A 122895-nucleotide genomic window follows, 5' to 3' on the forward strand; every position below is an offset into this window, starting at 1 on the left:
GATGTTTATTTGTCGGAAAATGTGCCTTGATGGTTTGCCTAGCACGTGGCTGAATTTTCTTTTTCTGAAATGCCGTATATTAGAATGTTAGCCATTTTTCCGCGAGTGCCCCTTTTTATTTGTTTTGCATTTTTTCGCTTAGTCATGTTACCGTAAGGAATTGGCAAGTAGTGTCGCAAAACTTATATTTTTATAGTGTTGGAAAGTGTTTCTAGATGATCTGGCTACCCATGCCTATCTTTTTTTTAGCCAGATATGGCGTATATATAGGTATGTGTTCGATTTTCCGGTGATTGCCATTTTTTCGTTTTTTCCCAATTCTTTCAAAATTACTACGTACTAAGGAACTATCACAGAGTAATGATTCCTCTAGATGTTTATTTGTCGGAAAATTTTGTTTACTTTTTTTTTGATTGAATATCATCAAAATTTTTTAGCTAAAATATTATATTGTTTTACATTTTTTTTTTTTTCGATTTTATTTCCCTTCAAAAAATTTTTTTTGGGTCAGAATTTCAATTTTATAGTCGTAAAATAATCGAAAATTATCCAGCAACCCACCATACAATTTTTATGCATATCCAATAATAATTAGATTAGTAAATAACACCTTGAAATTGACATACCCTTCCTACATTTCAAGTGGCAGATTAGGGAGTCTGAGTCAGTGTGGTTGGCGGCCATTTTGTGGACATATCCGAAGCGTAAGCTGCCCTATCTATATATATTCTTGTTCCCTATAGAATTTGTGATATTTTGGTATATTTTTACCTGCATAAATATCATATTATATATTAAATATATGTATTTTTTTACGAAATTTCTAAGTACTCAAAAAATTACCTTTAGATATGGCCCCTGATATAAATGTAATTTACAAAATAATGAAGATTTTTTTACATATTTCTATTTTAGGATAACATATGTTTATTCCCTAAAAAAATTAGCAACTTCCTATTTCATTTGGGTACCCAAAAAAATTCATGAAATTTGGACAAATTTTTTTGGCCAAAAAAAGTTACTCTTTTTTTTCTCATTTCAGATCTTCACCTCCATGGGTCTGACTTCATCCAAAATACATCAAGATGTGTCCTAAACATTCAAGAATCAATTCCTAAAAGGATTTGTGTATATATGTATAAACTTTTTTTTTATGAATTTTTATGTCAGGTCTTTTTTTTTTTCTACTTAATTTTTTAAAATATTTATAATAAATAGTTTTTCTGCAGATGAGTAGTATTTATCTTTACAGTTGTTTTAAGCATTCATTGAAGTTTTTTTTGGCAAAAGAAAAAAGGAGGTTACTGCAAAAACTGATTTTTCAAGAATTTTTTTTGGCGTCGGGGTCGTTCGCGTCCGAGTATACCCTTAAAGGGGTGTCCGAGGAGCGTACCTATCCAGGGTTAAAGGGCCAGTGTTGGCATTGGCTTTCAATTGGAAGAGCATATTTAAGACAATGACAAAGTGACAAATATATATACAGTATTGATTTAAGTACTTTTTATTTTCAGTTAAATTCTTTTAAAGGTGATATTTTATATTTTGCCAGAAATGATTTGCCACTGAATTGCATGTACAGTAAATTATATAATTTTATTTACTGAGCCATGTGCTAAAGAGTTTTGATTTTTAATGGACAAGGCATTAAATGTTGGATATAGTTGTCAGGGGTAGTAAAAAAGTTTACTACATTCTATTACTGAACTGCTTTGGCAAGAGAAAAGAGCTCAAATTTTTCATGTTACATAGAAAAAAAAGTTTTGATATCAAGTCTTTTTCAGCTTGATCACTTTCTAAGAAAAAATTCTTGTCTATATACATAAGGTGTGCACTGCCAAATACAGAATTAGCCGCATTGAATTGGATTGTAAAAGTTAAACACTGGGATTGGTAAGGTCATTCAGTGTGAATTGCATGACTGTTAACATAATCAAGGTTTTGTGAAGTCATTAATTTCTCAGCTTTACTACCTAGAATGTACAAAAGGATCTGGGTTGACCTTCAAAATATTAATTCTTGACATTTCTCAGAAATCAGGTGTCAAGGAAAGGTGGTAATGCATGTGTAATTGTATTTTATAACAAAAGTATCTTATCATCTTCACACAATGCTGCACATATATACATTATTTGAATGCCCATGTGTATCATAGCTTTAAATGGTATAAACCTGTCACTCTAAAGTAATTTCATAACTTTGGACATTGAACCTTCATTATTCATTTTCTTTAAGTTTGAATAATTGCGTTATTCTCTTCTAATTTTACTGTCTAGCTCTTTCATGCACCATTTTTTAATCTCCCAAGTCTTTCCACCTAGCTGTCCAACCATGCCTCTTTTATATTTTATCTGCTTAATCTTGGATTAATCCCCTGAAATTTTCTACAGTACAATACTCCATTCATATATGCCTACACAAAAGAATCTTCAAAATCCCCTAGAAATGCTGTTTCCCGGTTATTAAGTACACTTTGTATTAGTTATTTAACAATTAATGTATCATTCATTGCATTTGAAATTAGTATGAAAGGGAAATACCACCACCTACCAATTTTTTTTTTTATGGTATGCCTTGCAAAAATTGCTCGCAAATATGAAGCACTGCATACAGTATATGAGATCCAATGAAAATGACTTGGTTATATCTATAAAAGCCAAAATAACTTGAAATAGTTAAATTTTGCCACCATTTCCTGTGCATCAATATACTTATGTCATGCCTCTAATGTTGGAAGTTCAAGCTAGTCAAACTTCATCATGACTCAAGTAATGTGAGTGTTCTCTTGTGCCAAATCAGCCTCTCACTGGCTTAGACTTCATCTTAAGGAACTGGTTTAACTTGTGAACAGTGAATCTGGCAGAAGCAAAGCAGGAGGTAGACGACGACTTTCAACGAATCTTAGCTTGATGTTACATCTCCCTATTCCGATCAAGTGGGCAAGTTTCTACACTGCAAATTGTAGATCTTGCTTGACACCCTTAAAGATTGGGATTCCCTAAGAAATTTCCAATCATTGGGGAAAACTGGATCACTGCCTATAGTTTTTGCATATACAGTCAGTCTATATTTTTTTTTTACCTCATTACATTACAAATTTAAAATCTCGGTATCAGTGAAGTTTGATAAAATTAACACTTGCTTGGGGTATTTTGCAGTTTCCATTTACCAAGTGTTTTGTTTTAACCTTCATGTATAGTATCTCTTTGTTGTAAGAAATGTTGAACATTTTACTGACATGCATATAATGTAAAACTAATTAGACGTTTCCATTTAATATTTTATCACATAATTGAGAAATACTCACCAAGTCAATTTGAAATCTATGTAGTAGCACGGTCTGATATATTGTTGCATTTTTTCTATATTCAGAACTTTTCATCTGTATGTAAAGAAACTGAAATTTACTCTTTAGCAATTAAGTTACAGTTCATGGAAAATATTCTGTGATGCATATGAAGCTTTTCCTATTATTCATAGTGATTTCCCTTGTACATAAAATAATGCCAAAGAGGGAACATGCTGGTGATGTCTCTGGCAGAGAACTTTAGCCCATATACATCATGACATCTTATGTAAATATGATACTTTGAGAATTATGCTATAATATTATGTCACTTACATTAATTTTTATGAGTTAAAATGGAGAAAGTTATCTTTATAATAGCAACATTGAGGTTACTTAGAAATAAATATGGGGCATTTTTGATCCACGAGTCTGTACTTTGTGAATACAGGGTAGTAGAGTTTCCATACACTATGCATGATGTTCTGTTGTAAAACTGTAAGATAGAAAGTCCAGGAAGCCCATGTCTGGTTAGGAGCTTTTGCAAGTTTTCCCCAATTCATATTGAACCAATACTAATGATTGACCTAATACCGTTTTTTCTGGGTTTTACCCTTATAAACGCTTAATTTTTTTTCTTTAGATTCTTCTACATTTTCATGTTTCCAAATTGTACATGTTTAAGAAGTTGTAAGCTAATTAACAAGATTAGACCACCTATATAATATATTAACAATGTTAACTCATGTGGCCTGTTGGAACTTCTTATTACTATTATTAATGGATGTGTAGTATTGAGAGTTCCCTGGTAACAAACTTTTGGGGCATAGATAAATTTGGTGCATTAAAGTAGTTGTACATCTAGCCATTAATTGTAAACCAATTGGTAGTTGAATTATGGCATTGACCTCTATATGTAGGTATTTGTTTCATAGTAATGGGTGTGGTTCTTGTTGAGGGTAAATGACTTTGTTCCGTTATTATTCAAACTACATCACATTATAATTCATTATAGGGCAATGTTTTAGACAGACTTTTACAGTATGGTCAAAGTGAATTCCATAAGCCCAATCTTTGATCAAGACTGTGAATAGGTAAATTTTATGTTCTTTCAAAATAAAAGTGGTATCTATCAACAGCAATGAGAATTCTTAAGGATTACATATATTTCCGCATATAAGACGACCTTTAAATCCTAAAATTCACCCGAAATTTGGGAGCATCTTATACAGTACTACCATTTTAAATACATTCATAGGCTAGTCTTGGCCGAGGTGTAATAACCACTGACATACCGTACATGAAAATATTCATGTGACAAAATAACCCGATAATAAAGATAATGACACTATTCTTACCTTATATATAAATATTATTGGCATATCTTCCTAATACATAGTCTATTTGAGGAAAATATTCATGTTGCGAAATAACCAGATTATATAAAGGTAATGACACCATTTCTACCTTATATATTATTGTCATATCTTTCTAATAGATAATAGACTATTTAAGGACTAATTTTATATGAATGAAATCAACTTAACAATGCAAGCCCCTCTGAGTAAATAAATATAAACACAATCAGCTAATCCAACCTATCGCCATCAAAGATATGCATGTATATAAATTATAAAAAGTATTCTTAATTTAATTTCTATACTTATTTAAAACATCTTATAATAAATATAGTATTGCAGAGTTACCAATTCTTAGTTTATTAAAAGCTATTAATAGTTATCACATGGATGTGTAAATACATCTTACATTTGTCTGTTGTGATTCATAATGAAACGTAAACAAAACAATTTTTCCCCTTTAAGCTTAATTTTTTGTTTTGTTTTTCAATTTCAAAGGATACATTAAGTGAAAAAACATTAATAACATCATCTTTACATGAACAATATTTAATAAGATACCCGTTGCTGCAAAAACTAGCCTATACACAGATGGTTTTGTAATTTAGCTGTCGTTTTATATTACACATGAAATAAATTAATTAAAATTGCCCTGATTCTATACATTGTCTTATCTAAAGGTCACCTTTTACGCGGGAATATATGTTATATTAAATGACAAAGATAAATACTAATTGTGAGCTGTTTGTCAGCTGGCCTGAAACCTTTGGAGAATTTTGTCAAATTCTAAATACTGAAAGATGATTATACTTTTATGCTTACTCGATTGCTTGAGGTAGATTCAAAGTTTTCTCTTGTGTGCTATTGCAACAGAATACTGCATTAAGTCAATTGAAACTCTACCTTTGAAGGTGGTGTAGACAAATATTTATTGTAGACAAGAAAGTATTGTTATGTATTACTGTAACTGGACCAATGATATAAAAATGTAATTGTGAAAGCTCAGTTAAAAGTTTAGTGACAGATTATATCTGCTGCTTTTGTATGTAAGGTTATCATGCCACTTGAAATACTTTTTTCTTTTCTTTTTTTTTTAGATTCGTGAACTGTTGTGATATTGTATATTTTCAGAAGTTACTTGTTAAAGCAAATTATAGATAATGCATATTTATGTTTCTGTAGTTTTATTCAGTGTTAACTTTTATTGTATGTATGCAAGGGCCCAAGTGATTGATTGGATCAAGCCTTAAACTGCAGGACTTCACATTTCTTCTTACAATAATACAAACCATCATCCACTAGTAGCTGGAACGACAGTTGAAAATTAAAACAACCGGTAGGCTCCGCCTACCCCTCATTCAGCTAGACTGCAAAACATACAGATATACTCTTGTTTCCTACTTAATTTTTTCTTTTTATCTTTACCATGAATTTGGAGAAGTCTTCTGACATGCAGTTGTATCGGGGGAAACCTGTTTTTTGGAGCACGGTTATGTTGAAACCTGCTCTTGATTCCCGTCATCTCTGTGGTGGTTTGCTGATGGCATGACTTACAAGTGCAGGTCGTGGCCTCCTATTTAGTGGAGGAGTTGCCTACAAGAACTTTGAAATGGATTCTTCTGTATTAGAGCTGGCGATGCCTAAACTGATGCCAAAGAAGGTCTTCAACTACTTTTCTTCTGGCACTACTCTACTTGGATTCTTCTGGGCTTACTCCTCTAGAAGAATTTTGTGGGGGAGAATAGGAAACATCAACTCGCTCTCGGGGTATTCATCAAGGGGTAAAAATACTATTCTGCCTTTGCCTCACGACTTTCCTGTTGCTGTTCCGATAACAATGAACCTGATCTAAAGAAGCTGTAGCCTTCCTTGAGGCATCACTGGTGTCCACTGGGTGGGAAAACTATGAAAGGTCTTGGCTGCCACCTGGACTACAGAGCCCCTCCCCTTCTACTGCTCTACCTTAGAGATGATGGGCAATACAGTGAGCCCTCGCTACTTCGCGGTTCGACTATTGCGGATTCACGACTTCGCGGATTTTTTTCATAACGCATGTATATATCGCTGATTTTCCGGAAATTTTGAAAATAGCCGCGATATATGAAGACCCCAAATATTTCGTTAATTCCATTAATAATTAGTAATATCTTCTCTTACTGATGGTTCATTGCATTACATATGACATATAATTCAGTACAGAAAGAAATAAAACACGAAAAGAGAATGTGATCATACGATAGATCAGTATACGTAGTAAAATTAAATCGAACATGAAACGCAAATCAGATGCAGTCTGACTTTGTCATATTTGAATGGTGTAAGGCTGCTGATGGCTACTACTACAAATGTAATGGATGTGCATCTTTTCCATGAATCTTTTGTTTGCATACGTAGTACTGCATCCAATAATATTCTTTGTTGCAAAAATCACATCTCGAATAAGCGTACATATCCTACAACAAAACAAGCGTAAAATAGCGTACGTAAAGCATGTATACCGTGTATACATCCATTTAAATCGCAGCTTAAATACGGCATCCGATTTCATCAGCAAACCACTATTTTTGGGGGAAACATCATTTTGTTCTAGAAAATTGCTACTCTTTAAATAGTTAATTGCACATTAAGAAAGCGTGTACTTTTGTTTTTAAATTTCGGGTGTTTTAAAAATCGAGTATTGTTGACTTCTTTTTGTTTTACTTTTGGCTGTGATCAGATCAGCTGACGTCTCGCTGCCGGTCTCAAGAATATGCGCGAACGAAAACAATCAATCAATCCCTCTCTCTCTCTCTTCTGTGTGTGTTGCTTCACAAAGTTTCATTTATATTGAAAATCAATCATGATTCAATTTTCCTTACTTTCTCCAATCTCGCACTATGTCACATCGAACGTTATAGCGGTAACTTAATTGTTCGACAACTTTAAAAATCGGCCTAGTACTTGCTTCTTCTCTTACTTTTTTTTTTTTTAGATGGTTTCATAATTGAGGGGGGTACAAGTTGACTGAGGAGCTGTCGTGGGACCAAACCATAGAACCTTGAATGGTATGTCTTTTCCTCGTGTATGAATCTGAGATACTTCCTTGAGGACGGATGGATTAGGATCTGGAAGTGTCTCTCCTTCAGATCCAGTGTGCACATGAAGTCCCTTGGACGAACCACTTGGATGACAGTGTCTGCCATCTCCATTCTGAACCGAGTCCATTGAACAAACTTGTTCAGAGGGGAGAGATCGATGACTGGTCTCCAGCCTCCTGTCGTCTTTTTCACCAAAAAAATTTGACTGTAGAAGCCTGGAGACCCTTACGCGACAGCTTAGACCTTCTACAGCATGGTCTGGACTTGGCCCTGAGGGCCAGCTCCTTTGCGTATCCCTTCGCATAGAAGCTTGGATGCACTGGATCCAGAGCCAGAGGACGGAGAGATTGAATGAATGGGATGCGATACCCTAAGGCGATCACTTTGAATGTCCAGGGATCGGCCCCGTGAAGCTGACACCTCAGCCAGCAACGCTGTAGGCATCCTCCCACAGGTGGTAGGTGGTGAGGAAGGTCATTCCTACTGGGGAGTGACCACTTCGGCCACCTCCCTTTCCTCCTTCTTTCTCTGAAGGATTTGGACCCCTTCTGTCCCTTGGATTGAAAGGGCTGCTTTGATACCTTAGAAGGTCCAGAGGACCTAGAAGTTAACTTGTGAGTAGAGGGAGGTGCTTGCTGAGGCTAAGCAGACTGGGAAGGTATACGATAGGTCTGCAATGTCATGACCCTACGGAAGAGAGAATCGTTGTACGATTTCCTCCATCGCTCAGCAGCCTTCTCTATCTCTTCCGAAAAGAAGAGAGATGAACCCTCGAGGGTGGAATTCCTCAACCGAAGACTTCCATTTTCGGCACCTGTTTGTGGAACCGACCTATGACGGTATCCTGTCTCTTGAGGATGGTATTTGCAAACAGGTTGACAATGTGATGCGATTGGAACTCAAGAGTCCGGGTACCTGACAACAGGAACGACTCCATGGTCTACCTGGCCGACTCCTTCGAAAGATCGTGGGAGCAAACCATGAAGCATAAGGATTCTATCCATAGAACTCTCTAGGTTCAGGAGCTCAACTGCCGAGAGGAAGGCCTTCAGAGAGGCGAGGGTCATAGTGGAATGTGGTTCCCCTTTGATCTCGTAATACTTCCTTTGTAAATCAAAAGGAAGTGGAGTGGACCGAGAGGATGAACCTGCCCTCAAAAACTAGAAGTTCCAGCTATCTGGGCCATAGTTTTCCTTTTGGTGGCTGTCAAACCTTTGGACCAGGGCTGACTCTCACTGGACCTGTAAAGCTTCTGGGTCTCGAATATCTCATCGAGAACCATATCCTTCCCTTCCTGGATGGTGGAACCAGGAGTGGAAAGCCTGTTGATGGCCCTCATATAGGCAAGTACCTGCCAAGAGGTATGTCTGACTCGCGTCTCTCCTGTTCTGAATGATAGTTTGTACTAGCTGCCTTTGGAAGATTCTCATCCTCTGAGTCTAAGGGGTCATCCACCTCCAGAGCCTGGGGTAGGTCAGGGTCATCAACGGAATCACTGGATGTTCTTAGGTTTCGTCTTCGTGTCCTTTGATTCTCTACACATAAGACATTCCTCAGCAGCGGTCTTAGGAGGGGGAACCTGCGAGGTCTTCGAGGCACTAGACAAAGCCTTGACAGCAGGAGCTGAAGACTCTTCCTCCAGAGTAGGTACAGAAACTGGACGTTGGTCTGGAGGCACTACTACCTCAATTTATTTAGGGTTGAAGGGATAAATTGCAATCTCCCTGGGTGAGCCTATGTCCCTACTCGTCTTAGGATGGACATCAGCGTGAGGTGATGTTACGCCTCTCATCCTTCTCTTCTGCTTCTTGGTGATGAACTCCTTTACCTTCACTGGGAGTTTAGCTGGACGCCTGTTAGAGGAATGGTCACTATCATCTTCAGGTCCGGTCCAAGGTCGTTTGGAAGGTCTGGTTGAGGGGTTACGTGCTGATAGACTGCATGTACGCCTACCTCTACCTCTAGACGAGGAATGTCTAGACATTGATCTTGAACAAGGTGTGTATAGTTCTCATTCAATAATAGTGTGAGCGTTTGCCTCGCGATCGAGAACACGAACAGTACCCTCGCAAGCGTGAACGCCGCCTTCGTGAATGGGAGCGTCATCACGCGAGTGCCGTTTTTGTGATATAGATCTAGAAAACGAGCGTCTGGACCTACTGTAGGTCTAGACTTTGCTCGTGTTCATGTAGAATGCTATCGCAACTCATCCTCGTAAAGAGGAATGCCTCCAAGGAGAGCGTTGAGGGCTGCGTTCTCGTGAGCACGAGCCTTTTGAGGATGAGCGTCTTCCAGAAGAAGAGCACTCGGATTGTGATGACCTACAATTCTTAAGATTTTCCGATTGTCGCGAATGGCGATTAGCGGAAGAGAGTCCAGAAGGATGAGGCGATGGTGATGCTCATGCTTTCGCGCTGCTGATGGTAGGAGTAATGGTCCCCGGAAGATTCCCACACCTGCGGCGTCCTGTGGGGAGAAACAAAGGGATGGTTAGGGGAAGACGAGGTCCCAGGATGGAGACAGGGTTCATCGTTAGCAGGGGGCCGTTGGAGAGGCGAACGCAATCGATTACCTCGTCCACACGTGCAAGGGCCAGTATAAGGCGACAGATCGACCTCGCACAACTTCAAAGCGTGAGATGTCGACGGCTCTGGAGAAGGGTCCTTCCTGGAACCACGCTGAAGTAGACACAACAGCTCCTTGGAAGGGGGTCCCAAAATCCCTAAGGACGAGCACACCTGCAGCAAAACTGATAGAGAGAATGGCTCGCCAGCGGCTAGAGAAGTTGCTCCTCAAGGTGAAGCAACAACCCCCTAGTACCCTGGGGTTGCCAAGGAGTTAATCAATTTGCGCTCCAACTCAATCGTCCCTCGTAAGAGCGCAAGCGAGGAGCTTTTGAGAGAGAGATTTGGGGTGCAATGGAAGAACACGCTCTGCTCTCCCCTGAGGGAGAACGGTCACGCTTAGTCGTCTTCTTCCGGCGCCGCCCAAATTTCTCTCATTGGGAGGCAGACCACTCCCTACACTCTACGCAGGGCGAACTCTGCTCACATCGATGCCCTTGACAAGACACAAAGAGTGCGAGCTGGTGGTCTCCAACGACGACATGAAGGTCCCACACGTGGCACCCTAGCGCCCTGGACAGGTTTGCATGAGAAGACACGCACACCTGAAAAGGAAAAGCAAAATTGAAAAAGTCCAATGACAGTCAGGAGGAGAGCGATCACATCCGATTTCTACTGAGCCAAAAGAAAAAGTAACGTGCCCCCGCCACCCACAGCCTACCCGCTCAAGCGGTTAGGCAGGATTGCCACCTCGCAATTAAAGTCTAATGGCTACCTCCAGCTGGCGCTGAAAAATAATCCTCATAAATAACGGAAGGTTTGTTAGTATGGGAACAAGTATAAATTTTAAAATAAGGCACAAACTATGATGACACAGGCTTATCTTAAATATTGAGGATGCCATTATCACCTGACTTTGACTGTTTCCAGGTGGTGGTACCATTAGTACTCTTAATAAAATGATAATGATTTGTATTCTCATGACAAATATTTAAATAAATATCAACAATCACTTAAAAATTGTCAGCTGGGTGAGAGAAATTTCATAAAATATAAATGTGACTATATAATTTTTTATACGCATACTTTCATCCTGTCTATTAATCGTAACTGTTTGTTACAAGAAATCTGCAAAACACATTCAAGAAAATTATTCTTGTTTGAGTTGACCAAATACTGCAGAAGGAACTTCTCGTTGCTGTGGAATATCTGCAATACAAAGAGCATATTGTTTAGTGTCAAATTTGAGTTTGTACTATTAGCATCTATGGGGTAATATTAAAAATGTTTACATAAAGTCTTATGGAAAAAGTCTTTTTCTGTAAATAACCTATAGAATTCTTTTAATGTATTTATTTACAAGAATGAAATATACTGTATTAATGCAAGTAGAATATCAACTGGATCTCAGATGAGACCAGCTAATAGTCATCTACCAAATTATTAATGAACCTTTATGATGATATATCACTTTTTCAAGTAATTTCTATATTTCACAACTAATCAAACCAGAGTCCTTTACTTAAAAGAATAGATAACAGCAAACCTGAAACATAGCAGTTAAAATTATTACAAGTTGTAAATGACTGGCAGGTAGCTATCTGTTGGCAGCGGGGAAACTACCACTCCACCCATCCAGCGCATTGACAAACCACTTGGTTGGCAGAGGGGATTTTTGCGGGAGGTTATTGTTTGTGTGGGGGGGGGGGAGTTTGAGTAAAGAACATGGTTTGTATAAATTAGTTAGGAAAAATACAATTTTTTTCAAATTTGTAATTCGTTCCTACACGAATAAAAACCATCGTCTTTTACTTAGAAGAATCATCCTTAGACAGTAGAAAACCATCGTCTTTTACTTAGAAGAATCATCCTTAGACAGTAGGATGTTCCCATTCTACCAGCGGGTTCTACGGCCTTGGCTCTTTTAAAGGGTGTTCTCGAGACGGAATTCTCTGTGTCATAGACCTGGCAATAGAAATGGGTTTGCTGATGCTGTAACTTGTAGGCCATTTTAAGATTAGAGGCTTACCTGGTTACATAACACTCCCCAACTTAAGGAGTGTGGGGAAAAGACATGCTGAGTGAGCTTACCTAAGATTGAGTCCGGCTGGCAAGGAAGCTGTACTCTAAGAGAGGGGACGATTGAAAGGAAAAGAAAAGGCCAGTCATTCTTTACTTGCATACCAGTCTTGCTCTTAACCTAGTTCCTCAATCTGCAGTTACTGGTCCTGTAAGAAAAGCTGAGGGAGCTATACTACCTACTGAGCTGCTACAACAGGTCCTAAGGAGAACAGTTCCAGGAACCTATGGGTCACAACCCGCAGGTAGTGAGCACAGAACATTATCTGATGCTTACAAACACATACCTGAAGAACCTACATCCCAGAGAAATTCACACTAAAAGCTACAGAGGTACTAATACCTCTTCGTTGTACAGTGTGAGCTTTCACACTTTCCTACTGTGAAAGTGGAAGCGAGTGTTCGAGGGATACCCTCTCTCATCAAGAATGTGATCATGTTCTTGGATAATAACCTCTCTCAGCAAGAATGCAATCATGTTCTTGGATATGTTCTTTGTTTATCTTCCTGTACTCACGAAATGTTGCAGGCGATGTCTAATGGATCTCATCCACCTAAGATAACACCTCAGTGTTCTCACAAGACACAACAGCTGATCAGGATTATCAATTACAACCCTAAAGTCTCATAACCTGAAACTGATACAAACCTGGAATCAGGCAATGACAGGTTTTGTGTTTTAACTATGAAGTTAGGGACAATGGATAGCAAGACCTGCCTCCATTCCCCTTGAATGGGAGACCATGAAGCTCACTGACTCGTTTAATCGAAGCTATAGCGAGTAAGAAATTTTTTCAGGGTAAGGTCCCTGTCAGAGAGTTGCCTCAACAGTTCATAGGGTTCCCTCTTCAAGGAACTTAGAACCTTAATAACGTTCCACGATGGTAGATTCACTAAAACTGAATGACAGGGGTGCTCAAGACTATGAGCATGGAAATTTCCTTTGAAGAAGAAATGTCTATTCCCTTTAGTCTGAAGACTTGGCTCAAGGCTGAGCATAGCCTTTTACCGCTGAACTAGAGCATAGTTCTGCCCGTAAAAAAATCAGCGTTTAAACGGAACAGAGGCTCTGAGAGGAGAGCCACCCCTCCTATAACACCAACCATAAAAGATAGCCTACTTGGCCTGGTAGACTGCTTCCGAGAATCTGTGGAGGTATTCAGACAACTGCTGTACAGTCTCTCATGGAAAAAGCCTTTCACCGAGAGATGCTTGATAACCTCCCTTCATGAAGTTAAAGGAATCTTGCTACACCAAGGAAGATCCTTGTGTGTGACTGGCATAGCAGGTCGGGGAGAAGAAGCAATTCTCTCGGGTTTCTGGTAGGGCGTGGTACAAGACTCTTCATTAGGTTTGAGTTGCTCAAACTCAATTAAATTCTTCATAAATGGTGAAACAGCAGAAAAGCATATGTCTAGGATGTTCTTTGGATGCTGGAATGCATCCTCAAACACTGCTTTAGGGTCTGGAACTGGAGAACACTAAATCTGGAGCTTGGGGTTCAGGGAGGTCATGAACAGATCCACTGTTGGAGAACCCCACAAATTCAAGATCTCTGTTGCTATCCGGGGCCCATAAAGACTATTCTGGCCCAACTATCTGAGTATTCCTGCTCCACGTGTTTGCTACTTGCTACTACATTCCTTATGCCTGGGGTGAAAAGAGCTGACAGGGTAATCAAGTTGAACTCTGCCCACTCGAAAGTCCTTACTGCTATCTGACACAGTTGCAGACATAGTGCCTCTTTTCTTATTTATGTGAAAGTCTTTACTGCTATCTGACACAGTTGCAAACATAGTACCTCCTTTCTTATTTATGTAGGACAACACGGTGGTGGTGGTGGTGTTGCTAATCCTGCTATCTGACACAGTTGCAGACATAGTACCTCCTTTCTTATTTATGTAGGACAACACGGTGGTGGTGGTGTTGCTAATCCTGCTATCTGACTCAGTTGCAGATATAGTACCTCCTTTCTTATTAATGTAGGACACCACAGTGGTGGTGGTGGTGTTGCTAATTTCTCTCTGATAGTTATCCACACTGCATCATCTTAGTTGTGTATATTTGGCAAAACTGATCAACTATTACACTTGTTACCCAGGACCATTAACAGTTTCATCAGCCATAGCTTCATCAAGACCATTTTTCAGCATTTTTCTTTTCTGCTTCCTTTAAAGCCATCATGTTCTACTATGCTTAAAATTAAGTCCTCTCCTCTATTGTTGAAAAGTGTAAGCACAGTGTTTAAGTTCTAGTTATTTTTTTTCTAGGCAATGATCCCTTACCAGTGGAATATACAGTACTTGACAGAAAAAAAAAATTTACCCCAAAAAGACAATAAACTGTGTGATCAAAATGAACCATTGGACAAAATATACTTCTTTGATAAAAAGTATTTTTTTTTTATATTAAAATCAATCATTTCAATACTTATCTAATATTTAATTACTACAAGCTTTTTAAACACACCATTGGCAACAAGATGGATAAAAATTAGTTGTTAGAATTTTTTTTTCTATTTTGAAAAACCACAGTGATAATAACTTTCAACGATCTATATTGGCGAGTAATAGGAATAATTCTAAAAAAATTCAAATCCTTTATGCCAGGATTTCTATTTGCAAGCCAGAAAGGGTTATTCAAATATTCTAAAAGAATTCAAATCCTATTTGCAAGCCAGAAAGGGTTATTCAAATATTCTAAAAGAATTCAAATCCTTTATGCCAGGATTTCTATTTGCAAGCCAGAAAGGGTTATTCAAATATTCTAAAAGAATTCAAATCCTATTTGCAAGCCAGAAAGGGTTATTCAAATATTCTAAAAGAATTCAAATCCTTTATGCCAGGATTTCTATTTGCAAGCCAGAAAGGGTTATTCAAATATTCTAAAAGAATTCAAATCCTTTATGCCAGGATTTCTATTTGCAAGCCAGAAAGGGTTATTCAAATATTCTAAAAGAATTCAAATCCTATTTGCAAGCCAGAAAGGGTTATTCAAATATTCTAAAAGAATTCAAATCCTTTATGCCAGGATTTCTATTTGCAAGCCAGAAAGGGTTATTCAAATATTCTAAAAGAATTTCAAATCCTTTATGCCAGGATTTCTATTTGCAAGCAAGAAAGGGTTATTCAAATATTCTAAAAGAATTCAAATCCTTTATGCCAGGATTTCTATTTGCAAGCCAGAAAGGGTTATTCAAATATTCTAAAAGAATTCAAATCCTATTTGCAAGCCAGAAAGGGTTATTCAAATATTCTAAAAGAATTCAAATCCTTTATGCCAGGATTTCTATTTGCAAGCCAGAAAGGGTTATTCAAATATTCTAAAAGAATTCAAATCCTTTATGCCAGGATTTCTATTTGCAAGCCAGAAAGGGTTATTCAAATATTCTAAAAGAATTCAAATCCTATTTGCAAGCCAGAAAGGGTTATTCAAATATTCTAAAAGAATTCAAATCCTTTATGCCAGGATTTCTATTTGCAAGCCAGAAAGGGTTATTCAAATATTCTAAAAGATTTCAAATCCTATTTGCAAGCCAGAAAGGGTTATTCAAATATTCTAAAAGCATTCAAATCCTTTATGCCAGGATTTCTATTTGCAAGCCAGAAAGGGTTATTCAAATATTCTAAAAGTTTCAAATCCTATTTGCAAGCCAGAAAGGGTTATTCAAATATTCTAAAAGAATTCAAATCCTTTATGCCAGGATTTCTATTTGCAAGCCAGAAAGGGTTATTCAAATATTCTAAAAGAATTCAAATCCTTTATGCCAGGATTTCTATTTGCAAGCCAGAAAGGGTTATTCAAATATTCTAAAAGAATTCAAATCCTATTTGCAAGCCAGAAAGGGTTATTCAAATATTCTAAAAGAATTCAAATCCTTTATGCCAGGATTTCTATTTGCAAGCCAGAAAGGGTTATTCAAATATTCTAAAAGAATTCAAATCCTTTATGCCAGGATTTCTATTTGCAAGCCAGAAAGGGTTATTCAAATATTCTAAAAGAATTCAAATCCTATTTGCAAGCCAGAAAGGGTTATTCAAATATTCTAAAAGAATTCAAATCCTTTATGCCAGGATTTCTATTTGCAAGCCAGAAAGGGTTATTCAAATATTCTAAAAGAATTCAAATCCTATTTGCAAGCCAGAAAGGGTTATTCAAATATTCTAAAAGAATTCAAATCCTTTATGCCAGGATTTCTATTTGCAAGCCAGAAAGGGTTATTCAAATATTCTAAAAGAATTCAAATCCTTTATGCCAGGATTTCTATTTGCAAGCCAGAAAGGGTTATTCAAATATTCTAAAAGAATTCAAATCCTTTATGCCAGGATTTCTATTTGCAAGCCAGAAAGGGTTATTCAAATATTCTAAAAGAATTCAAATCCTATTTGCAAGCCAGAAAGGGTTATTCAAATATTCTAAAAGAATTCAAATCCTTTATGCCAGGATTTCTATTTGCAAGCCAGAAAGGGTTATTCAAATATTCTAAAAGAATTCAAATCCTTTATGCCAGGATTTCTATTTGCAAGCCAGAAAGGGTTATTCAAATATTCTAAAAGAATTCAAATCCTATTTGCAAGCCAGAAAGGGTTATTCAAATATTCTAAAAGAATTCAAATCCTTTATGCCAGGATTTCTATTTGCAAGCCAGAAAGGGTTATTCAAATATTCTAAAAGAATTCAAATCCTTTATGCCAGGATTTCTATTTGCAAGCCAGAAAGGGTTATTCAAATATTCTAAAAGAATTCAAATCCTATTTGCAAGCCAGAAAGGGTTATTCAAATATTCTAAAAGAATTCAAATCCTTTATGCCAGGATTTCTATTTGCAAGCCAGAAAGGGTTATTCAAATATTCTAAAAGAATTCAAATCCTATTTGCAAGCCAGAAAGGGTTATCCAAATATTCTAAAAGAATCTTGCAAGCCAGAAAGGGTTATTCAAATAAAACTAAAGATACAATACCTATAAACACCAATGTACATCTTTACATTCCCCCAAAATCCAACAATATAAATAAGAAAAAATAAAGAAAGAACTTCCTTAAATTGGTATGACCCTTGCTGAGACAAGAGAACCTACAGTATACAATAAAATCTATTTTCATAGCTCAAATGAAATAAAGCAATAAATTAGTAAAGATTCATCTGAATTATAATTCGCATCAATAATCATGGTCTTAAGCTAAAATGACGGTTCAACAAAAATTACATGTAATTCCTAGATTAAGAGTAAGAATTATTCCTGATTTCACATTAAAGATTTGTAACATTGGCATGCAAGTATATTTCTTCTAATACGGTTACCTGAATCCAAATGGTCATTCTAATCTCTTGAGGACCTTTACCCACAAATGAACCCAAAGCCAGTACAGAAAAGTGTCTAAGAAGGCTCTAGTTCTTATAATCATTCTTAGGCCTAAACTCCAGCAAGAGGGTAAAAAAATGCATCCCTAGTAAAGCCCATTCACTAAGTTTTTGCCAGAAGTTTATAAGGAGGACAAAACAAATATCTCTATTCCTACAAAACAAATATCTCTATTCCTAGATTCCAAGATATCAGTCTGGTTTTCATGGGTATTCTCAACAATAAAGAAGCAAATTACATTGTGAATAACTGGACTGTTTGAGATTCACACAAGTATGTTGAAGCACATAAACAAACACACACCTGTAAACTGTTATGGCTAGAACTATAGTATCCTTAGCTTATCAGAGAAAACTAAAGAACTTGAAGATAGTCTGGAGATATTCATGGCCGAAATTACCTCTTAGATTTACATCTTTTGATGGCTGCATATTGGAGAAAATGGAAGAACCTAATGATATTGTGTCTGAAGAGATGTTTGTGGCCGAGATGCCTCTATAAAGTATGTAATCCACTTGAAATCATTGACCTTATTAAAAGAGCTAGTGGAACATGGAACATCTTTTTAGAAGCAATTATAGAAAACATAGATGGTCTAGAACACCCCTTTGCTCTAAGCAGATGAAGAGTCACACAAAGTAAGAGAGGTCTTGGTGCAGCAAATAAAAGAGGTTATTTGAGCTGATCTCTCTTGGAAGATACTAAAGGTGTCTGATTTCAGTTCCAGTTTTATCAGAATAGATGTTCACCACCGTCAACCAAGCAAGCCCAACGACCCACTGTGGTGCCCAACCACAGTAGTGGCCTCCCCAGTAAACAGCTTAAACTCATGGTCTCAGGCTGCAATCGATCTGTTGTCATACAAATGCCAGGCGAACATGTTACCACTGTACTAGCCAGTGGATTATCTGTTAGAAGAGACCAAAGGTCTGGAGACCAGTCATTTGGGTCAAAAATAGGGTAATGAACGTTATCCCTAAGTTGTCTGACCACCTGAATGTGAAGACTCATTGTTTGAGAAAATAGAGGGGAAAATGTATTAGTTGAGATTTGACTAGCCCTTTTTCTTAATGTATACAGCCTATGCTAGAGGCTCCAGAACTGGATTGAAAAATATGTCCCATTTTTGTTTTCATACTAGGGATTCCCCAAATTCTCCATAACTTTTGTTTAGTTCGAGTAAAGAGGTAAAGTTTTCTGCTACTAAGTTTTATGCTAGAGATCCACAAACCTGGCAGACGTTACCTAGGGTTGCTTCCCCAACCAAGAACTGGACACAGAAGAAAATAGAGTAAGATTTGCGACTCCAGATTTCTAGAATAACTCCAGCTTCACGACCATCTTGGTAGTTCCACCGCAACAGACTTGGTTCACATCTGGGAAGGGTGGAATGAGGACCATCTTGAAAGAGGATGACCAGTTTTAACTGTCAATCTTCTGAGGCTTTCAACCCACAAATAGTTGCCTGCAGAAACCTGGTGGAGTCGTGTCTCCAACCTTCTGAAGCTTTGAGACCTACAAATAGTTGACTGTAGAAACCCGATAGAGTTGTGGTACCTATGTCATTAACAAACTTTTGAGAATGTATCAACTAGGTAGACAGGCGGAAAGGCTAAGGCATCCAGAAGAAAATGGTATGTTGGAATGTGTCCTGAATGATGGCAACATTCCTGAAACTGGATACGTGTCTAATGGAAGATGTTCTAGATCTGGAGAGCAGTATACTGGAATTTCTGGATCAACCAGAGGGAAATTGGTCCTTCGATGGTGATTCCTGAGGAGCAAGAAGCCTTTCTATCATGCATGAATGTGGGAACCCCTGTAGTACTGCTCCATACCCCTGATGACTGAGCATGTCAGTTCCCTTGCTTTGAATGGACCTTACTGACATCTCTATAACATTGTCGGATGACCCAATGCAAACCTGCTAGTTCAATTGCAAAGGGTCAATGTATCCCTTTGCTTGTGAACGTAAGTCACAACAATGTGGTTGTTCTTAAATGCTACCCAGTATACAATCAAACTGTTGGGAAGATTGCCAAGCTAAAAGCATTGCTTGGACTTCCTATAGGTTGATATGCAGGCATTTTACTTTTGTGAACCACATCCCTGAGGTGTTACGGTTCCTCAGGTGTGCCCCTCTTCCTTGAATACAGAAGGATCCCTGGTGATGGGTAGTCCAGTAGATTGTAGGGGGTTTTGTCATTCGGCAACTAGACTCGACATCCTCTGGTTGTTGCTTTTTTTTTTTTGTGTGTGTGTAAAGGAACAGATTCTATTAACAGCACTACTTCCAGTTTGAGGATACTATATTGTTCCATAAATTGCATAGAAGTAACAATTAAATTAATTTCACTGAAACCTGGGGGAAGAGAAATTTTTGTCTGCCACCCAGAGATGCTTTTAACAACCCTAGAGCAATTGCTGGTGTAGGAGCCTGAGTAGCACAAATTCTTCAAAGACAAGAAGACATTGCCACCAACAAGATGGAAATTCTTGGCCATGTAGCAGTTGCGTTACCTCCATACATTTGCTGATACAATTATTCAATGTATTATCAGCATACTCTGGTCATCTATCTTCTGCTCGGCCATAGGCCTGTGCTTACGGATTGAACATGATTCTCAGATTATTGTCAATAGAAAGCAGATTGTCTTGGTCCTAGATCATTGCCTCCTGGATTGAGGCAGGTAGGTTAATCGTCAAAAAAGTCAAAGGGGTGAATCTCGTTTGAAAGGGCACAAGAAAAGGCGAGCCTCAACGCTCAGGAGCGGTAAAATTTGAAGCTCAAGGCTTGAATTGGTTCACAGAGAAGTCTTTTTCCACTGTCTTCACCTTGAACTGAGTCAAAAAAGTTGAAGAAGGTTGATCCCTGGGTCCTAATTGACTTTAACACTGGAAGAGTTGACCCTACAGACCTGGAGAACCATATGGAAGACTTTAACCCTTTTACCCCCAAAGGACGTACTGGTACGTTTCACAAAAGCCATCCCTTTACCCCCATGGACGTACCGGTACGTCCTCGCAAAAAAATGTTATAAATTTTTTTTTTTTCATTTTTTTGATAATTATTTGAGAAAATTCAGGCATTTTCCAAGAGAATGAGACCAACCTGACCTCTCTATGACTAAAATTAAGGCTGTTAGAGCAATTTAAAAAAAATATAATGCCAAATGTGCAGGGAAAAAAATGACCCCCTGGGGGTTAAGGATTGGAAATTTCCAAATAGCCTGGGGGTAAAAGGGTTAAGGTGTGTTCTTCGTGTTCCTTTGGGACCCAAAGGCTCACTGGTAATTGGCTGCAGCGTCATGAAGGTCATTGCCTTCTGACTGAGGAGACTAAGTCTAAATTAATTCTTCTGGGTTTCAGAAATGTCAAATTCTGGGTTGAGATGAAGTATATGGCTGTACCCAACAAGTGGTCCAACATGCAACTACTTAGGCTGATTCTGGAAGTGTATTCCATATAAGCAGATTCCAAACCTCTGAACAATGTAGCTTGTGTCTGAGTCTTCCATCTGGTCTCTGTTGTCAGCACTGCAGTGGCTGAATCAATAGATGGTGGATAAGGTCCACCTCCTCTACTAAGAAATGGAAGACGGGTGGCGCCCTTCATCTTAGCCTCCTGGGATAGTTTCTGTTAAAAACCCATCTTGGACAGAAAGAGCACAGGTAGTGGTAGCAGCATGTAGTGATACTATTTCCCAATGAGAGAATTAGAATGCCCAGGTAGGGGAAAGAAGGATGGAGCCATTTACTCATAGTGTCAGTGTGTTCTCAATCTCAAAAGAACCCAAGAACGAGTAGTGGGTGCGTGAGCACGCGTACCAATACTTCTACTCCGGGATGAGTACTTTCCCGGTACGTATCAACTCACGTGATACTTCTACTCAGGGATGAGTACTTTCCCGGTACGTATCAACTCACGTGTACATGACTCGTACTATCCGATCAGTCTTCTTATCCTTCTTCCCTTACGATACTCTCCATACGGTCTATAAACAGAATAGGGTGATTGAGTGCCTGTCCTTGGTCGGGAGAATCCTTGCCAAAGGCTGCGCGAGTATTGTGGCCTTTCAATGCTTGTATAAGTGCCCAGATTGGACCTGAGAAGTCTCCCTACCGCACAAATAAGTTGGAAGATCTAGGTCATGGAACCGTTTCAGCCCGTATGAAGATCTTGTCCAAAAGTTTCACTTCTGGCAGTGATGGGAAGGAACAGGTGACAGACATACCAGTTCTAAGTTGACTTCAAAAGTAACGATCACCTGAAGAAGGTGTGTAAGTTCCAATCGCTGTGGTTTCTGATCATGGTTACCGATTGTATGGTTCCTGATTGCAGCACAGGGCCAATCCCAAGGGAAATGATAATTGTAGAGAACAAGGGCCAGTAGACTTCTTTTGTCACGAGAGATCACAATCAGATGTTACTGGAATAAAAAAAAAAAAAAAAAATTTGGGGAGAACTTAGAGCTTATGAAGGGAAGAATTTGTAGCCTGTACAAGAAATGAGAATAATCGATGGTGGTAAATTAGAGGAGGATTAGTGAACTGGAGGCAGAATTAAAATTGGAACATGTCCACAGTCCCTTGCTCCTTCATGTGACACCATCCCCTCCTCTAACCAGGTTACAAGCATCCTCCCACAGGTCACATCGTAAGGAGAAATGCCACCCCTAATGGAAGAGCCAAAGATTTTGAAGCATTTCAGTATTTGGCATGCCATCTTTGTTCATGGGTTATGCTAAATTTGTATGTGTTATCATAATTACCTCTGCCAACAAAGTTGGAATGTTATATTTTACCCATGTTTGTGCATTTGTAATTTGTGTTTGTTTGTGAACAGCTTCTGCCCACAATTTTAATCACAGAGTAATTAAATTTGCAGGGATTAACTGTTATGTAAAAAGCTGGAAATGATTAAATTCTGGAAGGTCAAGGTCACGGTCAAGCAAAATATCCAATTCACGTAATCAGCCATAAGTTTGGATATCATTCTCACAGACTTCAAACTTGGTTCATATTTGGGTGCATGAAAATCCATGCCAATTAATACATGTTAAGGTCAAGGTCAAGGTTGCGCAAAAGGTCAAGAAATAAGCTGGCACAGCAATGCTCTGTGCTCTACTGAGTGCCCCTCTATTTCATTTTCTCAAGTACTGTTTAACTTCGCTGATCAGAAGAGAAGCGGTGTTTTCATCATGGTATAGCCGTAAATTTTCAAAGCAGGTTCCTGGCACATGTTTGTTGAGCCTTTGACTGTGACTGTTCTGCCATAATCATTGTTAGGCCAACATCCTTTGGTCCGGGGTCAGCATGCATCCATGGACTGTACTGATGAAGTGCATGATTGGTATGCCTGTCCATATTTTTACTATTTGTCCGATGCATATTCGGTAGTAAAAAAAAAAAAAAAAGAGGAGAGGGGAGAGCAACAGGTTTGGGACTCGCAGGTTAACTGGCAGGGGCAACACGCTAAGGCTAAGAGGGCACCAGCATGTGACAGCTCTGATATATATGCCTAAGTGTAACTACTAGATTGGTGCCCTACCTGCTAGAGCCTTTGGGAAGTAATTGCATATCTCTTAACTAAACAAACTTGAGTACTCTGCTCAGATTCATATTTGTGTAGGAGTCCCTTACATTCTTTTCACTATCTAACCTGTTTCCTTGCTTCAGGTTTTATTCTTGTATGGTCAAAAGAGAGGGTTAAAAGTGGTACTCCCATGGTAAAGCAGTCTAGCAGGCCAACGGGAAGGTGTACAACCAATTGCAAGTACAGTAGTGGAGAAGGTATGTGACTAATCGCAAGCAGTTGAGAGGGTGCGCGATCGGTTGCAAGCAACAACTTGAGCAGCTGAGTTGCGACTTACGATCTAGCATTTATGCAAAGTCACTTTCTTAATAAAGTATAAACCCCTAGTAATATATCTAGTATAGCTCCAATGAGAGAAAACTAGAGAGATGGAACTACTGTGAGGGCCAGTAATAGCTAAATAGATTAGCGATAACGAGCAAGAGGGGCAACGTTCTAAAGCTGCTCCTAGGGCGTTGTTGCAAAATGAGCAAGAGCAGAATCGTACAAAAGATGATTGTAGTTGTGGACTACTGAGGAGAAAAAACTATAGCGTTCAAACTGTTGTCCTTTTCTTCGTCCTCCGTGGAGGCTGTCTAACCCTATTTCTCCCACTGGAAGAGAAAAAAATGGTAAGAGTGACAAATGAAACTCCTATGAATTTAACTTTAAAGACTAGTTCAAAAAGAAAACGGATGGGTAACGGTCCCATTTACTGTGGCCTGCTGAGGAGAAAACATAATACTGTTCAAACCCTTGTTGTTTTCTTTGTAATTCATAGAGGACAGGATAACCCTATATCTTCCAATGGAAGAGAAAAAACAGTAGGAGCTACTTATATTAAAACTCCTTCCAACTGGTCTTAGTTGTCCAAAAAACTTGAGAAACCTTACAGGTATGCTATAAGTTTTCTAGGTAGTAGGTTGGTCAGGGCACCGACCTCTGTCCTCATAAAAGTGACAACACCAAACAATTCTTCTTCGCCCAAGGGGTTACTGCACTGTAATTGTTCAGTGGCCACTTTCCTCTTGGTAAGGGGAGAAGAGACTCTAGCTATCTTAAGCAGCTCTTCTAGGAGATGGACACTCCAAAATCAAACCACTGGTTTCTAGTCTTGGATAGTGCCATAGACTCTATACCATAGTCTTCCACTGTCATGGGTTAGAGTTCTCTTACTTGAGGGTACACTCGGGCACATTATTCTATCTTATTTCCCTTTCTCTTGTTTTGTGAAAGCTTTTATAGTTTATATAGGAGATATTTATTTTAATGTTGTAACTGTTCTTAGAATATTTTATTTTTCCTTGTTTCCTTTCCTCACTGGGCTATTTTCCCTGTTGGAGCCCCTGGGCTTATAGCATCCTGCTTTTCCAACTAGGGTTGTAGCTTACCTAATAATGATAATAATAATAATAAAAAAAATTTTGAAGAGAGATCAGGCAATGTCCTATCTTCCGTTAATCCTATTTCTTGCAATGTTCATTCCTAAGATTTATTCTAGAAGGACTCCGGGTCTGGATGGATTTGGTTCATTCCTAAGATTTATTCTAGAAAGACTCCGGGTCTGGATGGATTTGGTTCATTCCTAAGATTTATTGAAGAATACCTGCTGAAGTTGACCTAAATTCTATTGGCAACAATCATCGTTGAAAGGAAACTTCTATAGGTGATTCTGATCCACAATGGGATCAAATGTGAGGATCACTCCATGCATAATTGTAGGTCGATGGTCACAACTGGATAGACCTACCAATTATAATTGTGTGAAAGCACTGAAGAGCAAATACACTGTGCATGCATTTAGCTCTGGCAGTTGCTAATCTCTTATCAAAGATAACTTTAGGGTAATGTATGCAGGTTGAGGTGGAGTAAACTACCTATTCTAAACCCTTGGCCTCAGCAAACGCCAGCAATTTAATAAAGATAGTTTTTCTACACACGCATTCTAAAACAATGCGTTAAATGTTTAAGTGCATGGCCATATCAGTGCATCTGAAGGAAAAGCAAACGCTCCAAAGAGCTAGCAAGCTAAGCTCCGGCGAGAGCAAATGAATGCTCAGATGAGAGTCCTGCGTTCACCTTGAGGGGACGCATTTAGGCTATTACGTCTGGTAATGTTTTTGGGCGTTGGGTGAAAAACATATCCGTGTCGTTGCGCGCCTGTGGTTGAGGGATGTCTTGAGGCATCTTTGTGGTAGAGGTGCATCTGGTGGAAGCAAGTCTGAGGTTAAGGTGCATTTCTGTTGTTCCTGGCCATCCAACTTATAAAGATTGGTTCAGCAACAGCTGAATTGTAACCATGCCGAAGATTGAGTGTGCACGTTTGTCAAGCAATCTCAAGTCGCTTGATTGCAGAGAAAGTCTAGCGATCGGCAAGCAAAGCAATCGGCTACCAATAGGCGAGGTTAAGAATATTGAAATAAAAGCACTCGCAAGGATACCTGTTGCTTGCATGTGTTGTAACAAAGAAGGAAACAGAATTGCTTCAGAGGGAAGTCTAATTCAAAGGAGGCAAAGGTGAGAATCCTACGTTCACCTTTGGCCAACCTAAGTGTTGTGGGAGACATGATAAGAGTTAATCGTGTCTCTTAACTCGAGGACAATACCCCAAGATGCAATACAGTAGTGTCATGTTGGGAAAAAAAAAAAAAAAAAAAAAAAAAGAGAGCTTGAAAATCTGCCATAAGTCTCCAGTAAGTTAGAGAATTTCTGTCTCAACTAACAGCTACTATCGATGTGACTGCTCAGTGAGTAAGCTTACCTCTGGCCAACTACCTACACCTCACTATGAAGTTTTGACTGCTGTATTCCAACTTCGCAACATGTTATCATTCTCCTTCTATGTAGGACGATGGTTTGTATTTGTATAAGAACAAACTATGAATATAGAAGTGTAAACAAATAGTTTGAAATAAAAATTAGTAAATCTCTTCAGGCTACCAAACCTAAACAAAATACAGTATGGAGTTAATTTTTTAAAGCACTATACCGTACCCTTTTTATAAAAAAAAAAAAAATGGTAAAAAAATATTGCTGAAATATGACACCTCATTCTTACCCGTGTCATCCTCATCATCTTCATCCTCATCGTCATCCTCCTCATCAAGGTCAATTTCATCAGGATTCGCAGTACGTGCAGTATCGGCAACATCTTCATCCCTCTTTGTGGTAGTTCCTCGTACAAAGAGAATTTTGGACCCTCCTCCTGCAAAACAGTAGCAATCAACTATAAATTCCACATTCTCAACTGAAAAATACCTAATTAATAAAATATTCCACAACACAGAATTTTCCTAAAATAGAATTTATTTAAATGACTATATTATTAAAACATTATCCTGATTGAAAAGAATTATTCACATATACCTCAACTCCACATAATGCCAACAATTATACAAAGAACATAAGCTATAAACCCCCCCCCCACTATGAATACATGTTCTTCACTCTAATCTGTCTACATTAGTCATACCCTAACTAACTATGAACATTTTTATTTTTTTCTAATAGTCCTACAATTATGCCCTGATTGGTTTTATTCACAATTTTCCTAATCTGCCTACATCAGCTATGCCCTGCCAATGAACATGTGCCTTTATTATTTATTCTGCCACATTAGCTATGCCCTAACTAACTAGACATATGTCCTTTTCCTAATCTGGCTACACAAGCTATGTTCTGATTATAAATACACACCCTTTTTCCTAATTACACTCCATTAGCTATGCCCTGACTGCCTAAGAACACCTGTCTTTTTTCCTATTCTGATTATATCAGCTATTCCCTTACTGACTATGAACATGTCTTGTTTATCTAATTTGACTACAATACATCAGCTATTCCCCAACTAACTATGAACATGTCATCACCTATGCCCCAACTATGAATATATGCCCTTTTTCCAACTCTGACTACATCAGCTATTCCCAAATTGACCATGAACATGCATCCTTTTTGATATTCTGACTACTGTACATCTATGGTACCTTGTTTCTCCAAACAGGAAGGCAGAATTCGCTTTTTACACTACAAATTCATAGTATTCATCACTGAAATACTGAGTCATGGCAACTACTTTAAATTTTAATTCCACAACCAATAAAAAATATATGATGATTACTTTAATACACCTTACTTGATCATATTAATTCACTATATAAGTTCAAGTATCCTTTCCCATAAGTTAAAAAATATACAATGAACAGAGGACTGGGATATTTCTATTTTACATCTTATTATTTGGTTAGGGTTATTACCTTTAACTCAGCTCAGCAAGAAAGATTAGTATTATATCTAGACTAGTTATTACCATTTAGTCAACTAAGCTTGAAAACAATAACTATACCTTGGGCAGCTGGAGCTGCAGATGAAGGATTTTGTTCATCTGGCTTGTTCATGGCAAAGGCACGGGCTTCAAGCATACGCATTCCATCTTTAGCCCCAGGTGCCAGATCAGATACTGTGCCAGCCACTGTTCCGGCTGAGGCCAACATCTGCGCTGACATCATATTAACCTGAAAAAAAGGTTACATACTTATGAGTTAAAAAGTGTGTGTGTGTGTGTGTTGGTAAGCTTCTAACCATTTACCTGCCAAGTCTTATGTCCATAAAGCACAACATTCAAGAAATAATTTATAATGCCAAAAAACGAATATAGATAAATTTAGAAATCAGTATTCAGTATGTTCTAACCCTTAAAAGAACCCTAGCTTATAAATTCAGACCTGTGTATTATATTTAGCCTGCATGGAACGCTTGATTCTCAAAAGTTCCTTCATTGTGTCCTCATTTCCATGAGCCACTTCAAAATCTGTCCACTTGGCCCAAAAATCAGCAGTAACACGTGGATCACAAATCTGACTGCAGTAGACGTAAATTTCACGCGCCCGATCAATCTCTCCAAGCTTGCACTCCATCTCTGCAAAACGCAAGCACATTTCTCTTGCTCCCTCATCTGGAAGGTCATCAATTGCTTCCTGGAAACAAAAACAAAAACAGAAAAGTAGCAATTGATTTTAATGAATATTGTAACAATCATCTTTATAAAATGTCATAACACAATTCAGCTTTATCATCTTTATACCAAACTAATATCATAGGCATACCTTAAATAGTAAAGAATTAACAATTTTTATACATACCTGATATATCTCTCTTGTTTTAGTCACACCATATATTTGCTGTGCATGCTGTAGATATATGTTATATATTGATAATTTCTCTTCAGGAGGAACAGCTTTAGTGGACCTGCTATAGATCTGCATTGCGTGTCTTGCCAAGCCATGGTCCTCTTCCATCTTGGCATACAACAAGTACAAATTTCTGGCATATTTAGGTGGGCATTTCTCTAAACACTGTGGAAAAAAAGATTAGCAAGTTTTATATACTGTTACTTAAATGAAAAAACAATCAAGTCAATGAAGTCTCATCTACAAGCTGTTGGATACTATCAAAATTAGCATGTTAAGTAAATGAACAAAAATCTTGCCTATACAGTAGGTGTTGTGTTACAACTTTGAAATATGTATAGTTTCTTAAAGATCAATACAATAATCCATGTCAGACAATGTGTACAATCAAAACCTCTATTCTTAAAAAATATATAAAATCAAGAAAGTCGAGCAAAAAAACTACAGGCATACCCATTTATTGTAAGTTGCTTAAATATGGCGAGGTAAACTAAAGAAACAGCTTACCTGCTCAAATAAATCTCTTGCTCGTTCAATTTTTGTTCCTTTGTATCTCTCTAAAAACCTTGTAAGATAGGTGTTCCAAATATCATATACATAAGGCCACTTGAAAAGAGCAATCCCTTTTTCATAGGCTTTAAATGCTTCTTCAAAATAATTGTTTTCCTGCAATGAAGACAAAACATAAAAGAATAACCAGACATTAGAAAACCATAATCAAGTTCACATGTAATATACAGCACTATGGCTAAATCAGACATTTCAAAACCATAATCAAGTTGACTTATACTGTACAGTACTATGGCTAAAATTTTAATTGAAGTAAAGCTAACTTTAAGTGAGGCTAAGAAATTTTGATGGTGATCTTAACAATCTTGAAATAAAATGTCTTTTTACAAATATATTGGATTTCTTTTCTATGATACCAAAGAATCTTCATTCAAGATTAAAGTGAACATAATATTCTACCTGTAGGTACATTCCATAGTTTATAATAATTTGTGGAGTGGCAATTCGAAGGTCGATAATTCTGTCATACACAGCTTTACACGATTTGAAAGTTCCTAAACTTTCTTCTAAATCTGCAAACATGGACCATAATTTCAGAGACTTGTACACACGTCGCTGAACAGGCTCAGATTCATCATTGTAAGCTACTTTATGTGGTGGTGGTGCTGTAGCCCTCTTCATAAGTTTCAGAGCTTCTTCTTCATTGCTGAAAGGTGAATGAGATGTCAAAATAAAATGCAAATAAATTGAAAAAAGCTATAATAAACAATTCCAGAAAATATAACACAACATACCCATGTAGTTTACTATAAGTGCATTTTTGTGTCCAAGTACTGTATTATATAGTGCAAAACAGAATTGCACAGCTATTGTTTCATAGATACAAGACTCTCAAATATACTTGATTAAATTTTCAACTAATCAAGATCATGATAACCTGGTGAACTTACAACCTCTGACAAACTTGCCAGAAAGGCAGGTTTTTCTCCTTATAGGTACATTGTTCTCTGAAATTCAAGAATTCTGTATGAAACCCTGGTTACTCGGAAGGCCTATAGATTGAGATTGCTAGCAGAATGGGAGTGACACCTAAGCCTCTCTCTGGAAGCATACTGAAAGGCTGGTGATTTAGAGGCTCTGATAGGCTGGGCTATCAAATCAAAGTGAGATTTAGCCGACATCTAAGTAAGTATTTGTGCTAAAAGCTTCTTAAACAAAATAAAATATGGGGTTATCATTAAATATTGTTTTATTATCATGTATAACACTATTACTCTATTGAAAACATAGTTGTTCCCTTTCCTAAAGTTGCCACACAACTGTCCAATCTCCACAGCGGAGTATGAAATAGTCTTAGCTAGACAATCTAATAATTTTAGTAATTCCTTCAGAATATAATCCTCATTCTTTTTGGCAAAGGATAATAAAGCATTATACTGTAAAGGACTGTCTAAAAGATATTTAAACTCTGTAGGTTACAAAACCAATTTGTACTCAGATACTACAGATTGTTTACTGAATCTAAGATCTGTTTAACAGAAGACAATGTTGTTATCTCTTTCTTCAAAGTGAGTAACTGATTCGAATGACAATCCAACATGGATTTAGAATTCATTGTAAATCCCAAAACCACAAGAAAGGTATTAGTTGTATTATTCTTAGTGAAAACTGATTCCACCTTCATTTGCATTGGAGGAGAAATAAGTGGACTGAAAACCAAATAAGGAGTAAAAACCTGAGTAGCCAAAGTAGGTCTTAATATTTTTCTTTTGTACTAGGATACTTGTTTAAGTTAGCTCTTATCCTTCAAAATTTCCCTAAGGATCCAAAAAGCCAAAATCTAAAATAAAATGTTCAGAGGGTCAAGCCTAAACCTTTAGTAAGGCAAAGACTCCAAAGGCAGGATTCACTGTCATCAGTATAGCCTGATCCCAAAACTGGAAATACACTTGAAAGAGGCATCTATATTTACCCAAGCGTGAAACCAGAAAAAGAGCTTAAGTTCAGATCAGTCAGAGTAAAAAATTGGGTGAGATGAAAATACTATGTCTAAGTTTAGTATCTGGATGAGGCAAAAATACCAAGTGAGAAACTATGTTGCACTTCTCGCTATACCCTAAACTGATACAAAGACAGAACTTTACAACAGAAGTGGCTTGCTTCTGACAAAGCATTAATATCAGTTGCCTGAATCATTGCGGGTATAGTGAAATAATCTTTAATAGAGTAGGCATTTCATTCTAGGAAAAGCTTAAATATAGAAGCACTTTCATTTAATTGCCTGAGAGATATACTGTATTCACATAATTCAATAAAGTGCATAATATAAATCAATGAATATAGAAAATATGAATTAATTCTCTAGCCTTCCCCATTGCTTGATTTTTCATTACAGAATGATAGATTTAACCAAGTAAGTCTGGCATTCAATACTCCATAACAATAACTTTACCAGTACCAGTGCCTGGCCAATAACAAAAAAGTTATTACCGAATCCAGTATGTCTCCAATAAATAATAGGTTAGTAATGTAATAGTTCCAGTTTCAAGTCTTGCTAATGTAATGGCACATTAATGATAAGGCAATGATAGTAATACATGCAACCCTAGAGTTTTCATATGCAAATATTAGGCTAAAGAGGTGTCAAGGATTCTTAATATACCAACTTTGCTCAGTACCTGACGTATTTAAATTTTGTTTTGGAACATTCAGGGATTAAAAAAATATTGAGCATGTTTTGCAATTCAAGTAAGTTGGTGGCATCTAGGTTGAGGCAACTTATGCATAAATATTCATAGTTGCCTTTAGAAACCGAAATGGAGTACACAAATAGCTACAGTAAAAATTCTATCACATTCAACTAATTAACTACTACTGAGGAGGGGTAAATGATTATATTAGACTTAAATCCCCATCTTGTTAAGTCCATCATAAATGCATACATTCTTGGCTGAATGATTTTCCAATTATTGTACAGCTTGTTATTTATTTATTGCAGTTGCTTATATAAATTAGGTTAACTTACTCATGCCTGATCTCCAATTCAGCCCATTCGCACCAAACACTTGCTAAGTCATCAACCTTCACATAAAGAACTTCAGTAGCTCGCTGGAAGATGATGCGGGCATCCATGATCTGATCGTTATCTTCATAGAACTTGGCAAAGTCAACCCACAGCGAATAAAGTTTACCTGTGGCTTGTTTAGGATCAATAGTCTTGACTGCTTCCATATATGTTGCCACTATCTGCAATGAACCAGATATTTACTTAATATTTACCACTGATACTATTATTCTTTAGAATACTGTACAGTAATGGAATAAAAAAATTGACAATACTATATACAATACTGTATATGTTTTCTGAGTTTATAAGATAAAACTAATAATCAACAACAAAATATTTATAAGCTTTTCACAGAGACCAATTCCATTCCTCTTCAGATCACAAAAGTTAAGAAATTAAAAAATGAAGTCCATAAAAGGTTAACATACTCTTATATACAACGACTGCTTCACAACTTTTTATGTAAGATTAGAAAAGATGCTGTCTTACCATGTTTGGGGCATCACAAAAAGATAATCACCATGGAGAAAAAAACATAAATTTGAAATCATTAAAAATTTTTCTAGCTTTTGTGTGATTACATACCTTTTTCGTAAGATTTTGAATTTCATAAACACGGTTTCATAATAGATTAAAAAACACTCCAAGAAAAGTAATACAATGTCATTTTCTAATTCTACTTCTGACTTTGAAAGGGGGATGGGTATAATTAAAAAAAAAAAAACTAGGAAGTTGTTACCATGGAAAGAATATGAAACCATAGTAAAAACTCTATTTTACTTAGGTCGTGTCAAAATCTACAAAAAATACAAACTCTGTTAAAGTTGACTGTCAAAATATTATATGAAAATATTTGCCAGAACAAGAAAAAATTGAGAACCTATCAAAATAAATTTTTTTTAAAAGTATGATACATCTCAATTAACCCTCTTAGCAAACAATACATTTGAACACATCTTTCATAATATAATTTCCTGTACTCTGTCCCACTGGTGGCTTTCACTTAGGTATAGTCTTATCTCCATGATTTCCGCAGAGGTGCTCCTGCAAATACCATCACATCACTTCTAAGAACATAACCAATGGCAATGTGCTGTTGCTTAACCAACATTTGTAGTGAATAGCATCCTTTCCTGTCCAAAGTCAAACACATTTTTGCTTGGGAATTCATTCTTGATGCACAGGATTAAAAAGTTTTCATCAATGACCATCAGTCCGCCTGTCATTACATAGGAAACCTCTTCAGGAGAATGAGAACTCCGGAGACTAAGCTGCATTCACTACTGTATATCATAAGATAATTACCAGTGCTAGTCATTGGGTTTCCTTGAAAATCACTATCAGCCTGAACATCCAGAGCAGACTCTACTTTTGACAGTACATGCTCTTGAGGCTGACAGAGCTTTTGTGCCTTGGAATCCTGGCCAACTAAAAAGCCTAGTTGCCACTTCTTTCTAATACTCAGTTGTACCTAAGAGTCTGGTTGTTCTTGGATGTCCGGAAATCCCAGTAATCACAAGCCTTCCATTGTCAATCCTGGAGAGAAAACAGGCTTTTGCCTTGTGCTGCTCAGGTGGGAGCAGCGGCTTGTTAGGGATGGCTCAACACTGAGGAGAGTAACTGTTTGTTCAACAACACTTACAGGAGATTGGGGACATAAAAGATGGAAAGTCATCTGGGACTATGCGGATGTGGCAGCAGGTGGGTAAATTTCAGCCAGACCCCTTTTTTATATTAGTGGTCACAAAGCAAGTGAGTAATGCTTTAGTTAGCAAAGATTTCTAAATATGTTATTTTCATTAGTAAAATAAATTTTTGAATATACTTACCCGATGATCATATAGCTGTCAGCTCTGCTGCCCGACAGAAAAACCTACGGGCGGAATACGCCAGCGATCGCTATACAGGTGGGGGTGTACATCAACAGCGCCATCTGTCAAGTAGGTACTCAAGTACTCGATGTCAACACAGAACCAATTTTCTCCTCTGTCCACTGGGTCTCTATTGGGGAGGACGGGTGGGTCCTTTAATTTATGATCATCGGGTAAGTATATTCAAAAATTTATTTTACTAATGAAAATAACATTTTTCAATATTAAACTTACCCGATGATCATATAGCTGATTCACACCCAGGGGGGTGGGTAGAGACCAGCATTACATGTTGACATTATTATGAGCTAAGTATTCCGTATTTCATTTTAGCAGTTATTCAAAATAACAAACATAAAATAAATAAGTACCTGGTAAGGAAGTCGACTTGAACAATTACTCTGCCTTTTTAAGTACGTCTTCCTTACTGAGCCTCGCGATCCTCATAGGATGCTGAGCGACTCCTAGGAGCTGAAGTATGAAGGGTTGCAACCCATACTAAAGGTCCTCATCAAAACCTCTAATCTAGGCGCTTCTCAAGAAATGACTTTGACCACCCGCCAAATCAAGTAGGATGCGAAAGGCTTCTTAGCCTTCCGGACAACCCAAAAACAATAATAAAACATTTCCAGAGAAAGATTAAAAAGGTTATGGAATTAGGGAATTGTAGTGGTGGAGCCCTCACCACTACTGCACTCGTTGCTACGAATGGTCCCAGATTGTAGCAGTTCTCGTAAAGAGACTGGACATTCTTAAGATAAAAGACGCGAACACTGATTTGCTTTTCCAATAGGTTGCGTCGAATATCTTTGCAGAGATCTATTCTATTTAAAGGCCACGGAAGTTGCGACAGCTCTAACTTCGTGTGTCCTTACCTTCAGCAAAGCTTGGTCTTCCTCATTCAGATGGGAATGAGCTTCTCGTATTAACAGTCTGATAAAATAGGATAAAGCATTCTCTGACATAGGCAAAGATGGATTCTTAACTGAACACCATAAAGCTTCAGACGGGCCTCGTAAAGGTTTTTAAATAGAACTTAAGAGCTCTTACAGGACATAATACTCTTTCTAGTTCATTTCCAACCATACGATAAGTTTGGAATATCGAACGATATTGGTCAAGGCCGAGAAGGCAGCTCGTGTTTGGCTAGAAAACCAAGTTGTAGAACATGTAGCCGTTTCGGATGAGAATCCGATGTTCTTGCTGAAGGCATGAATCTCACTGACTCTTTTAGCTGTGGTTAAGCATATCAGGAAAAGAGTCTTAAAGGTGAGATCTTTCAGGGAGGCTGATTGAAGCGGTTCGAACCTGTCTGACATAAGGAATCTTAGTACCACGTCTAAATTCCAACCAGGTGTAACCAAACGACGCTCCTTCGTGGTCTCAAAAGACTTAAGGAGGTCCTGTAGATCTTTATTGTTGGAAAGATCTAAGCCTCTGTGACGGAAGACTGATGCCAACATGCTTCTGTAACCCTTGATAGTGGGAGCTGAAAGAGATCGTTCTTTCTTCAGATATAAGAGAAAGTCAGCTATTTGAGTTACAGAGGTACTGGTCGAGGATACGGATACTGACTTGCACCAGTTTCGGAAGATTTCCCACTTCGATTGGTAGATTCTAAGGGTGGATGTTCTCCTTGCTCTAGCAAACGCTCTGGTTGCCTCCTTCGAAAAGCCTCTAGCTCTTGAGAGTCTTTCGATAGTCTGAAGGCAGTCAGACGAAGAGCGTGGAGGCCTTGGTGTACCTTCTTTACGCGTGGCTGACGTAGAAGGTCCACCCTTAGGGGAAGTGTTCTGGGAACGTCTACTAGCCATCGAAGTACCTCGGTGAGTCATTCTCTCGCGGGCCAGAGGGAAGCAACTAGCGTCGACCTTGTCCCTTCGTGAGAGGCGAACTTCTGCAGTACCTTGTTGACAATCTTGAACGGAGGGAATGCATATAGATCTAGATGTGACCAATCTAGTAGAAAGGCATCTATATGAACTACTGCTGGGTCCGGGATTGGTGAGCAAACTATTGGGAGCCTCTTGGTCATCGAGGTTGCGAAGAGATCTATGGTTGGCTGGCCCCAGGTGGCCCAAAGTCTCTTGCATACATCCTTGTGGAGGGTCCATTCTGTTGGAATTATTTGTCCCTTCCGACTGAGACAATCTGCTATGACATTCAAGTTGCCTTGGATGAACCTCGTTACTAGTGAAAAGTCTAGACCTGTTGACCAGGTGAGGAGGTCCCTTGCGATCTCGTACCATGTCAGAGAGTAGGTCCCTCCTTGCTTGGAGATGTACGTCAAAGCCGTGTGTTGTCCGAGTTCACCTCCACCACTTTGCCTTGAAGGAGAGACCTGAAGCTTTTCCAGGTCAGACGTACTGCCAGTAGCTTCTTGCAGTTGAAATGCATTGTCCTTTGACTCGAGTTCCATAATCCCGAGCATTCCCTACCGTCTAATGTCGCACCCCAGCCTACGTCCGATGCGTCCGAGAAGAGAACGTGTTTGGGAGTCTGAACAGTCAGGGGAAGACCCTTTCTAAGGTTGAAAAAGTCCTTTCACCAAGTCAGACCAGACTTTAACTTTCCGGAAATCGGGATCGAGACCGCTTTTAGCGTCTTGTCCTTTTTCCAGTGAAAAGCTAGATGGTATAGAAGAGGACGGAGGTGTAGTCTTCCTAGTGACACAAATTGAACCACGGATGACAGAGTCCTTACCAGACTCATCCACAGCCTGACAGGGCAGCGTTCCTTCTTCAGCATCTTCTGGATGGATAGCAGGGCTGGGGGTTGATCGTCTTGTTCAGCAACGTCCTCATCAGAGGGTTCCTCATCCGAAACTGATGAGGAAACGGCAACGGAGTGGGCAACGTCTGACTCGCTGAATCCGGTCCCACTGGTGGATGCGTGACGGAGCCGGACGCAATATCATGGTACTGCTGCACAGTCTGTGAACTGTCAACCATGGGGACGCGAGGAAGTACAGCGTCAACCCGAAACTGTCTAGACTGTCTGGGTTGTGCAGTCAACACCCTACCGGGTTGCTGAGGTTGACGCACTGCGTCACAACAAGTCACCTCTGCTGGTTGTTGAACGTCTTCCTAGTGACACACTGAACGTCAACAACCACCTCCGAGCGTCGCTTAACGTCAACGTGCGACTGGCAACCCACACTGGGTCGCATCGGTGGAGGAACCACCTCAACTGGCGGACGCGAGTAGGATACCTCAGCGTCAACAGGGCGCACAACCAACCGGTAGGAAGGTTGTTGGCCAGAAGGTTCTTCTCCGTATAAGTCCTCTATCAAGGACACAAGCTTGGACTGCATGTCTTGCAGCAAAGCCCATTAGGGTCTACGGGAGCAGGTGTGGCAACAGACGGGGTTAGCGACTGAAGCGGAACCATTTACCATCCCTGGAAGCCTTGTTATGTGTGACATAATAGTACAGCAAAACTTCAAAGGCTCGACAAAAGTTCATAGGAGGCTAAGCAGCTTAAGGCTCCTCTCCAAATGACAGAGTCCTCAAAGGAATATCAGTAGGAGGGAGAACAGCACTTTCTCATCTACAGGAACCTTGTCCGAGAAAAGCTAGGTTATCTCAGTGAGGGTCTCACTGGTGCATTAGCAGCAGACCAGAAGGCAACGTTATGTAACTGCATGACAGTCTGTGAACTGTCAAAAAACTGAACTGTCAACCACAACAGGTGCGTGAGGACATGCAGCACTGGTGCATTAGCAGCAGACCAGAAGGCAACGTTATGTAACTGCAGACAGTCTGTGAACTGTCAAAAAACTGAACTGTCAACCACAACAGGCGCGTGAGGACATACAGCACTGGTGCATTAGTAGCAGAACAGAAGGCAACGTTATGTAACTGCTTGACAGTCTGTGAGCTGGCAACAACCAAAGCTGTGTGGGGAAGCCTCAACTCCTGACTGACTAGTCTGCTGCGGGCGAGTGGCGGTAACCACAGTGGGTTGCGGAGGCTGACGCACCGTGTCAAAACACGGCAGCTTAACTCCACCCTCCTGTTGTTGTGGTAGCACACGCACGTCAACGGAGTGCTCCGTGCGTCTGTGGGAGTCAGCATGCGTCTGGCAGGGTCGACTGCGCATGGGTGGAGGAGCTCTCACAGCCAGAGAGTGGGAGCAGGCAGCCGCAGCGTCTGCTGGGCGCACAACCGTGGCAGGTTGTAGGCAAACGGGTGCATCGTCAACCTTCTCCGCAGTCGGAGTGTGGGAGCAGGCAGCCTCAGCGTGAGCTGGGCGCACAACCGTGGCAGGTTGTAGGCTAACGGGTGCAGCGTTAACCTTCTCCGCACGAAACTCCTGCATAACCGCAGCTAATTGAGTCTGCATAGACTGCAGTAAAGACCACTTAGGGTCTACAAAAGCGGCAACAGACGGAGCTACTGTCCGTAGTGACTGAGGGTCTAAAACAGCGGGTGCGGCAACAGACGGAGTTACTGCCTGTTGCGGTACCACCTTGCCTCTCTTGGGAGGTGTGCAGTCGTCGGATGACTGCAGCGAGTCCGAACTGACCCAGTGGCTACACCTGGGCCGTTGGACTTGCGCGGAAGGGACCGACTTGCACTTAATAAGCTGCGAGACCTTGGTCCAAGGTTTCTTACGAGAAACCTCTTCCGCAGACGAGAAGTAAGTGGGCTCTCTCGTCTTTGTGTGGGTGGGGCGATCTTGGTAGATACGCCCGAAACCACGGAGGGAAAAACGTCTGTTCGTTGATCAAGGCCTGAGGAACCCATAAGTCGTTCGACATTACTTCTCCCCTGGGCTTGGGAGCTTGCAAGAGGTCCCGGACTAGGTGAACGACAGGCACGAACAGACGAACCCTCGGACGCAACACTGTAACACTTTGCGCATATCACTTTATCACTTTGATTTTCTGTTTTGCACTTATTTCACTGAAATCGAAATTTTACTGATTTCTACCTGAAACACGCAATCCTACCCTTCATTAAAAGGTAGTAATTGCGAAAACAGTCGTATAATGCAACAGAAAACATATATAAAGATAAAGAATTCAGTAGCTGGGAAAGAGACTAAACACTAGATCAAATAAACTACGTTTACAATCTCTCACCGCACATAGCCTGGGAACAAGAATAAAACCCTAGAAACGTTTTACCTTCTTCCCCTACAGCGACTAGGGAGGAGAGTAAAACGAGAACAACGTTACCCGCTTGAACGAAACGTTTTTTCTCCTCTCTCTCCCTCCGTCTCTATCTCTCTCTCTCTTTCTCTCTTGATTTCGCACCTGAGAGAAGAGCCCAATTATATATCGTCAAAACATGTTATTTGCTAAAGGAAAAAACTGAAAGGTTCTCCAAATAAAAAGTTCCTTTAATTTAGAATTTAAACCATTTAAGCTAAGAAAGAATGAACGAAACGCCAGAATCGGTTTACTCTTACTGCAAAGTGAAACCGTGAAACACTCTCTCTCTCTATCGTAACGATAGAGCGCATGTTGAACGTCCTGAACGTCAACAACTGCGTAGACTAAAAAAACTAAACGTTAGTTCATCTTTGAAAACAGTACGAGACTATCAAAGAAATTCTTTCATAAAACATTAAATTTAAAAAGTTATAAATTCTTTAAAGGTAAAATACGATATAACGGGCTCAACGTTGATTAACTTCGGTTCCAAGTTAGGACCGCCTACTATCAGGAAATGTCGCATATAAACAAAACATAAAAATTTATTTTTATATGTTGATAATAAATGGAAAGTTAATCGAAGAGGCCTAATAAAGGCGGAGAGATATAAAAAAAATAGATCTATAACGTGTTTAGCAAAATTACTAAAAACCTAAACACACTTCCGTCTAAGGGAAGGGTCGGCCATTTAAAAGTGAAAGAGTCCATACTCTCTTTGTCACCATAATTAAATCTATCCAAAACGAGTTCAAGTTTTGAAATGAAGATAAAACCCCTGCATAGCGAAAGCTCAAAACTGGAATAGTGTACTTCACCAAATAGTTGTGAAAACAAATCCAGTTAGTAACAGCGTATTTAGTAGGTCTTGCCAGTGGCACGACAGAGAGAAAATTGGTTCTGTGTTGACATCGAGTACTTGAGTACCTACTTGACAGATGGCGCTGTTGATGTACACCCCCACCTGTATAGCGATCGCTGGCGTATTCCGCCCGTAGGTTTTTCTGTCGGGCAGCAGAGCTGACAGCTATATGATCATCGGGTAAGTTTAATATTGAAAAAGATATATATCAGACAATATCATCAAGAAATTAAAGACAAGTGAAAAATTTATGTTAAAGCATAGACGTTCAAAGTGTCAGATAAACAAATGGTGCATCAACTTCAAACATGAGTGTGCTGCAAACCTGCACCGTAATATTGTACACCTGTTCTGCAAGAACAGGAAATAGGAAAACTGAAAAATTATAACCAAGAACTAACAAAACAAATGGTAGAAATTCTGACCAAGTTTCAACAGTTGGAAATAAGAAATAAAGAAGTCATAGACAATGTTGTAGAAAATGGGATTAGTATCCAAGAGATACAAAATAAGGTGAAATTAAGGACAAAACTTTAGAAGAAATAATTACTAACAAAAACAGAGTTCATGAAACCCACTAAAGTAAGGGTAGAAAAGGGCAAGACGAAACAGCCTAAAACTGTGACTGAAAAACTGATTCTCCCTCCTAGCAGAGGAAGATGAAGACGAGACTGCGCTATTCTGAGACTCCATGGTAAAGGACCAAGGGGAGCACTTCGGTCTCAAAAAGAAGAGAAAGGTCAGGTGCCAATGCACAGAAGATTTAAGTAGTAGTTAGTAAAATTACAACAGATAACAGCAATACCACTATTTCTTACAGGCAAACAGAAACAATCTGTTCCTAAGAAAGGACACCACTAGCCAAACACAACCTTTGGTTAAATAGCTAGAAAAAAAAAACTGTTGAAACGGCTTGGAACAAGATCTAAAATACAATACTTATAGGTATCCTACTAAGACTCGATGTCAGCCGCTTCACCCTCAGTAAGGCCTTAGGGATAAATGTAAGGCCAATGTCTATATGCCAGCAAAAAGAGTTACATTTAGAGATCCTTGAGACACTTTCTATGACAAGAGAAAGTTATACAAAAGATGGAATACACTTTAGTGAAAAAGGTCACGTTTTCTATGACAAGACAGTCAATTGGAAAAAGGGTTCGATTGCCTCACAAGAGGATGCTAGGCAACCCCACTGTATGGCAGTGTAATACGCTGCTGCATGGCTTATATCACACTCTTCTGATCTAAGACTTGTGGAGGAGATGAGGCAGCGCGGCACCTTTCATTAAATAACTCAGGTTTGTATAGCTAAGGAAAATACAAATGGCTTTTAAAATTTGTAGTTTATTCCTACATCGATACAAACTTCTGAGTTATTTAAATGGGAGTCTTCCTTAGATGGGGGGAAGTCTGTGTTGAGAGGTACTTACTCTCTTGACAGTTACAATTACGTATAAGTGCGAGCAAAAGTCATATGTCGACAATTCAGGGACGGTTTTAGCCAGCTCATAAAGAGGCAGGGCTTTAGGGTCCAATCCTTTAGGTCCATTCTATAGCAAGTAACAAATTAATGTAGTATTTAAAATATATTAACTCTTTGGTGCTTATGCCCTTAAAAAAGTTGGGATGAGGTACTGCGCATACAGCCTTAGCTGAAAAATGATGTTTGCAAACAAAAGTTTTTAAAAAAAATGTTATGTCCAAACCATAACAGATTAAAGCTTCTGGTTTGTTGCATTATATTGGCAAAAGATTGAACTTTGTACTTATGTAAAAATCATACGTACAGTAACTGGAATGCTAAAAAATAATGGAAAATGCCTGGTGAACATGAAATTATTCTAAAAAGATTTAATTTCTTAGAAATTCATGAAAAATCCAATAATGTTTAAGGATTTTTTGTAATACAGAAATTGTGTAGAATTGTAGATAGATATATAGATATATATATATATATATATATATATATATATATATATATATATATATATATATATATATACATATACATATATATACATATACATATACATATATATACATATACATATACATATATATACATATCCATATATATATATACATATATATATACATATATATATATATATATATACATATATATATATATATATATATATATATATATATATATATATATATATATATATATATACATATATATATATATATACATATATATATATATATATATATATATATATATATATATATATATATATATATACATATATATACATATCCATATATATATACATATATATATACATATATATATATATATATATATATATATATATATATATATATATATATATATATATATAAAACGGATTTTGAGCAAAGCGAAAAATCTATTTTTGGGTGAGATGGCCATGTCGTCCTGATGGAAGTTCCTATAGGGTAGCTTCCTAGGGTATATTACAACTACGGCGATATTCCCAGAGAATTTACCTTAAGGTACCCAGAATTCTAACTCCTGGAGCGAATATCCCTAAAAAAGACCCAGGGATATCGTAAATATCAGCGGACGTATTCTTGACACGCCACATGGCAATCTGTACCCCGAACAGAGTTAACACTTCGTAGGGGTCAAATGGCAAGAAAACGAAAACGATAAGAAAGGGGGGAGCCGTTCGTAAGGCATCTCTCCTCCCCGTTTCGTAAGCGTGCCCTGCGCCGCTCGCGGCGCCATCTGTATTCCTTGTAGCGATACACGAGGTGCTACAGATACTGTATGTAGGGAGGGGTCCTACAGCCCTTTCTTAGAAAGGCAAGGGCGGGTCCATCAGGACGACATGGCCATCTCACCCAAAAATAGATTTTTCGCTTCGCTCAAAATCCGTTTTTTGGGCTCAAGCCATATCGTCCTGATGGAAGTATACCAGAGCATTACTGTATCTGTGGATTCTCAGAACGTGCCGTACTCCCCGGATGTAATTTTTCCCGGTCGACTAGACCTAGAGACCTAAGATGTTACCGTTATACATCTTTTCAACTAACTATAAACCATGTTAGAGCTTCCTGCCCCCTACAGGGAAGAGTCCTACTAGACTCTGGAAAAGTCTCGAAGAGTACATATACCTATGTATGAATACCAGGCAAGCTAATATAGTGGTCTCGCCCTATATTAAGAAAAGCATAGTTTGTAAAGAACCACTGCGTCAATATGAAATATCGACCAGTTCTCCGCACAATACTTGTATTGGACAAAGGTTTACATCCGCATAGGAGGAAACTAGTAAAACCGCCATCGTCCCCTTATGGGACGGGGTCCTCCCGTTAAGGGAAAGCATAAACCAATGCAACATAGCTTGCATAAAGGAACAATTCTATTAGAATTATCCCAGATAAGGTACATAGAATGAATACTCAATTATACCAATAAATTGACACAGGTGAAGGAGACGCAAGGTTCTCAAGAACAGGTTCATTGACAGACAATAAACAGACAGGTTAACCACAATTATATATATATATATATATATATATATATATATATATATATATATATATATATATATATATATATATATATATATATATATAAGAAGAGGATAACCCAAAACTTTAAGCATAAGTATGATAGTAAACAGAACTTATTTATCTGAAAGAAAACACATTAAATGCCACCTTTAAGATACCGAGGTATCAAAGTCATAAAAGTCTGTATTACAAATCAATGACATTAGCGTTAGAAACGCTCGGCACACATGTCTGCACTTATGCTAGGTTCACCTTTGGAAATGGAACAGTCTACATGGGCAACTCCGTGCCCTCACTTAGTTTGTAGTACGGTATGTAACTACACACTCACCCTGGAATTAATCGTCCCAATTAAAACCACTGTTCCTCGCAGAGTTAAACAGTAGGGTTAACGACGTGACCCACTGCTACCACAGATCTCTTTAGTTCCTCTACTTGCTTCGCATAGTGGCGAAAGAACACTCTGGAAGACTTCCAGCCAGTGTATGAACGGAGATGTTCAAAATCCATACAATTAAAGAAATTTAAGGATGAGGCAACTTTCCTCGGATCGTGACCTGCGGGTGTACTGTCAGGATCCGCTCTGCGAATAAAATATGTGATTTTCGCTCTGAGTTGATTCAGAGATAAATTTGAGCCTGATGTTTCTCCCCTGAATAGTTGACCACCCTTGAAGTCTGAAGTTCTATGAAGATAGACCTTTAGGCATTCTACTGGACATAGAGATGCATCTTCTTTCAGAGGGCAGATTCTCCAGGGACCCCACCTGTCGGTGGGTAACTCATTCTTGGCGAGAAACGTAGGATCCGGAAACAGGTTCAGTTCTCCCCCATCCAGGAACTGAACACGACCTGCCTCTCTCGAGAGGGCTACAATCTCACTAACCCTGGCCCCGGACGCGAGTGCAAATAGGAAAATAACTTTTTGTGTCAAATCCTTTAACGCACACTCTTCATTGCACAACAGAGAAGCGAAATGAAGAACTTTGTCTAAAGACCATGAAATGGCCTTTGGAGGTGCTGAAGGTCTGAGCCTAGCGCAGGCTTTCGGAACTTTATTAAAGAACTCGTTACCTAGGTCGACCTGGAAGGCCTATAGAATGGGAGAGAAAATCATGAGCTGCAGGGTCCGGGTTTTCTGTAATGAAGCGCAGACAGTCGACTTCTGGACTCGCTGGGTCAGAACTGGATCTGGTAGCGGTACAAACTTCAGCTGTAGTTCCAATGCCAGGGGGAACCACACGCTGTTCGGCCACTTGTGGGCTACTATTGCCGCTACCCCCTTGAAGGATCTCAGTTTGTTGAGGACCCTCAACAGAAGGTTGTGAGGAGGGAACAGATAAATCCTGGACCCTCTGTTCCAGTTGAGGGACATCACGTCCACTGCTTCCGCTAAGGGGTCCTCGTAAGGGGACACGTACAGGGGCAACTTCTTGTTGTCTTTCGTCGCAAAGAGGTCTATCTGCAGTTCTGGGACTTGATTCAGAATGAAGGAGAATGATCCTGCGTCTAAGGACCATTCCGACTCTATCGGTGTGAACCTGGATAGAGCGTCCGCCGTCACATTGCGGACTCCTTGAAGGTGAACTGCCGACAGGTACCACTTCTTCTATTCCGCCAATCGGAAGATGGCCAACATCACCTGGTTGAGAGGTGGTGACCTCGATCCTTGTCGATTCAAACATCTCACAACTACCTCGCTGTCCATCACCAACCTTATGTGGATCGAGTGACGCGGGGAGACTTTCTTTAAGGTAAGGAGCACTGCCATAGCTTCTAGAAAGTTTATGTGAAAGGTCTTGAATAGCTTGGACCAAGTCCCCTGGACTTTTTTCCGATGAGAGTGACCTCCCCATCCCTCCTTCGAGGCGTCTGAGTGAATCGTCACCGACGGGGGAGGTGGCTGAAGAAGAACCGACTTCCTTAGATGTCTGGCTTGGGACCAAGGCCTGAGAAGAGTACTTAGCCGAAGCGGAACTGGTCTTCTCAGATCTCTTCGCGCGTTTGATGCATAACTTCTCCAAACTCCGGATGCATCCTTTAGCTGTGCTCTTAGCACTGGGTCTGTCACCGAAGCAAAGTGGAGAGAGCCCAGTACCCTCTCCTGCTCGCGTCTTGATATCCTTTCGGAATCTAGAAGTCTCTTGACAGAACCCGCTATCTCCTTCCTTTTCTTCGCCGGGATGGAGAAACGGTGTGACAAAAGGTCCCAGTGGATTCCCAGCCACTGGAACTTTTGAGATGGAGAAAGTCGAGACTTTTTTCTGTTGATCTTGAAACCTAGGTACTCTAGGAACTGGATCACTTGACTGGAAGCTTGCAAGCATTCTGTCTCGGATGCTGCCCACACCAACCAGTCGTCCAGGTAGGCTACTACCTGAATTCCCTTTAGGCGTAATTGTTTGAGAGCTATGCTCGCAAGCTTCGTAAAATTCCTTGGGGCTATGTTTAGCCCGAATGGCATGGCTCCGAAGGCGTATAGTCTTCGTTGTAGCCTGAACCCTAGGTAGGGGGAGAGTCGACGGCTGATTGGAATGTGCCAATAGGCGTCTGACAAGTCTATAGAGACGGAATATGCCCTCTTGGGCAGTAAGGTCCTTATGTGTTGCAGTGTTAGCATTTTGTATTTGCAAATCACTATGAACTTGTTGAGTGGCGACAAGTCCAGAATGACTCTGAGCTTTTCCGAGTCTTTCTTGGGAACACAAAACAGCCTCCCTTAGACATTGATGGGCTTCACCCTTCGGATCACCTTTTTTCTCCAACAGTTCTTGAACGTACTCCTCCAGAACGGGGGTGGAGTGTTGGAAAAACCGAAGGCACGGGGGTGGAGTGCTGTACCAGCTCCAGCCCAGTCCATTCTTGAGTAGGCTGTGGGCCCAGGGATCGAAGGTCCACCGATCCCGAAATTTCAGAAGTCTCCCTCCTACCGGTATCATCTCACTTGGACTGCCGTCCTGAGGTCTTGCCTCCCTGACCACGACCACCCCTGAATCCCCTTCCCCTTGAGGGGCGCCTAGACGAGCCTCTGGCTGCTCCTCTAGGCTTTGCTCGAAAGGAAGTAGACTGCCCTTCGAACGCTGGGGTGAATGCCGTGGACAGTGTCGACACAGCCTGGGGTACCCACTGAAAAGTGGTCGGGGTTTGTGCCACGATCTGGGGCACTGGAGGCAATGGCAATTGCAGTTGTTGTTGCTGTCTAACAGGCTTGGCTGGCCGAGACGGTAGCCTAGTCCTCATAGTCTTCCTCTTTGGTTGAGGACCCTCATCCGGGGAAGACTTTCTTTTGATAGTCAGGCCCCACTTCTGGAGAAGGTTTCCATTCTCCAAGGCGGCCTTATCAACAACTTCTTTGACCAAGTCGGTAGGGAAAAGGTCTTTTCCCCAAATGTTGGAGGAGATTAGTTTCCTTGGCTCGTGCCTCACCGTAGCCGAGGTGAACACGAACTCCCTACAAGCTCTCCTTGCCTTGACGAAGCCATAAAGGTCCTTCGTCACTGTGGCCAGATGAGTCTTGGCCACCACCATGAACATTTCATGGACCTTGGGGTCACTTGCCATCGTCTCGAGAGTAGTCTGAAGAGACATTGAGGCAGCCAGTCTTTCTTTTGTCTCGAACTCTCTTCGCAAAAGAAATTCAGACAGCTTAGGGAGGTCCTCGCCGAACTGACGTCCGGCAATATCAGCCTCCAACTTTCCAACTGAGAACGTAAGATGGACGTCCTTCCAGTCTTTGTGGTCCACAGGCAGGGCCAGCGACAAGGGTTTACACTCCTCCAGGGAGGGGCAAGGCTTGCCGGCCTCGACTGCATTTAGTACAGCCGCAAACCCTTTCTGTAAAAAGGGGAAGGCTCTAGCAGGCGAGGACACAAAGGAAGGGAGCTTCTTGCTCAATGCAGCTACCTTTGAGTAAGAGAAGCCCCTCTCTTTCATCGAGGATGAAAGTAGAGCTTGAGCCTTAGCATGGTCCATCACTATGACCTCCTTCGGCTCTGTCTCCTCCTTTGAAGCTGGTTCCTTCCTCAGCCGGACATAACAGTCCGGATATGATGTCTTGCTGGGCCAGAATTCCACCTCCTCCAGGGGAACTGAGCCCAGCTTATCCGAGATGACGATCTTTCCAGTCGTCATCGGCATGTGCTCAGCATACCTCCATGGGTTAGCATCTGAGCACAAGGGAAGGTCTTTCACATTGAGCTTTTTCTGGGGCCCATGTGATTCTGCAAGGCACTGCATCCGCAGTTCCATTGCAGCCGCCTTCTCCTGATTCTCCTTCTGCATTTGTTGGATCATTCCAACAATAGAAGAGAGGGCCTGTCCCAGCTCTACTGGGAGACCGGCCGATGTTGAGGGAATAGGCTCCGGAATCTTATCCGGAGTAGCCGACACCTCGTCGACCTCTTCCTCTACAACGTCTGGGGCTTGAACTTCATCCAGGGCTTCTGCCAGGAGGTCTTCCTCCAGACGCTCGTCCACATCAGACATCCTGTCATCTAACTGGATGTCTTGCATCGCGACCGCGACTTCAGCATCCACCTGGATCTGAACTTGGGGGATCTCCTCTTGGGGCTGGGGAATCACTGCATCAGCTGATGCCTTAGGAAAAAGATACGCCCTCATCTTCTCACTTGGAAGATAAGGGCCAGAGGTGTTCTTTTGGAAGCCCCTTACCCAGGTACGAAGCTTCTTCCTAGCTATATCCCTTGATTCCTCCGTCCTAGGGGAATCAAAGGCCTCAGTAATCAGGTTAGTGCACACAGTACATACCTGAGGGTCCCAATACCGGAGATCATCCTTGGAGACAGCGCATGCTGCGTGTCTCCTACAAAACTCATGTCCGCAGAGGTTCTTGCTGCGGACGTTGCAGAAAACACTTCCGCACTTCGGAGGGTCCTTCTGTAAAGAGAAGAAATTTCCATGAGTATCAAGTGAACTATGTATCACTGGATATGCATAGTATAGCATAACAATTCAGAAAGGAAAGACACACACTTGTGTTTCCCTCACAACTCAATGCTGCAGCCTTCCAGATAATAAAATCAAATGGTTAATCTCTTCTAGAGTAACCAATGCAAAGTTTCCAGAGGAAACAGGTGTAGCTCACACCTAAGCAATGATTTTAAAAACCTGGATAATAGACAGGAAAGAACTCACTTTCCTATCTGTAGGGCAACAGCAAAGGACTGTGCAAGAAAACACAAAAGTGTTAGAACACACAGTGCTGTACCAAAAACCCATACTATAGTTTTCTTCTTACTGTATATGTTATACTGAAGAATACTAGTACAGTATAGGAGGATACGTGCCGGCCGACACACACCATAACTAGCTTTAAAGTATACTACTTAACAGCTATAAGGCGGCAGAACTCTGGTTCAAATGCATGTGCCGGTCGCAATTGCCGGCCGGCAACAGCCAATGTCGGCCGGCAATGGCTGCCGGCCGGCAACTACACAAGGTAGTACCCAGCTGCTGGCCACACTCTTGGTGACCGGCAGACAAGGGCTGACATTAGCCGGCCGGCAAAGGTACAGGACCGATGCCAGCCGGCAGCAAAAGAACCAGAGGACTACACCTGCCCGGCTGCCGGCCTCATAGGCCGGCAGCCGGGTCGGGTACAGCACTAGAAGAAAAATAGGATGGATGCCGGGATAAGAGTGTACACTACCTCCAAGCCCGGCAATCCGAAAGAGTGCATATAAGGAAGGGGAGAATCTAATTCAGGCTTCCTGACCAATGCCGTCTGGCTCTACAGGCAGGCATGGATGAGGGACCAAGGGAGGTCCGGGCAGCACTCAAAATATAAGACCCTTGCCGGCCGGCAGCTCTGCCGGCCAGCAGGGGGCTGAGTCAATTCCACATCCTAACCTATACTAGGTCCAGATGCAGAACGACGTACAGTACTGTAATGGCTAGGCCATTACGGAGATAGAGGGGGAAGGGACAAAAGAGGGTCCTACCAACCTTGCTTTAGTGACGGATCACCCGCAGCCAAGAAACTCATCTTAGCCTAAGGGAGATCCAAGGGGGGAGGCCAGCAATACTTGCCAGCTCCCAGAGCACCAAAGCAAGGAAGGTGTTGCTACTCCCAGGGAAAGAAACTTATCCTCCCCCGAGAACAGCAACAAGGACTAGTCTGGTAGATCACAAAAGAAGGAATCATATCCACAGAAACCTTTGGTAGTGACCTAAGGAGGCTAAGCCACCTTTGTCTGTGTCAGGCCAGCGAGGGAGACTCTACCCCAAGCCAGACAAACACAGACTCAGACTAAAAAACTCTGTTGTTTGAACCAGACTTACTGGAACAGGAAGGTACAGTAACACCCCAGTATAGTTTTTATCGAAAATTAATTCAGAAAAAACCACTTAGGGATAAGCCCAAGGCTTAAACAGAGGGATAGGGATTGCATACCTTCTCCGAAGAAAAGAAAGCAACCGGGGAGTATGAGAAAGTATACTAAGGCTCCATAAGCAACTTAGCCTAGGCACCAAAAGAATCGATTACCTAAATCACCGAAACTCACTCGTATACTATCTTGGAAATATTCCACACAATCTTAAATGTATAAAACATAGCCTAAAGCTTCAATAAAATTTTAATACACTCGGAAAACCCAAATTCATGCATGAAGTACTAGGACCAAACGACTAGGCTACATGGCCTAGCGTAGGCCAGAATGGCGAATACTTCGCCAAAATAATACTAAGCACGAAAGGAAATCCTATGTACAGTAATTCTAAATAGCTAAAATTTATTAAAGCAAAACAACCGGGAATGTCGCTCTGACTAACTAAACTTATACCTAGCGAGCGACAGCGTCCATGACGCCTCCGGTAGGCTACGGCTCTTGTAACAAAGATTAATCCTATTAATCACTCAAAAATTTACCAAGAGCCTACATTTATACATAAAAGACATGGTACTCAACTTATCAGAGGCCGAAAAAGGCGGAGAAGCCATGAAAAGCAGAATAAATCCAAGATTTGCGAGAAACACAGGAAAAAAACACCGAGTTGTTAAGCTACGCAAAAAGGAATACAGATGGCGCCGCGAGCGGCGCAGGGCACGCTTACGAAACGGGGAGGAGAGATGCCTTACGAACGGCTCCCCCCTTTCTTATCGTTTTCGTTTTCTTGCCATTTGACCCCTACGAAGTGTTAACTCTGTTCGGGGTACAGATTGCCATGTGGCGTGTCAAGAATACGTCCGCTGATATTTACGATATCCCTGGGTCTTTTTTAGGGATATTCGCTCCAGGAGTTAGAATTCTGGGTACCTTAAGGTAAATTCTCTGGGAATATCGCCGTAGTTGTAATATACCCTAGGAAGCTACCCTATAGGAACTTCCATCAGGACGACATGGCTTGAGCCCAAAAATATATATATATATATATATATATATATATATATATATATATATATATATATATATATATATATATATATATATTTATATGTATATGTATATATATATATATATATATATATATATATATATATATATATATATATATATATATATATATATATATATATATATATATATATATATATATATATATATCTTGTATGTGTGTGTGTACGTGTGAAAAAGACAATTCAAATACAGAAACAAAGATACTGTACTGTAGCTGTACACATAACTAGTAAGACTACATCTAGAATACGGAGTCCAATTCTGGGCTCCAAACATTCAGATGGATATAGATAAACTGGAAACAGTACAAGCTAGGGCCATCAAACTAGATTCAACACTAAAACAATTTGGATATAGACCGAGTATAGAACGTTGAAACTTATTTGATCTACAAACTCAACAACTAAGGAGACAGCTAATACAGGCTTGAAATTCAAAATTCTAAAAGGAATAACAAATGTACACTACAACAACCTCTTTACACTTAGCACATATCAGTCCAGAAGTAACGGATACAAACTGGAATTGAAAAGATACAGCACTAGTCAATGTGATATTTTCTTTACATACAAAATAGCAAATCCATGGAACAGACTTACAGCGAATATAGTGAACAGTAACATGGCAAACAAATTCAAGAATAAGACAAGATCATAGAAACACTAAATGTTTAAACTAATATGCTCTACCCAAAAGCAAATGGAGTCTCCACAGATGGACTAAAGTCTTTGAGACATCCAAAATCCTTGTAACACAAACACACACACACACTCTAAAGTCTTTGAGACATCCAAAATCCTTGTAACACACACACACACACTCTAAAGTCTTTGAGATACAGTGGAACCTCTACATACGAACCTATCTACATCCGAAGTAAAATTCGAGCAATTTTTTACTCTACACCCGAATTTTATTTCGACACACGAAGTAAGCAATTTTCGTCGTACAATTCGAACACGTTCCTACTCTACACCCGAATGTTTTTTTCGACACCCGAAGTAAACAATACCCGTACGCGTAGGTGGTACTCATAGCGCCGGATGTATTTTTCATTTCCGCCGATAGAAGGCAGCACTTCGACCTCGGAGGGACCCTCAATTAGCGAGGCTTGTGTCATTCCTCTGTTCTCGTCGGCTTCGTGTGGTTGTGCGCTGTGCGTTCTGCTATTACTGTAAAAGGATGCACGTAAAGAATCACGATTAATCGTGATTTTTTACGTGCATCCTTTTACGGTAATTTACGTAAAGCATGGGTCCTAAAAGGCTTAGTTTTGCAAGTGGTGAGAAAAGGAAGAAGGAAATGCTTTCTTTAGACGTAAAGCAAGAAATTATTGAAAAACATGAGCGTGAGTGAACTTGTAAAAGAATATGGCCGTAATATGTCGACGATCTCGACAATCTTGAAACAGAAAGAAGCCATTAAAGCAGTGAAACCTTCCAAGGGGATCACCATCATTTCCAAACGTCGTAGCCCTATCATAGAAGAGATGGAACGACTTCTGCTAATCTGGATCAAGGACAGAGAGATTGTTGGTGACACCATCACCGAAACTATCATCTGCGAGAAGGCGCACGCCATCTTCACGGACTTGAAGGAGGAGAGCTCTGGGGGTGATGCTGGGGAGAGTTTAGCCGAACCTTCCTCAGACGATTTCAAGGCATCTCGTGGCTGGTTTGAGAAATTTAAGAAACGGTCCGGGATTCATTCAGTTGTTCGCCACGGAGAGGCTGCTAGTGCGGACACAAAGGCTGCAGCTGACTTTGTGAAGAGCTTTGAAAGGATCGTGCAGGAAGAAGGCTACGTAGAGCAGCAGGTGTTTAATTGTGATGAAACCGGGCGGTTTTGGAAGATGACCACCAGTCGAACCTACATCACCGCCGAAGAGAAGAAATTGCCTGGGCATAAGCCAATGAAGGATCGGTTGACTCTTGCCCTATGTGCCAACGCTAGCGGGGACTTTAAAGTCAAGCCCTTACTGGTTTACCATTCGGAGAACCCTAGGGCCTTTAAGGCACACAATGTGGATAAGGACCAGCTTCATGTTTTCCAACTCGAAGGCCTGGGTCACTAGGCAGTTCTTTGTCCAATGGGTTAACCAAGTTTTCGGTCCTTCTGTGAAGAAGTATTTTCATGAGCAGAAATTGCCTTTAAAGTGCCTGCTATGCCTTGACAATGCACCTGCTAACCCCCCCCCCCCGGGCTTGAAGATGATATCTTCGATGAATTCAAGTTCATAAAGGTGCTGTATCTTCCACCGAATACCACCTCTATCCTCCAGCCCATGGACCAGCAAGTCATCTCGAATTTCAAGAAGCTCTACACCAAGCACCTATTCAAGCAGTGCTTTAATGTCACGCAAAGCACAAACTTAACTTTGCGTGAATTTTGGAAAAGCCACTTCAACATTGTGCACTGCTTGAAGATCATAGATCAGGCTTGGGTGGGACGAACTCGACAAACCCTCAATTCTGCCTGGAAGAAGCTGTGGCCTGATGCAGTTTCTCCCCGAGATTTCGAAGGTTTTGACCCCGAACCTGATCCCGTGGTGGGTGCAGCGGAAGACGTAGAGGAAATTGTCTCCCGAGGTCGACGCAGATGACATCACGGAACTCGTCGCCAAACATCACGACGAACTTACTACAGAGGAGCTCAAGGAACTCCATGCTATGTCTGAGCACATGAGTGATGACGAGGAAGGGATCGAGGAGGTAGAACATGTGTTAGGTTCGGCGCAAAAAAAAGAGGTGCTAGGAAAATATCAAGATGTGGTCGACTTCATCGACAAATACCACCCAAAAAAATTGCAGGTTTGTCGTGTAGTTGCGCAGTTTGATGATGTTTGCCTAACTCATTTTCGAAACATTCTGAAAAGCCGTACCAAGCAACTTTCTATCGATAGCTTCTTTAAAAAAACTACGAAGCGAACTCGTGATGAAGAGGATGGAAGTGGTTCAAAGAAAACGGCAAAGAGTGAAGAGAAAAAAATTCAATCAATTTTAAGTGGAGAGAGTGAAAGTGATTAAAATTAATCATCAAAAAGAAAAAAAGAAAATGTAAAAAAAAAATATAAAATATGAAAATAAAAAAAATAAATAAGCTAAGTTAGGTTAAAGTTCACTTAGTGTAAGTTAGAACGAGTTACGGTAGTGTACGTTTATCGTAGTTAACCTCTCTACCACCTCGCCGCTCGTCCATCTCCTCTCTGCGTAGCAAGACCAACAACACCTGCGCTGGACTTTCTAAGGTAAAGTGACGCTAAAAACCCGTTTCTTATTTATCATTTTTTGATAATTATTCTTTTTTACATGTCTATTATCTAATTTAAAGTGTATATTGTCATGTGTAATTATCTGTAGTAATTTATTAAGGAGTTATCATAGGTTTTTGGGCTCAACCACGGATTAATCCTATTTCAATGTATTCTTATGGGAAAATTCGTTTCGACATCCGAACATTTTCTACATCCGAAGTCGGCTATGGAACGGATTAAATTCGTATGTAGAGGTACCACTGTATCCAAAATCCTTGTAGCACACACACATTCTCTCTCTCTCTCTCTCTCTCTCTCTCTCTCTCTCTCTCTCTCTCTCTCTCTCTCTCTCGCTCTCTCTCTCTCTCTCTCTCTCTCTCTCTCAGCAGATAACAGAAATACAGGGTAAAAGAGCTAGTTTCTGTGGATCTTTAGTACTTGAGATCAGTGATGCTAAAGGGGAGGGGTAATTTTGCACTATAATATATCCAAAATACTTTTACATGGATGTGTTGGCATTACAACATTTTTAAAGAATGACAAGCTTCTGTGGAAGCATTCTTGTTTCATAATAATTGTTCTATAATCAAAAGCATAAATCTGAACAGTATCAGATTACTTATGTATCTACAGTGCAGATGTCAATACAATAGTTTTACCAAATGATTCAGTAAAGTCTTGATTTCACACTTACCATTTTTGGCTTCCCTTCATATAAAGTGACTCGTTTTTGCCACTCCAGGACATTGTGGGGATTCTGTCGCAACATTACTGAGTTAAGTAACAACGGACGTCTTTGTATGAGATCTTCGTATCTTGCTAATCTGTAAAAGATGAAAATTAGCAGGTGAAGATAAAAACTTGGTGAATTTGTACAGAGGCAAATCCAAAGTTAAAAGATTCAAAATCATAGAAAGGAACTACAAAATAACATTTATATAACTAACAAATCCAAAGGCTTGTAAATTCAGGAATAAGGTTTTTAATTGAAGTTCAGCATCAAATAATATCTAAATTTACAATACTGTTATTCATAATACTGAAATGTATACAAAGCTTAGACATGCCAATTTTGAGACAAACTCTATATACAGTATATACAGTACAGTTGCGAAAATGCTAACTGCGTATCAACATGCACCAAGTGAAAACCAATTGTCCCACTCCCCTGCATGAGGCTAGTGAGAAAGGAGGCTTTGGAAACCTCACAGCCCCAAAAATAGGTATTTCCATCTAAATCTCCTTTTTTGGGGTTAATTTGCTGTGCGGTCTCCAAGCACTAGTACCAGAGCATTAATTGAGTAGACTCGAACATCATCAAGGAAAATTGCCTACTGCCAAGCAACAATATTCAACAAGTTACACACGGATAAGAAGAAAAACTAAGAAGTCTAGCTCCTACCTCATATGAGATGACAGAAGATTAATGGATGCCTATCATTCCACTTCTCCTGAAGGACCTGACTGATTGGTCCTACTCTCCAGGTTACCCCTGTGGGGGTCCTGATCAAATCAAGGACAGTACCACAAATTAATGTTATACTGCTTGGACTTTTTTCAGGTAGTCTTTAATGAACATCCAGTGCTCTGAATGTCCTGAAAATAATTATTACCAAAGAATGCTCTGGAAAAGAGAAATTTTTCTCCCAGTGGGTTTGAGAGATGGAGACAGGATCAGCATTGTTAAGGTGTGGATCTCTATATGTATAGTTGCAGGGTTGACACCAGACAGAGTTTTCTATCTCCTGACTCTGGAGCCAAAATGTAAAATGGATTTTGTCTCTGAAGAGGCCTTTTGTTTTTGGCTAAAAATAGGAAGCCCGGGGTCAGGATTAGCAGAAGTCTAGGGATTATTGTGATGAGTTCCTAATCTCTCCGAAAGGCTGCAAGTTCATTGGCTTTTGCTCCTGGGGCTTCAGCTATTAAAAATATGACTTTATGCAAGTTCTTTAATAAAGATTGAAGATTATTTACCAAAGCCCAAAATTCAAGCACCATATCCAGAACCAAGATACTCCAGGTATTGCTAGAAATGGTTTATGCAAAGCAAAATGTCGAGTGATCTTATAAAAATGTCCAAGTCTAAATCCATGCCTAAAGCATGCTTGAGAGGTTCTGTCAATGCCCATTTATATGACAAGATTGTTGATGATTGAAGCTTCCTATCCTCAAAGAGATGGACAAAAAATAAAGACAGGAAGTCAGGGGTTATTAGAGAAGGTAACCTATTTCTCAAAAAGGCCATCCAAACTTTCCACACAGATTTGTAATGTCTTGTAAATGAAGACCTGTTGTAGCTCATGTAATGAGTCATGTTGTGGGCTGAGAAATCCCTCTTGTAAAGAAGGGAGAAAATCAAAGTGTGAAGCTTTTGGTTCAGAAAAGAGGAATCAAAGACAATCCGACTTTACTTTCCGAGGCAGTGATGCAGACCAAGGTGCGTGTAACCTTGGTCTTAAGTCACAAGCAGTGGATACCATGGGCTGTTTGACCACAGTGGAGCTATCAGCACAGCTATCTCTGAAGAATATTCAAAGCCTTCGAAATAAGACTTGGAAGAAACAGACTGATTGATAACCATCTTTTCCAATACAAATTCAGAGCATCTCTTGCCACTGGCTGTGAATCCGCAATTGTGGCTACACACAGTGGAAGCTTGTTCGCTTTTGTTGCAAACAGGTCTATTTGGAGATTTGGAACTAACTCTAAAATCCCCTGAAAAGAGCTATGATCCAAGGCCCATTCTGTATGCAAGACCCTCTGTCTGGAGAAGTCCCGCACCCGCACTATGTTGTGAGGTCCATGCAGATGGAATGGTGAGGAACAAATTTCTCTTCCAAAGGAACTTTATTATGGGAAGAATCACCAAGTTGAGAATTCTCAAGCAGGATCCCCCCCTTCTGAGGCAACAGATAGCTACCTGGTGGTATGAAAATGATATTTTAATTATAAAATAAATTTTTGAATATACTTACCCGGTGAATATATAATAGCTGCTACTCAGCGGCTCAACAGAAAACACACTCAAAAAACTCGCGAGCGATCGCTATGAAGGTTGCGGGTGTGCCCACCAGCGCCAACTATCGGCCAGATACCACTCTTGCATGTAAACAAACCCTTCAATTTTTCTCGTCCCGCTGCGTCTCTATTGGGGAGGAAGGGAGGGCTTTTAATTTATATATTCACCGGGTAAGTATATTCAAAAATTTATTTTATAATTAAAATATAATTTTTAAATATTTAACTTAGCCGGTGAATATATAATAGCTGATTCACACCCAAGGCGGTGGGTAGAGACCAGAGTTAATTAAGTTTACAGCGTATAAGCTAAGAGTTTTTGACAGTTATCAATATAACAAAACCAAAATATATAGGTACCTGGTAAGGAAGTTGACTTAGACGATTACTCTGCCTTGTAAGTCTGTCTTCCTCACGAAGCCCAGCGATCCTCTTAGGATGCTGAAAGACTCCCAGGAGCTGAAGTATAAAGGGTTGCAACCCATACTAACAGGACCTCATCAAACCCCTAATCTGGGCGCTCTCAAGAAATGACTTTGACCACCCGCCAAATCAACCAGGATGCGAAAGGCTTCTTAGCCTTCTGTACAACCCATAAAACAATATTAAAAACATTTCAAGAGACAGATTAAAAAGGATATTGGAATTAGGGAAGTGTAGTGGTAGAACCCTCACCCACTACTGCACTCGCTGCTACGAATGGACCCAGTGTGTAGCAGTCCTCGTAAAGAGTCTGGACATCTTTCAAGTAAAATGACGAGAACACTGACTTGCTTCTCCAAAAAGTCGCGTCCATGATACTTTGCAGAGATCTATTTTGCTTGAAGGCCACGGAGGTTGCTATAGCTCTAATTTTGTGCGTCTTAACCTTAAGCAAAGATTGGTCTTCCTCACTCAAGTGGGAATGGGCTTCTCGTATTAAAAATCTGATAAAATATGACAAAGCATTCTTTGACATAGGTAAGGATGGTTTCTTAACCGAACACCATAACGCTTCAGATTTACCTCGTAATGGCTTAGTACGAGCTAAATAGAACTTAAGAGCTCTAACGGGACATAACACTCTCTCCAGTTCGTTGCCTACGATCTCTGATAAGCAAGGAATATCAAAAGATTTAGGCCAAGGACGAGAAGGCAGTTCATTCTTGGCCAGGAAACCAAGTTGAAGAGAACAAGTGGCTTTTTCTGTAGAAAAGCCGATGTTCTTACTGAAGGCATGAAGTTCACTGACTCTTTTAGCCGAGGCCAAGCACACCAGGAAAAGAGTCTTAAGAGTGAGATCCTTCAGGGAGGCTGAATGTAATGGCTCAAACCTGTCTGACATGAGGAACCTTAGGACCACGTCTAAGTTCCATCCAGGAGTAGCCAAACGACGTTCCTTAGAGGTTTCAAAAGACTTAAGGAGATCTTGTAGATCTTTATCGTTGGAAAGATCTAAGCCTCTATGCCGGAAGACCGAAGCCAACATGCTCCTGTAGCCCTTGATCGTGGAAGCTGAAAGGGAGCGAACTTTTCTCAGGTGTAAGAGAAAATCAGCGATTTGGGCTACAGAGGTACTGGACGAGGATACAGATGCTGACTTGCACCAGTTTCGGAAGACTTCCCACTTCGACTGGTATACTCTAATGGTAGAAGCTCTCCTCGCTCTTGCAATCGCACTGGCTGCCTCCTTCGAAAAGCCTCTAGCTCTAGAGATTCTTTCGATAGTCTGAAGGCAGTCAGACGAAGAGCGGGGAGGCTTTGGTGTACATTCTTTACGTGGGGCTGACGTAACAGGTCTACTCTTAGAGGAAGACTTCTTGGAAAGTCTACCAGCCATCGAAGTACCTCGGTGAACCATTCTCTCGCGGGCCAGAGGGGAGCAACTAACGTCAACCTTGTCCCTTCGTGAGAGGCGAACTTCTGCAGTACCTTGTTGACAATCTTGAATGGTGGGAATGCATATAGGTCTAGATGAGACCAATCTAGAAGAAATGCGTCTATGTGTATTGCTGCTGGGTCTGGGACTGGAGAGCAATAGATTGGAAGTCTCTTGGTCATCGAGGTTGCAAAGAGGTCTATGGTGGGTTGACCCCAAGTCGCCCAAAGACTCTTGCACACGTCCTTGTGGAGGGTCCATTCCGTAGGAATTACCTGACCCCTCCGACTGAGGCAATCTGCTAAGACGTTCAAGTCGCCCTGGATAAACCTCGTTAACAGGGAGATGCCTCGATCTCTTGACCAAATGAGCAGGTCCCTTGCGATCTCGTACAGCGTCAGGGAGTGGGTGCCTCCTTGCTTGGAAATGTATGCCAAGGCTGTGGTATTGTCGGAGTTGATCTCCACCACCTTGTTTCGAAGGAGACTCTCGAAGTTCATCAAGGCCAGGTGGACTGCCAAAAGCTCCTTGCCGTTGATGTGCATGCTCCTCTGACTTGAGGTCCACAGACCTGAGCATTCCCGACCGTCCAGGGTCGCACCCCAACCCAAATCCGACGCGTCCGAGAATAGTACGTGGTTTGGTTTCTGAACTGCTAGGGAAAGTCCCTCTCTTAGACTGATATTGTCGTTCCACCAATTCAGGCATGCCTTTACTGTTTCGGAGATCGGGATTGAGACCGTCTCTAACGTCTTGTCCTTTTTCCAGTGAAAAGCTAGATGGAACTGGAGAGGTCGAAGGTGTAGCCTTCCTAGCGAGACAAACTGCTCCAGGGATGATAGAGTTCCTACTAGACTCATCCAATTCCTGACTGAGCAACGTTCTCTCTTCAACATCAGTTGGATTATGAGCAGGGCTTGCTCTATTCGGGGGGCAGACGGAAAAGCCCGAAAAACTGGACTGCGAATCTCCATCCCTAAATACAGTATAGTTTGGGATGGAATCAGCTGGGATTTTTCCATGTTGACCAAAAGTCCCAATTCCTTGGTCAGATCCAAAGTCCAATGAAGATCCTGCAGACAGCGATGACTGGACGAGGCTCTGAGAAGCCAGTCGTCCAAGTATAGGGAGGCTCGGATTCCCGATAAATGGAGGAATTTTTCAACATTCCTCATAAGCCTCGTAAACACGAGAGGAGCAGGACTTAGGCCAAAGCACAGGGCCTGAAACTGGTACACCACATTGTCGAAAACAAACCTCAGAAAAGGTTGGGAATCTGAGTGAATGGGGATGTGGAAGTATGCGTCTCTTAGGTCGAGAGAGACCATCCAGTCTCCCTTTCTGACCGCTGCTAAGACTGATTTCGTGGTCTCCATGGTGAACTTTGTCTTCGTAACAAAGACGTTTAGTGCACTGACGTCTAGCACCGGTCTCCAACCTCCTGTCTTCTTCGGTACTAGGAAGAGACGGTTGTAAAACCCCGGTGATTGAAGGTCCGAGACTTTCACCACCGCTCCCTTCTCTAGCAAAAGAGACACTTCTAGTTTCAGGGCTTGTCTCTTTGATTCCTCTCGGTACCTGGGAGAGAGGTCGATGGGGGAAGTCGCTAGAGGAGGTTTGTGTACAAATGGAATTTTGTACCCCTCTCTGAGCAACCTCACAGATTGTTGGTCTGCGCCCCTCTTCTCCCAGGCTTGCCAGAAGTTCTTGAGTCTGGCACCTACTGCTGTCTGAGGCTGCGGGCAGTCAGACTCTGCCACGTGAGGACTTGGCTCCTCTCTTCTTTCCTCTCTTTCCCTCGGCACGAGTACTTCCCCTGCTGGGAGCTCTGCCACGAAAGGGCGGAATAAATCTGGACGCCGGAGTGTCTATCCTTGGTCTTGCAGAAAAGGATGTCGAAGGAGTCCCTTTGCGAGCAGAGGACGCAACCAAGTCATGGGTGTCCTTCTGCACGAGTGACAAAGCTATGTCCTTAACCAAATGTTCAGGGAACAAAAACTTAGATAAGGGAGCAAAGAGTAGTTCAGATCTTTGACAGGGAGTAACTCCTGCCGACAGAAAAGAGCAAAGGGACTCTCGCTTCTTAAGGACTCCTGAAGTAAAAGAGGAGGAGAGCTCATTGGAACCATCGCGGATGGCTTTATCCATGCAGGACATAATAAGTACGGAGACATCTCTATCAGCCGATGAGATTTTCCTACTTAAGGCTCCCAAACACCAGTCAAGGAAGTTGAAAACTTCAAAGGCTCTATAAATGCCTTTCAGCAGATGGTCAAGGTCCGAGGAGGACCAACTAATCTTCGAGCGTCTCATGGCTAGGCGGCGGGGAGAGTCTACAAGGCTTGAGAAGTCACCCTGGGCAGAGGCAGGGACTCCCAAGCCGAGAACTTCTCCCGTGGCATACCAGACGCTCGATCTAGACGAGAGTTTAGATGGAGGGAAGGCAAAGGCCGTCTTCCCCAAACTCCTCTTGGTTTCCAACCAATCGCCTAAAAGCCGTAAAGCTCTCTTGGATGAGCGAGAGAGCACAAGTTTTGTAAAGGCTGGCATGTCAGCAGGTACGCCTAGAACAAACTCAGACGGCGGCGAACGAGGAGCAACAGAGACGAAGTGATCGGGAAACAACTCCTTAAAAATTAACATGACTTTCTTAAAGTCCATTGATGGAGGAACTGTTCTGGGTTCATCTACATCTGAAGGATGATCCTCAGGTGAGGGTCAGCAACGTCCTCATCTGAAGGCTCTTCATCTGACAACTGCTGAGAAACAAGCAAAGGGGTTGGCAATGCTTGACACGCAGCGTCCACACGCACTGGTGCATTAGTAGCGGACCAGGACGCAACGTCATGTAACTGTTTGACAGTCTGTGAACTGTCAACAACAACAGGTGCGTGAGGACGCACAGCGTCCACTCGAGACTGCTTTGACTGCCTAGTCTGAGCAGTCAAAACAACTCTAGACTGCGGTGGTTGACGCTCAGCGTCAAAACAAGTCAACTCCGATGGTTGGCGAACGTCCTGAACGTCAACAGGAGCATTAGCAAGTGGCCTAACGTCCAAATGCGGCTGAAAATCCACACGAGACCGCATCGAGTGAGGTTCTAAATAACTTGACTGACGTGACTTGGCTACGCCAACGTCAACAGGACGCACAAAGGTTCGTTTGGGTGGCTGAAGGCCAGGATCTCGATGAGATAAACGGCTAGGCTCAACGGAAACCTTATCGGCAGAATAGTCTTCCATAAGGGAGGCAAGCTTAGACTGCATGTCCTGCAGTATAACCCATTTAGGGTCCACGGGAATGGGTGCGGTAAACGACGGGGTTAACGTCTGAGACGGCACAACCTTGCCTTGCTTAGGCGGCGAGCAGTCATCCGATGACTGCAAAGGGTCAGAACTGTCCCAATGACTACATCCAGGATGCTGGACCTGTCCTGAAGGGACCGACTTCCGCTCAAGAGGCCTAGAAACCTTGCTCCACGGTTTCTTGCGCGAAAAGCCTTCGGAAGACGAGGAGAAAATGGGCTCTCTCGTCTTATGGTAGGGGCGATCTTGGTGAGATACGCCTGATACCATAGAGGGAACGTCTGTTCGCTGATCAAGGCCTCTCGAACCCATAAGTCGTACGACATTACTTCTCCCCTGGGCTTGGGAGCTTGCAAGAGGTCTCGGACTAGGTGAACGACAGGCACGAACAGACGAACCCTCGGTCGCAACACTGTTCACAACACTTTGAGCACTAATCACTTTCCCACTATTTTCCGCTGTGGCACTCTGACACTTAAGCTCTTTCACGTCAGCCATGAGTTGATTACGATCAGTTGCTAACGCTTCAACTCTTTCCCCCAAGGCATGAATAGCACGTAACATGTCTTGCATAGATGGTTCCTGAGTGCTAGAAGGGGGTTTAGGAACAACCACTACAGGGGAAGGATTAGGTTCAGGGGCATGTGGAGAGGAAAAATCTACAGACCTAGAGGAACTCCTCCTTACCCTATCTCTCTCTAGCCTACGTGCATACTTATCGTATTCGAGCCAATCGAATTCCGAAAGGCCCACGCATTCCTCACACCGATCTCCCAATTGACAGGTTTTACCCCGACAATTGGAAAACACAGTATGTGGGTCGAGAGATGCCTTTGGAAGACGCCTATTACAGTCCCTAGCATTACACTTACGAAATCTAGGTACTTGTGAAGGGTCAGCCATTTTGAATTAGTCAAAGAAAGTCCAAAAAACAATCCAAGTCATCAACAATTAAATCTGTTCAATAAAGAGTTCAAGAGTTTAAGTTGAGGAAAAACACCTGCACTGCGAAAGCTCAAACCAAAATGAAGTACTTCACCAAATATGTTGAGAAAACTCCAGGTTCTACAGCAAGTAATGATACGTCTTGTCGTCAAGGTCGACAGAGAAGAATTGAAGGGTTTGTTTACATGCAAGAGTGGTATCTGGCCGATAGTTGGCGCTGGTGGGCACACCCGCAACCTTCATAGCGATCGCTCGCGAGTTTTTTGAGTGTGTTTTCTGTCGAGCCGCTGAGTAGCAGCTATTATATATTCACCGGCTAAGTTAAATATTTAAAAATATTTATATAACAGTTCCTTCTTGGACCAAATCTTTTCAACGTCAGAAAGACTGCCATTAGTTCCAACACATTTATGTGAAATGCTGTAAACAGAGAAAACTATTTCTTGAACACAGGTTTCCTCTGAATAAACTCCCCATCCTGACTGGGATGCATCTGTATGAAGGACCAAGGAAATCAGGGGAGGGACCCATAACACTGGGATGGAAAAGGGATTTGATGTCATGCATGGCCTGAGAATTCTTCAGTTGCTCATCTACACATCTAATTGAGGTTTTTCAACCTGATCTTTAACACTGGGTCAACTCCTGAGGCAAACTGAAGGAGGAGCCCCAAAATCCTCTCTAGTTGCCATCATGTGGAAAAGTGGTTTGAAAGAATGAATCTGACCTTGATTAGAATTCTCTACTTAGATGATTTTGTTAAGAGTAGAGTGGCTTTCACCATAATCCATTGAAGATCTAGCCACTGAAATAGCCTTCTTGGAATTAGTCTTGATTTTTCAAAGTAGATTAGGAAACCTAGATCCTTAAGAACTTGCAAGATTTTATTTGTGTATTTGAGGCATAATTCTTTCATCTCGGCCCAAATCAGCCAGTCGTCTAAACAAGCAGACCAGAATTCCCTTGAGAGTGGCTTTGTTGTCCATTTCTCCCAAGGAAATTTGAGTGTAGGCCGAAGCTGGGGATGGAAAAAAGGAGCTAGCATCTTCACAGGTTGTTTTTGAGCCTGCTTCTGCTTTTTATAGGTTTAAGCCTTGTGAAAGGCCTCCTTCTTTTTTAGGAAGGCCCAAAATCCTTTCCTCCATTTTTCTGGAAGTGAAGTGGCCGTTGCCTAATGCCTACGCATTGGCTTTGGCCTTGTCCACTAAAGCTTACAGGAAAATGAATTTGCATAGACTACAGTATCAGTGTACAGGAATTCCTCTACTTCAACCTTCTCCAGATTGAAGGTTATCGGCAGATGATGCCTCACCTCCAACTTTTCTCTGACCCAAGTTCTGCAGAGCCTTGTAGATATGCTTACACCGTACAGTAATACCTTGATAGTGTTTCTTTAACTCTGTTTGAGTTTTTTAAAATTTTAGGAATGATTCTCAAAAAAAATTTACTTTTGAGGAACACATTAGGTCTGTCACTTCAACTGCACAAAAAAATTGGCTTATTGAGAAAGTCTTGTAAGATTTTCGGCGATCAATCTATTCTGAAGAAGTTTTAATTCTTTCATTCTACCTTGTTTCGAGTATTGTTTTACTGTCTGGTCTAAAGCAGCTGATTTTCATCTTAATTTGTTAGACAGGAACTTACAGTCTATTAAATTTCTTATTCCTGATCTAGATATTAACCTCTGGCACCATATTAATACTGTTCCTTAAACATAGCATAATACCTAAACTTAAAATTAACTTAACTGAGTTTAGCTTAATTTTTTAAAACTTTTTCTTTTCTACTTTTTTTTTTGATCGTCAATATACTCCACTTGTAATTTTGTGCCAACTCACTTGCTCAGACACAATGCTCATGTTTCTCAATTTCATGCTTCATCTCTATCGTTATTTTGCATTTTTTCTTCTCACTGCCAACCTTACCACTTGCTTTCTTGGGACCCATCCTTTATTACAAAGAATGTTCACAAATACAGTAAAAATCATGTAAATAATGCAAACACAACATGGAAGAGGTGAACAGAAATCGATTATCATCTGAACTGAGCGAGTGATGGGGGCTTAGAGCGCCTCCAAGCACTTGGCCACTGGTTTCCAACCTTTGTCACTTGAGGAACCCGAGACAATTTATATACACATACGTATGTAGCCATTTTCCATATTTCGATACTCTTCATCAATTGAATGCTTCCTTTTTTACATCTCCACCTTTCACAATTACTAAAGGACAGTTGAAAGATAAATTGTTGCTCGCCCTATTCTAGACAGAATAACTAAGAAATGGAAGCAGGACTGCAGAAGTCCTAACTGATCACCTCATAAGTTACGAAATCTGTAGAACAGAGCAATACGAAAGTGCTTCATGAAATATGCTGCCTCGAACCACACTGCTTGCATACTGGACAAAACATTTCATCACCGTTTTAACACCTACCTTTGGTAAAATTGAAGAAAAAATATAGGCCTACTACTTCTCACACTATGTTTAAACGAAGAAAAAATATATAAATAAAAAAATAATTGATAAAACACGAATTCTCACGAAACCCTATGATATTACGGAACCCCGGTTGGGAATGGCTGCGCTCAGCCATCTAGCGTTAAGCATCTGTGAGCGTGCTCATACCTCAATATTGTGCTCGTATCTCAATGAAAAATTTTGCTCGGAGCCTGACTCATATCTTAGAATGCTTGTATGTTGGAGCACTCGTACGTCAAGGTATTATTGTACCATAGTTTTACTACTGCAGAGGTGCCCAACTGGGATCTCATATAGCTCTCACTTCCAAAGAGGACATGACAGACACTAGGTTCATAAGAGTCTTGCAGAGCACTGAATTCTTCAGTCCTAGGATGGTCTGGAACCAAAAGAAAAATGGTCATCCAACTGGTTGCTGCCTACTCAAGTATCCTATTTTTTAGCTCAGTGAATATCCCAAAACTATTTTGGATATACTGTACCCCCTTAAAAAGGACTACATTCTTTGGTTGACTAAAATCTCCTCTAAGCAGCATCTCCCTCATCAACTCAGATACCATCTTCATCATATTGGAAAAAATGTAAGATTTTTAGCAAGGCATTGTCATTTTGACCTCAAAAGCATCAAGCAAACAGTGATCTAAAAGGAAACTTCCTGCCTCTAAAACTGCCTCTGGTATTCAAGGCAAACTTGAAGGGCATCAGGACTACCTCTTTTGGGTTAACCGGGGCCACGCCTTAAGAGACAAATCCATGAACCTACATCAGGATTTGAAAAATGCGAAAAGGTTCTCAAATTTTATATCAATGAATGGCAAGTCCGTACTTTTACCCCTAAAAAATATTCAACTCCGGCCAAGTGGCACATCCATCACAGGGTCACCGGGGGTTTCCTACTAAGTCCCTCCTCTACATCTAAGGAAGAAGCCACCTCCCTCACCATCAAATCCACAATACTCAGATCAAAACTAACAGCCACCACTGGAACCTTCCCAGGACACTGATAATTGGAAGGCCCAACCACTGTCTGGGACAGAAAGGAAGCAGGTAGAGGGCAGAAAATCCCTGGATGGCCAGCAACTTCAGTGGTCTGACTGTAGAGAGAGAGAGAGCGGATAGAAGACTTGACTATCTTAGAGATAACCAACGCATCCAGGGGAGATGCAAGTGTACCAAATCCGGGTGGACCAGTAACCTGCCTAACAAAATCCTGGGTGGTAGCAGACTTAAGAGAGCAGCCTAGACATTGGGGAAGCTCCCAAGGTATAACTCTCAGGGAAGACAGAAACCTCTAAGGGCCCCTGTGGTAAGTTTGCATTCTCTTTGGCATCTAAGAGTCCTCAGAAACAAAATCTATTACCTGGAAAAGAGCCTGGTCCACTACAACCCCATCTCCACAACCCTTAACTGCTACATCTGGAATTGCAGGGTAGATAAGATCCCTAAGGTCCCACCAGACCCATAAATCTTAGCAAATCCTTTCACTCACTCTGAAAGGAGAAAAACAATCTTATCTTTCAAGCCTTTTGCAAGTGGATGCTGAATCCAAGCAGAATGGATCCACTGCAAACAAAAAATGCAATTGACAGAGAAGCAAGAAGCAAAACAGACACTATGATAGCAATAAAACTTGTGAACCCACTTAGAGATAGCTGGGTTATTACATCCAACACACACACTCTTGGTTTTACTTTCATTTATCTGTAACAATATTTTGTTATTTGAAAATCTCAATTATTTCTATATCATCCAAGAGAAGCATATATCTCCCATCCCTTACTCAATTATCATGGCCACATTTCTAAAAGAGATAGGCTCAACAAATGATTGGACCCTTCCCCTAACAATCATATATGGGCAGTATTCAGTGAGAAGGCCAAGGATTATACTCTTATTGCCCTAGTACAGTACATTGTAGTTAAATTTATGGTTTACCAAACCAATAGTCAACACATTAACTTGAGCCTATCAAGTTTTCAAATAGGAAGATAATTTCTTTACTATGGGGAAGTACTCAACTGAAATTATTTAGCAAACATAGACGACTTACCCCTTCTCCTATCTATCACATAGAGTGTCAACTTCTCGGGGCTGGTAAGCAAAGGGGGTCATCTAGATTAGCCCTCTCCTTAACTACTCTGTAGTTGAACCAGTGGCTTACAAAGTTACTAGTGAGAGAGATCTTGCTAACCATATACTGTACGGTTAATTCGTAACCCCCCTTATCCCTCCAATACTTATATCAGATGAATATGGAAGGTTGAGGACAAAACTTCCTATTAAGGGGAAAGGCTCCAGGCTAGTTTTTCTCCCCCTCACTCTTGACCCTTGGGGTATAGGAGGGAACAGATACCTTTTCACAACTATTCATGTTTACATACATATTCCTGTACGAGAAAATACTAGTTAAATGCGGATTGATGAGTTATTCACTTGTTCAAAATAATCTTATTGCTAAATATTACTATATAACCCAATGATACTACTGTATATAGCCTGAATAACTGACAATTTCTCCCCTGGCCTAACCTCACTGAGGCTGAATACTATCCACCAATTTTGTTATTCATAAATTAAATAAGTCAAGGTATCGTCTTGTTACTACAAAATAGATAACTACTGACAGTTACCTACATCTGTATCAATAAAATAACTATTCATTAATTAAGCTCATAATAACCAAGATGGAAAAACGAATTATGCTGGCAATTAAATATTCTAAATATTCAATTAAAAAGGGATGTGAAATTTTAATACTAGGAAGGGTGGAGAACCAAGACTCTTCAATGTTTCTTGAAGCTGAGGGTAACGGCCACAAACGCCATACAAATTGGAATTACAGACGCACAATTACTCCATTGTCGATGCATTTGACCAAATCTAAACATATTATGTTAACACTAGTATAAAAAATAGAGGAAAACCAACCAAACTTGATTCGTTTTACTTAACCGTATCTATGATTTCTCACTTCACAGGGACCATAATGTTAGTTTTCTAGAAAGACAAAATAAGACATGGTGATTGGCTGCCAGAAGTTGATGTGCAGGCAAGGCTGTCTCTTTTGTCTAAGTGGTGATGACTTAATAATGGCGTCACCCAAAGCATACAGTTTTCAGCAAACCAAAGGTGCTCTGACGAGTTCAATAGAGCCTGAACTCAATGGTCTCTCTAATGTATGAATCCATACTGAACTCAATGGTCTCTCTTATGTATGAATCCATACTTTACATGTTGATACACTGGCCCTAGAGCAAGGGAGGAAATATTTCTTTGGCATTTATGTTGCATTGGATTCCTTGTTCTACACTTTCACAGGAAAAATGTCCCTGGAGACCACACAGAACATTAACCCCAAAAAATAATATTTACATGTTATTAAAGTCACTTGCCCTCCTGAGATTCAGCAACTAAATTCCATGCACAAGCTTGATATTTGGCAAATTTGCCCCATGGCATTGAAATAGCAAAAAAACTTTATGGTTTTGAATAAATGATTATGGAAGACTGGAAAAGTTTCAATGTTAATCTAGTCATAAGCCTACAAACAGGATTAAGTTAACTACATCTCAAAAGACCAACAATAATATGCAATTAACATTTCCTTAGACTTATTATGAATTAACTCTAAGTAGATTTTTCATTTATTGTTAAACTCCTTTTCTAACAGGAATTATGCATACAGTATTCACTTTAAGCTTTGCCATTGCATTTCCAAGCGCTCTTCAACTTGTAGGCCAAATGTCTTCATTTCAGTATGTGCAGAGGTAGTCTAAGCTAGGCTATGGGGGCTTTTAATTGTGCAATGTTACATAAGCCATTGCCACATGTTAAAATTTTTCCCTAATCATTTACAACTTCCAGTATCAATTACAGTACCAAACAATTATATCAACCATGAAATAGATTATATCTATTATAAGGTCAAAGTAACTGATTAATGAACAGAGAATAACATACTATTTCTGTTCTAACCTCAAAAATAATCAAAATAATCCAAGGCAGAAAAAGAAGTTAAGCATTATCCATTGCTAGACTACTTATACCCTTACCCAAAAACATTCTTTGGCCTTAGGTTCATAAAGTTATATATGAACTGTTAATACTGAAAGGAAAATTCTTCACACTATCAAAATTGTAAACATATAATTGAACCAAGATCATTTGATTTTATTGGTAACTATCATTCATGTTATGAGTAAACTGTATAGGCAGAAGTTTGTGTGACTTTTTCAAAGAAAATCGCAATACAACAAATCTGAAGCAGCATCACCTCAACTCTCAAAGATACTGGAACATCCACCTCTTTATAAACGAGCTGTGAAAATCCTTGCATATTTTATCGTTGAAACTATAAATGATGCTACTTTAGATTTGTTGCATTGAGAGTATAAATAATCACCACATTTCAAGATCATATGAAATCCTACCTTAGCTCTAATTCAGTTTCCTCCTCTTCATCTCCATCCATTAAAGCAACTTCTTCCATGCGCTGCTTCAACATCAGTTCTTCAAATTGGGCATAAGCATCAAAAACTTGCGTAAAGTCTCTCACTGTCATAACACTCCGCAGAGCTTCTTCATAAACATCTCTGGCTCTTTCAAACAAAGTACTAATTATGTAGTACTCAGCTAACGAATTCCATAACATGCCGACCTGGTCCGTGTACCGCTGCAGACCATGACGAATGATAGCCTCAGCATTTTTTAAACTGGTTTCCTATTTGGATAAAGAAAATTTATATGAAACATCAGAAATTATCTAAAACTATTTAATGTTCCATGCTACAAAAATATTACCAAAATCATCCAATTCCCTTAATAACACCCCACAATTTGAATGGAGTGAAGTGTCAAGTAAGATTTACTATCATCATCATTATCAAAATAAACCAACCTGCAACACTAATTAGAAAATCAGAAGGCTACAATTACAATGGTCCTAACTGGGAGAGCTACATTATGTATATGGCAAAAAATTGAAACAATGTACTAAATAAGAGGGATACAAAAATTAAGCAAAACTAAATAATGATGTAAAATTAATAAATAACAAATAGGTATGATCTACATTATCACTTGGAATTCCTCATCTCACCTGCTGTGTCGCTCACTTAATTGCACTACTTATATGAGCCACACTGTGCTGGAAAGAAGGCAGTACAGTATACTGTACTGTATGTGTAAAAAAGCCTTCTGTATAATAAAGATTACTCCAAAACATTTTGTTGTGATATTACAAGCAATAAATCTGGATTTTACAAATGCTAGATACCTATTTAAAATACTGGTAAATAACTACCTGAAGAACTTTCTGCTTGCACTAGAATCAACAATTAACAATCGCAATAATTGTGGCGTCTTCCCTCTAACAATCTAAATCAAAGTATCTATAACTCCTACTAGATTAATCACAAGAATAAGTGCTTGTGCTAAAATTTCAAATCTTTCCATGGAAATCTTCATGATTTAAAAGTTCTTTTTTATCACAGACCTTGTAACCAACAGTAAACATTTTCATCCACTTACCATATAATCTTTATGTTCTAGATAGTTGTGAAAATACTGTACTGTATAACTAATAAACATCATACACTTTTCTATTTACAGTGTGAAAAAAAGACCATTTAGAAAAAATACAAATTATTTAGAATTTAGTACTAAACAAGATTTAACTTTAATTCTTTTAAATCTATTTAGTTATGTCAGGCTGTTTGTGCTCTTGTTCATCTCAATTATCTCATAATTTTTCTTTTTATTTTTATAGAGTACAAGAAACTAGACAGCGAGTGTTAGTCTAATGATCACCATTTTGATCCTGGGAAAAAAAACCTTGGAAAAGGAGCATTCTAGAGACTTCTAAGTGTTCCAGTGAGAAAAAAAAAGACAGGTATTCCTACATGTTTTAGACTTTTCACTGAAAGATGTTTTCCCCTCAGTGTAATTGGTTCTTTTCATATATTGAAACAAATATCCCAGGAATAAGGTCAAATATTCATCCCCAGAAACAAGGGACCATGTGGTGGCAGATAAAACGTTTCAGTGGCAGTCAAACTTTAAGGGTAGCCAATGTCCAGACCCTGCTGATTTTTTGTCAAAGGTCAAGGTCACGGTCAAGCAAAATGTCCAATTCACGTAATCAGCCATAAGTTTAGACATTGTTGTCACAGAGACTTCAAACTTGGTTCATATTTGAGAGTATGAAAATCTACGCCAATTCATACATGCTAAGGTTGAAGGTCAAGGTCGAGTCCAGGGACAAGGTCAAGCAAAATGTCAAATTCCATTCATCAAGCATACAGCCACAATATTAATCATAAATTGGTGAAACTTGCTGGGATATTAAACTGTTATGTAAAGAACTGGAAATGATTAATTGATTCAGGGAAAGGCACACTGGTTTCAAGAAATAAGCTGGCGTGGTGGTCTTCACTCTCACAGTGCTTTTCTATCTTTAATGTTGCATTCAGCAGCTGATTTTTATATGAATATTTGTTTAGGAGCTTCTATCAACAGCTGCTCTTTCTAGATATTTGTTTAGAGTTCTGCCCTCAATGGTTGTAAGCCACTGTGCCACTTCTGTTACACCAGGGAAACATGACAAATTCGTAGATAATATGTTATTTTTATTAATAAAATAAATTTTTGAATATACTTACCCGGTGATTATATAAGCTGCAGCTCTGCTGCCCGACAGAAAAACTCTACGTTCAAAATACGCCAGCGATCGCTATGCAGGTAGGGGGTGTACATCAACAGCGCCATCTGTCGAGCAGGTACTCAGTACTCAATGTAAACACAGAACTCAATTTTCTCCTTGGTCCACTGGGTCTCTATTGGGGAGGAAGGGAGGGTCCTTTAATATATAATCACCGGGTAAGTATATTCAAAAATTTATTTTATTAATAAAAATAACATTTTTCAATATTAAACTTAGCCGGTGATTATATAAGCTGATTCACACCCAGGGGGGTGGGTAGAGACCAGCATTACTTGTTTACATTATTATGAGCTAAGTATTTTGTATTTCATTTTAGCAGTTATTCAAAATAACAAACATAAAATAAATAAGTACCTGGTAAGGAAGTCGACTTGAACAATTACTCTGCCTTTTTAAGTACGTCTTCCTTACTGAGCCTCGCGATCCTCTTAGGATGCTGAGCGACTCCTAGGAGCTGAAGTATCAAGGGTTGCCACCCATACTAAAGGACCTCATCAAAACCTCTAATCTAGGCGCTTCTCAAGAAAAGAATTTGACCACCCGCCAAATCAACCAGGATGCGAAAGGCTTCTTAGCCTTCCGGACAACCCAAAAAACAACAATAAAAAACATTTCAAGAGAAAGATTAAAAAAGGTTATGGAATTAGGGGAATGTAGTGGTTGAGCCCTCACCCACTACTGCACTCGCTGCTACGAATGGTCCCAGGGTGTAGCAGTTCTCGTAAAGAGACTGGACATCTTTAAGATAAAAAGACGCGAACACTGACTTGCTTCTCCAATAGGTTGCGTCCATTATACTCTGCAGAGATCTATTTTGTTTAAAGGCCACTGAAGTTGCGACAGCTCTAACTTCATGTGTCCTTACCTTCAGCAAAGCATGGTCTTCCTCATTCAGATGGGAATGAGCTTCTCGTATCAACAGTCTGATATAATAGGAAACTGCATTCTTTGACATAGGTAAAGAAGGTTTCTTAATAGCACACCATAAAGCTTCTGACTGTCCTCGTAAAAGTTTAGTTCGTCTTAAATAGAACTTAAGAGCTCTAACAGGGCATAAGACTCTTTCTAGTTCATTTCCAACCAAATTTGAAAGGCTTGGAATATCGAACGATTTCGGCCAAGGACGAAAAGGTAGTTCGTTTTTGGCTAGAAAACCAAGCTGTAAAGAACATGTAGCCGTTTCAGATGAAAATCCGATGTTCCTGCTGAAGGCGTGTATCTCACTGACTCTTTTAGCTGTTGCTAAGCAAACGAGGAAAAGAGTCTTTAAAGTGAGATCTTTAAAGGAGGCTGATTGTAGTGGCTCGAACCTTTCTGACATAAGGAATCTTAGTACCACGTCTAAATTCCAACCCGGTGTAGCCAAACGACGCTCCTTCGAGGTCTCAAAAGACTTAAGGAGGTCCTGTAGATCTTTGTTGTTAGAAAGATCTAAGCCTCTGTGACGGAAGACTGCTGCCAACATGCTTCTGTAACCTTTGATTGTGGGAGCTGAAAGAGATCTTTCCTTCCTCAGGTATAATAGGAAGTCAGCTATTTGGGTTACAGAGGTACTGGTTGAGGATACTGATACCGACTTGCACCAGCTTCGGAAGACTTCCCACTTCGACTGGTAGACTCTAAGAGTGGATGTCCTCCTTGCTCTAGCAATCGCCCTGGCTGCCTCCTTCGAAAAGCCTCTAGCTCTCGAGAGTCTTTCGATAGTCTGAAGGCAGTCAGACGAAGAGCGTGGAGGCTTGGGTGTACCTTCTTTACGTGTGGCTGACGTAGAAGGTCCAATCTTAGAGGAAGAGTTCTGGGAACGTCCACCAGCCATTGAAGTACCTCGGTGAACCATTCTCTCGCGGGCCAGAGGGGAGCAACTAACGTCAACCTTGTCCCTTCGTGAGAGGCGAACTTCTGCAGTACCTTGTTGACAATCTTGAACGGGGGGAATGCATAAAGGTCTAGATGGGACCAATCCAGTAGAAAGGCATCTATATGAACTGCTGCTGGGTCCGGGATTGGTGAGCAATAAATTGGGAGCCTCTTGGTCATCGAGGTTGCAAAGAGATCTATGGTAGGTTGGCCCCATGTGGCCCATAGTCTCTTGCACACATCCTTGTGTAGGGTCCATTCTGTTGGGATGATTTGACCCTTCCGACTGAGGCAGTCCGCCATGACATTCATGTTGCCTTGAATGAACCTCGTTACTAGAGACAGGTTTAGATCTCTTGACCAAGTGAGGAGGTCCCTTGCGATCTCGTACAACGTCATAGAATGGGTCCCTCCTTGCTTGGAGATGTACGCCAAGGCCGTGGTGTTGTCTGAGTTCACCTCCACCACCTTGCCTAGAAGGAGGGACTTGAAGCTTTTCAAGGCCAGATGAACTGCCAGTAGCTCCTTGCAGTTGATATGTAACGTTCTTTGATTCGAGTTCCAAGTTCCCGAGCATTCCCGACCGTCTAATGTCGCACCCCAGCCCGTGTCCGATGCGTCCGAGAAGAGAACGTGGTTGGGGGTCTGAACAGCCAGGGGCAGACCCTCTCTGAGGTTGATGTTCTCCTTCCACCAAGTCAGTGATGACTTCATCTTCTCGGAAATGGGGATCGAGACCGCTTCTAGCGTCTTGTCCTTTTTCCAGTGAACAGCTAGGTGAAATTGAAGGGGACGGAGGTGCAGTCTCCCTAACGCAATGAACTGTTCCAGGGATGAAAGCGTCCCTATCAGACTCATCCACTGTCCGACTGAACATCGGTCCTTCTTTAGCATGTTCTGGATGCATCCTTGGGCTTGACTTGTTCTGGGGGCCGACGGAAAAGCCCGAAAAGCTTGACTGTGAATCTCCATCCCTAAGTACACTATAGTTTGGGATGGGACCAGTTGGGACTTTTCCATATTGACCAGGAGACCCAATTCCTTGGTCAGATCTAGAGTCCACTTTAGATTCTCCAGACAGCGACGACTGGAAGAAGCTCTTAGAAGCCAGTCGTCCAAATAGAGGGAGGCTCTGATGTCCGCTAAATGCAGGAATTTGGCAATATTCCTCATCAGTTTCGTAAAGACAAGAGGAGCCGTGCTTAGGCCAAAGCACAGGGCTTGAAATTGGTAGACAACCTTCCCGTAAACGAACCTTAGAAAAGGTTGGGAATCTGGGTGGATGGGGACGTGAAAGTAAGCGTCCCTTAGGTCTAAAGAGACCATCCAATCTTCCTTCCTGACCGCTGCTAGAACAGACTTTGTGGTCTCCATGGCGAACGTCTGCTTTGTGACAAAGACATTCAGAGCACTGACGTCTAGCACCGGCCTCCACCCTCCTGTCTTCTTTACCACTAAGAAGAGACGGTTGTAGAAGCCCGGGGATTGATGGTCCCGGACTTTGACTACCGCTCCCTTTTCTAGTAAGAGAGACACCTCTTGCTTCAAAGCTAGTCTCTTGTCCTCCTCTCTGTACCTGGGAGAGAGATCGATGGGAGACGTTGCTAGAGGGGGTTTGCGTACAAACGGGATCTTGTACCCTTCTCTGAGCAACTTCACAGATTGTGCATCTGCGCCCCTTTTCTCCCAGGACTGCCAGAAGTTCTTGAGTCTGGCTCCCACTGCTGTCTGAAGAAGGTGGCAGTCAGACTCTGCCCTTAAAGGACTTGGTACCTTTCTTCTTATTCCCACGTCTCCCTTCGGCACGAGCACCTCCTCTGCTGGAGGCTCTGCCACGAAAGGGCGGAATGAATCTGGACGCTGGAGTGTCCATCCTGGGTCTAGACACGGTAGGCAAAGGGGTGGCTTTGCGGGCAGATGACGCAACCAGGTCATGCGTGTCTTTTTGAATCAAGGAGGCAGCAATCTCCTTTATCAACTCCTCTGGGAAAAGGCACTTTGAGAGAGGAGCAAACATAAGTTCCGATCTCTGACACTGTGTTACTCCAGCTGACAAGAAGGAGCAAAGGTTTTCCCGTTTCTTGAGGACCCCGGAAACGAACGAAGCCGCAAGCTCACTGGAACCGTCTCGTATGGCCTTGTCCATGCAGGACATAATGAGCATGGAAGTTTCCTTGTCAGAAGGGGAGATCTTCCTGCTCAACGCTCCCAAACACCAATCCAAAAAGTTAAAAACCTCGAAGGCTCTGAACACTCCTTTCATCAGATGGTCTAAGTCTGAAGGAGTCCAACAAATCTTGGAGCGTCTCATGGCTAGCCTGCGGGGAGAGTCTACTAGACTTGAGAAGTCGCCCTGGGCAGAGGCAGGAACTCCCAAGCCGAGAACTTCTCCCGTGGCATACCAGACGCTCGATCTGGAAGAGAGTTTCGCAGGGGGAAACGTGAATGCTGTCTTCCCAAGGTGCTTTTTGGACTGCATCCATTCTCCCAACACTCGTAAAGCTCTCTTAGACGAGCGGGCGAGGACGAGCTTCGTAAAGGCAGGCGCGGATGACTGCGTGCCTAAAGCGAACTCAGATGGAGGAGAGCGTGGGGCCGCAGAAACAAACTGATCAGGATACATCTCCGTGAACAGTGCAAGAACTTTCCTAAAGTCCAAGGAGGGTTGCGTGGTCTTGGGTTTGTCGATGTCCGTATGCGGGTCGTCAATGTGTGCAGCGTCGTCATCATCAGAGAGTCCATCATCTGAATACTGAGGAGGAAGCGGCAAAGGAGTAGGAATTGGCTGGTCAGCTGAGTCCGGCAGCACGGGTGCATGCGTGACTGAACCGGACGCAACGTCATGAAACTGTTGCCCAGTCTGTGAGCTGGCAACAACCATAGCAGCGCGGGGGCGCAAAGCGTCTACTCCAGACTGTCTAGTCTGCTGTGGGCGAGTAGTGGTAACCACACAGGGTTGCAGAGGTTGACGCACCGCGTCAAAACAAAACAACTTAAGTTGTTGTTGTAACTCGCGAACGTCAACGGAAGGTTCCGTGCGTCGCTGAACGTCAACATGCGGCTGGCAGGGTACACTGGAACGCATGGGTGGCGGGACTCTCACAGCTGGAGTGCGGGAGAAGGTAGCCTCAGCGTCCACTGGACGCACAACCGTGGGTGGTTGTAGGCTAGCGGTTGGTGCAGCGTCAACCTTCTCCGCACGAAAGTCCTGCATTAATGACGTCAACTGTGTCTGCATGGTCTGCAGCAAAGACCACTTAGGGTCTACAGTAGCAGGTGCGGCAACAGACGGTGTTACTGCCTGATGTGGTACCGCTTTGCCTCTCTTAGGAGGTGTGCAGTCATCGGAAGACTGCAGCGAGTCCGAACTGACCCAGTGGCTACAACTGGGCCGTTGGACTTGCGCGGAAGGGACCGACTTGCGTTTAAGAGGCCGCGAGACCTTGGTCCATTGTTTCTTTCGAGAAACATCTTCCGCAGACGAGGAATAAATGGGCTCTCTCGTCTTCTTGTGGGTGGGGCGATCTTGGTTAGATACGTCCGAAACCACGGAGGGAACGTCTGTTCGCTGATTAAAGCCTCTCGAACCCTTTGGTCGTACGACATTGCTTCTCCCCTGGGCTTGGGAGCTTGCAAGAGGTCCCGGACTGGGAGGACGACAGGCACGAACAGACGAACCCTCAAGCGCAACACTATTTACAACACTTTCCACAACACTACCACTCACTTTGTCACTACCCACTGCACTCTTACACTTCAACTCCTTGACGTCTGCCATGAGTTGGTTACGGTCACTCACCAATGACTCGACTCTCTCACCCAGAGCCTGGATGGCACGCATCATATCTGCCATCGAAGGTTGTTGAGTGCTAGAAGGGGGATCAGGAGCAACCACTACAGGGGAAGGAATAGGTTGTGGGGCATGAGGAGAGGAAAAATCAACGGAGCGAGATGAACTTCTCCTGACCCTATCTCTCTCTAGCCTACGTGTGTATTTCTGGAATTCGATGAAATCGAATTCCGAAAGCCCAACGCATTCCTCACATCGATCTTCCAATTGACAGGTCTTATCCCGACAATTGGAACAAATGGTGTGAGGATCGATAGAGGCCCTCGGAAGACGCCTTGAACAGTCCCTAGCATTACACTTCCTGAATTTAGGGACTTGAGAAGGGTCAGCCATCTTGAATTAGTCAAAGGGGAATTCAAAATCTATCCAAAGTCGTCAACAAATAATCCAAAATCAATAAAAGAATGCAAGGATGTATTGAAGATAACGTCTGCAAAGCGAAAGCTAATAACTAGAAATGTGTACTTCACCAAAATATGTGAAAACCAATCCAGTAAGCAACAGCGAATTAGTAGGTCTTGCCGGTGGCACGACAGAGAGAAAATTGAGTTCTGTGTTTACATTGAGTACTGAGTGCCTGCTCGACAGACGGCGCTGTTGATGTACACCCCCTACCTGCATAGCGATCGCTGGCGTATTTTGAACGTAGAGTTTTTCTGTCGGGCAGCAGAGCTGCAGCTTATATAATCACCGGCTAAGTTTAATATTGAAAATTGTATTTTTCCTGACTATACAAACCTTAGCTATTTACATGGGGTAATTACTTCGGCATAGCTGAATGACGAGCCATAAAAGTTTTAACGAGGGTTTACTACCCCGCCGCTAGTTAGCAAGGGGTAGGGAGGGGTAGCTAGCTACCCCCACCCTCACACACACCGGTGAATGCTTCACTTTGCTTAGAGATAGGACTTATCCCGGGGGACAGGGCTGATGGGCAAATATGTGTAAATAGCTAAGGTTTGTATAGTTAGGAAAAATACAAATTATCTACGAATTTGTCATTTGTTCCGTAACTGAAATACAAACCACGCTATTTACATGGGGTGACTCAACCCTTAGGAAGGGAGGTAAGTCCCTGCCATACTGGCTTTGGCTTGCCCGGGGACCCCAAATTCGAGTGTGTAAGTACTCAAGAAATAAGGGGTCCCTGCACCTTGCTGGCATGCTGTGAAACTGCTGTGGCCTACATAAGCTGTGTGTGAAGGTGAGAAGTGACTCGCCCTAGGAAGTTGACCTGGAGTTCTTCAGATGGAAATCTAGGCTAGGACTCTCCCAATACCACCTCGTCAGGGTATGGGGACATGACAGTATTACATTTAATACTAGGAACACAAGGGAGCATGGCTTACCTGCAGAGGTTCGAGGTCAGCTGTGCAAAGAACCCAGGATGCTGCTTTCTCCAAGGGAGGAGAGGATGAAGAAAAGAATAAGGGCCAGACAGATCTTTTCATTCACGCAGACTAAAACCGGGTAACAATGCCCTCAACCTTCTGCTACTTGTCCATTAAGGAGCCTGAGGTTAGACCAGCTGTTGTGCAGCCACCACAGGGCCGATAGAGAACGTATCGAGCCTCCTGTGTGTCACGTCTTGCAGGTAGTGGGCCGTGAAGGTGGTCTGACGCTTCCACACCCCAGCTTGAAGGACCTGCGTCGCTGAATAATTTTTCTTGAAAGCCAGGGACGTAGCTATGCCCCTGACATCATGCGCTCTAGGGCAACGTGACGGAGGAGGGTCAGGATTCAAGGCCAGACGTATCACCTTGCGAATCCAGGCCGAGATGGTATTCCTGGTGACCCTCCTCTTCGTCTTCACGGTGCTCACGAACAGGGCTCGCACCTGGGGACGAACTGCAGCTGTTCTTTTAAGATACAACCTCAGACTACTCACTGGGCAAAGTAGGAGATGGTCTGGGTCATCTGTTACAGAACGGAGACTCGAAACCTGGAAAGAGTCAAACCTAGGGTCCGGCACTCCCGGATTCTGAGTCTTGGCAACAAACTCAGGGACGAACCTGAACGTTACCTCCCCCATCCCCTTGAATGGGCGATGTCGTACGAGAGACCATGTAGCTCACTGGCTTGCTTGGCCAAGGCCAATGCTAGCAGGAAAACCGTCTTCCAGGTAAGGTGGCGATCTGAAGCCTGGCGCAATGGTTCGTAGGGAGGTCTCTTCAGAGACCTGAGAACTCGAACCACGTTCCATGGAGGGGGTCTCACTTCCGACTGAGGCCAGGTAAGTTCATAACTCCATATGAGAAGGGAAAGTTCCAGCGAGGAAGAAATGTCCATTCCTTTAAGCCTGAAGGCAAGACTTAAGGCTGAGCGAAAGCTTTTCACTGCCGAGACTGAAAGGCGCATTTCCTCCCGCAAATACACAAGGAACTCCACTATTGCTGGAATAGTGGCATCGAGGAGAGAGATACCCCTTCCACGACACCAACCAAAGAAGACTCGCCACTTCGCCTGGTAGACCCCTGCGGATGACTTGCGCAGGTGACCAGACATCCTGTTCGCAACTTGTTGCAAAAATCCTCTCTCTGTGAGGTGATGCTGGATAGTCTCCAGGCGTGAAGTCGAAGCGAAGCTACGGCTTTGTGGAAGATGTTAGCGTGTGGTTGTTTGAGTAGCTCGTGACGTGGAGGGAGTTCTCTCGGAACCTCCGTGAGGAGTTGCAGAAGGTCCGGGAACCATTCTGCGTGATGCCATAGCGGAGATATCAGGGTCATTGAAAGATTGACTGATATTCTGGTCTTGTTGAGCACCCTCCTCATCAGACAGAACGGGGGAAAGGCGTACACATCGACGTTGTCCCACCGTTGTTGGAAGGCATCCTTCCAGAGAGCCTTGAGGTCCGGGACCGGGGAGCAGTACAGCGGGAGCTTGAAATTCAGCGCTGTAGCAAACAGATCCACCGTCGGGGAACCCCACAAAGTCAGGACTTTGTTGGCTATTTGAGGATCCAAAGATCACTCGGTACTCACTATCTGCGTCGCTCTGCTCAGACTGTCGGCGAGCACATTCCTAGCGAGATCGAGTGTACTTCAGACCATCTCAGGATCTCTACTGCAAGATGGGATAGCTGTTCCGAAAAGGTACCTCCCTGCTTGTTGATATAAGCCACCACTGTGGTGTTGTCGCTCATCACCACTACAGAGTGGCCCGCCAGGACTTGGTGGAACTTCTGAAGTGCCAGGAACACGGCCTTCATTTCTAGCAGGTTAATGTGAAGGTACTTTTCTGATTCTGACCACAGGCCTGAGGTCCTGTGGTTCAGAACGTGGGCCCCCCACCCTTTCTTTGATGCGTCCGAGAACAACATCAAATCCGGGGGAAGGACGAGAAGATCCACTCCCTTTCGTAGGTTCTTGTCCGCTACCCACCACTGGAGGTCCGTCCGTTCCGCAGGACCCATAGGGATCAAAGTGTCCAGGGAATCGTGACCTTGATTCCACCGTGACTTGAGTTGCCACTGGAGGGATCTCATTCTGAGGCGACCGTTGGGAACGACACGGGCCAGAGAGGAGATGTGGCCGAGGAGACGTAGCCATGATTGGGCTGGGAGTTCTTCTCGATTGAGGAAAGACCTCGTGACCTTCCTCAGCCTTGCTATCCTGTCGTCTGATGGGAAGGCTTTGTGGAGATTGGTGTCTATGATCATGCCTAGATATACCAGTTTCTGAAAGGGCTGCAGAGAGGACTTCTCGAGGTTTACCATGATCCCTAGATCCTGGCAAACTTTGAGGAGCTTGTCTCGGTGGCGAAGAAGGGTTGCCTCCGAGTCCGCTAGGATCAGCCAGTCATCCAGATAACGAAGGAGACAGATGCCGATCCTGTGAGCCCACGAAGAGATCAGAGTGAACACTCTGGTGAACACCTGAGGGGCTGTGGAGAGACCGAAGCACAGCACCTTGAACTGGTAGATCTTGTTGTCTAGGCAAAATCTTAGGTACTTCCTTGAAGACGGATGGACTGGGATCTGGAAGTATGCGTCCTTCAGGTCCAGTGTACACATAAAGTCTTGTGGTCTCACTGCGAGTCTGACCGTGTCTGCTGTCTCCATACTGAACGGAGTCTGCTTGACAAACCCGTTCAGGGTTGAGAGGTCGATGACTGGTTTCCAGCCTCCAGACGCCTTTCTCACAAGAAAGAGTCGACTGTAGAAGCCTGGGGACCCGTCTACAACCTCCTGGAGAGCGTCCTTCTTCAACATGGTCTGGACTTCTGCCCAAAGGGCTTGCCCTCTTGCTGATCCCATGGCAAGAGAGCTCAACGACACTGGATTCGCTGTCAGGGGAGGTAGAGAGGCTGTGAACGGGACGCGATAACCCTGAGCGATCACGGAAATCGCCCAGGTATCTGCCCCGAGTTGCTGCCACCTTGTCGCGCAACTTTGTAGGCATCCCCCCACTGGTGGACATGCAGGGGGACTACCAACCATAGCGTTTATGGCCTCGGCTGTTACCTCTAGGGTTCTTGCCTCCCCTGGAGGACTTCTTGCTCCTTCTGCTCTTGGCAGGAAAGGGCTTAGACACCTTCGGCTTCGCTGCAGTGGTCTTCTTCGTGTCCTTAGCTGGATGGGGCTGTTGAGCCGCTGGAGCTTTGTAGGGCCTCGATGTCAGGGCCCTATGGATAAGGGAATCCTGGTTGGACTTCCTCCACCTCTCAGCGGTAAGCTCCACATCCTTAGGCTCAAACAAACTCTTACCGAACACGGAAGAGTGTCTGAGCCTGCTAATCTCCAAACTGGGAACCTTCTGGAGGAACCTCTCAGCCACAGCGTCCCAACGTTTGAGAATCGTATTGGCCCACAAGCTCGAGACTTGGTGGACCAGAAACTCAATGGTCCGCGTGCCTGAGAGCAAGAAAGTCTCCAGTGCCTTCCTGGTGCTTTCTTTGGAGAGGTCCTCAGATTGCACCAGGATGCCCAGAGACCCCAGCCAGATGTCAAGCCACGAAGTTGCCTGCATGGCACACTTAGCGACCTTCTCCTGGCTTAGGATCTCAGTAGCTGAGTAGGACACGTACCGGTTGGAGTCTCTCTAGAGGGACTCCCCCGGTGAGTTCTTCCACGGAGTGATGAATCGGAAGACCCAGACAAGACTCCAAGGATCTCAAAGTACCTCCTCTGATGGACTCGAAGAGGAGGGAGGAGCTTGTTACCGGCGCTGGATCTGCTGGAGGAGGCAAGCTCAGAGAGCTGGCCCTCGACCTTGTCCCTGGCACTCTTCATCCCCTGAGACCAGGGCAAAGCTGCACTGGACCTAGAGGGTTTCTGGGTGCCGTAGACGCGGTCCAAGACCGTGTCCTTACCTTCACGAGGAGGAATCTCAGGGTCTGGGATCCCGTTGAGGTTCCTTATGAGGGTCAGGACTTGCCAGAAGGCGTGTTCTGACTCTTGGTGCTCTCCTCCTGAAGGACTGGCAGCGAAGTCTTCCGTCCCCAGTGGCTCTTCCTGGGGGGACACGTGGACATCCTCGGAAGGTCTAGATGGTTCCTGCCTGATCCTTGTTGATGATTTAGGGATCATCTTAGAGTCCTTCGGTTACCTTCTGGGCGGGATACAGGACTCGAGTAGCGATGGGTGCAGGCTCTTTTCCACCCCTGGATGAGAAGACTTCTCAGGGAGAGGCGGAATTTCCCCCCATTGGTGCGATGGGGGAACGGTCCGGCTCGTCCGACTCTCCTGAGGATGGGTAATCCTCGTCCGCAGGGGAGGGAGAGAAAGTCTGGGGGGGGGGAAGGAGCCTTGCGCAAGGATCTGCGAGGAAACAAAATAGGCCTTGGAGGTGTTTCCATGGGAGGGACTCCTCTCTTCCTCTTCAGGGGGAAGGAAGCTGCCACTGATTTGTGGCCCATGTCAGAGAGGGCGGGCTTCATCGCCTGCACAAGAGCTCTGACCAGGGTACCGAACCAGGGTTGCTGGCTGACAGTCGCGCTGTCAGACACTCCCTCTGGAGGGTTCACCTGAGAAGCTGAAAAGGAAGAGTCCTTAAACCTGTCCGGGAACAGCCCCTCCTCCGGCGAGCACGCTGTTCTGCGGGGAGGGGAACGAGACGAAGACCTGTCCGCCTGGCAACGCTCGCGCAGGAGGTCGCGTGATGGGCCCTGATCAGGGTCGCTCGCGAAAGGATCGCGTGACACAGGAATCTCACGGGCGCGCGTAGGAGATGGCGAGGGCGTGTGGCGCGCAGGAGCCGGAACGGGAGGCGGCCGGATAAGAGGACGCGCAGCATCCTGATGCGGCACTGGAGGGTGCAAGAGGTCAGTGGCGCCTGGGCGCGTATCCGGAAGAACCAGGCGAGGGTGCGAGGGTGCGAGAGCACCGGTTCAGGATAGCGCGAGGAAAGGATGGCACGTTGGCGCGTAGGTAGGCGCTGGTCTGAAAGGACAAGCATACTAACTTGTGGGCGCGCTGGGCGCGCAGGTGATTGTGGGCGCGCATGGCGTGCATCAGGATGCGGACGCACTGGTGTGCGCTGCTGCGGTGGGCGAGCAGGACGCGTGGCTGGATTAGGGCGCACAGGTGTGCGCTAGAGGGTTGCATGGGGCGCCTTGATAACTGGAACTGGGCGCGCAACCGAAGCGTCGCGCGCGGCTGGAACGCATGCAGGATCGCGCAGTCTGGAAGGAGAGCCCTGGGGTGCCTGTGAGCGCCCGTGCACTAGCTTAGGCGCCTCCTGGGTAGCGCGCTGAGATGTAGAAGCGAGCTGGCGTTGTGGAGGATTAACTTTTGTTCTATTTTTATTTATTTTTTGTTTGCCAAATCCTGAGAGAGAGAGAGAGAGAGAGAGAGAGAGAGAGAGAGAGAGAGAGAGAGAGAGAGAGAGAGAGAGAGAGAGAGAGAGAGAGAGAGAGAGAGAGAGAGAGAGAGAGAGAGAGAGAGAGAGAGAGAGAGAGAGAGAGAGAGAGAGAGAGAGAGAGAGAGAGAGAGTGAGTGTTAGTGTATCGATTGTTTGTAGTGAGAAAGACTGTTGGTATAAATGAGGTTGTTTGTTTACTTTTAGTTAGGTTAGGAGAATGGTAAATGTTTCGGAGCGAATGCTTTTTTTGATTGACTGCTGATAGAGGCGGTTGTGTGTGATTGCTGGATTTACTATTATTCTTTATTACCAGCAAGGAAGTGATTATCTATTTTAACAGTAAGTACAGTTTTGTTTATATTTGCTTGTCATGATTGTGAATGATAGGAACAGTTTATTAATTATCTTTGATTATAGTGCGATAGTTTAGTTAGTTAGGAGTGTTCGTAAGTGTTTTTCTTTTTTATTTCTGCAGGCTGTGATTCCTCCTTGGATAAGCTTACTCCTTTGGAGAGCGATTTTTGAAAGTGGATTTATTGATTGTTGACGAATTGGCTTGTAATAAGGAATTTGATACGACCACTCTGATTTGTACAATTGTTGATGACCCGGACCGAATCAAATCCAGATTGCTGTTGATGATGATGATGGTGGTGCTAATAATGACCACAATCCCAATCAGGGAAGTAGTTGTGGCAAATTGCCACCCAGTAAACTGTTAAACACAGAGTTGTGTTAGTGCGCCGTAAAGACAGTCCGGCTTGTGTGTGGCGACAGTGTTGGTGTCCCATAATATTTATACAAGATAATTCATATATATATTTATTTTTGGTGTTGGTGTGTGGAGTAATTTAAGTTTGTTAGGTTTTTTTTTTTTGCGTTTATTTGAATGGTATTTATAGTCTATGTAGTGTAAGTTTTTGATGCTGTTGATTTTGGTTGGATTTATTATAGTTCTTAAGAAATATATAGTTTTAAGGTTATGTTTTGTTTTGTTTTTGTGCTTTTGTCCAAGAGTCCCGCTGCTGATAACGTAAGGGGAAAGGTTGTATTGAGGAGACATTGGTCTGTTTAGAGTGATTCAAGGGTGTGGGGGTTGTTTTGCAACATCCCGCCACAGCGTGTTGGCGAGCGCGTGAGCGCTGGGACTAGAACTGCGCGTAACTCCAGACGGGCGCTGCGAGTCCAGAGGAACCTGTGAGCGCCTGTGCGCTAGCGTAGGAACCTCTTGAACTGCGCGCGACGAGGCAGGAACGCTGGGGCGCAGGTGGGCGCTGGCGCGCTGGAACAGGTACTGCTGGTGGGCGGCGGGGCGCAGAAGGATGTGGGCGCGCAGGGGAACCCTGGCGCGTAGCAGGAACAGGGGCGCACACGCGCGCAGGTGACCGCTTTGGCGCTAAGACAGGAACAGCGGCAGCAGCAGGAGGGCGCGCAGGAAGAACCTGGCGCTTGAGGGGCAAGAGGCGCGGTTTTGCACTCAAGGCCCTTAAGCCACGAAGGGCCCGGTGCCTGCGTAGTGGCAGGATCAGGTGGTGCGCAACGCGCATCCGCAACATCAAAGGGTGATGGCAAGTCAGCAGGTCTGGAGGGAAACTGGTCACAGGGTCCCGAAGGACAGCCATCATCCGAAGGGGATCGCGAACGATCCCCGGAGAGGTCTAAGGTGGTAGCTGGCAGGATTGGCGAACGGCGAGTCGTCTCCTCCGCAGAGGACTGTGGTGACGACGAGCCGAAGAGGCGCCTCCTAACTCCCTTGTGAGGGGAAGGAAGGCCTCTACGGCGAAGGGGAGGACGAGCCTTCCGCCTTATACGCCCACGAGGGGCCGTTGGATCAGCAAGCTGATCATCAAGGGGCCTCCGCAGAGGAGTCTCTGTAAGTGAACTCCCCGAGGGGGAGAATCACCGGCAGGAGAGACCGTGGGACTTAGATCCTCCCTCGAAAGGTGTTCGGAGGGGGAATCTAAGCCATCAGCTACCTCAGCAACAGGAACGGGGGTTTGACTAGACCCACGAGATGTCTCCGTCACAACAACGTCAACCACAGACAGAGGATCTATCCCTGCTGTAGTTGGCGATTGTTTGACAGCTGCATCAAGTTTGATCATGTCAAACAGGGCTTCCATGGAGGGCGAACCCTGCAGCCCCAAGGAAGCCCAAAGCTGTAACAAATCACGATTAGACATATTAAAATTCTCCTCCAGGGGAGGAGGGGCAGCCGCCTCGCTATGGGAGGCGACTACTTCTCCCGCACCCTGGGATCGGTCAACAGCAGTACGGTCTACGCTACCACTCGCCGGCCTCTCGGAAGAGACCGCTCGAGAGGGAGCTTCGGAGGAGGAAAGGGCTACGGAAGAAGAAGTCCTGGAATTTTCTCTCTTCAAAGAAGCCTCTGAAGGAGAAAGATCACTTTTAGACTTTTTCTTCCGGCGCCGGGCAAACCTCTCCCACTGGGAGGTACACCACTCCCTACATTCTATACAAACATTACCACTATCATACCGCTGGCCCCTACAGTGAGGACATAAGGTGTGGGGATCGGTGTCGACAGCCGACATAAAGGTCCCATAAGGGCGGCCGGGAAGTCCAGGGCAAGTAGGCATTGTAGTAGAGGCCAACTTCAAACACACTGGAAAAGAAAAAGCAAAAACAGATTAAATATGGCAGTCAAAGCAAGGGAGAGAGCAGACAGGTCTGTTCTCTGCCCGAGCCAAAAGTAAAGTGAAGCATTCACCAGTGTGTGTGTGTGTGCGTGTGAGGGGGGGGGGAGCTAGCTACCCCTCCCTACCCCCCACTAACTAGCGGCGGGGTAGTAAACCCTCGTTAAAACTTTTATGGCTCGTCATTCAGCTACGTCGAAGTAATTACCCCATGTAAATAGCGTGGTTTATATTTCAGTTACGGAACAAATTAATAAAAGTGGGCCATGGGATTTGAATTGATGTGATGAACCAAGATGTATTTATTGAGGAGATTGGGCGGTTGTATTGGCACGGAAGTGCCCAACGTTTGGTTTTTTTTTTTTTCTTTCAAATCATTTTCTTAGTCTAGTTATTGCAGGTCAAGTCTCATTCAATATTGTAGCACATTATTTCTAATCACTTTTTTTTATCTCATTTTGAAATAAACCATTGTTTATATAGATGTACTCTAGTATGGATTTCCTTACGTATTATTCCTTGAGAACCAGCCTTTAGATATTTTTTATCTTTTAAGGGTAGCCATGCATAAGTAAAAAAATTTTACCTGGAAAGCATACTGCTCCATTTATCTAGAACTTTGTACTGGGTACTGGTGGAAGAAACACGGATACTCAAGAAAAAGGAGATAGGGAAATTCTAAGGTTCTAGCTGGGTCCCCTTGCCCAGTATAAAATCAAGGGGTGGTGCCCAGTGCCCAGTTCTTGCTCGACTGTCAACTTTTTGTCAAGATCTCTGGGCATTCCACCGTATTTTATCTCCTAAGGGGAGAGAAACACAGTAGACAAATTTCAGCTGCTGAGATGCGGGTGGCGAGTTCAAATGAGCCTGAACTCGTGGGTCTCCATTATACATACTGAGTGTGTGTTTTGCATGTTGATATACTGGCCTTAGAGCAAGGGAGACAATTTTCTTTGGTATTTATGTCGTATTGGATTCCCTGATCTAGTCCTTAGAGACCACACACAACTTCCCAAAAAATAAGTTTTCCTTTGTCAAAACTTGATTGTTTGCTTTTGTATTACTGTTTTACTACAACTACTACTACTACAAGTATCATTATTATTACTATAATTATTGTTATACAGGATAGAATCAAGTTATTACAATAACAATATAAAGCATACAAGAGGAGAATAAAAGTTGAAAAAGTGGGGGAAACAGAAACGTCGGCTGTGCAGCAATCCTAACTGAGGTGAGGTTGTGAAGAATCAAAACTAGTACTTAAAATTTTGTGAATCTAAACATGGGTACAGTACTGTATCATCAAAACCACGAAGAAGAAATCCACGACAACCATGGGATGACTACACTGTATGTTAAAAAATTGTAACAAATACTGTACTACGGTAGGTGAAGACATAGAGCCCACTGCAATAAGCCTGATACCAGTGATTTAAAATACTGTAACAAACAAATATTCGTAAAGGTAAATATATTATCTATTACTATAACGAGCAAAAAGACCATTACTCATTAAAACGTGATAAGTAGTTTGCGATGAAAATATTATGAGGAGTAAGGGGAGGAGGATTGATCACTAAGTGTCATATAAAACAAGGCTCAACAGCCCTTTATTAGTGATACCAAGCTGGAAATTCCAGGAGAGTACTGTAAAGCACTGTATTTATATCATTTCAATTGTTCAAAGCTAGCAATTCCTAGATACAAGCAATATATCTTAGAGGTAAGATCCATGTAATTAATACTAATTATATATAAGGAAAACCAATGAAAAAAGTGTAAGATAAGTAATACTGAACACAAATAGATGAGACCTGCTACTCCAAATAAACTAAAACGAAAGAAAAGACCTGGGTGTACCATCAAGTAGGGGAATTCTAACCCAAGATGGCAGATGACTAGAGTAAAGTGGCTATTGTACAGTCAAAGGTTTGAGAAGGTTGGTGATATGGTCACCATCCATACTTTACCCGTAAATATACAAAAACTTTAATGAAAAAGAATAACAAATGGAAGGTACATTGAAAAGCTCCAAAGTGGGAGTGAAGTTTAATACATGAACTCAGCTTTTCAATAGTGCAACAAGATACAATTTCAAAATTAAAATAAGGAATAAGAGAACTTTACCTACCTGGGGATTTTTCGAGATCAATTCACAAAGCTCAGACCATAGTTGATGCTTTGATTTACCATATTTGGAGGTAAAAGTGTCTGTGTTTACACACCATTCATATTTTTTGGCAGCTTCTTCCAGTCTTCCAATGGACATTAGGTAGTTAATATAATCCTCAGTGTCCTCCGGACAAAGCTATAGAGAAAAAATCTCAAATGAGTAAGTTAATCAAGTATAGTACAGGAATTATAACTATTAATAAATACCACAAATCCATGGTAAAATCAAGGTTACATTATTATAAAAAGAAAAAACTGTAAAATTCAATCCTCTTTTTTAAGCAATATTTGAGCCATATCTAATAATTTTAGTTTTTCAACTGTCACTAATCTTGTTGCATTACCCATTGCAGTTCTATATAAATATTTCCCTTCCCATTAAATGATAAACATAGTTCCACCAAGAACCTCATACTGATATAAAATACTGTACATCATTTACATTCTCAGCCTAATACTATTTTAACAGAGTACAGTATTGTCAAACATACCTTGAGATATCTCCTCCACACTCTTACGGCAGTTTCAGGTATCATATATGACATAACAAATTTCAGATACAGAGGCCATATTCTGTTATGCTGCGTGATGGGTAAAGCACACAGAGCACGGTCAAATGTCTGCAAAATAAATGCAATTAATAAGCGATAATTTCAACATTAAGGGTAAAGATTTGGCAACAGAAATGCAACATTCAACACTTCTTATAAGAAAACCGAGACTTATATCTGTTTGTTTTTTGTTTTAGTATTACTTTCAAACAAAGTAAAATAAATTTGGTGCATTTATCCTCAAGAGAAAAAGGAACACTTGAAATCTGAAATATAATTGCAACTTCATAGTAATTATAGTACAGTATATTGTTCAATACCTTCAAAAAAAAAATAAAAAATGAATTATTTTTGCTGCTGTCTTGACATCTAATGAAAAGCAAACAAGCACAGCACAATACCGCAAATTTTTTAAATAAACTGTATTTTTCTTAACAGGAACGGTCATTAAAACTCAACAGCGTAGTTATAACTACCGACAGACTGTGCGGAGAAAGTCCAGCTCACTTGCCAGTCGGCATGATTTAGCACTTTTGACCTTTAATTGTGCTTGGGGTGGTTGAAGCAGGAAGTGTAACATAAATAAGTCCTGCCTGCAATCAAAAGGGATAAGATACTACTGCTGTGTGAGTGAGTGGGAGTACTCGGTTACCACGGGTACCCTCACCACCCTCCCACTAACTAGTGATTGGGTGGTTGCTACCTCGTACTTAAGTCTTAATGGCCGAAAAATAATCCCTATCAAATAGCTAAAGGTTTGTACATTAGGAAAAATACAAATCACTTCCAAATTTGTCTTTTGTTCCTACGCTGACAAACCCAAACCTATCTAATAGGTATGACTCGCTCTTTAGCAGGGCGGTAGTCCGACCTCTGGCTTGCTTATTACTCAGGTTTCAATCTGTACAGGTTAGACTGTAATTAGGAAAAAACCTTGACACCTCACTAAAAGGAGACATTGTGTAATGTGCCCATAGTGGCCTGAGCAACCTGTGTGGTTGTGAGGAACTAGCAATGTGACCGTCTATGTAAAAATATTCCATGTTTGTAAATAGGAATGTGGTTCAAACATAGACGTGTACAAGTATGAAGACTATACCATGTTAACTAGAGAAATGGTTATTACCTCCAGATTGATGAGGCCAGCGTGCGGAGGACTCATGGTGCTGTTCCCTAAGAGAGGGGCAGATGAAGGAAATGAAAAGAGCCAGTCATTCTTAACATTTATACAGACTAATCCCAGGTAACTAATACCTTCAACCATCTGCTACTTGTCCAGCAAGGAGACTGTGGTATTGTAAACCACTTGTTGTGCAGACACACAGGACCAATGGAAAAAGTATCCATTCTCCTCAGGTCACGTCTTGCAGGTAGTGGGCAGTGAAAGTGGTTTGACATTTCCACACGCCCGCTTGTAGATACATTTGAACGCCAGGGACGTGCTTATGCCCCTGACATCATGAACTCTAGGTCGACAAGTAGGAGGATTATTCAGTGCAAGGTCAATGACTATACGGATCCAGGCAGGGATAGCGTTCTTTGTGATCCTCCTCTTGACCCTCCCTGTGCTAACAAAAAGCGCTGGCACGCAGGAACTAACTGCTGCAGTGCGTTCAAGATAATATTTTAAATTCCTCACTGGGCATAGTAACTGTTGATCTGGGAAATCAGTTACAGAACGGAGACTTGATATCCGAAAGGCCCCAAACCTAGGATCCTTGACGGATGGATTTTGAATTTGCAATAAACTTAGGGACAAAGCCGAGTGTTATCTCCCCCCCCATCCCCTTGAATGGACGACGTTGTAGGAAAGACCATGAAGTTCGCTAACTCTCTTTACTGAAGCTAAGGCAAGAAGGAACACCGTCTTTAAAGTGAGATGGAGATCTGTTGCCTGGCACAATGGTTCATAAGGAGGGCCCTTCAGTGACTGAAGGACTCAAACCACATTCCAAGGAGGAAGTCTAACTTCCGACTGGTGACAAGTGATCTCATCGCTTCGTAGGAGGAGAGACAATTCCAACAATGAGGAAAGGTTAATTTCTTTCAGTCTATACGCCATGCTTAAGGCTGAGCGATAGCCTTTCACTGCCAAGACCAGGAGGAGCATTTCCTCTCGAAGGTTAACAAGGAACTCGGCTATCATAGGAATAGTGGCATCGAGGGAAGAGATATCTCTTCCACAAAACCAACCACGGAAGACTGTCCACTTTGCCTGGTAGATTGAAGAAGATCTTTGGAAGTATTCAGACATTGTTTTTGCAACTCGTTGCGAAAAGCCTCTCTAAGAGAGGAAATGCTGGATAGTATCCACGCATAAAGACACATGGAAGTTACTGCTTTACGGAAGATCTTCACGTGTGGTTGTCCGAGTAGATCTGGTTGTGGAGGAAGTTCCTTGATAGCTGTACCAGGAGCTGCAGAAGATCCGGAAACCATTCTGGGTGGTGCCATAGTGGAGCTATGAGAGTCATGCAAAGATTGTTGGATGCCCTGGTCTTGTTGAGCATCTGTCTCATCAGACAGAAGGGGGGAAATGCGTACACATCGATGTTGCCCCACAGTGGTTGGAATGCATCTTGCCAGAGAGTCTGAGAGTCCAGGACTGGAGAACAGTAAAGCGAGAGCCTGAAGTTCAGGAACGTTGCGAACAGGTTCACAGTTGGGGAACCACACAAAGTTAGGACTTATGTTGGCTATCAGATGATTCAAAGATCATTTGGAGGGCAGTATCCGAGTCGCTCTACCCAGGTTGTCAGCGAACACATTCCTCTTACCCGGAATGATGCATGCTGATAGACACACCGAATGTTCTTCTGACCATCGCAGTGTCTTTACTGCTAGATGGCATAGGAGCTGCGAAAAGGTACCACCTTGTTTGTTTATGTAAGCCACTACCATGGTGTTGCCGCTCATCAACACCAGGGAGTGACCCACCAGGAACTGTTGGAACTGTTTGGGAGTTAGAAAGGCAGCTCTCATCTCTAGGAGGTTGATATGTTGGTACAGTACCTTTAGGACTCGGACCAAAGACCGGAGGCTATGTGGTGCAGCATGTGGCCCCTTCTTTTGATGTGTCTGTGTAGAGCATTAATTCCGGGGGAGGGACAAGAAGGTCTATCCCTCTGCAGATGTTCTCCACTGGCAGCCACCACTGAAGATCCGTCCTTGATCCCATCCTATGGGAACGGGAGTATCAAGGGAACCGGTGTACTGGTTCCACCTGGATTCCAGTTGCCACTGGAGAGATCGTACCGAGGCAACCATTGGGCACTAGACAGACAGGGGATGCCAGGTGACCTAGAAGACACAACCACTGTCGGGCTGGAAGCTCCTCTTGTCTGAGTAAGGGGCTTGCCACTTCCCTCAGCTTGTGTGCTCTGTCATCTGATGGAAAGAATTTCTGAAGATTAGTGTTGATTATCATACTCGGGTATACCAGTCTTTGAGAGGGTTGCAGAGATGACTTTTCGAGATTTATCACGATCCCCAGATCCTGACAAAACTCGAGCAACCTGACCCTGTGGCAAAGAAGGGTTGTCAGCGAGTCTGCTAGAATCAGCAAATCCTCTAGGTAGCGAAAAAGACGAATGCCGATTTTGTTAGCCCAAGATGACACTAGGGGGAATACTCTCGTGAAGACCTGAGGTGCTGTCAAAAGGCGAAACACAGCACTTTGCACTAGTATTGCCTGTTCTCGAGTATGATCCAAAGATACTTCCTAGAAGACGGATAGACTGGGATCTGGAAGTATGCGTCTTTGAGACCCATGGTGCACATGAAGTCCTGCGGCCTTACTGCCCGAATGATAATGTTTGCCGTCTCCATCTTGAACGTAGTTTGTAGAACAAACTTGTTCAAGGTCGAGAGATCAATGACTGGTCTCCGGCCTCCAGACACCTTCTTTACAAGAAAGAGTCGATTGAAAAAGCCTACGGACCCATCGAGGACCTCTTGGAGAGCACACTTCTCCAACATGGTCTGGACTTTGGATCCCTTTGCATAGTTGCTCGATGGGACTGGATCCCGAGTCAGTGGAGGGAAAGATAGTGTGAACAGGATGTGATACCCTACACAAATCACTGAGATTGTCCAAGGATTGACCCCGAGCTGCATCCATCTCTGCCAGCAGCGTTGCAGGCATCCCCTCACCAGTGGGCTGGTGAGAGGAATGCCTCCCTTAACAGGAGTGCCTCTAATGCTACTTCTACCTCCTCTGGAGAATCTAGAGCCCTTTTGGTCTTTAACAGGAAAGGGCTGTCATGACACCTTTTTGGAGGACCCTGCTGGTTTGTTGGACTGCAGCAGCTTCTTGGGAGGTGGGAAACCTTCCCATAGGACCTAGTTGTCAAAGTCCTTTGGAGAAGAGAATCCTTGTTGGATTTTCTCCAGCGGTCAGCCGACCTCTCGACGTCTTCCGGACTGAAGAGAGAGATTCCTTCTCGAAAGTAGTTCCTAAGTTTGGACAGCTCGGCTCTAGGAACTTGTCTATGGAACCTTTCAATCACCACATCTCATCTCTTGGGGATCACATTTGCCCACAGGTTGACTACCATGCGGGAAAGGAACTCCAACGTGCAAGTGACGGACAAGAGAAAAGTTTCTGTAGACTTCCTTGTAGATTCCTTGAACCAGTCCCCAGTTCGTACAAGGTGACCTACTGAGCCCCACCATAGGTCCAGCCATGAAGCAGCTGCATGGCGTACTTTGCGACCTTTTCTATGTTGATCAGCTCAGAGGTCGAGAAGGAGCCTGGAAGACTGGCAAGCCTCTCTATGGGGATCCCTCTCAAGACTCCACAAAGGGATCCAACGTCAAAGCTGGGATAGGTTCACCTTCGACTATGTAATGCCTCCTTTGTTGGACAAAGGGAGGCGGAAGAAGTAGACACAATGAACCAGCACGAAGGAAGCTACAGGAGCCAGTGACCTGAGAGAATGCCTTCTCCCTGGCTGCTGTTAGGCCTTTAGACCGGGGCATCACAGAACTGGTCTTAGGAGGTTTCTACGTACCAAAAACATGGTACAGGTCTGTGTTCCTACCTTCACAAGGAGCTACACCTGGATTAGACAATCCGTTCACAACCTTCATGTAGGCAAGGACCTGCTGGAAGGCAGATTCGGATTCCTGTCGCTCATCTTGAGACTGGATCTTCGAACATTCAGCCTCGGGGAAGTTGTCATCATCTGATTCCAAGGACTCATCTACTTCCAAGGTGTCACCCATAGAAGCCTGGAGTGGGTCGGGGTCGGCAACACCAGGGACACCTCAAGACAGACCCACCACAGGGGAGTCTCTAGCCTTCTCCTGTCTAAGCACCTCACACGCATTAGTATTCCTTGGGATAGTCTTCGTGTCCTTAGGTTCCCTATGGCTTGGCAAATACTCTTCCAGCAGGGAAGGTCTGGAGAGTGCCTGATGTTCCTTAGGGACCTGAACCTTTCATTAGACGTTCTTCCTCCTCCAGAGATGGTCTGGATCGAGGCGGTAGTTCGGGGGGGAACTACCTCGATAGGAGAAGGCCTAAACGAAGACATGTGAGACACCACATGCGGAGAACCAATATCTCTGCTCACCCTAGGGAGAAGGATGTCTGCGTGTGGAGGAGTCTCTTTCAGCATCCTCCTCCTCCATCTAGCCGTCATAACCGGAGTGAATTGAAGAGTGTTAAGGTCTTAAACCAAAACAGGGGCACCCTTGGGACCTCTCTTCATTCTCCCAATGGGAGAGAGGGGCAGTAGAGGAACTGGGTCTCTCGACGGAACAGGTCATTTCCTGGGGTCAGCGGGCAAGACCGAGGAAGAGGAGAGGGAAGCCAAACTCTCCAATGGGATGACTGGAGTAGAGGCAACCTCAGGCCACTGTAAAGGATAAGTCTCTACCAGAGGAATCGGTATGTCTAGGAGGAAGTTCTGCCATGGCGACTGATACTGCCTTAATGAGCCTGTCAAACCACAACAACTGTCCTCCCACAGCTGATAGGTCCTGGGTGTCCTTGGGAAAACCAGGAAGTGGAGAGCTCTTCCTCTGAAGGAGAGGCCTCGGAACCTGGAACTGAAAGGGACAGGCATCATCTGGTCCTCTTTTGAACACTTCCAGGGGCGATATGGAGAGATCGGGACATTAGATTACTTGTTTGGCAGATGTTGGAAGCCGTTTATGAAAGGAACGGGACATCCGCTGGGAGCTGCTGAGGTCGATGGAGCTTGAGAAGGTTCTTCACTCGAGAAAACTCATGAAGTAATCACAAATGCATATGATTGCACAAGCGGAACATCTAGTTCACGGGCAGGCCAGCGTGATTCATGAGCAAACATGCGCAATTCACGAGTCAAAGACAGTGATCGAGGGCCTTAGACGAGAGGGAGACCGGCAAGAACGCGCTGGGGAACGATGATCAGGAGATCAAAAGGCAGCAGAACGTCAAGAAGTAGAATGTCGCATTGGGGAGCGACGCATCAGTAATCGGCGAGTTGGCGAGCATCTGGGAGAAACTCTAGAAGTGGCATGACGCGTCAGCAAGGGACACACCGTAGGATATGCTCATGAATGAAAACACGTAGGAGAGCATCGCATAAGTGAGTAATAAGTGGGGGAGCATCGCCTGGGAGATCAATGAGATGACGAGTGATGCATTGGTGAGCGATAAGCTGGAGAGTGTCGCTTAGCACGATGACGATCAGCATGATGAGATGAGGAATGATATGCTGGGGAGTGTCGCATCAGTGATCGGCGAGCAGGAGACCGTCTCGTGGATGATGTGGAGCATCGTCTAGTATGATGAGACGGTGAACGATGCGTGGGAATGGAATGTCTCCTACTGATGAGCGGCGAGCGCGAAGTTGAAGGGTGACAATAATCAGCAGACCAACAATCAAAGGAGCATCAACAAAGCAGTGGGGAGTGACGATCACGAGCCAGCGATTGACGAGCACGAGAAGATTGTCAATGTCGAACAGGAAAACCACAAGAAGTTCGTCGGTCTCGCGAACAGGAGCACTGCCTGCTGGAAGCCACGCGAAGACGACTGGGATCTCTGGAAGATGAAGAGGTCAGAGGATGGTGGGAGGACTCATCGTCAACAAGTGAACTTCAAAGGGGCGGCTAAAGGCTGCGATGGTCAAAAACACTACCTGGCAAGAGCGAGAGATGGCCTTCGCAAACAAACAATGTGTCCACAGGGGAGACGGGAACATCAGGAACAGGATCCGTCCGGGCACAACGCTGAAGGAGATCTAGGAGGATTTCCTTGGAAGAAGGTCCAGCCACCCCCACCAACAGCCAAGCCTGCAGCAAATCTGAAAGGGAAAAAGGCTTGCCCGAGGGCGGAACGAAGGTGCCCCTCTAGGGGAAGCAACAATGTCCCCAGAACCCAGAGGGTGCCAAGGAGTTGAACAGTCTGTGCTCCTACTCGTCAAGCCCTCAGAAGAGTTGGAATGAGGAGGAGCTTCAGGAAGAGGTCAGTGGGTGATGGAAGAAGTCCGAGGTCTCTTTGCCCTTGAGGAGGACCCTAAGGGCAAAAGGTCTCACTTAGACTTTTTTCGCCGCCGCCTAAATCTCTCGCATTGGGAGGCAGGCCACTCCCGACACTCATCACAGGTGGAGCCCTGCTCAAAATGGCACCCTCTGCAGGTCAGACACAAAGAGGGGGGAAGTCGGTCTTGACCAAGGACAAGAAGCACCCTTCAGACACTGAACACATATGCATGAGGAGCATCAGGAACAATCACACCTGAAAGAGAAAAAGCAGATATGCAAGAAATGGCCAAGTCTTTTAGGAGCAGAGAGCGGACACATCCGTCCTTTACCAAGGCAAAAGAAATAGTAGTAAGATACTACTGCTGTGTGAGTGACCCAGTTACCCAGGGTACCCCCACCACCCTCCCACTAACTAGTGGTTGGGTGGTTGCCACCTCGCATTAAAGTCTTGAGGGCTAGTCTTCCAGCCTCACCGAAAGATAATCCTTGTTAAATAGCTTGAGGTTTATCAGTGTAGGAGCAAATTATGTTTTCATTGTACAGTAAAAAATGAGTAGTTGATGGCATAGAATTTTTTTCTAAAATAGATAATTTCAAGGTTTAGATGAGTATTTTAGGTATAACTGTGAATGTACGTGATTGTATTTCTGTGTATATATAGTGAATAAAGTAAAATATACACAAAACTGTGTTTCATTCTGGTCTTAGTACCCAAAAGCCCATAACAAGATTAGGATAGAGCACATCCTTGTTATTCATGTGTTTAATGCATACCTGCAAGATTGTTACTGATGGCACACATGAACCATTGTTTTCAACTTCGTTTGTAATACAATTTTCCTGCACAAACACCTTGGCTTACCCACAAGTTATCCCACTTAATAATTTATTTAAAAGGATGGGGAAACAAATACCAGAGGTTTACATCAACAATAATTGTTAGAAATGCATAAAACACGATACCCAATTAGAAAATCATGGTTCATATATTTAGAAGGAAATGAAAATATATTGTTACCATATAAAACATTATCAACACACTAACTAGAAAATCTAAACGTACCTTTCTAGTCCTTGTAATCTTTTTCTGGTTTATGAGAAACTGACAATAATCAATCCACACACGAGGCATCTTGTGCATGAAAACTAAAGCTCTTTCAAATGTATTATTAACACTCTCGTACTCAGGATCTGTTATGCAGCGGCCTTTGACTTGTTGCATGCGTAATCTAAAAGAAAAATGAGAATATTCTATAAATTTACTTGTAAATGTTTACAATGAATAAAATTCAGGACAAGAAAATTTCTATTGGTTAGGACTGATCTACCAAATAAATTCATATCATTGTTAGAAGAAATTATTCATGTTTAATTCCATAAGATATATTTCAGCAAGGAACTTCTGCTACTACCACAGAAGTAGTGAGGACAGACTAGACACATTTCAATATTTTGCAGAAGTAATGTATGTCCTCGAGGTACCCAAGCACTTGGGTGACATCCCACACTTGAGCGTCCTAGAGGGCAACAGTGCTCGAAGCACCTCATGAAAATAGACTGCTCCAAAAGAGAGGAAAGGTCTAAACACTTCAGTCTGGGTGATAAAACTGAGAGGAGCTTCTCCCAGTGAAGGTAGACAAGATAATCTACTATCAGCTGCAGAGGCTCCAACTGGCGAAGCACCCATTCTATGACACCAATATCAGCAGATGGCCCTCTGTGCTTGGTAGACATCAGAGGATGTATGCAAATATCCAGACATTTGTGCAGTGTCTCATGAAAAGCCTTTCGCTAGGAGGAAATACTGGCTAGTGTACAAATGTGAAGTGACAGGGATGTTACTGAGTTATGGTGCCTCTGCAGGTGGGGCTGCCTAAGCAGGTTTGACCACAGGGGTAGTTCTTTCGGTACCTTGACAAAAAGTGTTAGCAGGTCTGGGTAACATCGTTGCATGGCCACCAAGGAGCCACTGTACTAGGTTTACTCTGAGACACAGAGTTGTCAACACTGTTGATTACTCTGTGAATGAAGCAAAATGGGGGGGAAGCATAGAAATCGATATTTTCCTATGGATGTTGAAAGGCATCCTCTAGGACTGGTGACAGGTCCAGCACTGGACAGCAGGTCAGGATTTTTAGGTCTAGCTGGGTCGCAAACATGTCGATCAAGGGAGAACCCCCCAAAAGTCCGAAGCTTCTTTGCTACTAAGGGAAAACATGACTATTCTGCTCCTGCAACTTGTCCCTTGTGACTGAGCCAGTTCCATTGCACTGTCGAGCAATCATGTGACCACCTGCTTCACCAATGCACAGAGGTCTTGTGTAGTACCTCCTTGCTTATCATAAGCCACTACTGTTCTTTTGTCACTCATCAAAGCCTGTTGGAATGCTTGTAGCAGCCAGGAGTGCTGCTTCCATCTCCTGAGGATTGATGTGAAGACATTTTTTCTTCGTTGGACCAGCAACCTAAGGCGGTCTGGTTCCTCAGGTTTGCACCCAATCCCTCCTTAGACATGTATGTGAACAGCAACATTTCTGGAGGACGACAATTCAGAGGAGTATCTTCTCATCTTCCAACCCCAAAGCTAGAACTAGATGATGTTAGGGATTGTTGGCTACTAACCAGCATCTCCTCAGACACCAGTGAAGGGACAGCTGGTGCAGGCACCCATGAGAAATAAACTTCTCCAAAGTCCAGAGATTTCAGAGCAGTTATTGCCATTGTCAAGCCAATAGTTCTTGCTGAATAAGTAAAGATCGCACTACTTTCCTGAGTCGGCTAACATTGTTATCTGATGGAAAGAAACTTACTTCTGCTGTATATCAGCATTCACAGGTAATGTACTTTACTCCATCCTCTGCTTAGCCATAGTTTGGACTTCTCCTTATTTACCAGAATGCTCAAGATCATGACAAAAAGCAAAAAATCTGTCTCATTGTGGAAGCAACTGCCTCTGAGAGAACAGGATAAGAGAGTTGTCAAGGTATCGTGGCAAACAATTGCTGTTGGCATGAGCACCAGGCAAGATGACTGTCAACACTCGAGTGAACATTTGGGGTATGGTAGCTAGTCCAAAGCAAAGGACTTTGAACTATTATACATACCTCCCTATCAAGGAATTTCTGTAGAATCAAAGAATTGGAATCTCTATGTACGTCTTTCAAAACCATGGAATGGATGAAGTCGTTCCTCCTGATGGCAGGTCACCAGGGTTGAAAAAAAATCATATTTTTTCTAGAAAATAAATAAAATCAATTTATTTGATTTAAACCAGATTTCCTTATTTAAATCATTTTTTTTATTTAAATTATTCTTTTTTTCAATAACACATTTCCTTCTGGTGATTATTTGCTTCAGTTTCAAGGGGAATTTTTTTATATTAAACTTCATCAATGTTAAATGAAACCATAGCTTAATATGTATTACTCAAGATGAGTTTTCTCTTAATCTTGGAAACCAAAATTCAAACTAATGATTTAATCGGAGCATACAAGTTATAGTAACTAGTACATACTGTACTTACCCAAAAATAAGTGAAACTTCAATCAAATAAAAATACAAATATACAGTAGTTTTATTTTAACATACAGTACACAGTAAGAAATAAAACTAAAAACACATTAAGGACTTCTTCATGTGCGTACTGTACTGGCAACAAAACTTTTAATTCCTATTAATGCTGTTAAAAAAATCAAGATCTTTACAATTTGTATAATTGCAACAGCAACTTTAACTCTTAAGAATGCCAAGTTTACCTGAAATGTTATAGCTTTTAACTAGGATTTTGTCCATTTGTTGCAATACTTATAAATTGTAACTAGTTTTGGAAGTTTTTTTTGTAAGGTAATTTCTGACAGTATTTAATTTTGATTTAAATCATGATTTTTTTTTACAGATCTAAATTGATTCAAATCAAAACACACTTGCAACTAACTCAGTGCCTTAACACACCTGCAACTAACTCAGTGCCTTGCCAGGGCTGACGTTGTTGCAGCAAGCTCTGGAAATTCTGCTTCCCACACCCTATTATGCCCATTCCGTCCCACTGACAGAACCCGGAAACAAGAGGAGATTTCCTGGCACAGATGAAGTAAGGAGGTATCTTTCTGTCTGCGAATCGGGGCAGGAGGACAGCTGTAAGTTCAAGGTTTTCCAATGCTAGCAATCTCACAATGACAGCCCCAAATGGTGCCACCCTCTCGAACCCAGTCAAGTGACAACTTGCTGGATGAGAGACAAGTGGACATCCAAAGTCCTGGCAGGAAGGGAGATGGAGGTTGCCGAAGCTCCTTCATCAACCTGTGAACAGACAGGGTGGCTGGGTTATTTGTGTACTTCTTGGATTTCTTCCTCTTTTCTTTTCTTCATCTTGGAAGAAGCATCAGAATCAGAGTCAGAATACAAAGAGGAGGAAGAGCAGAGTGCACACTTTTACCTCTTCCTGGCACTCGCTCCAGGCTCTGCAAGCAGAACGGTTGAGGTTCGAGTGACTTCATAGCCACGCTTTGCCCAAGAAGGAGAAACCACACAGGTTGCTTCAAAAAGAAGCCACAACACTGGGACACACTGTCATGGGAAGAGAGAAGGCACACTCACAGAGGGAGCAGGTAGTACCAATCCAAGATCCCCAGGTACAGGGGAAGACATGGACAACACTAGAGCTGGGTCAGGGATTGGGGTAGCCCCAGGCACAGGGGTAACATGATAAATTTAGAAATCATTTGCATTTTTCCTAGCAATGCAAACCTGGAGCTCTTTACTATGGAATATTTATTTCGGCAAAGCTGAAACCAGCCAATAAATTTTTTTTGTCAGTGTATAACTACCCATCGCTAGTTAGCGGGTAGGCTAGACCCCTGCTCAAACCACCACTAGCAACTAACCGTATCGTTTGTAATTGCGGCAGGACTTCCAGGGGTAGGTGCTGGCAGGTACAGTATATGTAAAGAGCTTCAGGTTTGTATTGCTAGGAAAAATAAAAATTATTTCCAAATTTGTCATTTCTTCCTGCGCAAAATACAAAACTTCCGCTCTTTACTATGGAGACTAACCTTTAGGTGGGTGGAAGTCTGTGAACCAACTGACTGGTAACTGTCCCAGGATAGCCTCTTGTACAAGTTGACCTTGAGGGAACCCACACCACGTTATCCCGTAGGATGACGGTCTGGGCAATCATTGCCGGAAATAAAGAACATTCTATGCAAGGGGATTAGTACACATTCGGGCCATGCCCTTTACTAATTCACGCTTTTTCCGAACTCCCCCCAACAGGAGGACGGGGACATAAATACTGTATATAAATATATATCAGGTTGTCCAAAGAGTGTGATACTAGCCCACATATAGACAAGGTAGCTGTTCAGTCCCTTGGATGCTGCCCTCCAAAGAGAGGGGAAGAGGAAGTAGGAAGTGGCCAGTCACTCACACATTCACCATAGACTTACTTGCGAGTAACATCCGCCCTCGACCCTGTGCTACTTGTCCTACAAGGGAGTCGAGGAATTTAAATCACGTTTTGAGAGAGCCGCCGCAGGACCTATTAAAAATGGGTAGGTTTCTGTGGGTCATGGGTTGCAAGTAGTGGGCAGTGAACATTGTTTGAAGTTTCCATTTGTCCGCTTGTAGTACCTGCCTCAGAAAAATTCTTATGGAATGCAAGGGAAGTACTTACTCCCCTGACATCGTATGCATGGGGGCATCTGCCAGACAGTGAGCAGTCTGAAGCCAATACTCTTTCTGTTACCCGTCTGATCCATGAGGACATCGAGTTTTTCGTGATTCTCCTCTTGGTCTTCCCCATGCTAACGAAGAGCCTATTGATATGGGGACAAGTTCTTCTCCTTCTCTTGAGATATAACCTCAATGCCCTTACGGGGTATAGTAACAGTTGATCAGTATTGACTGTTATAGATCGGTGGCTCTCAGCCCGAAAGGGCCAAAATTCAGGATCCACTACAGACAGATTTAGAGTATTTGTAACAAACTCAGGAACGAAAATGAGTGTGATCTGCCGACATCCCCTTGCATGGGCGATATCGGACGGAAGACCGTGTAGCTTGATGACTCTCTTTTTAGAGGACAAAGCTAAAAGAAAAGCTGTCTTTAAGGTCAAGTCTTTGTCTGAGGCTTGACAGAGCTCATAAGAGGCTCCTTTCAATGAACGTAAGACCTTGACAGTGTTCCAAGGGGGTGGTCTAACTTCCACCTGAGGGTAAGAATGCTCAAAATTCCGTATGAGGAGTGACAATTCCACAGAGTAGGAAATGATAACTCCATTCAATTCAAAGACAAGGCTCAAGGCTGAGCAAAAGCCTCTCACCACCAACACCGAATAGAGTTTTTCCTACCTGAGGTAAAGTAGAAACTCCACTACTGTTAGTATAGAGGCACTGAGTGTTGAGATACCCCGTTCACAACACAAACCACAAAAGATGGACCACTTCGGCTCTTACACTGCAGATGAAGACTTCCGGAGGTATCCTGCCATGTCCTTAGGAACTGGCTTCAAAAAGCCTCACTTTGCGAGGAGTTGCTGGATAACCTCCAGGCGTAAAGTCGTACCAATGGTATTGATTAATGGAATATCTTCGTGTGTGGTTGTGTCAGTAGCTTGGAAAGTGGAGGGAGCTCTCTTGGTGCCTCTGTGAGCAGATGCAGAAGGTCCAATCCATTCTGCATGTGGCCACAGCAGAGCTATGAGGGTCATTGCTAGATCTTGCGAAGCTCTCACCTTCAATAACCGCCTTACTAGGCAGAAGGGGGGGAATGCATATACGTCCATCCTGTCCCTGGAGTATTGGAAAGCATCCTGCCAGAATGCTTGTAGGACCGGTACTGGTGAGCAGTACCCTGGTAGTTTCTGATGGAGGAAAATCGTGAACAGGTCGATTGTCAGCAAACCCCACAAAGTTAAGACTCTGTTGGCTGTCTATTGATTCAAGGACCATTCGGAGCCAACTATCCAAGTCCTCCTGCTCAGATTGTCCGCTAGCACGTTCTTCTTGTCCAAGATGAAGCGGGCTGTTATGACTAGCAAATTTTCTTCTGTCCCTCTGAGGATTTTTACAGCTAGCTGGCACAGGTGTTGTGAAAAGTTATCTCGTTGGTTGTTTATGTGGGACACTACTGTAGTGTTAATTGCTCATCAGCAATGCATAATGCCCTGAAGTCGATAGAAGTGCTTGAGGGCTTGGTAGGCTGCCCTCATTTCCAGGAGGCTTATGTGGCATCGCCTTTTGGATTCGGATTAAAGCCTGGATGCCGTCAGGTGTAACGGATGAAACCCCCACCCTTCTTTGAATGTGTCTGTGAAGAGCAACAAATCCAGGGAAGGAGAGAGGCGATTTACTCCTCTGAGAGGGTTGGTGTCTAACACCCACCATCTCAGGTCTCTCTTCCACTTGGGTCCCACCAGTACTAGGGTACTCAATGGGTCTCTGTGCTGACCCGAACATCTTCAGCTACCACCACTGTAAAGACCAAATGTGGAGACAGCTGTGGGGCACTAACTTCTCAAGAGATGTTAGGTGCCCCAGCAGCTTTGCCACTGGTGTGCTGGCAATTTGTCTCTCGAAAGAAAGCTCTGACTATCTCTTTCAGTCTCTTTATCCAATCCTCAGACAGTACTCAATCCCCTAATGGAAAGACCTTGTCTATTGTGATCTTGACCAAAGGTGAAACTGTCTGAGGATGGTGGGTCTGTGAAGGAGAGGCTATCTTACCTTGCAAAGGAACCTGCTACTCCTCTTTGCAAAGCAGACCGACTGCACAGAGCGCATTGGCAAGGCAAAGGCTGGTAAGGTACGCTGGCTAGCGCACCTCTTCCAGTTCGTCCTGCTGGGAGGGTGTGTTCGTGAGGGGAGAACCGGAAAAGCGCGCTGGCTTACACGCCTTTCTAAGTTCTTACAGGTAATTGCTACTTGTGTGCACTTGCTAAGAGTGTGTCCACGTTTGTGGGGAGAGAGCTGGTAAAGTGCGGCCCTTTCAGTTCGCTCAACTGGGAGAGCCTGCTTGCACAGGCAACCAATCTACCTTTGCGCATTAGCGAGGTGAGAGTTGATAGAGTGTGCTTTCAAGGGGACTGTGCACATTGGCGAGGCGAGGGTTGATAGAGCGCGCTGGCATGCTCGCTCTTCTCAGCTCGCGCAGGTAAGTAGTAGTCTACCTGTATGCATCTGTCTCCCTGCACACGCTTATGAGGTAGAACTCCCCTTTATTCTACAATCTTGACAATGCTTTTTGTGTGTGCGGGTCTTGATGGAAAGACTCACCCAAGAGAGCAAGAAGCACCTAGCAGCAGTGAGGCGCGCCTCTTAGTCAGGCAAACAAGCTCGCCGACCCAGCTTGATAGGTGGTCGGGTGCACCATGCTACGCAATGGTTGTCTGCTACATTCCGAATAGCGTGCTGCCTCGCGAAGGAATCTGACATAATCTGATGTAGGGTAGGAGGAGGATATATCCCTCTTTGAGTGCGGAGACGGACTGAGGTTTGGTCCTTGTGAAAAATCCAGCTCTACCGTTAAAATAACGGCTGACCTAGATCGCACGCAACCCTCCGTCAGATCTAGGAACTCTCCCACCCACTTCACTAGTGCTCGGTGAATGGTTGCGCAACGCTGGACAAAATTTCCTTGCGAAACTCGGGTCTGTGCTTCATGCCCAGATAGGATGGACCAGAGTATTTTTGTACAACCTGTCTCCCACACCAGCCTGGTGGGTAGCGTTATGCGCTCCTACTGGTAAAAGGCTATTAAGGCTGCTGAGATGGGTTTTACCAGCACCTATGGAAAATGGGAAGGGCTCTGAATTACTTGGTTAACCAATTACCCAGTAGTATAGTCAATAATTCCCAGGGACTGTGACTGTTGTTACCCCCTACGGGTTAGCAATTTCCACTGGGTGGAACAAGAGACCTTGACTCTCAAGAGAAAAGTCAATTCTCCTCGGTTACTCCACAGGGATCAAGAGATTGCATAGCAAGCGACATTTCAAGTTGATGTCCAGACATGCAAGCAGTTATAAGAAACTATTTACGAGCAACCAGTTGCATGCACCTGCTATGACAGGGGGGAAAGATCCTGTCCTCCAACTGCCTCCAATCCAGTGGGAGTTGGCCAAGGAAGTATGCTTACATATTAGTAATACCAGGTTAGCCAGTACTCCTTAGAGGAGGATGTTAATACAGAAAATCTCCTTAGTACAGTAATCACTGTTCGGCAAGAGACCGGTTGGTAACGACCAATCGCACATAACTACATCCGAAATGTAATTGTTGTTGGACAAGTTATGTATGCTTAAGTCCATCTACAAATCAGTAACACAGACCAGGGAGACGGACAAATATACAAACGTAGCCCGAATTATTAGTTGTGTCCGGAACTCGGTTGGAGAACGCTGATCAACGATCCCAATCGAAACCTCCTCCTTCCTTTGAACGACGAAAACATTTTCATTTCTTTATTTCCAATCATAAAAACTGGCATAAGTTTTGGAGGGTTTCTTCCTGGAAACAGATTCACTTATGTGTAAATTTTGGAGTCTAAGTATAGGAAAGTTAGGAAGGAACTGGCTGGAATGAAGGCAGAAACTACTTGCTGGTAGACTGCCAATGTCTGGTTACTGGAAGGTAGAAGGGTAATGCATAACCTGATTTCCTGTAAGGCATACAGCCATCAACACTAAGGATTTATTAGAACTAAGTTCTAATTGTAAGATGGTCTATAGCCCCTGTCGGCATACAGATCGCTTGCTCGCTGTTTGTCTGCGGTTGCGGGAATAATGTATGTACAATGGATTGCTACGTTATTGCCCATGGACTTTGATCGTCGACTAGCTGTAGCATTTTTAAGATGTGAGCATGGGCCACAAGTAGAAAAACATACCGTCAGGACAGCGATCATACCTACGTCGGCTTGCCTGCTCACCTTGTGGGTGGGGCTTGTTAACGTTTCTAAACGAATTGAGAAGCTGACATCATTTGCTAGCCACCCTGTGGGAGCGGCTTGCTATTGTTCGTAAACGTTAGCATGACCTAATACTGTTCCCTTGGAACTAGAGGCTTGAGAAAATAACCTTCCAAGTTTATGTCTCACCATCTCTTTGTGCAAGTGCTCCAAAAAGCTATCCATTCCGTAAGGAAACAAAGCCAGAGAAAATAACCATAAAAGAGTTGTTTCATGAAACTTGGCATTTAATAAAAACTCGTAGTGCCCAGGAGCACAATGACCGCATGCGGCAGACTCAAGCCATCGGTAGTAAACTGTATTTGTGGCAATAACCCTGAGATTTTGTATTGGCGAGAGAATGCGCCACCGAAGAAATTCGTTTCATCCTTTTCATGGAGTTTTTACGAACGCCTGTAGTTTTGTAAACCTTCTCAGGGAATAGTTTCCAATAAAGAAGCGTAGTCTCGCGTGTAAGGGTTTGTTAGGCCAAAACGCAAAGAACCTAAACACTAGGAAGGTACATATAGGCTTGCCACCGAACGCTTGTTCGTTGGCAAGAATCAGCGAACGCTATCTGCTACTAGCGAACGCCAGTGAGCACTGGCTAGGAGAGCTTTGAATCTTAACTTTACAGCTAGACCAAGTAAGTGTGCCCTACTAAAGTAGTACTCACTTGTGGTAACAGTAAGCTGAAGGTCTGCGAGCTACCGAAGTAGAGAGCACTAGAGAAAACAGCAAGCTGAAATAGTAGTGGAAGCTGGTGAGTAGGTTTCACCATGGGTACTAAGGCGAACAACCTGGGTTGCTCGTAGACTTTCGTCGGCCAGAAGAGCTCGCCCATCCACCTCGCTAGAGCTAAGTGGGTGGGTGGGTGCGCAACACTGCACATGACTTCTCTGCGAAACTAAGGTCCTTGGTAAGTACTCCTGCTAACATCCTACCAGGCCAAAAGCAGGAGGTGAGTAGCCTTATGTCATCCCCTCAGGAGGGAACAATAAAGGCCATGCTGGACTTGAAGACCAGCCATTTCTCCCTCATCAGAGGTTGAAACCATGAGGCACAGGTCCCGAAGGGCTTGGCCTCACAAAGATCCATGAGCTTTGTTATGCCCAAAGGCATGATGTGGAAATAATCCTGAAGCGTTAAGGCCTACGAAACTTGTCGATGGGAGAGGATGCGGACACAAGCAGCCAGCAGTCATCACCATCTGAGGCAACAATAGCAGAGGGAGTTGCAAAAAGATTGTACCATGAGGGTCTGGCAGCGATGAGTTGGAACTGCAAGCAATCACCTAACTCACTCGTTGACAAGATCCGAAGAGCAAGGGCAGGGCATGGAGGAATCAAATTCTCGAAGGAGGAATAATCAGAAATCCAACGAAGGAAAAAACCACACAGATGAAGGCAGTCTCTCCCATGGACGGGAAAGGTGACCAACCTCTGTTGCCGCTGTCTGCAATTCTTCCCGCAAGCGAGAAAATTGATGGACAGTGGCTGGTGGAGGGATTCTCCTTCGAAAGGGAAAGTTGCTCAACACCTGGTGGAGGTTATCTCTTCCTCAAAAGGGAAACTTACCGAATACATGGAGGCAAGCTCCCAGACAGTACTCTCTGCTTCCCGTCAGCAAGATACACTCAAGCTGAAAGTTGACATTGAGTGTTGCCTGTGAAACGTAGCCGAAGCTCATTTCTAGGTTCACCCCAAAGGAGATACCCGACAAGTCACTCCGAGGTGTTCTTGTCCACAACTGGTCATGGCCGCCCGAAAAAGCAGAGCGAATGTTGGGGCGAGCAGAAGTTAAGGCCAAAGACCTCTTACTACCTTGCCTTGCACAGGGAACCCATGTGCCCCAAGGAAGGCAGTTCCAAAATAAAAGGGACTTTTCATTAAGCTTTAGGCCAGTTGCTTTTAAGCGTAAACCGGTTAAAAGGTTTGGCAGAAGAAAAAAGACTACGTCTCTACTCTACCGGACCGAATTGAAAAAGTGACGGTTAGTTGCTAATACTGGTGTGGTCGGGGGAAAAGCTAGCCTACCTTGCTCCTCCACCGCTAACTAGTAATGGGTAGTTATACCCTGACAAAAAAATCTTATCAGCTGGTTTCAGCTTCACCAAAATGAGTACTCCACAGTGAAGAGTGGAAGGTTTATATTTTGCGCAGGAACAAATGAACTTTAGCCATGTCGGCCTTCTAACTACTAATTACAGGACCAGCACCACTTCTGCACACGGTCAATTTGCAGACCTTTACAGGCTTTTTGGGCAGAGGTGCGGGGACCACTGGAGTCCCTTAGCATCACTAAGATTTGGGATACTTGCACATGAGGAATCGGTAGAGCCATAGCTACAAGCTCCCTCAACAAAGATTTCATTTGCTTCTCTCACTTCAGGGCATACGCCACGACCTGCACTCAGTGCACGGGGATGATTGCGAACAATCATACTCCCTACAAGATGCATAAATTGTAGATCTACTGGCAGTTTGCTTATAAACTGGTTGGAACATCCACCCTTCCCCTGCCAAACGAACATATTGTTTCATTTTGCCCAAAAATCACAACCCCATTCCCTTCTTGCAAAACAAAAAGAAAACGGAAAAGTTTGATAAGGAGCTGACAGTATATATATATACTCATCAGCGGCTGAAATAAAAATGAAGCTCTTCGCATCCTCATCAGCTGGATAACGGGTAGTTATCCAAGATTTAATGACCGTCTCAAGCTCGCACTGAAATAATCTCCTTAATTAAAGGAAAAGAATTTGTATGCCACTTAGAAACAACTCAAAATGACAAATTCGGAGATAATTTGTATTTTTCCTAACCATACAAACCTTAGCTATTTACATAGGGTTTTACTTTCGGCGTAGCTGAAATGACGAGCCATTAGAATTTTAACGAGGGTTAATTACCCCCGCGCTAGTTAGCAAGGGGGTATGAGAGTGGTAGCTAGCTACCCCTCCCCCCCTCACACACCGGTGAACTGCTTCACTTCACTTAGAGGTAGGACTTGCCTTGGGGGACAGGGCTGGCGGGCAAATATGTGTAAATAGCTAAGGTTTGTATGGTTAGGAAAAATACAAATTATCTCCGAATTTGTCATTTGTTCCGTAACCGAAATACAAACCACGCTATTTACATGGGGTGACTTACCCCTTAGGTAGGGTGAAAAGTCCCGGCCTTACAGGCTTTGGCTTTGCCCGGGGACTCAGAATCCGAGTGAGCAGCACTCGAGAAAAAGAGTCCCTGCACCTCGCAACTTCCTTGCTCCGCAAGGAACGTGCGGCCTACATAAGCTTGTGTGTGGAGGGATGAAGTGTGACTCGTCCTAGGAAGTTGACCTGAAGTCCTTTAGATGGAATTCTAGGCTAGGACGTTCCCAATACCACCTCGTCAGGGTATGGGGGACGCGACAGCATTATCTTAATACTAGGAACACAAGAAAGCATGGTTTACCTGCAGAGGTTCGAGGTCAGCTATGCAGAGAGCCCAGGATGCTGCTTTCCCCAAGAGAGGGGAGGATGAAGAAAGAAGTAAGGGCCAGACATACTCTTTCATTCATGCAGTCTAACACCGGGTAACAATGCCCTCAACCTTCTGCTACCTGTCCATTATGGAGCCTGAGGTTAGACCAGCTGTTGTGCAGCCACCACAGGGCCGATCAAGAATGTATCAAGGCTCCTGTGGGTCACGTCCTACAGGTAGTGGGCTGTGAAGGTCGTTTGATGCTTCCAGACCCCAGCTTGTAGCACCTGCGTCACCGAGAAGTTTCTCTTAAAAGCTAGAGACGTTGCGATGCCTCTGACATCGTGTGCTCTGGGACGACGTGACGGAGGAGGATCTGGATTCAAGGCGTGGAGGATCACCCTTCGAATCCAAGCAGAAATGGTATTCTTGGTGACCCTCTTCTTCGTCCTTCCCATGCTCACAAACAGGGCTTGCACGCGGGGACGGACTGCAGCCGTTCTCTTCAGGTAACGCCTCAGACTTCTCACTGGACATAGTAGCAGATGGTCTGGGTCACTTGTTACAGAACGGAGACTCGAGACCCTGAAGGAGTCGAACCGTGGGTCCGGCACTCCAGGGTTCTGAGTCTTAGCTACAAACTCAGGGACGAACCTGAACGTTACCTCCCCCCATCCCCTTGAATGGGGGACGTTGTATGAGAGACCATGAAGTTCACTGACCCGCTTGGCTGATGCTAAAGCGAGCAGGAACACCGTCTTCCAAGTCAGGTGTCGATCAGAGGCTTGGCGTAATGATTCAAACGGAGGTCTCTTAAGAGCCCTGAGGACGCGAACCACGTTCCATGGAGGAGGTCTCACTTCCGACTGAGGGCAGGTAAGTTCGTAGCTTCGTATGAGTAAAGAAAGTTCCAGCGAGGAAGAAATGTCTATTCCTTTCAGCCTGAAGGCTAAGCTTAACGCTGAGCGATAGCCTTTCACCGCCGAGACTGAAAGGCGCATTTCCTCCCGCAAATACACGAGAAACTCCGCTATTGCTGGAATAGTGGCATCGAGGGGAGAGATACCCCTCCCACAGAAGACTCTCCACTTCGCCTGGTAGACCCCTGCGGATGACTTTTGCAGGTGTCGAGACATCCTCTCCGCAACTTGTTGCGAAAAGCCTCTCTCAGTGAAGAGACGCTGGATAGTCTCCAGGCGTGAAGCCGAAGCGAAGCTACGGCCTTGTGGTAGATGTTGCAGTGTGGTTGCTTGAGTAGCTCGTGTCGTGGGGGGAGTTCTTTCGGGAGTTCCGTTAGGAGCTGCAGAAGATCCAGGAACCACTCTGCGTGATGCCATAGCGGAGCTATTAAGGTCATTGACAGATTGACCGATAGTCTGGTCTTGTTGAGCACCCTTCTCATCAGACAGAACGGTGGAAAGGCGTAGACGTCGATGTTGTCCCACCGTTGTTGGAAGGCATCTTGCCAGAGTGCCTTGGGGTCCGGGACTGGGGAGCAGTACAGCGGCAGCTTGAAGTTCAAAGCTGTCGCGAACAGGTCCACTGTCGTGGAACCCCACAAAGTCAGGACTTTGTTGGCTACTTGAGGATCCAAAGACCACTCGGTACTCACTATCTGCGATGCTCTGCTCAGACTGTCGGCGAGCATATTCCTTTTGCCCGGAATGAAGCGAGCTGATAGTGGAATCGAGTGGACTTCGGTCCACCTCAGTATCTCTACTGCAAGATGAGATAGCTGTTCTGAAAAGGTACCTCCCTGCTTGTTGATATAAGCCACTACTGTGGTGTTGTCGCTCATCACCACCACGGAGTGGCCCGCCAGGGCCTGTTGGAACTGTTGAAGGGCCAGATAGATGGCCTTCATTTCTAGCAGATTGATGTGGAGGCACCTTTCTGATTCTGACCATAGGCCTGAGATCCTCTGGTTCAGAACGTGGGCCCCTCACCCTTCTTTTGACGCGTCCGAGAACAGCATCAAATTCGGGGGGAGGACGAGAAGATCCACTCCCTTTCGAAGGTTTTCGTCGGTCAGCCACCACTGCAGGTCCGTCCGTTCCGCGGGTTCCATGGGGACCAGAGTGTCCGGGGAATCGTTGCCTTGATTCCACCGGGACTTGAGCCGCCATTGTAGGGATCTCATCCTGAGGCGGCCGTTTGGAACTAGACGGGCCAGGGAGGCCAGGTGACCTAGGAGACGTAACCAAGATTGGGCTGGAAGCCCCTCTCGTCCGAGGAAAGGTCTTGCGACCCTCCTCAGCCTTGCTATCCTGTAGTCTGATGGAAAGGCTTTGTGGAGATTGGTGTCTAATATCATGCCTAGATACACCAGTCTTTGAGTTGGAAGCAGAGAAGACTTCTCGAGATTTACCATGATCCCTAGATCTTGGCAAAGTCCCAGAAGCTTGTCTCGGTGTCGAAGAAGGGTCGACTCTGAGTCTGCCAGGATCAGCCAGTTGTCCAGATAGCGGAGGAGACGGATGCCGATCCTGTGTGCCCACGAAGATATCAGGGTGAACACCTGAGGTGCTGTGGAGAGACCGAAACACAGCACCTTGAACTGGTAGATCTTGTTGTCTAGGCTGAATCTCAAGTGCTTCCTGGAAGACGGATGGACTGGGATCTGGAAGTACGCGTCCTTCAAATCCAGAGTGCACATGAAGTCTTACGGTCTCACTGCAAGTTTGACCGTGTCTGCTGTCTCCATGCTGAACGGAGTTTGCTTGACAAACTTGTTCAGAGCTGAGAGGTCGATGACAGGTCTCCAGCCTCCAGATGCCTTCTTTACAAGAAAGAGTCGACTGAAGAAGCCTGGGGAGCCGTCAACGACCTCCTGGAGAGCATCCTTCTTGAGCATGGTCTCGACTTCTGCCCGAAGGGCCAGCCCCTTTACCGATCCCATGGCATAGGAGCTCAACGACACTGGATTCGCTGTCCGGAGAGGAAGAGATGTTATGAACCGGACGTGATATCCTTGTCTGATCACAGAGATCGTCCAGGAATTGGCCCCGAGTTGCTGCCACCTGTCCGCGCAACTTTGTAGGCATCCCCCCACTGGTGGACATGCAGGGGGATTGCCAATCCTAGCGTTTACGGCCTCGGCCGCTCCCCCTAGGATTCATATCTCCCCTGGAGGACTTTCCGCCTTTCCTGTCATTGACAGGAAAGGGCTGCTGCTTAGACACCTTTGCCTTTGCTGCCAGAGCCTGTCTCGATGTCCTAGACTGACGAGGCTGCTGCTGTTGTTGTTGAGGAGCTGGAGGCTTGTAGGGCCGAGATGTAAGGGCCCTTTGGAGGAGCGAATCGTGATTCGACTTCCTCCATCTCTCAGCTGTCCGTTCCACATCCTTGGGCTCGAACAAACTCTCTTCAAGGATGGAGGAGTGTTTGAGCTTGCCGACATCCACGGCTGAGACTTTCGAGTGGAACCTCTCGGTCACGGCATCACGACGTTTTAGGATCGAGTTTGCCCATAAGTTCGAAACTTGGTGGGCTAAAAACTCGATGGAGCGCGTGCCCGAGAGGAGGAAAGTCTCAAGGGTCTTCCTGGTGCTCTCCTTGGACAAGTCCTCGGATCGCAACAGGATGCCCAGAGACCCCAGACAGATGTCCAGCCACGAAGTGGCCTGCATGGCACACTTCGCGACCTTCTCCTGACTTAGAATCTCCGTAGCCGAGAATGTCACCTGCCGGGCGGAGAGTTTCTCGAGAGAAATCCCCTTAGAGAGCTCTTCCACAGAGTGGTGGAGGGGAAGAGCTAAACAAGACTCCCCCATGATCTCGAAGTACCTCCTCTGCTGTACACGAGGAGGTGGGAGGAGTTTGTACACGGCAGAGGAACGGCTGGAGGAGGCGAGTTCGGCGAGCTGGCCCTCAACCTTGTCTCTGGCACTCTTCACTCCCTGGGACCAGGGCAGAGCCTCGCTGGTCTTTGGGAGCTTCTGGGTACTGTAGACTTGGTCCAGGACTGTATCCTTGCCTTCGCGGGGGCAGTCTCGGGGTCCTTGAATCCGTTGAGTTGCCTCATTAGACTCAGGACCTGCCAGAAGGCATGCTCCGACTCGCGCTGCTCTCCTCCTTGAGGACTAGCAGCAAGGTCTCCTGTCCCCAGTAGCTCTACTTGGGGAGATACGTGGACATTCTCCTGAGGTCTCGTTAGCTCTGGTCGAATCCGGGTAGAAGACTTAGGAACAGTCTTCGAGTCCTTAGGCTCTCTCCTGGGAGGGATACAGGACTCAAGCAAAGAAGTCTGGGGGCTCCTCTCCACGCGAGACGGTTCTCTTCCTCGAGGTGGGGTTCCTCCCATTGGTGCCGTGGGAGAACGCCTCACCTCGCTGGATTCTCCTGAGGACGGAAAGGGTTCGTCCACAGGGGAAGGAAAAAGTGTCTGCGAGGGGGATGGGGCCTTCCTGACAGACTTCTTGGGAGCCAGCTTAACCCTAGGGGAAGTTACCACGAAGTTCACTCCCCTCCTTCTCTTCAGCGGGGACGCGGGTGTCGTTGGTTTCAGTCCCAGATCAGCGAGGGCCGGCTTCATAGCCTGCACGACCGCTTTGATCAGGGACCCGAACCAAGGCTGGCGGCTGACCGACGCAGTATCAGCAACACCCGCTGGAGGGAAGGGGATCGGCTGATCCTTAGGAGTGGATACCACGGGGCCTGCCTGAAAAGAAGAATGTTGCGTGGACCTCTCCGAAGATTCTTCCTGCTCCTGGACAAGCGCAGCTCTGCGCTTGCGGGGTGGAGATCGCGAGGATGAGGATCTGGAAGCACGCATCCCCGAAGACTCGCACGGTTAGGCGCGCTGCGAAACCCGGCAGGAATCGCTGGCGAGGTTGCGCTGGCACTCGCGCGATGGTAGAACCACTGGTTCGCCCGCGGGCGAACATTGGCGCGCGTGCGTACGGGCGAACGTTGGCGCGCGGAGATGAAGGCGCGGGCGAGTGAGCGCGCGGGCGAGTGAGCGCGTGGGCGCGCGGGCGAATGAGCGCGTGGGCGCGCAGGCGAGGGTGCGCGTGGGCGCGCAGGCGAGGGTGCGCGTGGGCGCGCAGGTGAGGGTGCGCGCGGTTGTAAGGGTGAGTGATGGCGATCGGGAGAACGATGGCGCGTAGGCGATCGATGGCGCGTTGGCGAGCAATGGCGTGTCGGCGAGCGATGGCGCGTAGCGCGAACAGGCAATCGACTACGCACAGGCGATCGACTACGCACAGGCGAGTTAGCGCATGGGTGTGTCGGCGAGCGATGGCGCGTAGCGCGAACAGGCGATCGACTACGCACAGGCGAGTTAGCGCGTGGGTGTGTCGGAGACCTGTGGCGATCTGGCGCGTGGGAGAGCGCTTGCGCGCAGGCGAGGGATCGCGCGGGCGTGTAGGAGAACGCTGGCTCGCAGGAGATCGTTGGCGCGCAGTTGCGCGTTCAGAAGGAACCAACTGGGGCGCAGGACCAGAGGGCGAGGATATGCGCAAAGGCGAACGCTCGCGGGCGGGCTCAGGAGACATCTCGTGGGCGCGCCGCGCAGGAACTCGGGCTACCTTAGAAGTGCGCACAGGAGAGTGCGCGGAATGGCGCGCAGGCGATGACTGGCGCGTAGGCGAACGTCGGCGAGGAGGCGGAGGGACAATGTCCCTGCCTGCACCCAGATCCGGAGATCGTTGGCGCGCATCAGGAACAGGGCGCGCCGTTGTGCGCTGACGAGCAGGAGATCGTGGACGCTCAGGAGACCGATGGAGCGCGTTGCGCACAGCAGGAACAGAAGTGCGCTGGCGAGCTGGAGAACGCTGGCGCACAGGAGCGCTGGTGAGTAGGTGAGCGCTGGCGAGCAGGAGGGCGCTGGCGAGCAGGAGATCTACAGCGAGACTCAGCAGAAGATCGTCCGGGCGCAGTGAGTCCAGAGGAACCTGTGAGCGCCTGTGCGCTAACTAAGGAACCTCTTGGACTGCGCGAGCGCGCAGGTAAGACCTGGCGCTTGAGGGACTCACCCACATTGTGGGATAAGCCCTCTTGCCCCGAAGGGACCGGTGCCCGTTGGACAACGGGGTGCGTGGGCGCCCACTGCGCATCAGCGTCCAGGAACGGAGATGGAAGACTGGAAGGTCTGGCAGGCATCGGAGATCGCGAACGATCTGCGGAGAGGTCCAAGGAAGCAGTTGCAACGGTCTGCTCTCGACGTGGAGGATCCTCTGCGGGGGAAGTCAAAGGCGAAGATCCGAAGAGGCGCCTCCTAAATCCCTTGTAAGGAGAGGGAAGGCTCCTACGGCGAAGAGAAGGGCGAGCCTTACGGCGAAGACGACCTCGAGGTACAGCAACACCATCGTCTGTCCTCCGAAGAGGAGTCTCTGTTAGTGCACTCCCCCGAGGGGGAGAGTCACCCGCAGGAGAGACCGTTGGACCCAGCTCCTCCCTCGAAGGATGTTCGGAGGGGGGAACTGAGCCTTCAGCAACAACCGCAACCGCAGCAGGGGTTTGACCCGACCCGTCGGAAGCCTCTGCCACAACAACGTCGACAATAGACAGAGGATCCACCTCTGCTATTACCGGCGACTGTTTGACAGCTGCACCCAACTGGATCAGGTCAAACAGGGCTTCCTTGGAGGGCGAGCCCTTAAGCCCCAAGGAAGCCCAAAGCTGTAAGAGATCATCGTTAGTAACATGGTCATCAACAGGATCAATGACCTCCCCCGGAGTAGGAGGGGGAGCTGCCTCGCTATGGGAGGCAACGCCCTCTCCCGAACCCCGAGATTGGGAAACAAAAGAAGGGCCAGTGCTACCACTCGCCGGCCTCTCGCGAGAGACCGATCGAGTGGGAGCTTCGGAGGAGGTTCGGGCGGCGGAAAAAGAGTCCTTGGAACCTTCCTTCTTCAAGGCAACCCTTGAAGGAGAATGGTCACGTTTAGGCTTCTTCTTACGCCGCCGGGCAAACCTCTCCCACTCGGAGGTAGGCCACTCTCTGCACTCACTACAGGTATTATCCCTTTCACACCGTTGACCTCGACACTGCGGGCATAAGGAGTGAGGGTCCGTCTCGACCACCGACATGAACGTTCCACAAGGGCGGTCGGGGAGTCCAGGGCACTTCCGCATGATGGGAAGGAAGGAAAAGTCCAACTTCAAGAGCACAAGCTGAAAGAAAAAGCAAAACAAAATTAAGGCTGTAAATAATGCGAGGGCGAAGCAGAGACGTCTGCTCATCGCCCGAGCCAAAAGTGAAGTGAAGCAGTTCACCGGTGTGTGAGGGGGGGAGGGGTAGCTAGCTACCACTCCCCTACCCCCTTGCTAACTAGCGCAGGGGTAATTAACCCTCGTTAAAATTCTAATGGCTCGTCATTTCAGCTACGCCAAAAGTAAAACCCCATGTAAATAGCGTGGTTTGTATTTTGGTTACGGAACAACTTCAAAATAAGGTTATGGAATTTTTTTCTTAAATTATAAAAAACTAAAATGTATTCTTAGATATTAACATAAACATAACACTCAAACCCTAAAATTATTGAAAAATTAAAATGGTACCTTAAATATAAATGCCACAATTTATAGCTTCCAGGCATCTGTAGCAGGGCTCTTTCATAGACAATGTTAAGCTTCTTAGGTACCCCATCCTTCTTATGCTCAATATATCGCAACCAATGTTTGACAGAGAACGGATTTCGAAGTAGCTCCTCCTCATATTGTAAATCATCAGTTTCCTGAAAAAATATTCCAAGTAAAGTACATTATTGTTAAGAAAAGCCATGAAAGTCATAATCAAACTGCTATACAGTATTATTTGCCATGTCTCTCTACTTCTCTACTTTAAGTATCTTTTTGCAGATCTTTCTTGATTTGAATTGTGCATCCATTCACTAAGATCCTTAATAATGAATAAATTCTCTAGGAACATAGTTTAATCTGAAAGTCTGGCTAAAAGGTATTTCTTATAACTATACATTGTACAATCTTCCATATTACTTTATTATAGTCAATAATCCTCTCACTATTCAGCTTAAGTCTTATTTTTTGTGTTCCTCTAACAACCAAATTTAGGAATTCTTTCTTTTACTTTTTCTTTAGCCTCTATAGTACTGTAATTGCTAGTTATTTCCTTCCACAATGGGCTCCAGTTTTCATCGATTTTTTTTTTTTTATTAGAACTTGGTTATATATGCAATATGTGCATATTCAATTAACCTTTGCATGAAAAGAAGTTATTATAATAGAGACCATTTTACTGTAATTAATTGGTTTAATTATAGAATGTTGTAATATTAGTTAGGCCATTGAAACTCGGATAATTGAATAGATCTTGGCAAATACACTATTTTGAATACCATTTAATACTGCCGGAAACCTCTAGTAACAAAGTTACCGATTTTATATATATATATAAAAACTGTTTTGCTCCTGCCTTTCATCATAACACATAATAATAAGAGGCTCCTTTCTACCCGGTAGTTCAGAAAAACAATAGGTGGTGCTTCTGTAGTAAGTTACTTATTCGAACAGAATAAAGGTCCCATATTATATTCTAATCCTCTTTGTTGTTTATTTTCAATATTGGAATATGCAATATAATCATGGTTCTTATTTTATTGATCATGTAAATAATGAAAGACCAGGGTAAAAATGTGTGATATATTTAGTCTAATCATTGAAAATGGATGCCAAGTCCGTGTTCAAACAGATGTTAGAGCACGAAGCTACAACTTGCCCCTAAACTGTGTATTCACTCCTTATAGTTAGTATAATTTTTAATTAACTCCAAAATACTAACTCATGGGGCTAACAGGCATAGCGAAACATAGTCCACTTGCCAGAACATAGGAGCAGTAACATAAAGTTTAATCGCGAGCAAAGCGAGCATACAGCAGCAGCTCAAAAATCCATTAAATCATTAGCTCAATTAGGTAAGTAAGTATTTGCAATACAGTACTACGAACACAGCTACAAATGACACCATAGAAAATGGGAAGGAAACCCCCATTTTCTATACATCTGGAGTCCTGGCAAACAAGTGCTCCATTATTTATACAGCGTTTCACTACTGTTACTAGGTTTTGATTACGCTAACTTTTTTTTATTATGACAAGGGCTTTTTATGACAATGGCAGACGGAAACATAGTGTAAATAAATTAATCTAAATACCAACACAATTAGACAAGTACAGTACACTATATCTAAGGTGTATCGCACATAATTGATGACGATACCTAACGGAAACCCATAGCTTTTCACTTGTAGTAGTCGACCCACCATAACTCAATAACTATGGACTTTTGCCAGGAATCATTATAAAAAATGTTCAAAACACCACAAAATACATCAGATACCAATCTTATCTTCTACAAACCGTTTATTACACCAATGTATATGATTTTACCAATTAATTTAGCTGTAAAAATAGGTCCCAGTGTTAGAATGGAAAGTGTCCCTTATGACAATTAAATCTAAGATGCATTATTTGAGTTGCCATCGTTGAACTACAGTATTTGGCTACGATTTTTGTCAACATAAGTCTTATTCATATTTTCTGTTTCTTAAGCGAAAGTTATAACTGAAAAACTACACTTTATAAGGGAAACAAACACAAGAACACTAACTAACCTATGGTACTCAACCTAACCTAGGAGCCGTATCCTTACCTACTTACCTACCGGGGAGGCTATGCCCTGTATCACCCAGCCCTTAGACTACCATATTCCTAGCTTACCCCAAAACTAAGTCTCAACTCTTCACTCCTGGTAAGGTTACACTAAATCATATTTCTCAAATCCTCTTCTTTTGTTAAAGATTTTATGGTTTATATGGGAGATATTTATTTTAATGTTGTTACTGTTCTTAAAATATTTCATTTTTTCTTGTTTCCTTTCCACACTGGGCTATTTTCCCGTTGGAGTCCTTGGGCTTATAGCATCCTGCGTTTCCTACTAGGGTTGTAGCTTAGCAATTAATAGTAATATTGTATTACAAACCAAGATAAACAACTCCCCCTTAAATAAAATCGGTTTGACAAGTAAGAGTGTTGTGGTCCTGTGGAGTAAGCAAAGAGGAACATGGTAAAGTCAGACCTCTCAATGAGCAACTACTTTCTGCCACACACTTCTAGTCTACTTGTTTCAAGTTTACTCACAATTACTATCGTCGACGCGTCCATGATCATGATGAATGTTTAGCCTTTACCGGTAAATACTTTAAAAATGGCAATGTCAAACTAAATTTGACGACTTTCTCGTTTGTTTACATGCCGGCAGATCAAAATTTTCTACCTTCCGTAATTAGTGTTACTTACGATAAACGTTTTCATAATGATTCCAAAAGCAAAGGCATAATAATATAAAATGTGAGAAAATCTTTGTATGAAAGTATAACTATATAAAGTTAAAATTAAAGGTCATAAAATGGATAGTTAGCAAGAATATATCTTTATATGATCAATCAGCCAATATAAGTCAACTTTAGTGCCATACTACAATGAATTCATTGAATTAATTTAAATCTACATTATTTACAGTAAATATCTCCAATTTTCTAATATCACTTACAAAAATTGCCATGACACGAAAATTAAACAGGGACACTACTTTCGAGAACTACTTATTCTGAGACGTTGAATCTAATCGTATTTACATCGCTTAGTTTCGAAAGTATTCTGTCGATTTTCTAACCCGTCAAGTTTGATGATGTACAGTAATTTGAATTAGTTAACAAAATTTATTTTGAGACCACTCATTTATTTGTAATAGAATAATTGATGCTCTAAATATTGAAAACTTCTGGAAATATGCCAAAAGACGAATATGTGTCATGTACTAATGGCATTAGTGCAGAAGTAGCCTACCCGACAACTACATATTTATGACGTTCACAGGATGGTTCAGTACAAAAAGTTCACAACTCATTAATAAAAGTACAACAAGTGCAACATAACTACTGTTCACACGAGTAGACTATCATTATTATCACTTGCATGAAACCCGACAGGAATGGTAACTGAATAGACTTACAATGTCTAATTATTGAAACGAAACTGGAGGAGCAAAACGGAAAATGGCAGGATTATGTCTAAAAGACCGAAGTAGAATTGTTCAATAGACCAATTGTTGACATGAAGGCCTCCAAAACTAAAGAGGGAAATAACTACCATTGGAGCAGTTGGAGTTGATTCTCCAACTGCTGATCTGACTAAAAGATGCTGAATTATTGATATTATCATATACAATATATGCTAAAAATTCTTTTAACTGCAGTTGTAAACTGAAAGCACCTAGCAGATTTTTCAAACTGCTTGCCAATACATCACCATTCAGTGGGGTGTTTTACAGTAATGTTTGAAGTCAACAGAAGTTAGCCTACAAGATAGAAGGTTTCTCCTATCTATTTGACTTTTCATTTTAGTTAGCGACTCCTTTTTGTTGTCGATTTCAGTAAATTTTATTCCTTATACTCTTTTTCATTTTTCATTCCTTGGCATCCTTTTTCCCTTGTATCAGTATTTCCAACTATATTCTATCTATTATTTTTTTTCTGATGCCAAAAGCTGAAAGAGTTCTTCCATTCTTCCCTCTTTTCTATTTTCTTTTCATATCTGTTATTCGTGCATTTTACTGTTCATTTCAGTCCCGCGTTTATTCCTCAAACTGAAGTCTTTTTCTCTTCTGTAACTCGTATTATCCTTGTACACTTTCTTATGC

The 122895-nt window shown here is 43.2% G+C and overlaps 1 protein-coding gene across 1 annotated transcript; it reads right to left on the reverse strand.

Moving 5' to 3' along the window:
• Window positions 1–11333: 11333 nt before the first annotated feature.
• LOC137656874 (pre-mRNA-splicing factor syf1 homolog) lies at window positions 11334–121469 on the reverse strand. The gene is made up of 15 exons (XM_068391244.1): window positions 121335–121469; window positions 118738–118913; window positions 98892–99057; window positions 90290–90418; window positions 89758–89934; window positions 70169–70458; window positions 54826–54955; window positions 32022–32242; window positions 29456–29702; window positions 28994–29152; window positions 28439–28651; window positions 28022–28273; window positions 27643–27811; window positions 26356–26502; window positions 11334–11491 (listed from the first exon to the last, which is right to left on the reverse strand). The coding sequence occupies exons 1-15, from the start codon at window positions 121362–121364 to the stop codon at window positions 11433–11435; spliced, it is 2565 nt and encodes an 854-aa protein (XP_068247345.1). The 5' UTR covers window positions 121365–121469; the 3' UTR covers window positions 11334–11432.
• Window positions 121470–122895: the final 1426 nt, after the last annotated feature.

The sequence above is a fragment of the Palaemon carinicauda genome, chromosome 17 (assembly GCF_036898095.1).
Source record: "Palaemon carinicauda isolate YSFRI2023 chromosome 17, ASM3689809v2, whole genome shotgun sequence".
In the NCBI taxonomy this organism is placed as follows: Eukaryota; Metazoa; Arthropoda; class Malacostraca; order Decapoda; family Palaemonidae; genus Palaemon; species Palaemon carinicauda.

Coding starts and splice junctions, on each gene's coding strand:
- LOC137656874 (XM_068391244.1), bottom strand. CDS start 121,364: ATGATCATGGACGCGTCGACGATAGTAATT. Junction 32,243..54,825: donor ATGAAGGGAAGCCAAAAATG/GTAAGTGTGAAA, acceptor GGTTCATTGCAG/ATAGTGGCAACATATATGGA. Junction 26,503..27,642: donor TGCAGCTCCAGCTGCCCAAG/GTATAGTTATTG, acceptor ACTGTTTTGCAG/GAGGAGGGTCCAAAATTCTC.